At 33.4% G+C, this 119422-nt stretch overlaps 16 protein-coding genes, 1 long non-coding RNA gene, 1 other non-coding gene and 1 pseudogene across 23 annotated transcripts; 7 read left to right on the top strand and 12 right to left on the bottom strand.

Annotated features, from left to right (window-relative positions):
- LOC18600908 lies at window positions 15980–17126 on the top strand (annotated as a pseudogene).
- Window positions 18595–20723, bottom strand: LOC18600907. 2 transcript variants are annotated; one of them, XM_018118780.1, is made up of 4 exons: window positions 20628–20723; window positions 19510–19617; window positions 19235–19299; window positions 18595–19116 (listed from the first exon to the last, which is right to left on the bottom strand). In XM_018118780.1, exons 1-4 carry the CDS (start codon window positions 20706–20708, stop codon window positions 18969–18971), a joined length of 402 nt encoding a protein of 133 aa, XP_017974269.1. In that variant the 5' UTR covers window positions 20709–20723; the 3' UTR covers window positions 18595–18968. The 2 variants fall into 2 exon arrangements, with proteins under 2 accessions (XP_017974269.1, XP_017974270.1); XM_018118781.1 differs by having other exon boundaries at window positions 18798–19111.
- LOC108661652 (myb-related protein 315-like) lies at window positions 24164–25706 on the bottom strand. Its single transcript, XM_018119276.1, is given in 4 exon segments — window positions 24164–24429; window positions 24432–24952; window positions 25124–25253; window positions 25377–25706. Coding segments are annotated over 4 exon segments (813 nt in total). The 5' UTR covers window positions 25510–25706; the 3' UTR covers window positions 24164–24400.
- Window positions 33637–35920, top strand: LOC108660421 (glycosyltransferase family 92 protein RCOM_0530710-like). Its single transcript, XM_018120178.1, has 2 exons — window positions 33637–34020; window positions 34156–35920. Exons 1-2 carry the CDS (start codon window positions 33894–33896, stop codon window positions 35742–35744), a joined length of 1716 nt encoding a protein of 571 aa, XP_017975667.1. The 5' UTR covers window positions 33637–33893; the 3' UTR covers window positions 35745–35920.
- On the top strand, window positions 36455–37924 carry LOC18600906 (E3 ubiquitin-protein ligase RNF168). The gene is made up of 5 exons (XM_018120179.1): window positions 36455–36537; window positions 36638–36788; window positions 36897–36946; window positions 37059–37133; window positions 37220–37924. The coding sequence occupies exons 2-5, from the start codon at window positions 36654–36656 to the stop codon at window positions 37425–37427; spliced, it is 468 nt and encodes a 155-aa protein (XP_017975668.1). The 5' UTR covers window positions 36455–36537; window positions 36638–36653; the 3' UTR covers window positions 37428–37924.
- Window positions 38656–47589, top strand: LOC18600905. Of its 2 annotated transcripts, none has more exons than XM_018120091.1 (20): window positions 38656–38744; window positions 39110–39460; window positions 39601–39846; window positions 40357–40547; window positions 40629–40800; window positions 40958–41095; window positions 41274–41460; window positions 41675–41820; window positions 42189–42365; window positions 42645–42755; window positions 43313–43432; window positions 43541–43694; window positions 43909–44069; window positions 44172–44258; window positions 45090–45406; window positions 45724–45805; window positions 46192–46331; window positions 46593–46803; window positions 46907–47251; window positions 47312–47589. In XM_018120091.1, exons 2-19 carry the CDS (start codon window positions 39113–39115, stop codon window positions 47225–47227), a joined length of 3309 nt encoding a protein of 1102 aa, XP_017975580.1. In that variant the 5' UTR covers window positions 38656–38744; window positions 39110–39112; the 3' UTR covers window positions 47228–47251; window positions 47312–47589. The 2 variants fall into 2 exon arrangements, with proteins under 2 accessions (XP_017975580.1, XP_017975579.1); XM_018120090.1 differs by having other exon boundaries at window positions 46569–46803.
- LOC18600904 (NAC transcription factor 29) lies at window positions 48174–49322 on the bottom strand. Its single transcript, XM_018118952.1, has one exon. It carries the CDS (start codon window positions 49320–49322, stop codon window positions 48174–48176), a length of 1149 nt encoding a protein of 382 aa, XP_017974441.1.
- LOC108661536 (probable carboxylesterase 11) lies at window positions 51644–52036 on the bottom strand. Its single transcript, XM_018118951.1, has one exon. It carries the CDS (start codon window positions 52034–52036, stop codon window positions 51644–51646), a length of 393 nt encoding a protein of 130 aa, XP_017974440.1.
- On the bottom strand, window positions 52323–53522 carry LOC18600903 (early nodulin-like protein 1). The gene is made up of 3 exons (XM_007031634.2): window positions 53514–53522; window positions 52724–52922; window positions 52323–52629 (listed from the first exon to the last, which is right to left on the bottom strand). The coding sequence occupies exons 1-3, from the start codon at window positions 53520–53522 to the stop codon at window positions 52376–52378; spliced, it is 462 nt and encodes a 153-aa protein (XP_007031696.2). The 3' UTR covers window positions 52323–52375.
- Window positions 54264–59622, bottom strand: LOC18600902 (uncharacterized membrane protein At3g27390). 3 transcript variants are annotated; one of them, XM_007031631.2, is made up of 11 exons: window positions 59251–59622; window positions 58911–59081; window positions 58274–58382; window positions 57987–58179; window positions 57749–57885; window positions 56583–56871; window positions 55877–55983; window positions 55664–55799; window positions 55309–55504; window positions 54943–55183; window positions 54264–54848 (listed from the first exon to the last, which is right to left on the bottom strand). In XM_007031631.2, exons 2-11 carry the CDS (start codon window positions 59002–59004, stop codon window positions 54587–54589), a joined length of 1764 nt encoding a protein of 587 aa, XP_007031693.2. In that variant the 5' UTR covers window positions 59005–59081; window positions 59251–59622; the 3' UTR covers window positions 54264–54586. The 3 variants fall into 3 exon arrangements, with proteins under 3 accessions (XP_007031693.2, XP_017975718.1, XP_017975717.1); XM_018120229.1 differs by lacking the exon at window positions 58911–59081 and having other exon boundaries at window positions 59251–59534; XM_018120228.1 differs by lacking the exon at window positions 59251–59622 and having other exon boundaries at window positions 58911–59100.
- On the bottom strand, window positions 64596–67251 carry LOC18600901 (pentatricopeptide repeat-containing protein At3g46610). The gene is made up of 2 exons (XM_018120383.1): window positions 67048–67251; window positions 64596–66952 (listed from the first exon to the last, which is right to left on the bottom strand). The coding sequence occupies exon 2, from the start codon at window positions 66933–66935 to the stop codon at window positions 64710–64712; it is 2226 nt and encodes a 741-aa protein (XP_017975872.1). The 5' UTR covers window positions 66936–66952; window positions 67048–67251; the 3' UTR covers window positions 64596–64709.
- Window positions 71565–72555, top strand: LOC18600900 (BAG family molecular chaperone regulator 2). The gene is made up of 2 exons (XM_007031629.2): window positions 71565–71995; window positions 72112–72555. Exons 1-2 carry the CDS (start codon window positions 71737–71739, stop codon window positions 72336–72338), a joined length of 486 nt encoding a protein of 161 aa, XP_007031691.2. The 5' UTR covers window positions 71565–71736; the 3' UTR covers window positions 72339–72555.
- On the bottom strand, window positions 73291–74002 carry LOC18600899 (18.1 kDa class I heat shock protein). The gene has a single exon (XM_007031628.2). The coding sequence runs from the start codon at window positions 73951–73953 to the stop codon at window positions 73432–73434; it is 522 nt and encodes a 173-aa protein (XP_007031690.2). The 5' UTR covers window positions 73954–74002; the 3' UTR covers window positions 73291–73431.
- On the top strand, window positions 76151–79214 carry LOC18600898. 2 transcript variants are annotated; one of them, XR_001927336.1, is made up of 2 exons: window positions 76151–76528; window positions 78656–79214. It is a non-coding gene; the product is annotated as an uncharacterized LOC18600898 (long non-coding RNA). The 2 variants fall into 2 exon arrangements; XR_001927337.1 differs by having other exon boundaries at window positions 78620–79214.
- On the bottom strand, window positions 81413–82204 carry LOC108661717 (protein diaphanous homolog 1-like). Its single transcript, XM_018119358.1, has 2 exons — window positions 81608–82204; window positions 81413–81503 (listed from the first exon to the last, which is right to left on the bottom strand). Exons 1-2 carry the CDS (start codon window positions 82116–82118, stop codon window positions 81445–81447), a joined length of 570 nt encoding a protein of 189 aa, XP_017974847.1. The 5' UTR covers window positions 82119–82204; the 3' UTR covers window positions 81413–81444.
- On the bottom strand, window positions 92123–92986 carry LOC18600896 (retinoic acid receptor RXR-beta). Its single transcript, XM_018119359.1, has 2 exons — window positions 92390–92986; window positions 92123–92285 (listed from the first exon to the last, which is right to left on the bottom strand). The coding sequence occupies exons 1-2, from the start codon at window positions 92898–92900 to the stop codon at window positions 92227–92229; spliced, it is 570 nt and encodes a 189-aa protein (XP_017974848.1). The 5' UTR covers window positions 92901–92986; the 3' UTR covers window positions 92123–92226.
- Window positions 98007–100658, bottom strand: LOC18600895 (zinc finger protein CONSTANS-LIKE 7). Its single transcript, XM_007031624.2, has 3 exons — window positions 99765–100658; window positions 98693–98929; window positions 98007–98421 (listed from the first exon to the last, which is right to left on the bottom strand). The coding sequence occupies exons 1-3, from the start codon at window positions 100551–100553 to the stop codon at window positions 98398–98400; spliced, it is 1050 nt and encodes a 349-aa protein (XP_007031686.2). The 5' UTR covers window positions 100554–100658; the 3' UTR covers window positions 98007–98397.
- TRNAP-AGG lies at window positions 103433–103504 on the bottom strand. Its single transcript has one exon. It is a non-coding gene; the product is annotated as a tRNA-Pro (tRNA).
- On the top strand, window positions 107414–109275 carry LOC18600894 (pectate lyase). Its single transcript, XM_007031623.2, has 4 exons — window positions 107414–107572; window positions 107660–108400; window positions 108510–108648; window positions 108758–109275. Exons 1-4 carry the CDS (start codon window positions 107457–107459, stop codon window positions 108977–108979), a joined length of 1218 nt encoding a protein of 405 aa, XP_007031685.1. The 5' UTR covers window positions 107414–107456; the 3' UTR covers window positions 108980–109275.

The following is a 119422-nucleotide window of genomic DNA, read 5'->3' as shown; positions in this document are numbered from 1 at the left end:
TATGTATATATTTAATTTTATTAATATATTTCTTATAAATGATTAATAAAATTTTTAAAAATTCTTAATATATTTTAAATAAAAAATTTTTAAAAAAGCAATACCTATGAAATTCTCCAACGGAATATTCCGTTGGAAAATTTAGCAAATTTTAAATTTTTTGGCGCCATAAATTTTCCAACGGATTTCCAACGAATTATTTTTCGTTGGAAATTCCGTCGGAAAAGGTGGTGAGTGAAATTTTTTTGGGTGCAAAAAAATTTTTCAACGGATTTTCAATGGAAAAATTGCGTTGGAATATTTCCGTTAGAAATCCGTTGGAAAAATTAACAACAATTTTTGTTAGAATTCCATTGAAAATTTCCAACAAAAATTTCCAACAGAATTTTTTCCATCAGAAAAAAACTGTTTTCTTGTGGTGATAAGGAAACAACAAGCAACTTGAACAAGTATGTCTAATATTACATTTGTTAATTCTCGAAAAAAAAAGGGCAGAGAGAGTAATATTGAGATAAAAAATAAATCACCTATTTCAAATGGCCTACTAATGGACACAACAACATTGGGTTTCTATCTTCTCTTTTTGTCTCGCAAACGAATTGATCCACACAACTAAACCACATGGATGCTCTATAACAGAGTACTTGCATTATTAGAGCCTCCAACAAGATCCAACAATATAGAGAATTTTTCCACCTTTAAAGAGAGTGAAAAAAATAGAAAATATAGGACCAAAGTTGTCTCAATGCTCTTTAGGGCTAACTCAGAAAATTAGAGGTTTTTCAATCATTTTCTTTTAGGCAGATCCCAACTGAGTCCATGCTTCTTCAGTGTTTTGATATAATTCTCATGAGGGTAAATTTGTTGGTCCCAAGATTGTAGAAATAGTCTCAAGAATAAATCCCGATTTTATGCAAATCATCAAAAACTATCTTGAACCATCAGCCCAAAAAGGACACAAATGATCAAATAAATAGTGAAAAAACATTACCCATATGTACACTTTATCAAGAAACTGAGGTGGTGAAATGCAAAACTTAGTGCAGGTACCTTACCCCATAGTTTCCTATAGGTTTAGCAAACATTATCCCCACATAGCGCCACCCAGATATCTCCTGATAAAGGAATCTCAGCAATCAGACATGACACTTGCTCATTTTAGAGGGACATAAAATCTCTTGAAGGGTCAAGAGTTAAAATAAATTTTAAGGAAAAAAAGGTTAACATCATCTAAGTAGATATAGTGCTGTGTGTTTAATGCTAAAAGACCAAGCAAAATATGTGTCTTTACTAGTTTAGGCCAAGACAAGAACTATAATATGTACCTTTTCACCTCCAATTGACCTAATCTTGCCATCAGCAACTAGGTATTGAATCTTTGCTTGTCCCCAAGCAAAAAGGAAGAACTAAAAACAAAACAACTAGCTAAAGATGCACTTCACCAAAGCATGAATTCCCCATTTTTTTTCTCAAAAATTATCCCACACTTTTGACTCAAGGTGAAATATAGATAATCATTAAATTCATACTCAATTCAACTGCAAGTTCATTCTCAAATGGATTTCACAATATTTATGTCACGACCCAATTTCTCGGGCCATGATCGGCGCATGAGCTCAATGAGCATAGCTCACTAAGCCCAAGCAAGCCTATCCATTTACCTTTGCTTAACAAATTTATCATATCATGCATACACACACACTTTTTTTTTTGTGTGAACATAGTCAAAACACAATGGCATTATAGATAATAATATACATGCACTATACCAGTCATGTATTTAGCAATTTACATTGCATACACATATTCACATTGTTAGATTGTATTCATAATACAAAAGGATCCATGACTTCCAGCGGAGACATTTACAATAAGAGGGATTACTATCGAATGCCAGATACATACCCAGGAGATGCACTACGGGGACTCCTCGATCTAGGGTCCAACAGTCACCTGATCTGAAAACATAATTTTTTTTTTATATAAAACGTGAGTACAATACTCAGTGAGTGAACAAGAAGGGAACAAGCATACCATAAGGAATGTTTATTGAAATCATGATGCATTTGTTTTCTCAAAACCATGCAATTGTTTTAGCTCCTTTAAGCCCCTTATGTAAATCCCACGTGAGTAAATCACTTTACAAAAATCCATGCTCAACTATGGTACCAAAGAAATGGGAAATATGGTAAAAACCCACAAGTTAGCAAAATGGATAGAAAGTTTCTCACTATAGCGAACTTCATTCTCGCTGCAGCGAGAACCAGAACATCAAGGAAAAAAGTCTCCTTTTTCCCTTGAAAAAAGTCTCATTTTTCCCTTAAAACAAGTCATCCTGCTAAAATAACAATAGCAACATGTAACACATGTAAACTTCCAAATTTCCACAAAACAAATGCTTACATATTTGCATTTACAACCATATACCCATCATCAACATGCACACCATCCCATCATCATCATCATGCACATCATCCCATCATCATCATCTCATATGCAACGGCTTATGCTATTGTCACTAGGGGGTGGGAGATCACGAAGCATCCCTCCCCTTCACTAGGCAAGAGGTGCACTTCACTCCGGATCACGAAGCAACGGAGCAGTCCCTTCCCTCCTCCTCCAAGCTCTTGGGTGGAGAGTCATACTTCGCCACAGATCATACCTATCAAAGCACTCATAGGGTGGAAGATCACGAAGCATCCAGCCCTATAAGCTATGGGGGCAACAACGGCTTATGTGCACTCCCACTCACACATAGCCGGGTCAGCAACGGCTTATATGCACTCCTACTCGCACATAGTCGGGTCAGCAACGGCTTATGTGCACTCCTACTCGCACATAGCCGGGTCCAAATCAACATGCAAAGAAGCATCCAATGCATATCATGCATTTTATCATATTGTGATAACACATAAACCATTGTATAGCACATTTTCACAATATAAAATCATTTTACTAAAAGCTTGTTCCCAAGGTACATTTTCTAAGACAAGTTGGATAGAATCTTTCATATTCCCCAAAACAAGTTTGAAATGCAAGTCCACTCACCGGTATCAAAAATCTGAATTTCGGGTGCACTCAGACTAATAGTCCTCAGGCGCAATTCCTTTGCCTTTTCCGGACGTCTCACCACCTTGACAAATAACAAAGTCAAGGAATTTACTATATTGTCCCTAAATTGATATAAACTAATTTAAATTACTAATGCTTGATATGTAAATGCAAAAATACGTCCGATTACCGCTTAATCGCGGTATCGATTAAATTCGACTGATCACCGATTAATTGGCGATTGTGTCCAAATCACCTCCAAATTAATCCATTTCTCCTCTAATACCTTAATTTACCACATACCATTTAAATAAAGCCAAATTCAGCATTAGAACCCTCACAGTTCCTTATAGAAAAATTCGGTCATTTGGTGCACTAGCACCGAAATTTTTTTCACATAACCGTTTCACCTTAATTCATCATTTTCCATGCCATTTTCCTTGAAATAAAAACAATCCCCCATTGATATTCAGCCCTCATGGTTCGGCCAACAAGGAACCCTAGAGAAATTGAATATTTCTTTTGTGTTTTTGTTCATAACCATGCTTAACTATCCCTAAACACTAACATAGTCTAAAATCAAATTATTCCAACAACAATTCCTCTTCCATACCCATTTTTCAGAATTGAATTCATCATGATAACTCAATATTCAACCATGGAAATCAAGAACAAAAGCATGGGTAAGCTAGGTATCAAGGAGAATTAAAGAAATTTTAACTTACCTAGCTTGTTTCCTTGATTTCTTCACTTTTTCTTTGAATTTCCACCTAGGTTTTCTTGTTTTTCCTTTTGTTCTTCCTTTTTTCTTGTTGCTGGATGCCTAGGCCGAATATGGTGAGGGAATTGGGGATTTAATGGGCTGATTTCTATAGAAAATAATAAAATAATCAAGCATGCCATGTGTCACATGCTTATTGGCCCAATTTTTAACTTTTTGACTTTTTCTTCTTAATTTTCCACCACAAATATTCTGGTATTTATCCAATCCTACCACAATTAAAATCCCTTGGTCTTGACAAGTGCTGGGGTGAAAAATTTACCGATTTGCCCCTGGGGCGAAAAAATTACTATTTTGCCCTTTTACTCCGAAATGTACCGGAATCTCATTATTTCTACTTTTCAACCTAAAATAACACTAATATTGATCAATATTAACCAAATGGGGCAAAAATTGTTTAAAAAATTTTCGTTTAGTCCTTTAGTGGCAAAATTACCATTTTGCCCTTGTGCTCCATAAATACCAAGAATCAAAATTTTTCACTGCTAAACATCATTTTATACTCCAATAATCATAATTATATTTTATATAATTATTCTTGGTCAAATGTGATCAAATCTTGGCTAGAAATCTCCATTTAATCATCAAATGGTAAAATGACCGTTTTGTCCCTAATCGGTCAATTTTCTTGATGGACTCCAAACTGGACCTTGAACTCCGAATCACTATTCTAAGCCATTTTGTGGGTTTCAAAATTTTCAATTTTCTCTTAAAATTTCTATTTGAACTAGTTCAAAGCTCGATTTAACTTAGTTGTACCACTCGATACAATACCGTATTTTAATCGAGTTTGACAGGGTCTCACAATTTATGTCTGTGTGAATAATCTTTTTACAAAGAATATCATACAATCTAGAAAAGATTATGCCAATGCAAAATTTAACTAAGTGTTATAATTTCATAAGTTTGTTTTTCATATCTCTCTCCACTAATGTAGACTAACACTTATTCAAAGATCAATACGTTTTTATTAAGCTCATAATGTAAGGCTAGGGTTTAAGTATGATAAAGGATATAATGTGACTCAATATCACCCTAAGCACATAATTATTTTAGGACCTATAGAGCTTTATTTTCTTTTACCAAGTACACCATTTTCATCAATTTTTTTTTCTTTATGTTCAACACTTCTTCTTTTTCTCTTCTTTTTTGTTTTTTATCACAATTCCACACCCCCAAACTTATTTCTTTTTAATTGTCTGTAATGGGGTGAATTCCAACAATTTTTGAAATATTTTTTTTTAGCAACTCCACCTTTCTACCTTTTTCAGCATTTAACTCAATTTATATTTCCTAAAACAACATACACGCTTAGGAGTAAGGGTTGTAAAATTCGAATTTTGTTTTAAGGCTAAGCTTATTATCATGTGGTTAAACAAAGAAAGGGAAAATTAGGCTCAAAAAAGTATACTAGGGATAAAAGTTTAACAAGGTTAACATGAAAGGATCAAACGGTCCAAAGATGGCTTAAATCATATCTCATCATGAGTGTTATCTAGAATTTTGCCTCGAGAGAGAATCAAACAAATTTTAGAATCATTGACTTCACTATACTTTTTATCAACATAAACTTCCTCTAAATCACATGATAATTCTAAGTAAGAGATTTAATATACAAATTATTAGAAATCGCATTCTACAATGAAACTAGCAAAAGAATATCACAATCACTCAATTCATATCTATATCAAACCAAGAATCAAAATAGCAAGATAATCAAAATAGCAAGATAATCAAAATATCATCCTAGGATTGGTAATATCATGGCATAAGCAATTTTCATCTCAAGCATTCCTAAAAACAAAAAAAAAAATGAAAATAAACTAACTTAAAAACATCACAAAAAATAATAACAATAAAACCTCCCCCAAACTTAAATTGCACATTTTCCTCAATGTGAAAAGCTCAAAAAAAAAAATTAAACTCCTTTATCAATGGTGGTAGTGCCTTGAAAGCTCTAATTTTCTTTCTCTTCATCTTCATGCTTTCGAAACCTGCATACATAACAAACAAGTTAGGGAGAGATTATAACTACTTATTTACATAGAAAAACAAAAAGTAACTAAAATAACAACTAAATCCAAAAAGATATAGCTTGGGTTACCTCCCAAGAAGCGCTTCTTTATAGTCAATAGCTTGACTTTGGTTGATGTCTTCATTCATCCTTTAAGGAGGTTGGAGTTTGCATGGAAAAAGTTTGAGGTGTGAAAGTAGTTTCCTCCTAAGATGAGGTTGTAGTGGCTTTAACTCAAGATTTGGTGCTTGCTCAACCCAAGGTGGTGGAATAAGCTGATTTTTACCCAAGTTCTCATTTTAAGTTCTTTTTGAATATTGCACTTTTGGTATAACCTTCAAAACATGTGTAACATTTGTGAGTTCTTCATTCTAGTCCTTTATTGTTTCATCTTGAACCAAACAAGCTTCAAGGAGTTTCTTTGGATTTCCATATCAATAGCCTCCTTATGTAACGCCTCCTTAGGTATCTAGAAAAGGAATGGGAGGCACATATGGCTTGACTTGTGGTGGTGTAGATACTTCCTCATTTTGCTTATCTTCTTCATCTTGAACTTGTTTGTTGGAAGTATTCTCTTGATATCCTTTATCTACATCATTTACCACATCCTTGTCGTTTACTTCATCTAGATGTTTACCATATTCTTCTCTTTTAGGATAAGGCTTAGTGTGCTTTGGTAAAGTTTCTTAAGGCCTATTGTTGATGTAATTAACAAGTTGGCCTAATTGAGTCTCAAGATTTCAAATTGATTCTACTTGACTTTGAATGATGGCATCATTCTTTGTCATGAATTGCATCAACATATCCTTTAAAGTTAGATTCTTTTTAAGCATAAGGGTTTTAACTTGTGATTGGAAATCATGTTGGAAAACAGGTTGTGATGAATATGTAGGATCCTGATCATTACTCCATGAAAAATTTGGGTGCTTTCACCATGAGTTGTGACTGTTGAAGTACAAATTGTTTTCCTGCCCATTGAAGCTTCAATGAAATTGCATTGATTCATAATAGGTTGGACAACAATCACTTGAATGTCTATCTCCACAAAGCTCGCATGCTACAAAAGGACTTTGAAAAACATTAACATCCCAATTGTCACTTCTTTAAGACAAAATATTTACTTGAGTGGTGAAAGCACTAATAGCCAATTCATAATCACTACCAACCCTCCTAGGCACAAATTGTTCAGATGATCACTGATAATTATAATAATTCATCACCTTAACTAAAAGTACCTGAAAATAAAATAAAAAAATTTGAATTAAGACTAAAGTTGCTTGGTATTAGTATTAGTAGAAATTCTAGAAACAATTCCCCAGCAACGACGCCAAAAACTTGTCAGTTAAAATTCTACTACGCAAGTATACGTATCGAATAGATAATATATAAGTAAGCAGAGTATCGATCTCACAGAGAATTGATCTAAAATTTTACTAAGTACTAAAATTAGAACAATTTAGTTTTATTCAAATAATAAAAATCTGAATTCTAATTAAACTAAAAATTAATCAATTAAAACTAATTTAATTAAAAATTAAAGCAACAAGATAATTGGGAAAACAGTAAATCAAACAAACTTAGGATTTTGCATCCGAACATTTGGCTCATTGGTTGGTGCATAATCCCCTTACCTAAAGAACAGGGTTCGAATCCCCCCTCCACCAATTATAAGGAAAAAGAAAATAAGCCTGAGATTAGAATATCCCTCACACTTCATTTAAATCTTAACCATCTTTCTTAACTTATTTCAATGAGTTGAATTGCTAACCTAGAGTCCTCAATTATTTACAAAGGTCTCCTGACTCTTCTTATAAAAATATTTATTTTAACAAAAATACTATATTCCTATGTGAATTAAAATTAAAATAGACTCATTAAGTTCAGGCTATAATGTGGCTAAATATGGCCTATAGGTGTATCTCTATCCTATACATAAATCAATTAATATGATCATATGCTATCCCAATTTTAGTCTACATTAAACTCCCTTTTCCAAGTTTATTTCGGTTCCTAAATCAATTTAATTGATGGCCAAACAATTAAAAGTATTAAGAACAAATTGGAATAAATAATTCAATTTCATTGAAAATAAGCAAGAAAGAGATTAAAAATTCAGATTACATGTGAGTTCAATTGCAATCCTAAAAAAATAGTTTAGTTCATAATATCTAATAAAAACTTCATCCAAAGAAAATTAGTTATTAATCCAAGTCAAAGAAAATAAGAAAAACACAAAAGTAGAGAAAAAAAAAACTAATAGTTGAAGTTTTATGATCTTGATTCTCCCTCCAATTCTCTTGCTTTCTTGATTTGTTTTTTGCTCTTTTCCTCCAAAGAAATTGCTTGTTGCCTCCTCTTAGAAACCTCTGAAAAAGGCCCCTTAAATAGCCTCCAAAAGCCCTAGCTTTCAAAATCCCATAAGCTTGTTATTTTTGGAAAATACATTGAGCGTCGTGGCTCTCATTTTCCAAAGCCGCGGCTCTCAAAGGTTTTGCTTAATTTTGTTCTTCTAATGCAGTACTTTTATTTTGACAAAGATTTTGACCACCTTTTTATTAAATTTGGGCAAAATGGTAAGCATTAAAGTTGTAGCCCTGCCTCTTAGCTTTCTAATGGTTTAAAAATCATATCATTTGGACTTCTATAGTGAGAGATATGCTTGAAAAGCAAAATATATGCAAATAGAGCACCAGTCCATGATGTAACTTTCTTTACCAATTGAAATTATTTTTTATTCTACTCCTATAAAAACATAAAAATAATTACAAATAATATAAATCTAACATTATTAACTTAAAATAAAGATTTAAACATAAGTTAAACTAAACTAATAAAATAACTAAAAAACACCTAAATCTAGTCTAACTTAGACTAATTAGATATTTAATCTCTCATTAAATATATGCATTTGATGCACACATTAACTATAAACTCTCAAAAACTCAACCGATAAGCTAAACTTGCTACTATTTGCATATTCTACCTCTACTTAAACAAGGTTCAACATGACAGGTGTGAATTTCGATATGATGATAGAGCAAAAGAAGTTAAAAGCATGTATCAGATAAATTTTACTCGGTCATTGCTGTGAAAATAGAGATTAGACAATATGTCTTTGTAATGAATCATTCATTGGTTTCTCTAGCTCAAGTATACAGATTCAATGAAGCATCAGTAGAATTTACCTACTTATCCATTTAACTTAAGAAACCAACTAATCTAACATTTGAAGAATGCTTGCAAGTGCTAGATTTAAATTATTTAAGCAAAAATGTCTAGCACCACAAATTAAATAGCCCATCACCTGGCTAGAAATATAAGCTCAAAAATTGAATTACCCCATTTCTAGGTTGCATTTCCCTTTTGGTATCAATAAATTCAACACTCTCAAGCTTTGCACAAACAAATTTCAACAACAACTCAACTAGCACAAACCCATAATTTTCGTTGGTAAGTTTGCTAATATCCCAAATGATTATTTTTACTTCCAAAAAGATACATCCAAGCTAAAAATCAAATGGGTACTTTAAAAACTATGTTGGGTCATATTACATTAAAAAAATAAAAATCAAAACAAAAAAAAAGGAAGAAACCAACTTAAAAAAAAAACTTACATTTTTGGGTGCTTTAAGAGATAAGCTTTTGAAGAGAGGAGTTTCCACGAGAGTATGGATCCTTGGGATTGCCCTTTGTATAACTTGAGCTGAGCTAACAATTCTTTCATCGAAGTGCTCACATCCTTTCAAGAGTTGGAAATGTATTGGATTTGGGCCTTAATTTGTTTTGTTGGACAAATGTTGGCCCATGAAGTTTATGATTTTGAGCTGATAAGCCCATTACTAAACTTAATTATGTTATTTATGATTTTATCCTAATTTTTTTAATTATTCGGTATTTTTATTTTTTCTCCTCTTTATAATATGAATTTAGCCGTTTAGTAGTTGGTTGTACAAAACAGGGCTGGATTATGTCGTGTTTAAACAACTAAAAGAGGTGTGAGATTGAGAAAATTGTTATGAAATAAATCTTAAAAGAACAACTATAAGAAAGATATAAGAGAAAATATTTAGAGAAAAAAAAAACATTTAGAGGGAGTAAGAAGATTTTATTGAAGTGTGTATTTAAAAATGAAGTGAAGGAGTTTATTTATAGGCTAATAACCCCTTATTTAGATTGAATTTACAAGATAAAAATAATACTAAAAGATTAGATGGATGGATTAAATTCTAATCTTCATCCAATCTAATTTACATCCAAATCTAGATATACATAGTATAAATAGATATTCACAAAAATATTCATAACACTCCTCCTTGAATATCCATTGTATCAAGAATATGCCTCGTTAACATCTTACAAGGAAAAAACCTCATGAAAAAAAATTCGAGTAAAGAAAAAAAAGTACATAATTCTTTTCAAAAATACGCTTTTGAACTACTGTCTCATTAAAAACCTTATCAAGAAAAACCCAATGGGAAAAACCTGAATGAAGGAAAAAAGTACAATGCGTATTTTACTCCCCCTGATTACTACATTATAGAGACCTTTAAAATGATGCATTCTAATCTTTTGTACCAGCTTTTCAAATGTTGCAGTAGAAATGACTTCAGTGAACAAATCTGCTAGATTGTCACTTGACTGAATTTGTTGAACACTAATATCAACCTTTTTTTGGAAAACATGAGTGAAGAAGAATTTTGATGAAATATGTTTTGTTCTATCGTCTTTAATGTATTCTTTTTTTAACTGTGTTATGCAAACGGTATTGTCCTCATATAACATTGTTGGAATTTCCTTCTTGGTTGACAAGTCACACGTTTCTCAAATATATTAAGTTACAGATCTTAACCAAACACATTCACTACTTGTCTCATGAATTGCTAAAATCTCTGCATGGTTAGAAGAAGCAACAACTATAGTTTGTTTTATATAACGCCATGAAATAGTCATACCTCCACATATAAATAAATAGCATGTCTGAGATCGAGCCTTGTTTGGATCAAATAAATATTTTACATTTACGTAACAAATTAAATTTAATTTTAATGCATTTGAATAATATAAGCTCATATCCATTGTTTCTCAGAGATATCGAAGTATATGTTTAATTCGTTCCAATGTCTTTGAGTTGGAGAAGAACTACATCTTACTAATAAATTCACAGCAAATGATATATCAGGTCGTGTATTGCTAGCAAGATACATCATTGCTCCAATTGCACTGAGATATAATACTTCAGGACTAAGAAGTTCTTCATTATCCTCACGAGGTCATAAAGGATCTTTTTTTACATCTAGTGACTTTACAACCATTGGTGAACTCAATGGATGTGTTTTGTCCATATAAAATCGTTTCAACACTTTTGCTATATAATTAGATTGATGGACAAAAATTTCATTTGTCAAGTGTTCAATTTAAAGACCCAAAAAAAACTTTATTTTTCCAAGGTCTTTCATCTCAAAGTCTTTTTATAAGTAATCTAGCTTTTGATATTTCTTCAAGAGTTTCAATAATGTTTAGGTCATCAATATAAACAACAATTATAACAAATTCAAATCTGAATCTCTTTATAAAAACACATGAGCATATAAGGTTACTTTTATAACCTTCTTTTAACAAATATTCATTAAGGCGATTATACCATATGTGTTTGAATTGCTTTAATCCATATACATATTTATTTAATTTAATTGAATAAATTTTTTAAAAAATTCAAATTTTGTACTTCAGGCAATTTAAATCTTTCAAGATTTTTCATATAGATATTGATATCAAATGAGTCATATAAATAGGCTGTAGCAATATTCATTAGACAAGTTTCAATCTTCTCATTTATTGCCAAACTAGTAAATATAGAATTCTAATTGCATTCATCATGGAGAATATATCTCTTCATATTTAATACCAGGTTTTTGGGTAAAACCTTGTACGATAAGCTGTGCTTTATATCTCACAATCTCATCTTTCTCATTTCATTTTTGCACAAATACCTATTTATATCCCATTAGTTTTGCGTCATTTGCTGTACAGATTACAAGTCTAAAAACTTCATGTTTTGCAAGTCAATTCAATTCCACTTTGATTGCTTCTTTCCACATTAGCCAATCATTTCTACGGCTACATTCTTCAACGGATGTAGGTTTAAGATCCTCATTTTCTTTCATAATATTGAGTGCTACAATGTATGCAAAAATATCGTCGATGTTTATTTCATTCTGGTTCTATCTTTTTCCCATCATGACTAATTTATTGAGATATCTTCATTTTCAATGATTTCAAGTACCTAAATTTCTTCTGAAATTTTATCAATTATGTTAGTGGTTTTTTCTAGAGTTTCTACTTCATTTTTTTGACCATCTTGTATATTTGTTTTTTTTCTTTTTCAAGGATTTTATCTTTTGGAATCGATTGGTCTCCATGCTTCTGGCATGCCCTGTCCTACAAAGACATCAATGCTAATAGGAGTATTTGCAACTAGTATATAAGATTTAGTTATTCTCTTTAAGTCAATAAAACGGATGGCAGCTAATTTACTATATTTTATAAAAGAATTATTTTTTGAATTTCAAGTTCATATTAATTTGTGCAAGGATCAAAACTAGATAATAATAATTAATTACAAGAAATTTTCTTTTTCTAGCTGCTTAGTTTTTTCCCCCTAATGTTGAAAAATTTGTTTCATCAAAATGACAATCAACAAACCTTGTAGTAAATAAATCTTCTATCAAGGGTTTTAGATATTTAATTATAGATGGAGATTCATATCCATCATATATTCCTAACCTCCTTTGAAGACCCATCTTTGTGTGTTATGATGGAGAAATTGGAACATATACCACACATCCAAAAATTGCTAAATGGGATATACTTTGTTCCTAACCATAAACCAATTATATATAAGAGAATTTTTAATAACTCATTTGATCTGATGCATACAAGTGCTGTTGCATCCAAAATGACATGCCCCTAAACAAAAATTAAAAGTTTAGATTTCATAAACAATGGCCTTACAATCAGTTGAAAGTGTTTAATAAATGATTTTACTAAATCATGTTGTTTATGAACATAAGCCACAGGCTGTTCAACAGTTATTCCAACTAATTTGCAATATTAAAGGTTTGAGATGTAAATTCACCAGCATTGTCAACACAAATTGTCTTGATTGCATAATTAGAAAAATGTGGTTACAAATGAATTATTTGTGCAAGTAATCTTGCAAATGCCAAATTGTGAGTTGATAATAAACATACATGTGACTATCTAGTTGATGCATCTATTAAAACTATAAAATATGTACATGGTCCACATGATGGATGTATGAATTCACATATATCACATTGAATATGTTTAAAAAAAATATAGGCGATTGAGTATCAATTTTAACTAGTAATGACTTTATAATTAATTTGCCTTTAGAGCAAGCAACACATGAAAATTTATTAGCTTGAAAAATCTTATGGTTTTTCAATGGATGATCACATTAATTTTTAATAATTTGTTACATCATTATTGATCCGAGATAGTCCAACTGGTTATGCCAAATATTAAAATCATTAGTAAACTCCTAGATTACTATAGTATAAGTTTTAATCATTCTAATATTTGTATAGTAAAATCCATATAACAAAACGGGTAATTTTTTTTTAACATATACTTCTTACTCGAAATAATAGATGTAATATAAATGTATTAAGTGTCTCTTTCATGTGTTGTCTCAATATCATATTCATTTAGATGAATATATTTAAAACTTAATAAATTTATTTGAAACGTTGAAAATAATATATCCTCTATTATATATGTTGTTCCTTAAGGCAGTAAAATATTGACTTTTTCGGAGTCTTCAATTAATCTTTTATTACTAGATATTGTATTGACATTGGTTTCTTCTATTGTCAAGTGGGAAAAATATTTCTTGTCTTCAAATATAATGTGCATTGTAGCAATGTCTACAAGACATATATTTACATCATGGATCTTAGATCCAACAAGATCAATATCCATATTTTTCTTCAATAAAATAATATATATATAATAAGAAATTTACAAGTTAATATGAAGGAACATTAAATACATAATTAAAACACATAATAAGAACATATCATTTAAATATAATAAGAACATATTAAAGCATCTTCATAATATAGTTATACTAAAATATACCAATTACTATTAAGTTCATTTTCGGATATTTCCATTACCAATCAAATAATCAATTCTCTTTTCAGGGTAAGAAAATCAATAATGGATATTTCTATTGCCAATCATATAATCAATTCATCTTTTAGGGTGGACAAATGTCTTGATAAAATCATCACAAAGTTTTAAGTGATGCTTGATAAAGTTCAAGACGTACAACAGGTACGTGACCAATGATATTTTATGCCAAATCATTGACAATACGTTTTCTATATTCCTTTTATTCGTTTCATTTTTTGTTTTTTTATTATTCATCCACTTTTTGTAAATTAAAAGTATTCATCCACTTCTTGTGAGTTAAAAGTATTCATTCACTTTTGGTGGTTGATCCACTTATGACCGGTTATCCACTTTTTGTGGATTATTCATTTTTAGTGGATTAATGTGTTAAGGCATTCATCCACTTCTGATGGTAAAATTATTCTTAGAATTAAAATAATAATAGTGTAAATTATTATGACAATTATAATTATTAAATGATGTTGTATTTACTTCAAAGAATAGATGGATTCATGGCTATGACCATAATTATTAAATGATGTTGCATTCACTTCAAAGAATATATGAATTTATAATTTTTTATTAGTAGCTTATTTGTCGCATTCACTTAAGAGAATGAACATTCATGATTTTTCATTAATAGCTATATAATAGCAAATTCATTTTCCAATCAAGGGACAAAATAAAATATGTACTACATGATAGTAAAATTCATATTAAGGTTGATTTTAGGGAATGCAAATATTAAAGAGCTATCAAGTCACTTACTTAACTTGTTACAATCAGAAATTACAGCATTTTGTCTTGATACAAATGCCATATCTTTCTTGCAGCAAGTAATTAGATACTTGAAGGCTTAGCAAGGCAGCTAGATGTTACAAGATATCGTGTTTGTATATTAATTTCTTTGATCCTCATCTAACGTTGCCAATTGTGTTCTTATAGATGGTGGTGCTTCTATGGCTAATGTTTTTCTCGTCTCACCCCTCTTTTGTAAGCATATGTAATGATGTTTATAGCTATTCATCAACATCGGTGCCTTTTCTATTACAGGAGATTCTAAAATTCTATGAGTCTAAACAGCACTTGAGGTCATTTTTTAGTATGGAAAGCCAACAGATTTCCTTTAGAATGAAGAAGTACTACCGATGCTGTAAAAGCATCTACAGGAGGAGCTAAGTGCGGATTTAACTTTACTGAAGTTTTTCTTTAAAGGGTTTCTTTTCAAGATCGATATATCTAGTATTGATTTGGTCAATTATGGTTATTTGACAGTAGCTCTTATATAAATCACATGGGAGTATTGTGTATTACATAGGATAAAGCTACGACGAATCTCAAACTCAGGTTCTTCCCAATCGTCTTGTGTTGGATGCTTGGTACATGCTGCATGTTGATGCGAAAATTGGTGTTTGCATAGCACTGGTTCCCCATAGGAGGGTGGGATGATGTTATTGTGGTTAATGTTAAATCCTTCACATAGCCTTTTTATGTATAGGAAATTGCTGCTTTGCTAGTTGAGAAGTGCCGATGTAAGCCAGTTGATTTCTTTCAAAGTGAACAACTGCCAAGCAATGTAAGTATGAAGTGGCAAAAGTTGCTGGTTAGCTCTCATAGACATTTGTAAAAGTCTTTGAATCCATTAACAAGGTGGTGGTAGATCTTTGAAGGAGCATTTGCATCTCACGCGCTCTCATAAACACACAACTGACTTGATTAAATATAAATAGAATGGATCAAATCACAGCTCTTGAGCTGTTCTTCAACTAACTTCAATGGCAACATGTATTTAGTTTAAATTTTTAAGTCATTTTAAGTTTAATTTGAATTATTTAAGTTCAAATTGAATCTTTTAAAATTAATATTAGATTGGTAAAAGAGTTCTAAGTTTTAATAAAGTACTGGAAATCGAGTGTGGGAAGAATACGAATGACCCTTGCTTCCACCGCCAAACTACTGCTACAGTTTATACACATTCAACAATTTTCTATCACCAAAAAGAAAAACCAATTCCCAATTATTTCATTTCACTTGAATCACAACAATGGAGAAAACGAGTCTTGTTCTTGAGCTCAACTTTATCTCTGCACAAGGGCTTGTTCACCCATCGCTTATACCCGATCGCCACTTGAAAACCTACGCTGTTGCTTGGGTTGATTCTTCCACCAAGCTTCACACTCGAGTTGATCGTGTTGGTGGCGAAAACCCTACCTGGAACGACAAGTTTCTCTTCAAGGTCTCACCCGAGTTCCTCTTCAACAAAATCTCCACCGTCTCCGTTGAGATATACGCTGCTGGCACTTCAGAGACAGGCTTATTGGGAGCGTTCGTCTGCTTATCCATAACTTCATCCCAACCGCCTCAGCCGCTGCAATGAAGACTCCTGCTTTTGCTGCACTCTTGATCCGCAGCCCTTTTGGGCAGTTCTTTGGGACCCTTAACATCGGAGGAATGGTTCTTGATGCCTCTCGTTTTCAGCTGACGTTGAGTAAAGTCTTGACCATCGATTACCGTGATCTCATAGGCGAGAATCGCAATGGCAAGCATCATCTGGTAAGAAACGATTCCAAGGCGTCATGTCGAGATATCATGGAGTCCACCCCGAGTGAACGTGGTGATCTATCGAAAACAGGTGATTCCTTGACTTCGACTTCATCACCTCCACATATGACCTTGAGGGAGTTGAGGTTGAAAGGGAGGGATGAAGATCATGGGATTGAATCCCCGGAAAGAGAAACTTTATTTGAAGAAGAGAAAGAAGAAGTTGCTACTAGAAACTTGGAACAACCTCTGGCGGCAATCGACCTGTTGCCTCGTAAAGCTGCTGAGGAGATGATTTCTGACAATGAAGGAAGCATGGTGAAGATGGAAAAAGATGTTAAGATGATCGTGGAAGAGAACAAGAAGCTAAGGGAGATGGTCCAGACGCTCGTGGTAGAAGCAAAGGGGCAATCAACTGTAAAATCAGACCTAACAGGAAGAGTGAAAAACCTGGAGAAGAAGCTATCAAGGAGGAACAAACAGAGGAAGCTACATTATGGGAGAACAGCACGTGCACCTAAGTTCAATGAAGCAGCTTAAGATCAGACATCTTTCTTTTTTCTATGCTTGTAGTTTCTATCTATATTTTACAATTCCATTGATTGTAGATGCCGTATGGCTTTCAACATAGATGAAATGTTATTTTTTCAATTGTTACATATATGTATATATGTGTGTAATATTCAGAACTCTGCAATTCTTCTACAGTAGTTCATTACATGTTGTTTCAATTTAAGTTATTGAAAGTGCCTCCATGCCTGCATAAACAAACAAGTGCAATGCATGCATAAAAGAGTATCAACTTGCGTCTTAAATTTATAATTGCGCAGATTTGTACAAGTGATAATGGAAATAATATATAAACAGAGCTTGGTAATGAAGCAAGAGCCGGTAACTTGGGTATAAAAACAACATTATCGTGGGAATGGGAACTTGTTCAATTTCCTTGAAAGGTTTACCATATCGAATCATATCTGTTTCCCGGTCCAATCATCCTTTTGTTTAGTCCAACATGTCATTGTAATTAGTTCTGGTGTCCAAATCAGACCTAGTAATTAAGAGATAAGCTTCGAAACCAGGTTTATGAATTCCTTTTTTCGTATTTTGTGTCATTTTCTTTCCCCTTTTTTAACTCTTGTGCTGCTGCTGAGGTTGGCTTTCCAAACTGTCAATTATCAAACTTGACTCTTTTTCTTCCAACAATTTACTGATCATTATTCTGGAAGCTTCTAGTGCTTCTTTCCGAGTACTAGCAATTGGGTGAATAGAAGTTCATCTTAATATGTCTGTTCTAATTTATGCATCAAAATATGGCACTCAAACCTTGTTATGTTGATTTCCTCGTATTATGTTTGTGCATGTGCTTGCACATTGACTGTTTGAGTAGCTAGCATGATGTTGCCTTATATATTACATTCTTTATGTCATATCATCGAAACGATTGAAATTCTACCTACCTTCGAAACTCTACAGACCTTATATAAATTTTAAATTAAATGGGGTATTGTCTGTTACATAGGATAAAGCTATGATGAATCTCAGCTCAGGTTCTTCCCAATTGTCTTGTCCTGGATGTTTGGTACATGCTGTATGTTGATGTGAAAATGGGTTACTGTTAAATCCTTCACATAGCCTTTTTATGTACAGGAAATTGCTAAAATATACGAGTCCAAACTGAACATTGTGAAGTGCCAACGCAAGCTAGTTGATTTCATTCAAAGTGAACAAGTGCCAGGCAGTGCAGGTATGAAGTTCCAAAAGTTGCTGCTTAGCTCTTGTAGACATTTGTAAAAAGTCTTTGCATCCTTTGACAAGGTGGTAGATTTCATCCACAGCCTACCAATGCAAAGTGCAAAGCAAATGGACAGCAAACAAGGGTTCGGTTGCTGAAGGGATAACAAGAGTGGGAAATATCCACAATAAAGATTTCTTTTTTTTTTTCCCTGCTATTTAATACAATGCATCATTAGTTTATCTTCTGTGTAACTGTACCAATAAATGAAAATCATTTAATACTAAAATTTTCTGTGTAATTTTATTGATTTCAATACAAGCAGATATCCCAACGTGCAAACTGATTTTCCAGTTAGTTTAAAAAGTTGAAACAATCAAACACTAGTACTAACAGCCTAAGGGGTAAAATCGTTACAATGATTGCTACCATTAAAAGGAGCATGTGCATCTCACAAACACACAACTGACTTAACTAAATATAAATAGAATAATTCCAATCACAGCTCTTAAGCTGTTCTTCAACTAACTTCAATTGCAACATGTATTTCCAGATTGACCACTGAGTTTCTTCAATGGCAACCTCTTGATAGGACCAAGGTTGACTCGGTGCTCTTGAGGGGCTAACTCAGAAAATCAGAGGTCTTTCAATCACTTTCTTTTAGGTGGATCCCGGCTGAGCCCGTGCTTCTTCAGTGTTTTGATATAATTTCTCATGAGGGTAAATTTGTTGGTCCCAAGATTATAGAAGTAGTCCCAAGAATAAATCCCGGTTCTATGCAAATCATCAAAAACTATCCTGAACCATCCACCCAAAAATGACACAAATGATCAAATAAACAGGGAAAACGTATTTAACCATATGTAGACTTTATAAAGAATCTGAGATGGTGAAATGCAGAACTTAGTGAAGATACCTTACACCATAGTTTCCTACTGGTTCAGCAGACATTATCCCCACATGGCGCCGCCCAGATATCACCTGATAAACGAATCTCAGCAATCAGACATGACAATTGCTCTTTTTAGAGGGACATAAAATCTCTTGGAGGGTCAAGAGTTAAAATAAATTTAAAGGAAAAAAGGGTTAACATTATCCAAGTAGATATAGCGCTGCGTGTTCAATGGCAGAAAACCAAGCAAATTATGTGCCTTTACTAGTTTAGGCCAAGACAAGAATTATAATATGTACCTTTTCACCTCCAATTGACCTAATCTTGCCATCAGCAGCTGGGCTATAAACTCTCAAAAACTCAGCTGACAAACAAAACTTGCTACCATTTGCATATTCTACCTCTACCTGAACAAGGTTCAGCATGGCAGGTGTGAATTCCAGTATGATGATAGAGAAAAAAGCTACAAGCATGTATCACTGAAATTTTACTCAGTCATTGCCATGAAAACAGAGATTAGACAGTATGTCTTTTTAATGAATCATTCATCGGTTTCTCTACCTAACTTATAAAGATTCAATGAAACATTTGTAGAATTTACCTACTTATCCATGAAACTTAAGAAACCAACTAATTTTTTTTATTTTTTTGAAAAGCAAGAATGATTCATTAAGAAGAGATTAAAAAAACTACCCTGTGAATTGGTAGTGGTATAGGCCAGCAAGTGAAGAGACAATAAAACCCCCTTCAATGCTTCACCTGTGTATAACAACAAATACGACGAAAAGCAACATCCGCTTGCAGTGAGATCGATCAGCATTCAAGATATCCACACAAAAAGAATGCCGCAAGAGGAACACTCATCGTACCACAATTAGAAAACAGCCTTACTGTACAGGTGGGTTTACTAAACCAACATCAATTAAACTCACTTACAGCAAGTCATGACCACCGTGGAGCCCCAATCCATTCGTGCCAAACTTTCACAAAATCACAATCCTCCAGAACAACCATACAAGGCATGGTGCTGAATCAGCAACCCCCTTACGCTGGATCCTCCCTTCCCCTGTCTTTCAGGCTAACCATCCGGGAAGGAGGACACACAGCAGCACCAGAATAAAACTCCCAAGCATGACACAAACAAATTTCAACATCAACTCAACTAGCAAACTAATCCATAATTTTCATTGGTAATCTTGATAATATCCCAAATGATTATTTCTACTTCCAAAAAGATATATTCAACCTAAAAATCAAAATGGGTGCTTTTAAAACTAATCTGGGCCTGATTATATTAAAAAATAAAAATCAAAACAAAAAAAAAATCTCATTAAATTAGCAACAAAAAAAAAAAGAGAAATCAACTAAAACAAAACAAATATAAAAGAATAAATTAATTCCAAAAAAAAAAACTTACGATCCTGGGTGCGTTAAGAGAGAAGCTTTTGAGGCCTGGAGTTGCAACGAGAGTGTGTATCCTTGGAATTGCCCTCTGCATAGCTCGAGCTAAGCTGACACTGTTTTCTTCGTAGTGCTCACGTTTTCTTGTAGAGCTGGAACTGTCTTTGGATCTGGGCCTTTCTTTTGTTGGACAAAGTTGGCCCATATATTTTAAGATTTTGTTCTCATAAGGCCAATACTTTCATTGGGCTTGATTCTTTTAACTCTCCCCTTTTAAAAAATGGGGGAAAAGTGATTATCCAAATTATTATTTTAAATTTAATTCTCATCATTAAGTTGCAATGTGAAACCCAAAAAATTTAATATCAAATTGTACTAACTATAAAAATAAATAAATTTTAGTATGGGTTTTAGAGGAAAGATAAATAAAAAGTCAATATTTGATAAAATAATGAAAATATTTAAATTTTATCCTATTATTAAAAAAATAGAGAGAGAGATCGCTTAATTATAATTTTTCTTGCGTGCGTGCCAAGACTAATTTCCACTAAAATAAATTACAATTTGTGTATGGAATCTATGTTGTTTGACTAAAGTATAGAGAAAAAAATATATTGGTTGTGACTTATGAGTAAGAAATTGGAAATGTTATTAATTCATGTGAAGCATATGTAAAGGCATCAAATAATAAAATAGTAATTATTCTAATTAAACAAAACCACTTGACCCTTTCTGTAAATGGCTTAAGGACCACAAAAAGAAGATAAGTTCCCAATAAATAAATACTCTTCACAAGTTTACTTACTTCACTCCCATAAATTAACCAAAAGAAATGACCTCATTCCAATATGTCTATCATTATCCTTTTATAAGCAATAAAGAAAGAAGAAAAAAGGGTCTCTAATTCTTATATAAACAAAAGGCCATGATGATAGCCATGACGATTATCTAGAGTTTAGAGTGCTGGGGGTTTAATTTTGACCTGAACACTTACTTTGCCTATCATATTTGACTTCAATAAACATGGAGGCCAAATCATCTAATCATTGGGTGTTAGGGTACCACTAGGTGGGTTGGTCGTATGTTTGCTCTATTTCCATTGCTTTGGCTCTTTTTAATTTTGATGGCTCTAGGGTTGTTCATGAGACACTGATCTTAACAATAAGTTTAATCACATTGGTGTATGTTCAGGTGCAATAATATTTTTTTGTAATTTTGTTAAACCAAGTTAACAGCTCAATTCTTTATGGGAACAGAAATCATCTGCAGGGCTTAAAAAATGGATAATAAACATGAAGAAAGTATCAACTTGGGTCATAAATTTATAGTTGAGCAGAGTTGTACAACTGATATTGGAAATAATATAAAATGAAGCAAGAGCCGGCAACTTGGGTTTAAAAACAATATTGTGGAGATGGGAACTTGTTCAATTTCCCGAAAGGCTTACCATGTCGAAATCCTATCTGTTTCCAGGTCCAATCATCCTGTTGTTTAGTCAAATATGTCATTGTAATTAGTTTTGGTGTCCAAATCAGACCTAGTAATCAACAGATAAGCTTGGAAATCAGGGAATCAGGGTCTATGATTTCCTTTCTTTGTTTTTTTGTGTCATTTTCTTCCCCTTTTTTTAACTCGTGCTGCTGCTGAGGTTGGCCTTCCAGACTGTTAATTGATCAGACTTGACTCTTTTTTTCCAACAAGTTACTGATCATTATCATGGAAAAAGAAACACTTTGCTTTCAGAGAAATGCTACGACCAAATATACGTAACAGATTGTTCTATGTCTACGTATTTGGAATAAAACTCACCTTTCACACCAGTTTACTTGGTTTCCACATCAATCCTCAAACTTCCTAAAGAATAGAAAGGTTAAGTTCAGATAAACAACGGGACGTTTGGTACAAGGAACAGTTAAGTTATTCTTTTTCTATTTTCATGTGGTACTTTCTCCTATGTTTGGTTAGTAATTATATCAAGAAATAGTAATTTTTTTAAAAATAATTATTCTTTAAAATCAGTTAAAAGTCAAATTATAAATAAAATATTGATATTTGAAAATATTAATGATAAATTATTAATAAAATATTAATATTTAAATAATTAATTATTAATATTTAAAATAAATTATAAATTATTCATATTTAAACAATAAAAAAATAAAATAATCATTGCAACGTTTAAATTATAATTAAAGTATTAGAATTTTATAATGTTAATATTAAATTATAAATAAAATACTAATTTTTAAAAATAAAACAACAATAAATAATATATATAACAAAGGATATTTTTATCTTTTTATTCTCTACTTTTTTATTCTAAAATTATTTTTATCAACCAAATACTGTAATAAGTCATAATAGCTATTCTTACCTTACTCAATTCATTATACCAAATTACATAATAACTATTTTATTTTCACTGTATTCTATTTTCATAGAATAATTATTTTATTTTATTTCTGTTTATTTCACGAATCAAACGTGCAGTTACATGTATATATTTATATTATTTATAAAAGTTATACATGTGTATATACATCACCTCGAGTGATCGAGAAGAACATTACAAAAGCTTGTGTCTGAACATATGAAACATCCGTATATAACAAGTCTTTAGTGACAGTGTGAACAAGCTCTGATTGAGAACGAGTGTGAAAAGTTTGAAGAAAATGCTCACGGACAAAATCTCTAATAAAATGATAAGAAGTCTCGATCTGTTTTGTCCGGAGTATTTCGTATCAAATACATTGAACTCCTAAAGTAACATTTTACGCAAAACGATTGGCTATGGAAGGTGGTCAACAGATTAGAAAATGTTTTTCCAGGTTTTTTTTTTTTTTGTTTCTTTGAATTTTTCTGTCCATTGGTTGGCTTCAAGAGCCAGTGCATTCACAGTCGCAGGAATGCGAACTTTTCTTTTTTCCAGGGTTAGATTATTGAGCTCCATCATAGGATTCCTTGCCTTGTAACAATCTACAGATGCATGCACAGAAATAAACAACTCCTAGCGGATTCCACTTCCAGGTTTCAGTGCTAAGCACGACCTAATCTAGTTATCTCTATCCCCCCAACAATTGAAAACAAAGCAAAAACAAATAGATAGCTAAGCAGTTTCCTCAATTGCATTACAGATACATGCCAAAAAAGTTAACACAATAAAGAAATGAAGAGTGCTCATCATACTTCATATTGCAGAAAGGTTATAAAAGAGACATAATCTTAGCAGACATCCAGGAGCATCTATCTGATTCTCTGCTGTTGCCGGCTTTTTCTCTTTCTTTTTTCTCCCATTTTTTTTCCACCTTTTTCCTTTAAAGTCAAGCAAAAATAAAAGACTATGTTGTTTCAGAAGGCAACAAAATGAAGTAAAACCTTGGGCACTTTCATAATGATGTGTGACAGTACACAGAAATTTACAGTTACAAAGGGAGTATGATAAAAAGTAACCTAATCAGTGGCAGGGGCAATGGATCAAGCTTTTTTAAGGCTTTCTCTCTGGTCAAATGCTACAAGCTTGATACCAGCTACAAAGAATAAACAAGACATACATAGTGATCAATCACGGGTAATTTAATTCTGGAAATTAAGGACACCAATTTTTGATAAGTACAACTTCAAAGGTTAAACACAAAGCAAGAAGGTGAAAAAGAGTTGAAGTGGAGAGGAAGCTGCAGTTTTTGGTAGCAGATATGATCAATCCGAATCACCTTTTGTGATCTTTTTTTTTATTGCTAAGACGATAGGGTAGTAGTCTAAAGAGAAACTTGGGAATAGAAGAAGTTATGTTCAATTGCCTATTTCCCAAGGAGGAAAAAATTTTCTTCCAGATGACTGAAGCCATCCCATGAGAGAAATGAATCCACACTGTCAACCCATTGCTTTAGGGAGTCTTCTTGAGTAGAGGTGGTTTCACCCAGTGAAGGATTGTTGGATTCTTCCACTGAGAATGAAGATGTGTAAGAGGAAGAAGTATTTGTATCTTGGTTCAGCCATGACTCCAAATCAAAGCTTCCACACAACATTTGGTAGTTGTTTAATAGATCGTTTGTTTCATCAAAAATTACTTGAGTTTCTTCTGATTTCTCATCTCTGCTTGTAGAAACTGTGATGGCATGATCATCCTCTGACTTTGACTCGAAGCTTGCTTCTTGTTTATTAGATGAATTAGAGTTCGAGGTCATCTTATTTTTACCATCAGTTTTCTCTGCCTTCTCAATAGGCTTGTGTGTCACAGGGTCTAGGCCAAGGAGCTTTAACTTCTTCTTGATTCGAGTATTCCAATGGTTCTTGATTTCATTATCTGTACGACCAGGAAAATGTGAAGCAATCTTGGACCACCTGCCAATTTTATCATGTGTTAGAATGAAGAATGAACTGGCTATGAACACTAATCATCCATGGCATTTTGCCAGGAATATCACTTGGACCTTGCCCTTGCACAGTTGCACTACCGTAGTTTTCTTAATATATAATCATATTCATATTGCAAGAAAGATGGTGACTCTCTACCTGTTTCCAAGACGCGCATGAAGTTGAATAATCTGATCCTCTTCTGATTCTGTGAAAGCCCCTCTCTTAAGGTCTGGTCTGAGATAATTTATCCATCTTAATCTGCAACTTTTTCCACATCTTAACAGACCTGCATCACCATACAAAATGCCAATATTCTTAAACATACCCTCCCAACTTAATCACAAGTTCATGTGCCTGATACAGAGACACAGAGGGGTGGAGAAACTTCAATACTTCTTTGAAGATTTACCTGCAAGCTTGGGAACCGTTCTCCAGCAATGAATACCATTGTTGAGTATAAAGTTCATCAGCTTATGATCCTCCTCTATCGTCCATGGACCGCGCTTTAATCCAACCTTATCACAGCAAGGTTGTCTTCCCATTTCTGAGATTGATCAACTTCAGACAAAGCAAAAACGAGAGTGATCCGTTGAAAGTTCGAGACTAGAAAATCCAAAGAGTGCTTAAAAGGAACTTGCAGTCCAAGATAAAGATGCTATGCCAGCTCATACAGACATTTTAAAAAAGAAAGGAAGAGCAGCATGTTGTTGAAGCAGGGAGATTCATGATTGAATTGGGAAAAAGCATTAAAATTGGTGGGTTTAAAGCATGAAGGGTTAGTAATTATAAAAATGGCCACCTCCCTTGTCTGAGACAATGGCAATGGTCCTATATATAAGAAACCAAACGTGGGTCGTCCTCGTTGACAAAGTTTATTCCTGCAAACTAAAAGTCTTTCTTTCCATTGGTTTTGATTTTTATTAAGCTCAAAGTTAAATTTAGAACAGTTGATGGGATTCCTTGGCCCCTTATAAGCTGGCCAGTTTTGTCGTTGGAGCCAAACTTTCTCCTCTGTAGGCAGGGTTAAAGAGATTCCTTCAGAGGAAAATGCAAGTGCCATGAAATTCCAAGCATGTGATTTGGTTGGAACCAGAACTGGTTAACTTAGCAGTCAATGTTTATACACTGGGAATAGAAAGAAAAAAAAACAGAAAGTTAAAGAAAAAATGGAAAGAAATCCACTCGTGTCTCTCATTCTTAATTGTTTACCATGAAACATCAATTCAATAGTTCTTCTGTAGCAATCTATCCTTTTCTTAATTTTTAACTTATGACAACTTCCATTCTTAATTTTTTTTGAACAGTAAACTCGTTGAAATGGTCACGTCAATAATCTCTGTGCGTTTTTAAATTTAATATCCATCTTAAAAACTTAATATGGTATCAAAGTAAGCATTGTTCTCATTCGTCTATCCTTCCGTAAACCCCTCATGATTCATGACACGAATAAGTATATTACTCTACGCATAAGAAGAATATTCAAGTGGTGATAAAAGAAATCTCATATAAGTTAAATTAAGAATATCCCGAAATTATTAATTGATTTTAAATTAGATATCGATCTTAAAAATTTAATAAAATTTCTTCTAAATAATCAAGTTTTTACATTACATGCTAAAGTATCAAAAAGACCTAAACATACCAATGATTTAACATTTTACTCAAGAAACTACAAACCTATAAAATTTGAAATATGATTAAAGAAATGAAGGACTTAACTTCCACCTGCAACTTGTAAATTAGCTTAATAGTCCCTATAACAAATCAGTTGTGCTGTTCAGTTCTTTGATCTTGTCATCATTGATTCCATTTATATAAAAGGATAAGAGGGCAAAGGAGCAGCAGAAATTAATTAAGCCAGAAATGAAAGAAGAAAAGGAACAGACAAGAGACTTCCGGGGTGAAAGGATTAAATGGGCAACCACAATTTTTCTCTGTAGGAGACAACAGGGTCACACTGTTCTTTAGAACTTCTCAAGTGCAGCCATGGATTATGACAAAAGATGGCAAAAAAAAGGAGAATTAACGAGCAAGCCTAAAGAAACCGGATAAATTTTCTCTCTATGTAACAAAAGGGAATTGAATAATTTTATTTTAGTGGGACTCTTCCAACACATTCCCGTAACACAGAAGGAAAACTGAAAAAGGAAAAAAACAAAATGAAGGGTAATCATATCTTCTGGTTCATTGCATGTACAAAGTGATGAATATTCCCTATAATGCACAATAATTCATGCTATATAATTGTTTTGTTTTTGGGGTCAAAGCGGGCCTTGTTGGGGTTAGAGAAAACAATAAGCTAGAAAATCCTAACAAGAATCTTCTTGCTGACATAGGGTCTGTTTACATTCCTTTGTTTCTTTAGTTTTAATACTAGTTAGCCTAGATTTTGCAGCTAAAAATTCTCAGGTTTCATCCTGCTCTCCCAATGTAAATAAGATCCTGACTACCTTGAACCCCACCTTACCTGGTAAACTCTGTCACTGAAAACATGAATCACAGAATCAGCTCTTGAAATATTGTTTTTAAAATTGACTAACTTGAGCAACAGGCTTTCCCATTTGATTAACCTGAAATCTGAAGCAAGGGCGAAATTTGATCACAGATCTTTAGGTCAACTATTAAAGAACTTGGACAGAACATTTGACACCTTCCACATTACTCCAATATCTACAAGAATCCTTCTCCCTCCATGTTTTTTCTTTTTCTTTATCATGGCTGAAAAATTTTCATTGTTTCCCCTGTTGGAAGTATTGGACCATTCGTAATCTATGACATAATCTTTGGGGAAACAAGTCAAGAGCAAAGATGATTAGCTGGTGACAAAATTGCCCTCCACTTACTGGAGCATCTAGCATCCTGCTAGAAAAATCCTACCCAAAATGACAACTGCTTAAAATATAGTACTCTCAAGTTGTTAGTGACACCTAACCATGGACTCAGGACAAGAGAAAAATTACTTAAGAAAAGCAAAGATACCTATGAAATTTCCTTTTCCTTATTGAGCTGATGAAGAAGTATAGTAGTACTCCTGTAAAACCATATAGTTTAATGAAGGAAGATTTGTGATTTGTGGATGAACTTAGGAGGAGAATATGGGATTAAAAAATTGGCAAGTTTACAGGAAATTATGATTGTCATTTACCCAACTTTGCCTAGGAAAAAACACACTTTCTTTGCACAAGAATCATGCCTTCCACATTCTCAGGATAGAAAGAACATATTCTGATGATAAAAGAGTCACATAACAGAATAACAATGATTAATGTCATCTCATTGTCAACTTACGGCATAGTTAAAAAAGAAACATAATATCTCTCTGAGAAGAGAATGAAAATGATCTTGTTTCAACCTCTGACAGAATCAAAAAGAGCAGAACCTGAACTCCTTGTCAGAACTTGGTAGAACCACACAAATGGTAACATGGACTTGTTTTTGATCCATTAGCTGAATTACATAATAAAATTTTAGTTTTTCTCGTCCTGTCTGTTAATCTCAATTGTCTGAACTCGAATCTAAATTCTCATTTTTTTTTTTTATGGAAGAAGGTACCGCAAGTAACAAGGTGAGTGACAATTCCATTTGATAACATTGAGAATGACTTGATTAATTAAAACTAATACGATTTGTGTAGGATTATGATGGGAATAACAAGGAAAAGATATGAGGATCAAACCCAAATTGATTTGAAATTTGATTGTTTTTAATTATATTTCTTTTGGCAATCAAAAGCTTTACTTGACTTGCTTAATCTTCCTATTGGCTTCTCTGATAGAATCCTTAATTGTCACATATACTTGTCCTGATCTATTATTATCATATATCTGCAGGCAGATTAGCTTTACTGTTTCGATAGTTTGATGATTATTCGGGTGATGCAATGTTGAGAAATTCTAACCTTTTGGTACATGGCTGAGCAGGTAATCCAATAACATGAATGTTCATCCAAGAAAAAAGAAATGGTTGGTAGAATTTTGAGGAAGTTGCTTCGGTTTCTCTATCCAGCAGCCTTCCAAATTCTCCAGCCAAAATCCAGACAATATTCTGCCATAATCATTGGCATCCAACTAAAAAGAGAAAGGTGGAGAGAACTTTTGGAACCCTCCTCAAAAACTTTGCTGCTGATGTTTGCTTGCTGCTAACTGGATTGTACCATGGTGCAAAATTGATTGGTGTCCAAGAAAAAGAAAATATGGTAAAAGTTTTGAGGAAATTGCCTCAGTTTCTCTATATCAGCAGTCTTCCAATGTTCATTTGCTGCCCATTTTCATGGCTGCAAACTCATGATAAGTTCTCAGTTAGTAAAAGTCCTGTCAGAATTTCTACAATCTCCCCTTGTGAGATGGAAACATGATGGATTGTTTATCATTTTACTACTAAGACAAGCAATCTTTCTGGCATTATGAACAACCTGACAAGGAAGAAACCCAGATTAAATTTTTGCAAATGAATTAGAACATTAAGCTTTGCTTGGTACCAAATTATTAAAGATAGAAAAGTAGAGAAGATAGACTGAGAGAAGAGAGAGAGAGAGAGAGAAAGAGAGGAGAAAAACAAAGGGAAAAATTAAATAATGAAAAGGAAAAAGGAAAAGAAAAGTATATACATCTCTATCATGGCTATGGAGGCTTGAAAAATAAGTGGGTCAGTCAATTAAAATACTATTTATTCGAAACATAATGCCATTGGTACGTGTAAATTGAAAGTGAAATTCTTTTATATAAAATAAAAAAAAAATGCTAAATTGACAACATTTTTTATTCTCCTCAGTGTCTTACGTTTTCACTACATAATCATGCAATCATCTCAATTTAGACGTGAAACTATATAGTCTTATAAATCTAAATAAACAAGGGTATTTTCCTTGTCGCTTTTTCTATCTTACCAAACACAACTCAAGTCATTTTCTCTCCCATTTATCACACCCGTCGTTTTCCATGTCATTGCTTTTCTGCCTTTCTCTTAAGTGAACGATAGAAAGATATTTTCTTATAAATTTATATTTAATACGTTTTTCGTTTATTAATTTTATATATTATATCGAATGTTGTCATTTTGTTAATAAATAAATTTAAAAATTAAAAAATTTTAAAATAAATATTCATAATCTTTAAACTTTTTACATTTACATATTTATGAGATGACCCTTTATTATATACAAACAATATATCAAATACAAATATTTTTATTAATTTTCATGATTTTTTAAAATACCAAAAAAAAAAGAGCTTCAAGCTCAATGGTTCTTTATTATTATTGATAATTATTATGATATGAGGAATCCCTCTGTTACACCCTTTTCTTGCAAAAAGCAGTGGCTACTCTTAGTCTTCTTGACAAAATGAATTTAGGATAAGATTTGTTGAGTATCCATCAGTGCACTTAGTCTTAGCATTTGGTAGAACCCACTAATTATTTCTTTTAATTTAATTATATTCATCCATCAGCAACACCCCACCAGTCATTAATTCATCGAAACCAAACAAATCTGCCCAACAATTTTGTATTTTCAAGCTAAAAGGACTAGCTTATTCCCACTTGCAAATAATTCTTTTTTCCAAGTATAAACACTATTTCTTCTTCTTTTTTTAGTCTTTTTTTATTTTCAATTTGACATATTTTTTTGCTCCTTTGACCCTTTTTTTTTTATAATAAAAGAATTGTTAATGAGTTCGATTTCAAAACTTCAAAACCTAAATATTTAATTTAATTTTAAACTTGATTGCTTGCAAAATTGTCTTTGATCTTGACACTATCAATATTTTTTTGGGTATATATCCTAACATTGGGATTTAATTGGCTTTTTATGTATATAATGCAGTTATTAATTAGGTAACAAATTAAACACATTATCCATAACATAATGAATCATACTTATCAATTGCCAAGACTATTTAACAGATGAACTATATTAAGTAAAAAAAAACATACTGCATAATAGTCTTGGTGTCTCCTACACATATTATAATTTCATGTCCTGATTATTTTTTATTATATATAATTACAAAAAAAAACTCTATTTACGTCTTTGTGATTTTAACTTTTTTTTAATAATATCTCATGATTTTTTTTTAATTATTATTTTATGCCTATGCTTCTTTTTTTTCCGGATTCATATATCTGGATAACTTATATTTTTGTAGGAGTTAAGCTATTAATTTTGTCTAATAAAATTAAAAAATATCATATAAAAAAATCAAAATTAGAAGAGATATATAATGTTAATTCAACTAAAACATGTAATATGTGATTGAAAGTAATATAAATATAAGAAATTATTTGATGTTATCATGCAGTCATTGTTGTGTGCAAATCCTTCTTTCTTTGCCATTTTTCTTTTTGTTTTTTAATATTAGTATTTTCTTTGAGGAGGCTTTTCAAGTACTCAAACGTGTCAACCTTAGATCATATATGACGTGGCAGATTCAGAGGTTAGGGGCCCCACGTTCAGAAAAGGCCGGCCCCTTTTCAATCATTGACAGTTAGGCGGCATTTAGATTGCACAATTAACACGAAAGGTAGGGTAATCTGCTGCACTGCGGAGCATTCTAAAGTATCAAATGATCATCCACGTGGCTGTTTCTTAGTTGGTGTAGGAAGGATTTGATCATTCAACTTACTAATTCATGATTTTCCATCGGCACATCCTACATTCCTATTCTTAATGTTCCTTCCGATATTATGCAAATTCTCGAGGAACAATCTTTTGGGATTAAGGTTAAATTCGTCATCATATTATTGGTTAATGTTGAATTTTGTTATTATTCTTTAATTTCATAAAATATTGTCATTATTCTTTCAATTTTATTAATTTTCAGACAAAAAAATAATTAAATTAAATTATGTCACTTATATTAATAAAATTCACGAAAATTTTCAATTACATTTTGTTTTGTCAAAAAATTAACAAAATTGATAATATAGTAATAAATTTTAAAAAAACTTGAAATTTGTGACAAAATTCAATAACGTTGAAGTAATAAAATAATGTATAATAAAAGTTTGTTATTATTTTTTAATTTCATTAAAATTTGTTATTATACTTTTTATTTTATTGATTTTTGGATAAAAAATAACAAAATGAACGAAAATATGTCACTTGTATTAATAGATATTTTTCACAAAGTACTTCAATTGTTTCATGAAAATAATTTTTTAATTCTCAAATCTTTTTTTTTTCATACAAGTCTTAACTCGTGTTGTAAAATTAATACATTTAATTCTTACTTATGATATTAATATAATACATGAAAGGAAAAAGGCAATTTGGGCTTGATTCAAGTGGGTTTTTTTATAAAGGTCGCTTGAGTTAAAATCTCAAATTTTTGCTTCTTTTTAAATTACTTAATACCTTGTTTTGTTTTTTTTTTAATTATACCAATTTATGTAGACTACCATCATGATTATATCAATTTGGAATAATACCCAGAATGATACCAAATTGATATTGTTTACAATTTATGAATGTTACAAAAATTGGTATAATCAATTTATCTATTTAGAATAATATCAGGAATGATACCAAATTAATATTGTTTGCAATATATGAATATTATTGGAACTAGTATAATCAATTTATCATGTTTATATGAATTGGAATAATATCGAGAATGATACTAAATTAATATTATTTACAATTATGAATACTACAAAAACTGATATAATCAGTCCACCATGATTATATTAATATTTACTTTTTTTAAAAAATTATATTAATATTTACTTAGATATTTGTAAATTGCATATTATGGTAAAATATCTATCCTCTGTTCCCCCTTACAAATTCAGTTCATTTTTTTATTATTGTTTTACTTTGATTATGCCAATTTATATGAGCTGTTACCATAACTTTTTCATTGAAAAAAAAAAACTTTGTAAATTTCAATTATCACTATGTTAAACGTATATATATATATATATATAAAAGAATGTTAATAAAATCTTTTATTGACAAAATGGAGATATTGTTTGTTATATTTTAAAATTATTCTATTGTAAAAATTAATATAATTTCTTTGATTTATAAAGAAGAACTCAAATTATATTGAACCAATTTCTTTAAAAGATATTTTTAAGTTCTAATATTATTAAATAATTCATAAAAAACTATTATAAAATTTTAATTATTTATATTTTAGAACAATTTTTTATAATTATTATTTAAAAGTAAAAAAAATATTTATCTGGAATGTACGTAACATTAAATACTGATCAATAATATATATAAAAAAAAGATGTTGAAAAACTTTTGAATTGAGAAAAATGAATATTTTTATTCATTATACTTGTAAATGATCATTGTAAATATTATTATTTATCAAAATTAATAAAAATTATATAATTTGAAAATAAAAATATTTTATACCTTCAAAATATTTATATTTTATATATAATTATTGTTTTAGAATAAATAAAAACTAAATATTTTCATAACGTACAATAAATATTAATTATTTCTAAATTATTCAAAGTAATAATTAATATAAATCAACGGCCCGTTGAAATGAGTAAATTAAATAGTCCTTTTACTTTTGCCGTACGAAGATGAAGTGGCAGAAGTTGATTGGTACTCAGCCAGTGAGGTAAAAAATCAAGATGAACCGTGAAACACACAGGAACATCTCTGAAAAAACGGAGGAAATGACGACCGAATATAAACCGACACGAACGGTCGAAACGCCAAAGCATGATTTCGATAGCGGCCTCTCTTTCTTCCCCATAATTTCTCTCTCTTTTTTTCTTTTTCACCTTCCTTTTCCTATCTCCATTTCTTTTCTTTTGAGTTTTCAAGTACTTCCAAGAAAATCCAAACAAATAGAAAAGAAAGTTTTTGGATTTAAAGACCAGCGATTTCTGAGCCGAAGACACAGATGAATGACCAGATTATCGGTTGTCTTTCATTGGTTGTGAAAAGAGCGCAGCATCCATGAGGGATCGTAGGAAGCACGACGTCGTTTCATGGAGCAGGTTCTTCTGGTTCACTGCCGTCGTCGTCGTCTCTTGCGTTCTCTTAACTGGCTTCTCCTTCTCCACCTTTCGACTTTTTTTTGGAGGTAGTTTAATCAATTGGTTTTCAATCCATTTAGCTATTTTCTTCCTATTTTATATGACATAGTAATTAATTTATCAGTAGTAAAAATTTTATTATTATTTATTGATAATCTTGTTTAAATAATTTTTTCAAACAGAAACGTTTCATCCTGTGTTGGGGTCCACGCGCCAAACCTCAACCATTAACGCCGTCGTCTCCAACGAATTTCCGGTAGTTCCGGTACTTTCAATTCGTGAAACCATTTTGTTTCCAGATCAAGTGATACTTTTCCTAGAATGCCCTCCACGGGCTCGTTTATTTACCAAAGAAGAACTCCTTTGCATTTACCTCTCGGCCGATAATAACTCATCCGAGACGCGGCTTAAGAAGCCGCCAGCTCGTGTTGATTCCCGTCAGGTCGGTGAGCAGATCGTATGGTGTCCCGGTTGTCCACGTGGGTTGATCGTAACGGTTGCCTCAAAGTCAAATGGGGTCATCCCAGCTGGGCCCAGTCATCGGTGGGGCACTCTTGCTTACGAGGCTTTGATTGATAAGGATAATACTACACTCCTTTTTGTCAAGGGGCTTAATCTACGTCCAGAAAGAGTTTCCAATGCATCAAGATTTGAGTGCGTGTACGGCTGGGATTTTAGCAGGTTGAATTTAGTGTTAAGATCAGAAGTTTTATCAATTGCTCAGGAGATCGTACGGTGCAAAACCCCTTTGAGCGTTTTGAATGGGCAACAAAAAGTCAATGGCCCTGTCAAGGTTTCAATTAGGATCAAGGGCAATGGATTACTACCTTCCGTAGCCCGATTGGGGCACTTGGTAGGTCCGGGTCTACAGCCGGTGCCCACCCGAAAACCACACGAAATGTGCATTTGCACTATGGCACGTAACCAAGCAAGGTTTTTGAAGGAATGGGTTATGTACCATGCCCAAATCGGGGTACAACGTTGGTACATATACGATAACAACAGCGACGATGACACAGATAGTGTCATCGAGTCGTTATCCGATGCCAACTATAACATTTCTCGACACATCTGGCCTTGGATCAAGACACAAGAAGCAGGGTTTGCCCATTGTGCCTTGAGATCTAGAAGTTCTTGTGATTGGGTTGGATTTATTGATGTGGATGAGTTTTTCCACTTGCCATCGGGGTTAACGTTGCAAGCTGTTCTTAGGAATTTAAGCTCGAGAGCACCTAGTTTGGATACCGAAGCAGCGCATATTCCTATTGGTGAATTGCGTGTCTCGTGTTATAGTTTCGGACCGTCGGGGCTCAGACACGTGCCTCGACAAGGTGTGATGGTGGGGTACACATGTCGGATGACGGCCCCAGAGAGGCACAAGAGTATAGTTAGGCCAGAGGCATTGAATTCCACGTTAATCAACGTAGTGCACCATTTTCATTTGATGCATGGTTTTAGGTTTCTAGATGTTGATAAAACGATGATGGTTGTGAATCATTACAAGTACCAAGTTTGGGAAGTGTTCAAGGAGAAGTTTTATAGGAGGGTAGCTACGTACGTTGCCGATTGGAAAGATGAGCAGAACGTAGGGTCCAAAGATCGAGCCCCCGGGCTGGGGACGAAAGCTGTTGAACCTGTTGATTGGTCGAGTCGGTTCTGTGAGGTCCTGGACACTGGGCTTAGAGATAGGGTTTTGCAAAACTTTGTCAACCCAAAAACTTTCCTTCTGCCATGGCAGGATGCAAATGATGGAAAACAGAGTTTAGTTTGATAAAAGAAAAGAAGAGTAGACAGCGCAGGAGAAGGCACAGAGTGGACACTATAAGGTCTTGTTTTCTTTTCATCATTCCAATTATGATGAGAAAATTGATGTAGAAAGTGGATTAATTCGTTTCTTTTCTGTAAATAAAAATTTTCTTCTCGTTAGATTTTTGTTTCTTTATGATCCTTCAAGGCCCAAGACTTATTTAAAAATGACTAATCACGTTGGGGCTCGGAATTATAGCCGTTGTAAAAGCCGACAGCTCAAAACCAAATTCGAAAAATTTGACCGTTAGGAAAGATCATCCCACCGTTTAGTTTTCCCTATAAGCCTTCCATACGAGGAAGAGAAGCGGTTTTTTTTTTTTCTTTTTCCTCTGAGTAAACCCAGAAAGAGCCTCCAAGAAAATGGTGAGAGAAGAACCAAAACAAATCCCAGAAGATTCAAGCAAGCAATTCCGATTTAAAATAGCCAAAAAGTTGATTCCTTGTTTAGTCCCAGATTCAAGTCCGTGGCAGCCATGGGGCTCGTCTCTTTGCTAGTCTCGTAGTTGAAGACACCCCTGATCGACAATCTAAGCACAAGAAACGCTCTGATTTGATTTTGAAGACTCCACCTTCCACCACTTCAAGAAGGTAATTAATAATCTCAAAATTTTTATAGGCTTTTACTGTTTCTTTTTATTTATTTATTTATTTCTTCATGGTTTTGTTTTTCAGGAATCGTAGGGCTCAGAGTAGGAGCCCTGTTTCAACTCCTATTACTCCTTTAAACCTCGATGAGGAAGGAACTTCAAAACAAGGTAATTCATTTTCTGTTTGCTTCTAGGAATTCTTTTGTTTGTTGAGAAAAGCAAAAGGAGGAAAGAAAATTGATTTTTATTGCATAATAATGTTGCCTAGGGAGTGGAAACAGTCAATGGAACAAAGAATCAATGTGAATGAGGAGAAGAAATCAGAAGTAAACGAACCAACCCAACAGGCCCCTGGTGTTTCTTGCTCCAACCCAGCTCCTCAGTGTATGGATAAACTTAGAGAAGAGCTTTCTTGTACAGTAAGTCATTAGTTTTTGTGTATATTGTTAATAGATTCAGCTTTGATTGATTGAAGCTATTGGATTATTTCTTCTTTATCTTCTAATGTGGCGTTATTTGCTTGGCAGATTTTTTTGGAGATCTGTTTTGAACCAAGTACCACTCTTTCGGGACACAGGTACAGAAGCCAATTACATATTCAATTCAATAAAACTAAAATTTGTTATCTTGAGTAGTTTTTTGTAATTGATCTGTCACTTTAGTGAAACTCTTTTTTTCTTTCATTGTAGTTTCTGTAAGAAATGTTTGAGATTAGCCGCAGATAAATGTGGGAAGAAATGCCCAAAGTGTAGGCAGCTAATAAGGTAAAACCAGCCCCAGCTGTAAATTAACTGATTAACATCATTGCGATGAACTCTTGCACTAAAATCGTTCTTGTTTGAATATGCAGCAATGGAAGATCTTGCAATGTGGACACGGTTCTTTGGAATACAATACAGCTTTTGTTTCCCCAAGAGGTTGAAGCAAGGAAGGCTGCTGGAGCCTTAAATGGCAGGAAAGTTAGCGTCAAAGTCCAAAGAGTGGAACTCGTAGTACCAGAAGAACTCCAAGTACTAGACCTCCAATGGTCTCTACCAGTACTAGAGATGCAAGTATGAGGAAAAGAGGAGTGATGAGCCAAGATTATGATGCTGCATTGGCTTTAAGGCTGCAAAGAGAGGATCTTTCACTGTTAGTAAGCACGGATGCAAGCATCCGGAAGAAGAGAAACGCCAAGCCAAGATGAGGATGCTGCATTAGCTTTAAGGTTGCAAAGAGAAGCATTCATGGAGTCTTTTAGAGGGGCTCATCAGCAATCAAGAACCCCTCTTTCCTTAGCTAGAGCAAATTTGAGAGCAATGGCATCTGGAGCCATTAACATTCGCACCAGAGCCCGGCCAGTATATCCTTTCAAAGCTTCTTGATTTTTGTTCTTAACCAATGCCACCAACACAAATAATCATGTCAATTGTTACAAGTTACAACACAAAAGGTTGTAACCTTTGTAGTCCACTAGTTCTGAGTTCTTTGTAAACAACCTATGTATGTTCCCTGCAACTCGTTTTCTGGTTAATTGGGTCTCCCCTTTTTGGCTACAGTACCTACTGTTTCATAAGCAACGACTACATGATTCACGATTATCTTAAACTCAAACCCATCCTGATTCAATCCAACCACTAGAAAATTGGAAACCCAAAATTTGGTCCAACCAATTAGGTTTAAGGATATCATCAATTATATAGCAACAATCTTCATTGCTCTTTCATAATTGATATGCACCCATGTTAATTATTTATTTCAACATACAACACATAAATTTGTTACATTCCATTTCATTGTTACCATCATTTACAGATTTTTTGATGAAATTCTGATGGATCATTAATTAAAATGTTATATTATAAGACACCAAATTAACGAAAAAAATGATTTTAACAAGATCGAGGTAAGTTATGAGTAACTAATAATAACAATGTTTCTTAGGCTTTGTTTGATTTAATATATTTATTTTTTTAATTTGACTTTGGTTTTCTATTATTTTTTATATTTTACATTTTTTATTATTTTTTACAAAAAATATAAAAAATAAAAATATCAACCAAACGAAAATTTTTTAATTAAAAAAAACAATATTAATTCTTTCATAAAGTTTTGTTGTTTGCTCAAACCCATAAAAGACAGATCCAGTGATCCACCATTGATAACCTGGGCCCAGATCTGGCCCAAGTCATTCTGGTCAAAACCCAAAAATATCAGATCCGCCTGCAGTTAACCCGGGACCAGATCCAAAAACCAACCCAGCCAAAATCTTATACATTTCTTCATCTTTCCGTCTTCGTTCTCCTTTCAACAGAAAGCAAGCGCGCTCATGCTCTCTCTTCGACTTCGATCTTCTCACACTTGGAACGACGACGTTTGATTTCATCTCCGATCAGGTTCCCCTCCACATTCCACTTCTCCAAGCTTTCTGGAATCTTTTATCTTCAAATCAGATCAACATTTACGTGATTTTTAGAAAGCTTCTTTTAGCTTCTTTCTAAGCTTTTAAGCTTTAGCTTCTCAAGCTAACTTTTAACTTTTGAATTTTTATTTCGCCTTTTTTTCCTTTAATTTATCTCTAATTAAGTTGATTAAGTAAGCTTAATTTAGTTTAAAGTAGTTTTCTACGGTAGATCTGCTGATAATTAAGCTAAATAAACTTTTTAAGTGTTTGTAGTTTAAAAATTTGTTTGTTCATTCAAATTTGATATTCTTAGGGCTGATTTTATTTTTTTTAATATTTTATATATTTTTTGTGTAGTGAATGTTGAATAATATGGAAAATGAGAGACGGAATAATAACAAAAATGAGGATGCGAGAATGCGAGGGTTTAGGCCTAGTTTGAGGGCTATGATGCTTGTGATTGCGGTGATATGGGTTGGTGTAGCTGCTTTGTATGGTTTGTTGAAGCCTGTATCGAACGGATGTATTATGACATATATGTATCCGACTTATATCCCGATTTCCACCAGAGAGGGCGTCTCATCTGTGAAGTACGGGTTGTATTTGTACCATGAAGGTTGGAGAAAGATTGATTTTAAGGAACACTTGAAGAACCTAAATGGAATTCCGGTTCTTTTTATTCCAGGCAATGGTGGCAGCTACAAACAGGCAAGGTCCTCGTTTTACCATTGCTGTTATTGTCAGTGTGTTTTGTTGTAGATTGGCAAGAACTCATAAATATGCTATTTGGTTTATTAGTGGTTTCAAAATTATGTATCACTCTTCACAAGCTTTTGTCCTTCTTACAGGTGCGCTCCTTGGCAGCTGAATCTGATAGAGCTTATCAAGGAGGTTCACTTGAACGTACATTCTATAGAGAAGCTTATCTAACTTCTGAGGAGGGAGGGAATGTGGATGTGGCTGACTTTCAATTACCCAACCGATATGCTAACAGGCTCGATTGGTTTGCTGTGGATCTTGAGGGTGAACATTCTGCAATGGATGGTCGGATACTCGAAGAGCACACTGAATATGTTGTATATGCTATTCATAGGGTATCACTTTTACCTTTTGAACTCTTTTATTTGACAGTGTATGAACTCAGTGATAGTTTTAATTCCTAACTGTTTGACATAGAACCTTGAATGTTTTATACATGGCTATCTGAGGACACAGTTTTCACTTAATATGTTTTCAGTATTGCACAGAGATAAAGTACTTAATAAGATAAATGGACTAAATCTTTGTTGTGGAAGTGACAGATGTAAGTATGTCCACTGTAAAATGATTATGGAATGAGATCCAAGAGGAAATGTTCTATGTTGAAAGTAAGGTTTAAATAAAACACATGTCTGATGTCCAAATTCTTTTTATTATGTTCCAATTAAATGAGATTGTGTTTAACAACCTTGTCTGGCTTAGACAATCAAATGCTGAAGCTCTACATTTTATCATATCAAAGATTGCCGTGTTTGTTTGACACTGTCACACCTGGCCTTAAAAAAAATAACTTTTGCTTCATTTTATCTTTGAAAGGCTCACCAGTACTAGGCCTTTTCTTGCAGATTTTGGATCAATACAAAGAATCCCGTGATGCTCGGAAAAGAGAGGGTGCTGCAACCACTGGTAGTTTGCCAAAAAGTGTCATATTGATTGGCCACTCTATGGGTGGTTTTGTTGCTAGAGCTGCAACTATCCACCCACATCTAAGGAAATCTGCAGTTGAGACTATTCTCACTCTTTCAAGCCCCCACCAGTGAGCTCTTTATGGATCATTATCTATCTTTTTGATTAAAACTTAGTGTTTTCCCTTTAAGAATTTGCTATTTCCATCCAGATCACCTCCTGTGGCATTGCAACCATCCCTAGGTCATTACTATGAAAGTATAAATCAAGAATGGAAAAAGGGGTATGAGGTTCAAACCACTCAGACAGGGCATTATGTGTCTGGTCCAGCACTTTCTCATGTAGTTGTTGTTTCCATTTCTGGTGGTTATAATGATTATCAGGTATGTCTTCAAATTTTGTGCTGTGGTGTAGTTTGATTAGAATGTTTGCTTGTGTAAAAAGAAAAACAGTGCTTTATGAGTTCATTGTGAATATATCACGTTTGAAATGTTGAATCTTTCTTACGTATATCCTGAATTTTCTCCTTTATGACCAAAGGTACGCTCAAAATTAGAATCACTTGACAGTATTGTGCCCCCCACTCATGGATTTATGATAAGCAGTACGAGCATGAAAAATGTATGGCTATCTATGGAACATCAAGCTATTTTGTGGTGTAATCAACTAGTTGTGCAAGTAAGTGGCATCTCCTTTCCTGAACATGTTTTTTTTCCTTTGGATAGTTAAGTTGGTTGAGAAATTTGAACTAGGAACTTCCATTTTGATGGTGAGGTGTGTCCACATCAAGGCAATGCTTCAGCCTTTCAAAGCACAATGTTTTCTTGATGGTTTTGAACGTAACTGTTTCATGTAGGTGTCACATACTCTCCTTAGTTTGATAGACTCCAGAACAGGTCAGCCTTTGCCTGACACTCGACAAAGACTTGAAATATTTACAAGGATGCTTCGTAGTGGAATTCCGCAAAGTTTCAACTGGAAGATGCAATCACAGTCATCCTGGTCAACTCATGTTCCTGTGAAGGATGTAAAAGACACTGCTGGTATTATCTGTCTATTAGGACATTTGTGTTCCAGTTTTATGTTCTATAAAAATTTTAGTAAATTTCTTTGCTAGAAATATTTCTATATGATAATCATCCTGGCCCTCATAAAGAAATTATTAGTAGATGGTTGAACTAGAATTGCTCCTTGACTTTTATAGTCAAAATATAAGGCCAGAATGACTGATCATGACATGTTATGTCATGCTTGCAGGTTCCCAAGTGCATAACTTATTTGACTGTCCTAGCAGTGTCCATTGGAGTGATGATGGCCTTGAGAGGGATTTGTATATTCAGACAACAACCGTCACTGTTTTGGCCATGGATGGGAGAAGGCGGTGGTTGGACATAGAGAAATTGGTGAGCTTATGAAGATGCTGTTCTACATTTTTCAAAGAATTGGTTTATTTCATTTATATTCTTTATATCACATCAACAAATGTTTAGTTTTTTTTTTTTTTTTCATTTGAATTTTGTGTAAGCAATGTCTAAGCGTTTCTTGCTCTGAATTTATATCTCCAGGAGGAAGAAATTATTTCTAAGCTACAAAATTTTACTAAAGTTGCTCCTCTGTTACTTGTTTAGTATCAGTTTAATAATCCTTTGACACCCAAAAAAAAAAAAAAACCCTTGCCCCAAATAGAAAATAATTCCATTTGCCATTCTTCTTATATATTATGTCCTTCTAGACAATGCTGAGATTGCTCAGTGTTTGCTTCTATGCATAGGGGTCCAATGGCAAAAGCCACTTCATATTTGTGACAAACCTTGCTCCTTGTTCTGGAGTCCGAATTCATCTCTGGCCTCAAAAGGGGAAATCATCTTCAGACTTGCCTGCTGGTAAAAGGGTTCTGGAAGTGACATCAAAGATGGTGCAAATTCCTGCAGGACCAGCACCAAGGCAGGTACTAAGTACTGTACTTTTTAAAGCTGTTATTAGGGGGATATTAGTGTTCATGCACTAGCTAATGTTTGCTCTATAAACCTGTTATGAGTTTGTAGTAGGTTTTTTCTATCTTTTATATGTAAAACTCAAATAGTCTGTGGGAGGTTTAAAGTCATGTCAATAGCAAATTTAGTTAGTAATTTTGTTGGCATTGGAGCGATAACTTATTGGGCCTAGGGATTACATGAGTAATTTGGTTTACATTGACCCTCCTATTTTTATATACATTGCCTATCAGATTGAGCCTGGCAGTCAGACTGAGCAAGCACCTCCATCCGCGGTACTTCATTTGGGTCCTGAGGAAATGCATGGCTTCAGATTCCTGACTATCTCAGTTGCACCTCGTCCGGTATTGTTGCCATTAGTTCTTCATGTGCTTTATAAGCATAATCAAGAACCTATCAGATCCTTTTATTTTGATTGACTATCGGTAGCTTTGGCCATTAGCTATCCGTAATTTGAAATGCATTTTCCCATAAAAGTAAAAGAGTAGAAAGCTAAATTGCCACATCTAAAAGGAGGATGTATGCAGGAACTTTTTAGGAATTACAATTTTCTTTGTTTTTTTCCAATTTTCAACCTATGTTGGAGCCTATCAAATTTTCAGCCTATTCAAAGATCAAACCTTAGTATTCATGTTCCATAATTGGTTTTAGAACCCTTTATCCTCAACTCATGCCACAAATTTCTTTGGTCACCGGAATATCTTGATCCCTAAGTTTAACAATAATAATAGTTGCAATACATGAGAATGGTGCATGTGTTTGTTGTATGCCTCAATGTTATGCTTCTTCATGTTTGCATTTTGCTGTTTTGGATTTTTTGAAATGGTAGTGTTCCTCTCTTATTTAACATATAGTTCAAAATAATTTGAGTAATTGTGTGCAGTGACTTTGTGGTGCTCAGACTATTTCAGGGAGGCCTCCGCCAGCCACTTCCATGGCAGTTGGGCAATTCTTTAATCCAGATGAAGGGGAGATAGAGTTCTCTCCTATATCGATGCTTCTGGCAACTCATTCGCATAAGGTAAATATCTATACTGCAGCCAGTTTACTTTTCTATGGTTGGAAACTGGAACAGGACCTGTTTAATGTAGTTTCTTCCACAATGATGAATAATTTCAATGTTGTGCAGGATGTATTGTTGAAGGAGGACCACCCACTTGCCTTCAATCTATCATTTGCAATTAGTTTAGGTCTTTTGCCTGTTACCTTCTCTTTGAAAACTGCTGGCTGTGGAATAAAAGATTCTGGGCTTCTTGATGAAGCTGGAGATTTGGAAAACACTAGTAAGAATCATAATGTCTTCCTGTATACATTGCAATCATGAAGTTCTAGAAGTTTGTTTGATCTCCTTAATGTTATGCTTGCAATTTTGCGCTTGTGGACCCTGGGGCCACAATTAAGTTATCCAATGTTTGCTATAGTTTAGGATTGCTGGATATACTCTGGCTGTTTCTGTATTCATTAGTTTTCCTTTCTCTTTTCCGCTGAGCCATCCAGAGCTTTGCAAGCTGCGCTGTTTCCCACCTGTAGCACTTGCTTGGGATCCCACATCAGGTCTTCACGTATTTCCAAATTTGTACAGTGAGACTCTTGTTGTTGATTCCTCCCCAGCACTTTGGGCTTCGACTGGAACAGAGAAAACCACTGTTCTCTTACTGGTAACAAATGACTTCTTTTCTTCCTCTTGACTGTTGCATTCAAAATTCTGTTCTTCTATTCTTAACATTCAAACCTCTTTTTCTTCCTGATATCACTTGCAGCTTGACCCACATTGTTCATATAAGGCAAGCATAGCTGTTTCTGTAACTCCAGCGGCCAGCAGATTTTTGCTTCTATATAGTTCGCAGGTGATAAATCTAAACCTCATGCTTGCTAACTCTTGCTATTATTTTTATTTCCTTGTTTCTTCTAAATTTGAATACTATTTCTATTAGTTCCAAAAAATGCAATTATGATTAGAAATTAACTGGTGGATGTTGCTTTGAAATGCTATGATCTCTAGGTGAGTTCACTTGGGTGAAGATGTTGTGCAATATGATTTTGGTGTTACAATGATATACTCTTGTCATTGACATTTGAATGAACCACAGTGCACCCATTGGCTTTGAAAGTAGGTGTTACACTCAACCTACAACAATTTGTGAATGGCTTTATCCTCTAGATACTTCTGACAGTAGCCACTCACAAGAAGGAACTCTTTCCCAGGGAAACTATAAAAGAAAAGATTCTGAGCTGTAATTAGAAGCAGCTCATGGTGAGGATTCTCAACAGAATCCAAAGATGTCCAAGAGATTTCTCTAAATGAGATTCGGTGATGAAACTATAGGAAGCAATTTAATCTTAAGTTGTATAACAGCCAATACTTGCTGTAAGATTGTTGGGTATATGCACCCTCATTATGTAAATGTCACTGTTATACTGCTCTGAACTCATAAATGAAAGGAAATGCCTATTTAGAAGTTACATGTGCTGAAGCAAATAGATAAGTGACTCCCTCCCAATTTCTGCATTTTATGAAAATCATGTATTTTATGGTTATCTCTTAGGTCTTTGATTGAAGAGAAAGAGAAACAAAATTTTGTTATATCAGAGTCTAAAGAACTAATGATTTGCTGCTGTTTTGGTTTATACTACTTGCACTCTATAATACTTACATGATTTTGGACTTTCTCATGCAGATAGTTGGGTTCTCTGTTGCTGTTATACTTTTTGCTCTGATGCGACAAGCACATGCAAGGCCAATTCCTTCTATACTGAAAGCTGTGGAGTCCAACCTAAAAATACCATTCCCATTTTTGCCTTTTGCTGTAGTACCCATTTTGGTTTCCTTGTTCTTTTCCTTTCTAACATCTCAACCATTTCCTCCATTCTTTAGCTTCACCATTGTGTCAATGATTTGCTACCTATTTGCAAATGGGTTTGTAATTCTACTGATATTAGTTTCCCAGTTGGTCTTCTATGTGGCTGCCTCTATACATGTTCTCATAAAGAGGAGGTTGGTGTGCTCTCTACCTTTCATGTTGGATTAACATCTGAATGTCGAGATGATATATTTTTTGAATGATATAAAGTGAACATTTTAGATAATTGAAAAAGATAAGCATGAGAAAAATAAAACAGCTTTCCCTTAGTTTATTGGCAACTGCTGTTATAAATTTCTGGAATGCTATCTCCTTCATGATTTGGATGGAATGGTATAATTTCTTAGAGATAGGTGTCATGTACCATTTTTTGGTAAATAAAGAAAGAGAATAGTATGTCTATTTTGAGATACTACCTTATGTTTTAAATGCAAGGTTTAATTGATTGCAGGTGGCAACTATGGGAAGGAAATTTTTGCTTTTTATTTCTGCAATGGTTTATGAATCTTTCTTCCAAGTTCTTTTCATTAAAGGTAAAATCTTGGCCTCAAGTACGTATATCTACTTAGTGGCTCAGATCTCTGTCATTATTTGGGTGCATTATCAATTTGCATCTACCAAAATTTTAGAAGTGTGACTCTGCTTAAATAGCATACTTACTTTGCATGACTCTCTGTTGATTGTCTGCATTTCAACTATATATCAATTCCACCATGGCTTGACTCATAGTTCTCTCACTTTTGCACAATAGAAAGGTGCTACTTGTATATAAGGCTTGTAGAAGTGTGGGTAACTGAATGTCTGTTGTTGAATATAATTATTTCCAGTAGTTGAAGGTTTATCCCTTTTTGTCTTCATTTTATGTGCAAAATCGATGCTTCAATTTGGTTATTTAGTCTTTGGCTTATTCTGGAAACAGGTGGTAAGGGTTCTAAGAGCCAATCCATTATTCATTCCAATATCAGCAGCAATTGTTTTGTCTACATTTGTACATCCAGCACTTGGCCTATTCATACTGATCTTGTCTCATGCTTTGTGTTGTCATAGTTCGCTGTGCAAGTAAGTTCCAGTTAACTCTATCCTTACCATTATATTGGTTCCTTTTTAATGAAACATCTAAATACTTCATTGGTGGGTTTGAACATATTCTGTACTTGTCAGGACTTTGGCATTTGCAACCTACTATTTGTTGTATGCACTTTATTTTGTAGTTTTAAGTGAATACTATAAATATTCATTTCTTTGATGATGTGCTTCAAGTGATTCTAAGTGTTATTCCTTTTTTTTTGGCAACAGTTCTTTGACAACCTCATTTCGCAGCCATGCAAGGAAAAAGGAATTGTCTGATTGCAAAGGTGAAGGCAATTATTTGTCTCAGCAGTTTGCATCCAAACCTGGTTCCCCTTCTAAAGAAAACAGCTCCAGTTATGGTCAGACACAAGAGGATACCTTCCACCACCGGCATGGCTTACTGATGCTTCATCTTCTTGCAGCACTAATGTTTGTTCCCTCTCTCGTTTCTTGGTTGCAGGTATCAGATTCCCCAATTGCTGTTCCTTTCCCTCCGAGCTTTTCACAGAATGTATCCTATTTATTTTCTCGATCATCTTGCGGGACTTTTTGTGTGATTGCAGAGAATAGGGATGCATCAGAGCTTTCCAAGGTTCCTGGATTCATTCCTTTGCATTTGTTTGATCCTTCATGGTATCTTTAGTTCAGAGTCGTTGCTAAGTTCCTCGTTGCCCTTTCCACGCATCCTGGGTCAGGAAGTGAGACTGAATTTCGTCTACCTAATTGCCGGAATGTACTCCTATTTATCTGGTCTGGCTTTGGAACCTTATAAAGTGTTTTATGCCATGGGTGCCGTTGGGATCGTATCCTTTGCATTGAGTATCTTACAGGTATGGACAGGAGCACCGCGGTTCGGAAGAAGACGGCATTGGCACAGACACTAGGAGAAGTGCATTTGAAGCAGCCACATGTTCGGAAGAAGACGGCATTGGCACAGACACTAGGAGAAGTGCATTTGAAGCAGCCACATGATTGACGACAAGTCAGATTGGAGGTTCATCCAAACCCCCATTTTTTTGCAGATGAGCTTTGGGACAAGGGGAAAAGAATTTTTTTGTTGTGATGGTAAACGGCAGGTCCCATTTATATGTGGCTGTCCCCTCGTTGAGTACAGACAGTCCTGATTCGAAAGCATTTTGTTTTGAGGCCATTCTGATCATGTAATTTGCTTTTCGATTGGAATGAAAGGGATTGATTTTTTTAGCATTTTCTTTTGATAAATTAATTGTGATGAACCTTTTCACCATTATGCTTTTTGGAAAGTGAAATTGCACTTTTATAAAAGTAAAAGATTACATGTACGTCAGGTTGCTGAAAATCAGCTCTAAACCTAAAGTCCTAATAAGCCTGAGCATATAATATCAGACCTCAAAACCTAAATTACTTAAAAAAATAAGTCAGAAAAGGGCATAACTACCATTGCCCAAAGTTCAAACCAAATCCATCAACCAAGAAAAAAAAAACCGTAAAGTATTAGCAACACCATAAAAAAGAAAACTCTATTCATCATGGTCCATATCTAAAAGGTATTGATCAGCGGCTAATAACTCGGTAATGTCTGGGGCATCTGAAAATTGCTGCTCCTGCTGATGCATGTTCAAAGGGCCATGGATGTTTGGGCCACCTGAAAATTGCTGCTGCTGCTGATCCATGTTCGAAGGATCAGGGAAGTTTGGGGCACCTGAAAATTGCTGCTGCTGATGCATGTTCAAAGGATCATGGATGTTTGGAGCCCTTGAAAATTGCTGTTGCTGCTGATGCATGTTCAAAGGATCATGGATGTTTGGGGCACCTGAAAATTGCTGTTGCTGCTGATGCATGTTCAAAGGATCATGGATGTTTGGAGCACTTGAAAATTGCTGTTGCTGCTGATGACATGTTCAAAGGATCATGGATGTTTGGGGCACTTGGAAATTGCTGCTGCTGCTGATGCATATTCAAAGGATCATGGATGTTTGGGACACTTGAAAATTGCTGCTGCTGATGCATGTTCAAAGGATCATGGCCCACCGAATGTTGGAACTGAGGAGGAGGAATTGTTGCTATTGGTGCAACCGTTGTTATAATATTTCCATAAACAGACACATCCTGCTGAGGAAACATTGTAGAGTGATATTCCAGCATAGGATGTAAAGATTCAGGAAAACTTGTAAATCCAGAAGTTGAATCATCATATGGATTGTAAAGAGGCATTGAACAAGTTTGTTGTGGCAGCAGCAAATTGAAATCCTGAACTTGAACCTGTTCAGTTTGAGGTGGAAGGATTTTCCCATATTGTTGCTCCAGGATTTCAGCTTGAGCTACTGGAATTTCAATTTGAAGTGGAAGGATATTCTCATCATATTGTTGCTCCAGGATTTCAGTTTGAGCTGCTACAATTGCATAATTTTCTTCCTCCTGTTTTTGATCAGTAGCCTGTTGAGTAGCTCCAACTTTGGTATCGTTCCTATTATGAAGTCTGCACAATACCCAATCATCAAGCCGCATATCATCTTTGCCAGCTCTTTGTCTTGCCGGAGGATTGCTTAAAACGTATTCATGCATTATCCAGTTGGTCTTCTCACCCTTGGGTGGTTTCCCGTAGTAGTAAACTAACGTCTTCTTAAACCCGACAATATTTCCTTTAAACATGACAGACGTATCTGATCCAGTGGCCTTCCAGAAACCATCACCAGCTGTTCGACTTGGTCTAGAACCATTGACATATTTACGATCTCTAGGTGTGAAAAAATACCATTCAGACACTTTTTGGGACGACGCATTATCAGCTTGTGTTAGATCATCAGGACTGTACTTGTAGAGCTCAACCTCCTTGATCCTATTGGGTGGCAATGGTTTGTTGCAGACTCTCCTCCGCAAATAATGAACAATAAGTTCATCATCCCGTGGCTTGAAGCAATAACCAGGAGGCAAAGAATCCAAGAAATCTTCCGCATTGATGAAAACAGGAAGGTTTGGAGTCGGCTTAGCTTCTTTCATGGCAGGACTCTGACTCTCTTACAATGAAGAAAAAAAATAGAGGAATAGTTTTAATTTATCTCTGATTACCTCTATAATAATAATAATAATATATATATATATATATGTAATTATAATCATAATTTTTGTTGAAGTAGAAAAAGTTTTACAGTTGTGGTTGAATTCAACTAGCTTATAATCAAATCCTCCTAATCCAGTTAGTATACGAAGCCTAATACGACCCAGAGTAGGATGAACAATCGGAATCTTTTCCTTGTTCTAAGTCTACAGTGAACAATTTTTTCACCAAATATTTATTTATTTATTTATTGCCAGGTTACGCATTCAAATATTCGATTTAAAATTTTTTTTTCAAATAAAAAATTCAAGATTTGTGTACAAAATTAATAAAATATTCAAGATAAAACAATAACTCATTGTTACCTTAAGTTTTGTTGTCGCTATAGTAGTATCAACTTTAAAATATTAAAAACGTTGTTATGTAAATCAATATGATAATAAATAATTTTTATTTTTATTTTTTTATTTCGCATAACATCTTGTAATTTTTTTCTATTATTTAGTACCTCGTGAATTATTTTTCTTAATTAGCATGTTGATTCTGTTCTTATAAAAAATTAAATTGTTAATTTTATTTTAAAAATTTATAAAAATATTGTTAAATATTAATAATTTTATTAAATAAAAATCAACATATTAATTTTTACGAAAATCGAAGTTATCTTAGGACATGATGTAAGTGGAATTTATCTTGTAATAATTATTGGATTAATTGCGTTGGGCTTAACGAATAACACAATAAATAAAATTAGTTGGAGATAAACTCATTAGGTAAACAAAATTTGGGGGCAAAATTTAGAAATTCAGAGATAGAAAACACCATCAGAAACAGTGGGTGAAGTATATAATAGCATTTTATTAAGAAAAGAAGCAAGGAAATGCGTTCCCATCAAAGCTTCAACAGAAAAAAGTGCTCCAAACTTTATTGTGCCATTTTGCTCAACTTGATATTTTCAACATGCTGGCAAGTATGCCAAGGCTTTCCTCTAATGGAAAACTTGGCAACTCTAAACTCCAGCAGACTTTGCAAACACACACACCTATATATATATATGGCAACGCCTAGGTGATAGGTTGGCTGGCTGATCCACCTGAGCTGGTGGAGGCTTGAGTTTTGGCTTGTGGATTGTGGTTGTAGCCATGGACTTTCCATCCTCCACAATTCAAGTCTCTCCCTCAAATGTGCTTCCAATATTGGGGCATATCAACCCGAGGTTGCTTCTTAATTACTTGAACATGTCAACACCAAGAAACAGAAAAACCCAATCCATTTCTTGTGCTTCAGCCTCTCCATGGTTCCTGATTCTCTGAGAACAGAGCCAGAACCTGGTTGAGGCAAACTTTGTAATGCGAGGATGCCCGGGAAATTCTATCACCTTGCATTTGGAATTTATACTGGAAATCAGGAGCTCTCGACTCCCTCTCTTGCTGAAGCCCAACAAGGAGACTGAAATAAATTATTGTCTTGTCAACAATGACATAGACATTGGGCAAAACAAAAACAGCTAAGCATTGGAAAGCAAACAAGACTTTTGGCTTTAATCAGGATAATGTATTGGAGTTTAACTTCTTGTCTGCCTACCATACAATTCCCAGAATCGATATGGCGACAATGTGCAGGGCCCAATTGCATGTCCTTATCCTTAATCAATCACCCATTACCCAAAATGGATTACAGATTAGACATCATCTGCTCTATGTACAATTTGTGAAGCCAAGATTCAAAAATGTTTTGATGGCCTCTCCAATTTTCCCCATCTTCTGATCAGACAAAAAGTATTTCTAGGTAGACTGATGATGTAAGTTAAAAGAAACAAAGACAAGATTTGTTTGCCACAAGTTTGATGTTTTCAAGGTAAAGTTGCCATTGCTATACTATAAAAGAGAAACGGTGTGTTACATTGAACAAAACTCTATTCACGAGAAATAGTACATTTTAATTCACAGGAAAAAAAATGGAACTGACAACATCCTAATGTGGCGTTGAGCACTCAAAAAAAGTAATCTCATCTCACATCTCACTAATCTACTACCATTAAAAGTTCTCCATCTTACAAAAAGAACAGATCAGGACATGGGATAAACTTGGAAACTGTGGTACAAGCCAGCTGCTGGATTAGCAAGAAAGAACAAATGCAGTATTTTATCCCGATCCTTTGTACAGCAACCATGCACCATTCTCTGTTAAACCGAATAGCAGGAAATGTTGCTGTTGGATGATGCTTAGCCGCAAGTCTTTTTCTACATTTGAAACCTCCCACTTAGTAAGAGAACTCCTGACCTCGAAATGAGAAGTACTTTTTTACCCAGATGGCAATGTCCTCGGCGCAGGCCTGAGCCTGAGGGGTCTTTAGAAGCATGTCAAGGTTTGCAAATTCGTGAACTGCATCCTTGTATTCAAGAACAGGCGCATCAACATTTACCTTCCGAAGCGCCTCTGAGTAAGCAAAAGCCCGGTCTCTCATCCAGTCATGTTCTGCTGCAACTGTCAGTGTTGGGGGCATGAGCTTCAGAGGTGGGCCCTTATCTGGGATAGGTGGATTGGCAGCTGGGTGGTCAAGGCTCAACTCTTCCTCAGGAAGAAAGAGTTTCCATGCAAGTATGCACATTGCCTTTTCGTAGAAGTAGGAGTTTGCCAAGGGTTGGCATGGCATTTTCCAAATTCGGAATAAATTTAGCTTTAAATAAGATTTTCAAACATTTATGCAAGTGAAGTGATCATTGGCTATAAATACTATACTTGAATGCCAAGAATCTCTTGGCATTGATGCTTTTGATGATGAATGAATCCCATCTCAAATTGGTGCTGCTTTGTATTTTTTGTCTTTTCACTGAATATGAAATGAAATATCTTGCCAAAACCATCATCTGGTTCTGGTTACAAGAAAGGGACATGTAAAGAACATGCATTAACATTTTATATACAAGCAAACTGTTGGAAATGATTAGAAGCAACATAGGAGAAAACAAACTGAAATGGTAATAAAGACCAGCTACAAAACCCCTAACATGGAATCTGCAGCAGGGGAAGTAGGCAGAGATTCCTGAGGAGACATCACCCTTACAACCATCCTCTGTCCCCTCTCACAGTGCCCGGAAGCTCCACTAATGAAGTAAAATGTCCCTGCATGATCCAAAGTAAAAACTGAGTTCCCATTGTTGGAGAAGAACTTGGGCTGTGTCGAATTGCAGTTCTTATAATCCTTCTCAACCACCTCCATTACTGAGTCCTTTCTAAACTTAAAACCTGCACAAAAACACTAAAAAATCAGAACTATGAAAATGCAGAATGATGATACGATTTAAAATTTAACAGTTAACTATCCTTGTTTTTTACTTACGGGTGGTATCACCAATCTGGAATCTGTTATCTGAAGCGCATTCATTGTAGATTTTGGTGTCATTTTCAGGAGGGACAACCCAGCCTTTGCTGCCACCAGCTTGGAACTCCAAGGAAGAGACTGAGGAATGTTGCAGAGAAAACAGAAGGATCACTGAAAATGACAGTGTTTGGAAGCCATTGGCTAAGCTTTTTGGACACTTTTCAGTAACAAAAAAAAAAAAAAAACCCTGGAAGACATGTGACATTGGTAGTAGAAGAGTGGTTCTTGTGACCATGGGTAAGAGTAGGTTACTTTTGACGGGGGCAATAGACGGCAGTTAAGGGTATACGGTTATTTCGGTTAATTTAATTTTGAATATTTAATAATTGAATTAATTAAATTTATATTTAAAAATAATCGAAATCGAAATGAATTATACAAATAATTAAACTAATTCGGTTAGTTTAATTTGGTTTTGAAAAACCGAACTTGATAAATTTTTTATATTTTTTTGTTTATATATATTTATTTATGTTGTATTTTTTAATAAATTAATATTACAAAAATATTAAAAATGTTAATAAAAAATTATAATAAATAAGATAGATACTCATATAATTAAAGAGAAACTAAAGAGGAAAAGAAATTAAGTTTAGGATTTATTTTTCATGTAAAATTTTCATAATACTTTTACTTAAATTCGGTTAATTCGATTAGTTTAGTTAAAAAAAATTTTAACTGAAACCGAATTGAATTAATTTTAATAACTGAACTATCCTAACTAAATTATCTAGAGAACCGAACTAACCGAACTCATTTCGGATCAGTTCAATTGTTCGGTTCGATTTACATTTACTCACCCCTAAAGGCAGTAGTTGAAGAGAAATTCTTTTTTGAATAAATCAACCGATTCAATGTTTACCTAAAGAAAAATAAAAGTTAAATAATAAAAAAACTCATGCACTATATACATTCTTACAATTAAATTATCTAAACAAGTTTCTTTTTATTTATTTATACCCGATTGAGCTCTTTTTTTTTTTTATTTTACTTAATTGAACCATTATCTCATATGGTAAAAATAACATACATTATTCTCAATGATAATTATCACTTTCTATATGCATAAATTACTGACATGATACATTACATCATCAATTTTGATTGTGATTGTTAACATGACATGTCACATCACAAAAAACTCCACATCATTAATTCTTATTGTATTTAGTCTATATGTCACGTCCAATTTTACAATTCCCCGAGTGACAATTATCATTGAAAATAACATTACAATTTTGTTACAAAATAAGAATTTAAGTAAATAAAAAAAATCAAGACTCAATTGAATATAAATAAATAAATAAATAAATAAAAGTTAATTAGATACGATAAAAATATACTTCATTCAAGAGGTTATTTTGTCATTTTAGCAAAAACAAAACTAAGAGTTGCTGAGACCTTTATAGTCCTCAGTAGATTTGACTTACAAGTAATGAATCTCAATATGATTTGATGCTAGAAAGTACAAAGGGTTAAGACACACACGACTACAGACTTCTATACCAAAAATTCAAGTTAATAATGCAGTATTCAACACTTGGAACTATCAGGAATTTGCAGTGAAGCAACCAAGTCCATGTAATTGGTCCAACTATGTTTGTTTTTCTGAACCACCTTGGTTTCTTACCTACTGCTTTCTAGTTTCGTGATTGAGAAACTAGGCTAGTAGCCGTGGATGGTTACTTGTGCTTGTATGCCAAAACATTCCAAAGCATTAAGGATTTGAAATGAACATAAACCCAAAACTTTAAAACTGCAGGCCATTGCATTCGGACCAATATGCAAAAATAATTATGGACAAAATATTGACATCCTACATCATACAATTTCTATATCCCTAGCAATAACTGATCCTGATTCTTGGATAGACATGTTGTAACTTGCATTCTGCTTGAAAGATTTATTGCTAAATATCCGGGCAAGGGCACTCTTTGTTCTCCGAATTGGTTGAGCCCCGTTGCTCAATCTGCTGCTGTCATGATTCTTTTTGGCCAGATCCTCAGATAGTGTGCTGACAAGATTTGCAAAATGTCGCCAGTAAGTCGGATACCTTGACACAGATTTGGTGATGCCTCGTAACCTTTATTATGAGGTGGAAATGATGTGGTTAACTTACCAAGCGTGGTAGAAGCATCAAAAAGGAAAATAAATAAATAAATTAGCTGCATTCTCACCTTCGGGCTAATGCATCAAGTTCAGCTCGCTTACGCTCAGATTCAGGTGGAGAGCCAATATTTGAAATCTTCAACCTTTCAGGATCACCAGACAGCAAAACTAATTTGCCTAAGTAATCCTCTTCTTCCAGGGAAAGATTCTCTGCTTTGATTTGCTCCTTTAGTATCAAAAAGGGGTTAAGAAACCAATCAAAGAAGGTGTCTTTTGGTCTGTTTGTGGCTGTTATTTCAGTATTATCACCTACATAAAAGCAATTCTTTACATGCTGTTAAAGCCATTTGAAAGTTTGTAACAAGTATAATAAATCTCTTTAATAAGAAACATATTTTTGGAAGGGCTACGAAAGAGGAAACACATTTACTTACTCAACAATATGCCAGATTTATTGGCATTCACAGAGCGCAAGAGTGCCTGAAGAAGGCAATAAGCTGGTAAGCCTATGCTGACGACACTACTTCCCTTGCTAGACTTGGCATCTTCAATGTCTTTAGGAGTTATAAGCCCTTCAGAAACCATTTTTTCCCCATGGCGGCTGCACTCCTTAAATAAGCCCTCAAGTAGCTACATTAATCATAAACAAACTTTTATTTAGCACCTGACTATTAATTAACTCCTTAAAATATGAATATCTTCGAAATTTAGTATCAAAGAACCATTAGATGCATACAAGGAAATACTGGTTTTATTCCAAATGGAAACATCCACACACACAAACCTCACCTCAAGTGGCTTCAAATCAATCCTTGTATTTGTAAGTGAGTTAGCACGAGCAGGAGGATGAGGTTTGAAGGAGTCAGAATTTGTGAACGAGCTTGCACTACGGGTGGATTCCTTTTTGTTTCTACGATACTGAGGCCTGTTTATAAAAGAAAACTTGTAAAATTTATCAAGCCGTATATATCACTATAACAAATTATTAGTGCAGAATATAACCTGGGAAAGCAAGATCCTTCTGGCATGTCAAGGACATCGTTGCTGTATTCATCATAGATGGACACGGAAGCGACAATGTAACAAAGCCCAAACCAAAATGAGGACCCCTGCAACCCAAACCCCACAAAATCAAGTTATATTTTGAATGGAAATAAGGATAAGAAAGACATGGGTGTAGGTCTAATGTGATCCCATGGTGTCTAACATAGTGGAATAAAAAAGGAGCCATTAATCTAGAACACCTGGGTGAATTCAAGAAAAAAACCTCAGACAAGGAACAATAAATTCCAAATTCCAAGATTAAGTGGAATCATTGATGATTAAACAACAATTAATAGGAGCCAACACAATCACTGATTGCACCATTCGCTTCTGGTGAAAATCACATGCATAACTTCACTCGGTAGTCAATGAAATCTCAAAATGAAAATATCATCAGAGAAAAAAAATGGAACCATTTCAAGTAATAATAATAATAATAAAAACAATAACAATAATAATAATAATAATAATAATAATAATAATAATAATAATAATAAAAGGAGATTTGAAGTTTTGTTTCCAAACCAAGCATGTGAACTTCTAAACTCAAGTTATATGCTGTATTGATGAACTTCCACATGCCTATTCAAATGAAAATTAATAGACAACAATATTTTGTCAGAAGACTTAGCAAAGGCACAAAAACTATGAAAAAGATATAAACCTGATAAACAACCACCCCTGCATAGGCACCAAGGAAGATACTAGAGACCATCGAGCCCAACACTGCCCCAACAACAGCCAGTGGCCAGAGTAAGATTGCAAGGCCTGCAAATGGTACGCATATTGTCTCCAAGAAAGGGCCTTCTCGACCTATAAGGTCATGAAATAATCTATTCCACCCCTTAAAGAGCATGTAAGGACTTTTCCATAGGGCAATAAGTGAAATCACTGGCAAATCAACCATAAAACCAAGCACTGCAGCTATAAGAGCTAGAGGAAGATAAAGAAATCTGCAATGAAGTTCATGGAAACTCAGTCAACAAAAAGGGAATTATTTTTTGGAAAAAAAAAAAAACCTCCCACAAAGCTTTTAACTGCCTTGCCGTATAGAAACCTAAATTGCAAGCACACTTGTCAAACTCTCTTCATTCATAATTGGCTTTCTACCTTCTACAATATAAAATTTAAACAAACTAGCTCGTGGACAATACTTGTTGTATCTATACTTTGAAAACCACAATTATCTTTTTATTAATTTTACCCATATAGCATTTCTAATGAACCATTTAGTATTTATAGCAGTTAAAGGTAAAAATTATCAGTTTTTTGTACAAATCTCTGTCTTTGAGGAACTGAAAACATATAGCATACGCTATTGCTAGAGCATTACAAACAATTATCATCACAAATAAGGGAATATTTTCATAACACCATCTCTTCTTTGTAAGTTACCTAAATGATCAAATAAATTTGGGAACTAGCCAGATGCAGCCACCAACAAAGTCTGGACAAGAGAATTTACTTGATCTAATTTCTTAGCAATAGAATCTATAATGCATTTGCTTGACTCCATGAGTGAAAAACACCAGGGAACTCAAAAAAAAAAAAAGAATCAACTTATTGACTACTGATAGTGGGAGAATCTTGTCTGTGATCCTAAGCATTTTAGGTATAATAGGCATAAAAATTGAGGAAGTTTAAAAGCAACAAATCAATTATGAAGGAATAGAATGATGCAAGGCCTTAAAGTTATAAGTTAATGGGCTGTCAGTTAATTCAAAACTCATTATCTGGGTTGCTGAGGGTTACATGATCAAGGCATAAATGATTCTCTTGGCCAATGACAGCAACAAGACTTAAAACAGGCAGCAAGAACAGCATATCTACCTGATCTCATAGTATTTTCCATTTGGAGGCTCTTTCTGTTGCAACTCTTCCATATATGAGGTGAAGGAATGGAAACAAACATCATTGAAATCCCTGACAAAAGTGAAGCTTCCCTTGATAGTGCTCCAAGTACCATCCTGCAAGCAGAGCAATATATAAGTCTCCCTCCGAAGATACTAGAACAAGAGAAGTTAACACATGTAAAAAGATTATCAGAACAAGGATACCTAAGACATACATAAAAACAGTGGAAAAACACATTAGTCTTTCCTTCTCCTACAGCATCAAAAGTGGCAAATATTGGTGAAAGAAAGCCGTATAATATCCCCCCTATAATACTTCCAACAATGGCAACCACGACCCATAATATCAATAAAACTGGTAGGCATACGCAGATAAGGAGCTTCAAAACTGGCCCTAATAGTTTAGCTCTGCCCAGTAAAGAATTAACAGAATAAGAAACAAAATACAATAATGTAATAATAAGGCAAAGCAAATGGAAAAGTCAAAGGTCAAGAAGATCACCTCACAACGCTATAACAAGTCCAGTAAAAATGAAACAGCAGAAGGCCCAATATGATAGATGAGTTTCCAACTGTCATGATAAGACATATTGGTGCGCAGAAAATGATTCCTGAAGATATAGTGCAGTAGAAGGTTTGAATTGTTTAGTTTGATGCTGATGCTTCATTGTTAGTAGGTGTATACAGACCAAATGCAAAATGCATTGCATTTGATAACTAAAATGCCATTCTATTTTCTCGAAACAGAAAACCTCAAACACCAGTATCAGGAATGGATTTTACATCTTATCAAGCAGAGAAACTACCATTAGCAAATGCCTAGAAAGGAAAAGTTTACAAAAAAAAGGAACCAAGCTGGATTAACCCTAAAGCCTTTATATCTTTTTCATTGATTGCTAACAAATGCTGTTCTACAGATAAAAATAATTTTCAGATCACAAAGGAAAAACTAACAATAACTAGTAAAACATAAATTTAATTTAAACAAAGAAGCTCTAGATGAAAGGTATCATTTTGCACCTAGATCACATTCAAATTGAACATATTTCCTTAGAATTTAAATCCTCAAAGTACCAATTTATGGAACAAGAAAGAAGAAAAACAACTCAAAATAAGAAAAACAATTTTAAGGCACCCACCTTTGATTGTGCCTAAAAACAGCAAGCCAATGAAGTAAGGTAGAAAGCATATAAAGTTCCACAAAGTAGCCAAAAATCCCTTTGGAGGCTCCATATTGCTGCTAACTACTCACCTTCCAGATCTCCACAAAATTCACTATAATCCCATCTCAGAAATACCCCAAATCCTCCCTGGAAAACACCCCAAAAACGAAAAAACCCAACTTTTATCCTGTCCCAGTTACCAACAGAGATCAAATAAAACAACAGGAATATAAAGCAAAAACAAAACCCAGTTCACTAAAACCAATTTGCTTCAAAACCCAACATCAAAAACTTAAAAAAAATAAAAAGATATTACCTCGTTCTGGCTCCAAAACCATGGAACCTGCAAAAAACTTGAGCCTTGGTTTTCTCAAAGCTAAAAGCTTTGAATGTTGAAGGGTCTTTGAATGAATAAAAATATTTGAAAAATATCACATGGGATGTGCGGATGAAGCAAATTTGATGGTCGATATACGTTGTTTATCTAGAGCTTGAATTTGAGAGGGAATCGTGCATAGAGCAGTAACTGTCAAGAGCTTGGAATAAGAAAAGAATCCTTTAGATTCTCTTCTCGGTTTTCTTATTCTTTTCTCTCTTTTTTCACTAATAATTTTGCTTTATTTATTTTTGTTTTTGTTTAAACTGAAAGTTAAGCAATCTTCAGATACTGTGCCACCCTCTGACTCAGACGAAAAACATATTAAAACTCGAAAGGAGAAACTTTGAAAGGTATATCTGGGAAGTCCTGTCAGTGTAATTAACGTTAAAAACTTGAATTAGAACACTGACTTTCGTCTTAATCATGTTCAAATTACTATTTCCACTTCAAAGATAACTAAAGCCAGTTGATTCCCGAGCGCAACTAATACAAGGAGTGGAAGGATCAAAACATGGCTCTGGCAACGTCATTTAAAAAAATGGAATGATTTTAACTGAAAACCGGACTAAGTGGTTGAGGTGCACGCTTCTTCATTTTGATGCCACGTTGCAAAGTAATCCCACTTGCTGGAGAGTGAGACAAAGAGCGCTTGGGATTAAAGGTTGGTCTTGCTGCTACGACCGGTCGGTAAAACGGGTTGTCGACGGAAGGTGCCCGCTTTATTACCTAATTATTTAGTATTTAGATTTTGAATGATGACTAATTTATCGAAGTCCAAAATTTTCATTAAAATAAATAAAAATATATATTTTTTATTTGGAAAGAGAACTCGATTTCTTTACGTTCGCTATTTGAATACAGAATCACGTAATTACATCAAATATTCGGATGTAATTTATATTTATAATTGAATAAATTAAAAATAATTTTTTTGAAAAATAAAAAATATTCTTAATAAATCATAAACATAATAATTAATTAATATTTATTAAGTCTTGCTCTACCTAACAAAAGTAACTCATTTTGTTTTTTTTATAATTTAAATACGAGATTTTTATAATAAATTTTAAAATTTTAATCAATTAAAATGTTTTTAAAAAACAAAAATATAAATAATTTTTACAATAATAATAACAACAGAGTAATTTTTTTTAGTATGCAGAATTCAAGATAGATAATTTGTTGAATTTTTTAAATATTGAAAAATGTATCATATTTTATAAATATTATGTATTCAAGATTAATATCAATCAAGTATTACTAGTAAGATTCAAACTTAAAACGATTTATGTTGAGACAAATGAACTTACAAATTAAGCTAATTAAAGAGTTTTTATAATGGTTTTTTTTATAATGATCCACTAGTGATTACAAGAATTTTTTTAAATAGCAATTTAGCTAATTTTAGTAAATACTTATAAACGCTCGTTAATTAATCAGCTTTATTTTAAAACTCGAACTCTTTTCTATGAGTGAAAAATGTGAAAAAAAATAATTATATGCAAAACATGTTACAAAGAGGAATTTTGTAAGTTATATCACTTTATGCCATCATTGATACTTTTCTTTTTTTATTGACACATTAAATTTTAAAAAAAATTTCTTTCAATTTAAAAAGAAGAAAAAAAAAGGGAGTTAAGGCAAAGTTAAAGCACATGTACTCTATTTTATGCATGATTTTGAAAGTTCTAAGACAAATTGCAATTAAACTTGATCCACAAAGTTTTGATTTCAATCTAATTTTGAGAATAATCAAATTTTTTTAATTAAAATTAACATAAAATGTCAGTCAAAGAATATTCAGCCTAATTTAGGGAATTGATAAAAATAACCCATAATTTGACCTTTCTAGTTGGAAAGTTGGGAGGCATCTTAGGTTGGGATTAAGGGTGGTTATTTCAGTTAGTTCGATTTTGAATATCTAATAATTAAATTAACTAAATTCATATTTAAAAATAATCGAAATCAAATCGAATTATACAAATAATTGAACTAATCGAAACTAAACTAATTCAGTTAGTTCAATTCAGTTTCCAAAAACTGAACTTTGACAATTTTTTTTTGTTTGTATATATTTATTTATGTAGTATTTTTTTAATAAATTAATACTATAAAAATATTAAAAATAATAATAATAAATAAGGTGAATACTCATATAATTAAAGAGGAACTAAAGAGGAGAAGATATTAGATTTAAGATTTATTTTTCATGCAAAATCTCTATAATACTCTTACTTAAATTCGGTTAATTAGGTTAGAAATTTTTTTAATCGAAATCGAACCAAATTAATTTTAATAATTAAATTATTTAAAAAATTAAACTAACCGAATTGAAAAAATCAAACTCATTTCACTTTAGTTTGATTGTTTGGTTTGATTTACATTTGTTCAGCCTTAATTGAAATTATTATATATATATATTAATATAAATTATAAATGTGACAAGTGGTCCACTCTTTTCTTTTCTTTTTTGCTTTCTCAGGTGAGTAGGATTCCTTCATTCATTATTTTATTGCTATATTATAATAATTGATAGGAAAACAAAAAGTAACAACTACTGTTTACTCTATCCCATCCTACAAAAAGTGGCATCTTACTCTCATTTATCTAGGTATGATACTTTTAAAATTAATTAAAATATTATATTATAATAATTTTTTATATTAAATATAATAGTTATAATTAATTAAATTTTTTTTATCTTTTGTAAGTAATTAATATGATAATTTTAATATATTTAAAAAATGTTAGTTAATATAATAACTTTAAATAGCACTTTTAAGGTACTTGTTATCAAATTTCTTGATTTTGTAATATTGATCTACTTAACACAAAAAAAAAAAAATTAAGGCAAGCTAGAAGGCATTTTTAAGGTTAATTAAAATATTATTATAATAATATTCTTGTGTTAAATACATTAATTGGCAATTAATTTGATGATTTCTAATACATTGGAAGAAGATATTACCTATTATAAAAACTTAAAAAAATCATTATCACTCATAATTAATTAAATTATTATATTATTAAATACACTACCAATAAAAGTGTAGAGATTATAAGCATGTTTAGCTTTTGTTGCATGTTTATTTGGCTATTAATTATAAAAAAATATTTAAGCGTGAAGTTAATATATTTTGTTAAATGAATGCATGACAAAAATATGTATCTTGTGGATCTTTTTTATTCTTTCCCTAATTGTTCATAAAAGCATAATTATTTTGTTAATTTGAATGATTGGTTTAGTCGATACCAAGGTTTCAATTGAATTATGTTGAAAGGAAAGAATAATGTTGGAATGTTGGGACCATTAGGGCAAATAAGTTATAAGATTATTGATTAAGAATAACTTATAATATAAGATACAACTTAATATTATTTAACTTGATTTCATTAATAGAATATCATTTTTCACGATAAAATCATTTCCACTGTAAAATAGACAATTTTCCATTTTTTTTATTTATATTAAAGTGCCAAATGACGTCATTTTGGCCAAAGGGCCAAGAGCCAAAAATAAAAGATGAGTAGGAAAGGTTGATGAAATTAATTAGGGGGTTACATATGTAATTTCCTCTCTTGTATTAATAATAATAAAAAAAGAATATAGGGGTCGGTTATTTGATCAATGTCGAGGGAAGAATTCCTCAATCAAGCTAATCAACCAACTCATCAATCGAACCGATTGATCGAATCATTTTTGGTCGAAACCATCAGTTAGGCGGTTTTCAACTGCATGGATGCCCAATTCTAGTAAAAACACATTTGATGTTCATAAAATATTATTAAAATCAAAATTCAAAATCATGTGTAAAATAATTATAAAAAATTTATAAATAAAAATAATATATTTTAATATTAAAAATTATTATTTATAATTACATATTTTAAAATCATTATATAAACTTATGACGAGTTTTATTATTAGAATTTGATTATAAAATATCTTAATTTTACTTAATAAAATCAAATAAAATAAAACATCCGACTATAAGATATTTATGAACATCGCTACTCTTCCTGCTTTGCTATTGTCAATCATTTCTTTTTCTTCAGAAGGTCTAAATTTATACACCAAAAGCCTTCCGTCACGTAAACACTTGCTAGGTAATTTGATTTGACATCCCAAATTAGCAACAACATGAACTTTGGCTTCTCAGACAATCCTTTCCCACTATGAACACTTTCGCACTTTCAAGAATACTAAAGGTGTGGGCATGGAAAGGTGGGAAATAGGGATAAAGATTCCATGTTCCACCAAGGAAATTTCCCAACCCGAAGAAGGTTGGAAGTTGTAACCATGAATACACAAGGTGCAGTTTGGATTTTCAAGCAAGGCATAACGATTATCTATAATGTTTTCAATGCTTTTTAAACTCTTCTAAGATAGATTCTAGCATTTCATTGGAAATTCATCTGCATACAAGATACGTAATTCCCACATGTATGGGTGTGTGCTTGGTAGGAAAGAAACGTGAACGAAAAAAATAATTTTCTTTCCCTCCGTCTTTGGTAGAATGGGAGAAAAAAAAAATAATTACATGAAAAATAAAAATATTATATAATCATATCATTTTATCATATCAGTATGTCATGTTATAATTATTATAAAATATCAAAAATATCAACAATTACGTGACATAAAAAATGATAAGAAACATAATTAATTAACTGTTAATAATAAAAATCATTTTTTTTTTCACCTATGACCTTCCATCCTCTCACTTTTCCACCCTACCCAACAAAGCCTAGATGTGAAAATGGTAATTGCAAATAAACTTTATTAAGGTTTAGATAGAGGAGGTTTTTATTTGCCTTATCCAACAACTTTATCATTGTGCTTTTTGATGCTAATGCTAATGAGTTGTACATCCCTCCCATTCCCATACCTAAAAAAGTAAAACTTTATGTGACTGTTGTAGAGAATACCAGATATCAGCACTAGAACTTTTGGCCTTAAAATAATCACAAAGATTCCTGCTCCCAGAGATAATGCTTTTAAATATTCTGATTTTTCTTTGACATTTTGCATCACTTGCACTTTTATTTTGTTGATTACAGACAATTATGACATTTATTTCAGTTGCACTTCCATTAATTAATATCCTGACCCCATTGCTTCAATGGCAGGCAACATCCGCACACTGGCTGGAATCCTTTGTCTGAGTGTCACCTTTTAGTTGAGTCCTGAATGGATGCAATCTTTATTTAATGCAAATCCCATCATCAGACTCATAAAGGGGTAAATTGCAAAAGTTAGAAGCAGATAAGATGATGCCATCTTTTCTTAATGCAAATAGGAGCTGTAAATTGCTGTATTTCATTCTGGTTTTTAAAGCTAATAATCCAAATGTACAAGCATGTAAAAGTTTCAGTTGTAGACGGTAGCTAAATGCTTATTGGTCTCCTCCTTTCTTTGGGATGTAAATTTCCTTCCTATCAAATGGTTTACTTCTTCGAGGAACATCGGCTAAGTTACAGAATTCAGTCAAAGTTTTCCTAATTTGAACTTTCTTCTTCTTGTCCGGTGGCCTGGGTCCCAAAACACTTAAGTCAGTAGTTGCTCCATAGACTTGAGATGACTGCACAACAGCATCATAAGCCTTTGAGGAGAGGTTAAGGCCCTCATTATGAGCTCTCAAGTACAACTCATACGCAAGCCTTGGTTTACCATCCTTTGCCAGAGCCTCAATCAGCATCTGATAAGTGATCTCATTTGGTGAGATGTTCTGGACTTTCATCCGGTGAAACCATTCATATGCTGCGCTGCTCATGCCACTCCGAGCACAACCACTAATAATTGCATTGTATGTGACAACTGTTGGCTCAATGCCAGATGATGCCATCTCTTGAAAGACTGCATTAACCATTCTAAAATTTCCTTTTCCAGTGACAATTGAAGCCATGATTGTGTAGGCATACAAGTTGGGTTTAACACCAACCTTTATCATATGATCCCACACCCTGAGGGCCTCATCATAGAGTTTACCCTTTTCAAGGGCACTGAGCAATGCACCATATGAGATGATGGTGGGCTTTTCTCCTTGCTCCACCATTCTCCTAAATATCTGCACAGCAGCAGTAGTTTCTGAAGCCTTGGAACATGCCACAAGCACTGCATTCCACTCCCTACTGCCGGGTTTAAGGCCTTTGTCTTCCATCTTATTAAGCAACCTAACACCCCATCTCCATATTCCTCTTTTCCTGGCTGCTGTAAGTAATATATTAAAGTGAGACATGACCAATTCATATGACAAGTTATTAGGACTTGGTCCTTTGTCCAATAATTCCTCATAAACCTCCAAAGCAGCCCACCACTTCTTAGCCTTCCCCATTAGCCAAATCAGATGGTTACACACAGATAAGCTTATTTCAGAATGCCTTTCTCTAATCCTGCTGTACAGTTCTTTGGCAACGACATAATGTTCTTCACAGGTACAAGCCCATATAATACGCTCATAATCTTCCTTACTAAGTTTAAGCCCAGCATTGTCCATATCTCTCAGGAGTTTCAGCACATTGGTACTTAAGTTTTCATCCTTAACAAGCCATCGTCGCATGACTTGTTGGCAAATGCGAACTGTGAAATTCTCAAGCTTAACAAATTCGTATTCCCAATTTTCATCAGCATCTTTTCCTATGTCTCCTTTCACATATTTTTCTCTTAATTCAATAAAGAACTTCAGTGCTCCATTTCCATCTTCCATTCTTCGATAAGCCAACAAGGCAGTAGAATAGGACACTGGTGATGGACTGAAGCCCTTTTCCTGAATTTCTTCAAGAACATTAAGGGCCTTTGTAGCTTCTCCTTGCTCTAAAAAAATAGCCATCAAAACATTGTAAGTAACAATATTAGGAATAACCCCCTCCTCTTCCATATCCTTCAAGATTTTCTCCATTTCCCTAAATTGTTTAGAGTGTTTCACAGCACCCAATAAGCTGTTGTATATAAAAAGGTTAGGGCCAACACTACCACCACTTTCATTCTTCTTTCTTTTGAGCCACTCAACAAGAGCCATTGCAGCATCCATGTAATTGTCCCTCCCAAAACCTTTAATCATGCTTGAATGTACCTGAAGGGGCAACTCATCCATATCTTTAAGAACCTTTTCTATGTCATCTGCAGTTTTAGCAAACTGTAAACTAGAAGCCAATGCTCGAACATCAAGCCTTGCACTCTCCTCCAACTCAACTTCCCCCTCACTACTAGCATCCATTTCCTCATTTTTATCTTCACTGCCATTATCACCATCCCTTGAATGTGATTCTTCTCTCTCAAGTTCATTCCCAATTTCTTGCTGCTCCAATGCCCAAGCTAATGCAACCAACCCACGAGAAGAACCTCTCTTTGGCTCACAAAAGAGAACAACTTTCAATTCAGAGTACCAACAGAGAAATCCACATCTCAAGCTACAATTCAAGTTCCTATAACAAGTCCCACTCCGACTAAACCTTGAATAGCTTGAAAGTAATAAGAAACTAGGACCTCTACTCTCAGCAAGACTCCATTTTTTTCTGCTGCTAGGTTTAGTAGATGCAAAACAAGAAGAACCAAGCTCAAAATCCAAATGGGGCACTACCAAAGAGCCAACATTTAATGGCCAGATACTTAAAGCTTGCATTTTTACACAAAATTGACCTAAAATAAGAAATGCTTAGAGTTAAAAAAATTCAATGGAAAAGCAAGGAAACATCTTACTACAATCTCATGATAGATTCCTCACTGCTCCTTACAGAGAAGTGCCCACTGACTTCAGTTCTGAACTGACTGCAGCTTCTACAAATTGACATAAAATTGGAAACATTCCTTGACAAATGCAATCTTTATCTGAAGAGCAAGGCTAAAACTTGAGAGAGAAGGAAAGCTTTGCCAGTTTTAAGTTTGCTCTGTTCTTGCTGTGGTCTCTTCACAGCCATTCAATCGCAAGGAGAGCTAGAGAGGTGAGGCAGGCCAAAAATCAATGAGCAAACTACGTCGTTTTTTATTTTTTTCTGTCAGCTTAATGGACCATGGTCCAATCAGCCTAAGCTTTGTTTAGATTGGGCTTCATCTTCCCACGCTTGATACTCCAAATCTAAGCCCAAAAGCCCCCAAAAAAGTATCTAGCTTAGAACATCTTAATAATATCATTATGACTTAATATTAACTATTTAAAAAATTTTAAATAAATCTTTATTTTTTTATTATATTTAATTAAATCTTCATGTTTTTATTTTGAATCAAATAAATTTTTATGACTAATGATTGATTAATTATCATTAGTTAAAATATCATGTGTCATTTTACATCTACATGATATTGATGTGAAGAGTGAAAAATATCAAATTAATATATCACATCATTATCAATTATCATATGTTAACATGTTACGTCAGCATCACTCTGCATAACATGATAAATGCAATTTTAACTAAGTCAATTACTAGCTATAATGACTTATTTAATTCAAAACAAAAGTATAAATGCTTTTTTGACTCAAAATAAATATACAAAGATTTTATTGAATACAACAAAAGCATAAGAACTTATCTAAATTTTTCTAAATAGTTTAGGGGCTTTTTTAAATATTATACCTATTATTATGCAATGATGTGGGTTTTTCGTTTCCTTCCTTCCTTGTTTCCTTTCTTTTATTTTTTCCCTTGAAACTCTAAATTCAAGTCTTACTGCAGCATAACATATACAACATGTAATGCTCCCAATCCCACCTAAAAGTTTCATGAATGAATTATGATATAGATTTAGAGATTTGAATTTATGCTCGTGAGATGGTTTTTGAAAACAAAATCATAAAACTTTTTAAATCAAAATACATAATATGCACATGAACATTTAATTTATTAATTAGCATATAATCTCTTATTTAAAGAACATGATTAAAATTCTCTGTTCTTTAGAGTTCATGATCGGTCTCTATAATAGATACAAGAGCCCTTGGTTTCGTAAGAATCCACCTTTTATGAGTCAAACCATGGACCATACTTTTCGGTGTGGGTTTCAATACAAAATATTGCAAAAGATTATCTCAAATATTGTAGTCCACGTAAATCTATAAATAAAACTTTTTTGAATAATAGAACCAATAATATTTAGTATTTTCTGTGCTTTTAGATACACATTTGGTGTTGTTATATAATATATAACATTGTTATCATATGAAATTTTCTATAAACCAAAACAACTGAACTTAAAACTTGTTTTAGAAAGACATAGATATAGATACAAGGTTAAATAATTGGTCATCAACATGCATTCTCATAATTCTTAGTTGGGTCTTGGCAATGCTACAAAGGAATAATCTTCATTGGTTACTATCATTACATTCTCTTACGAATTACTCCACATTTTAGCTCTAGATTCTAGAGAAGGTTCTTGGAGCCATTAATTAATTCTGTCTTCCCTGGTAGATCAGGCCTAAGGAAGATACATATGTTGGATATTGAGAATCTCCATAACTCCAAAAAAAACAAAAAGAAAAAGAGCTTGAATTATTTTTCATTATCAATGAAATCACACACAGAAGAGGACAATGGACCATCATGTTTTTTCTTTTACTATGATTAAGAGCAAGAAACAAGAATGGAATCATATCTGTTTTTGTAATTTCAAAAAGATCATTAACAACTCTACAAGTTGCTATGTAGCCATGCATGTAACTCCATGATTGGGCTTTGAAGATCACTTTCATGAGCATAAAATCTCTGGCTACATCTTTGGGTTGGGAATGCCAACAAGAAGCAAATCTTGGAGGGGTGTCAAAGTATCTATCTTGTGCTTGCATTTCACTTTTCGTGGGCATGCCTTGCCTGCCTTGCTATTATATCTTCACATGTTCCTAGCGAAGGGTAACCCATTTTTAACTATTATACATGTAATCTCTAGGTGAAGTTATATTTCTTTTTACTAGAAATCCCAAAAGCTTGGAGCGATCAACAATGTCTAGAAGATCCCACAATATAAATTATTAACACAATTAAGACATCAAGTTCGATAAATACGACAAATTAACGTATTGTTAATTAAGGAATGTAAAATTCAAAAAATAAGTTAGATATGATCAAATTTGAACTTAAAATTACTAGACTTTTAACACTTTTTGGTTTGATTTTTTACCTTCCCTTTCTATTCTTTGGAGGAGGTGATCATTAATTTTAGTTTGAATGAATTTTTGGGAGATCTTGGATTCAACTGAAAAAGCTTTGATGATTCATGCATGGCAAGATGAGGAATATATGTCTTTCAAATATAGGGCCCCATTCCATATGCACTTTTAGCCCCTCTGCTTGGCTTGCTCATGGCTAACCGCCACCTATGTCACTATGTCTCTTTGTTAAAACACATGTGGGGGTGTCATGTCAACTATTTCCTTTGATATGAAATAGAGTGTATGTAAGAATGAAAACTCAATCAAAGTTTGAGCAGGATTTCAATAATTAATTGTATGAATTCCATTAAATTTAGTTAAAACCCTTTGATTTTGCAAGAAATATAATTATGATCTTATATATGTTAATTGTTACCAATAACCAAGGCTTTATGGAACCTTGATCAATCAATTTCTTTAATGCTTTTAAAGGGTTGAGTTTCATTTTTTAAGCTTGCCACCCACTAAGAAAAAGTTATCATGTTTTAAGGAATCTTGTGTCTAAAATGGGATGTTTATCCCTTGATTTAATGAGAGCTTCAGTTTAATGCTTATAAAATTTAATAACTTAGAAGCATTCATTGAGTTGAGACTTTTGAGAGGGAGGGAGAGAAAGAGAGAGAGTATCCATCTCTCCCACATGGGTTGATACATATAAAATAGCTAACCACCCACAGAAAAAGTAAACCCCCCAAAGACATCTCAAAGGACAAGACCCACCTAACTAACCTAACTAAACCATAAAATAACAAGTTAGAAAGTGAAGACAAACACCTTTGCTTCCTTTCTTTTATGCAACATATATTCCATCAAATAGTTGAGATCCCCACCCCTCTTGCATTTTGGGGCCTCTTTGGAAAATCTAATAAGGAGAATGAAGAACAAAAATTTGCATAATGTATTTCTTCTTTTAGGGAATGATAGGATTCAAAAACATATCATGTCAAATGACTAATATTTTAGTGAAATGACATGTGGATCGAGATTGAAGGGACATCCTCCTTCTTTCCTAAAAACCTTGGTAAGAGTCTCTAAAAATTGAGAAATGGTAAATTTATGCTATTATTTCATAAAATAATTTATATCTAAAAGGGTTTTTGGATGATGGGCTTGTGTATGATTGCTTTTACCTAGTTGTTTGTTACTAAGATGCAAAGAAGGTGGATCTTAGCAATCTTTCTTTAGTGAAGGGCTAATTGGATAATTGTGTCTCTAAGTTATTTGTTGCTGCTAATAGGAAAGAGTAAAAGCAAAGAAATAAGATATGAAAATCTTATACTCATGAGAATTTCTTTAGTTGTTGAACAACTATTTGGACATAATTTACATAAGTTATTGCTTGAGTGAGATTTCTCAATTCCAAGTCATAGCATGTAGTACTCTTAAGAAAAGTATATTTACAAATATTGAAATAAATGAAAGCTTTAATTTAATAAATTTATTATATTCGAACATTTGATTTAATGGCGAGTATAGTATATTTTGCTTGAGATTTTCGAATTAAGAAAAATTTAATGAATTTGTTGGTACCCCAAAACCATGCTTCAACAACTTGATCAAACAAATGAAGGGTTGGGTCCTCATGTATGAAATCATTACATTCTGACCTATGAGCTTCTTCCTCTCAATTTTACTTCTAGATGAAAAGATGAAGAGAATCCTTAGCTACAAAGAAATCAAAGAAAGAAATGCACGATGATAAGAAAAGGCAGTCTAAATCTCAAGTACCATTAACCTTGGAGGCAGGCTTCTCTTTCTTTCTTTTGCTTGATTCGGCCATGCCAGACAAGCCTTCTAATTTTAACAATTTTCTAAACCCGAGTCCTATCCCAATAGACATCATCAAAAGAAGTCCCAAAAATCATCAGAAAAAGAATGGAAAACCTTCCATTAAAACAGCAATATTTGCCAACCGACCACTGTTTTTGATTGTGTTTTGGCCCGCCAATCAAGCAAGCGTGTTCCATACTACCCACCCCCCATGTGCTTTAGCCCCCCGTAGAATCAGCAGACAAAGCCACGCCCATATTATACACCACGCTGTCTTCATGCCATTTGTCTATCACTTTCAGTCAGAAGTCTTAAGTCCTTTATAATTTTTTTTTTTGGCTACCCTTAGGCGGCTTGTTTTCCATTCATGTCTTCTTTTGTCCAAACCCATGCTCTCTACTATTATATAACTGGCTAAACCCCAACACCTCCCCTCCCCATTTCTAGCTTGAGCTTTGATAGAGTGATAGAGAGAGAGCTGAAAAGAACAGGAAAAAGAAAAGGAAAAATGATCAAGTTGAAGTCAAAGAGGTTTTGCAGAGGCAGCTTTAAGTTTGGTAGTGGTGGAAATGGTGGCAGTGGTAATGCAAAAGTTGCTGAAAAAGTATGTGGAAACATGAGTGAAATCAAATGGGAACTTAGGCCTGGTGGCATGCTTGTCCAAAAGAGAGAAACTGGTGGAAGTGTTGGGGAAGGGGTGATCACTGTCAGAGTCTCAACTGTTTCTCAATGGCATGATATTTCCATTGAAGCAACTTCCACTTTTGGTAACCCTTCTTTACATCTTCAATTTAGTCTTCAAAATTCTTTACTATAAATAGAACTAGATATAGTTTTCCTTCATTGGGTTAATGATGAAATTTGTGTGCCAAATTTTGTTCAGGGGAATTGAAGATGATCTTGTCATTGGTAACAAGTTTGGAGCCAAGAGAGCAAAGGCTTCTATTCAAAGGGAAAGAAAGGGAAGATGATGAATATCTACACATGGTTGGTGTTAGAGACAAAGACAAAGTGCTTTTGCTAGAAGATCCAGCAATCAAGGAAATGAAGCTTCATAAATTGGCAGGAAGCCAACAAATTGGCACTGCTTATCGCACCATAAGTGTATGACACTGATGATTAAACACTATTGTACTCTCACTAACCACCCAAAAAAAAAAAAGTAGCTAAAAAATGGTGAAGTGTTTTTTTTTATATATTTCACTCAATTAGATTAGGGACTTTGGTTGTATTAAACTACATAGTTTAATATGAAAGATGATGCATGTCCACATCATTTTGCCATAGTTTAATATGTTTATAACACAAATGTTGATTCCTAATGTAATATTTTTCCTTACTCTTAATTTTATATTAATCAGTGCACATGCGGGCGGACTGAAAAATTTATTATAATTAAGGAAAAAGAACACTTAAAGTGGAAAAATTTTAAGGAATAAGGAGCTGGCAAATGATGGGTTGTTGAGTTTAATCAGAATGCTTCAGCCAAAAGTTTGGTCCCTCTCATAGTGTCAAAATCATTTCTAGTGATTCATGTCCAAATCATTCTTAGGTTGACATTTGCATGCCTAAGCACATATGGTCCCATGACAAGCATTACAAATTCCTTCTGTTGGAAAGCAAATCTGATTTGTAGGGAAGCCACTTGCAGAATAATTTTGATTCTGTAATCTAGAGTGGCCAACATGATTATATGTGCAAAATTCTTCATGTATTTGCTTAAGTTAGAGGCAAAATTCTGACAAGTTAAAATTGAAATTAAATTATTTCAAATTATCTTGATTTCTTCAAATCATTCTTTGAGTAAATTTGTATCAAGTCTTTCATTTTTGGTCGTTGAATAAAGTGATTTTGACCCGACTATATGATAATATTAGATTTTGAACAGGTTAAAATTCGGATTGAATATTTTGAGTTAATTATGAGTTATTGAATAAGTGATTTTGATCTGACTAGCTTTTTAAGTGTTTACATTTCCCTTCTGTTCTTCAAATTCTCACTCTGATTTAATGGGTTGCTGAAAATGAGGCTTCAAGAATTAAGTTTCAAGAACAAGCACACCAAGAGAAATCAATGAACTTTATTTATAACTTTGCACGCATTACAAGTATGCACATTACATGAAAGTACAGAACAGACATAACACACGCTTAGAGAAAACATGAAAACGATATTATTTCAATCACACCATTACTTCAGTTTCTCAACCCTTTATCTCCTCAATCTCAACCACTTTCTTCTCTGGTTTCTTCAGTTTTTGTTTGGGGACAGTCACCACAAGCACTCCATTCTCCATTGATGCCTTGACTTCATCAGTCTTTGCATTTTCTGGCGGCCTAAAACTCCTATGGAACTTGCCTTGGCAGCGTTCAACTCTGTGCCACTTATCATTTTTTTCATCCTTTTCCACATTCCTTTCTCCACTAATTTTAAGCACCCTCCCAACATCAACCTCGACTTTCACTTCCTCTTTCTTGAGCCCTGGGAGATCAGATACAAACACATGGGCCTCCGGGGTTTCCTTCCAATCTGTTGGGGTGTTAAGGACAGGGCATTTGTTAATCATAGTAAGGAAGGGGTCATAAATTTCATCACCAAACAACTGGGAGATGAGAGCCATTTTTCTTTTTGGAAAGAATAACTTTGAAAAACGGGAAGTAAATATTAGCTGATGAACTTGATTGGTGCATCTGCCTCTGTGGTTAGCATTACATATATAAAGCATGAATAAGCTGTCTCCTGAACTTTCTTGGGACTTCTTTTATTGATTTCTCTTATTGTAAGTGCTATAGTTTGATGTTCTACTATCTTCCGTTAGTTAATTGAACCTGATAATTCCCTAGAATTGCCAATGGTAGTGTCTCGACCTCTTGCTTTTTCATCATTGCTAAGTCTTGTCAACAGGTGTTTTTAACATCATCTAATGCAAGTTCCGGAAGTGTCTGGATGCTGATCAATATGCACAGATACTGTATCAAAAGGACCTGGACTATCAACCTAAAGTAGGCCCATGTCCTGAATGTCAGCTTTCGGCCTTAAAAGACTTCCCATAATGGGTTTTGTTGCTTGTGTTAAACAAACAGAAAACTCCACATTGCATTGCCTAGCCCAGCTTAAAATATCTGCCGACAAGGAGCTTTTAGTGGGAGGCCAGAATCAGAAAGTTTTCATTAATGCAACTATGTCAACTATATGTCCATTTCATTTCCTCTGAATACTTAGGACAGGACCCAATTTCCTCTTTGCAATCGAGGCCAAGACTGATCATCTGGCACTGCATGTAGCCCATCATTCTATAGAATATATAGTAGAGAGGATAGAGGCATCTCAACCTTTTTGAGAAGTTCATCTCTCTTTTTAATTGTGTTGCAACCCAATCAACAACTTCATTTGCTTTGCAGCTTAACACAACTCATTCTAACAGCATCAAATCTTCTGCTCCATGCTTGTATATCTTACACCAATGGTAATATTTTCCATTCTGAACATGGTTTATTTGAAATACAACACTTATGCTACACCTCAGAAGATCAGATTCTAGTATAATTCTCTGAAACTTTTTCTCCCAAGCTAGTTGGCCGACAAGGAGTTGAATGTTGTTTTAACACCATAATTTCTATTGTCTGTCAACGCTTATGATTGCTCGAGTAGCCAATGAATTCTTCAAGGGTTATCTCATTGTTTCATTAATTAGGCTGAAACGATTCTGGTACATCTTCATTATCGAGCAGTCTAGAACAAAACTTTCGACATTTATAACAAAGGGTCCCAAAATGTTAGGTCTTATCAGTTTCGCTTGATTGTGCTTGGCTTAGAAGCTGTGTGTAGTCAATTGCCTCCCAGGGTACTCCCCAACCATTTTTATCCTCACTCTTAAATGCAAGAGTGCGACCCGACGTGCTGCATATGTAAGATGTCGACAGTCCTTTTACTATACTATTCATATCTATGCTTCTAATTATATGTTTCATTGATTCTCGTCTAGAGTTTTCAGATCTTGTCTCCTTTGCAACGAAGCACCAAAATCAACAGTTCTTGCGGGTTACAAACTATACATTGTTTCACGTGCATTTAATGGGGATTTCCTTAACCAATACGTTACAAACTCACGAAAAATGCAAGAAAATTAGGTGAGAGTTTACTTAATTATATAGCTTTTCAATGCAGTTAAAATGTCACGATTCTCATTAAGGGTAGGGCATGCCCCAAGCTCTCGAATCTTGACTGATTTGATCTATATATATATATATATATGAAATATGAGGTAATTGGATTGTATATTCTTTTGTATTATTTTAAGTGAGCAAAAGCAATTATGAAAATGGTTGTTGTCTTTCAAGTAATCCATCAAAGTGATGATAGTCAATTAAAAATATTGTATGTATTTAAATATATTGGGAGACTCTTTATGTATTATCGAAATTAATTTTAAATTAAATAATCATTTTAAAAAATTAACATGTTATCAGAATAGATATAATTTCTATTGTTATGATCTCTTTCGTTAGTCTCTCCTCCTTGTAAGAAGAGTCTCTCCATCAATCCACTTATTACTAATTGATTTTCAGTTAAATATCCGGCTTAGTAATATTATTGTCATAATATCAAAATCCTAATGAAAATGGACGAATCCATACTCGACAAACACTCCTTTGAATGTTTCAGCTTAGCTTTTCACCATGAGAATTCCTCCACCAATAGGAAGCAGAAAGCTAACAAAGACGACTTTCGAATTGCCTCATCAATGTGATGTTGAGATAAAAGTGTATTAAATTTGGCCACTTGTTTCACACGACTTTTCCCTTTCCATCATCACATCTAAGGTGGACAAGTTATATCAAAGTTTCCCTACTCCTTGTAACGACACTCAACCTTCCTACCAACCATCTTCGATCTTCCCTTGACCAAGTATAAGGTATTTTTCTCCTTTCCGTAAATTAACTCCATCCCCTTTTTCCTAGCATGAAACTTCAGATATACTTGAAGATAATAAGTTCTGATAAACTTCTGATATATACTGATGCATGAAATATTAGATTCCTAGCCAGCTTAATTATTTTTCTTTGAAAAGCTTTTGTTTCTGGTGGCAGGCTACAAAGGGGGTGAAGAAGGGTTGTCAATTAAGCTGACTACGGATGAGGACGCTTTTGTTGACAGAAGATAGAGAGCACAACTGAACATACCCAGAAAAGGCCTGTGTATGAGCAGCCTTGTGCTCTCTTTTCTTCTGTCAATGGAATTTTCTGTCAGAGTTCAGCTCATTCGCTTTCATCAGCATACCAAGTTCAGTTCAACCCAAGGTAATCAAAGATTTTACACGACCCTTGATTTTTTTTTTTAATCTGCAAACTATGATATTGCACCATTTTTTTGTCAGTCAAGCACCTTTCCTACGTCCATAAATTGCACTATCCAAAAAGACAAGGATATTACTTCAATATCCTTGGGAATTGACCCTTAAATATGGAGGTCTTCCACCTCCACTGACCAAGTAAAACCCTCTGTTTTTCTTCCTTCTCCCACCTTACAGCTTTTGCTATCTCCACTCTCGTCTTGCCGTTATGGTTCTCAAATTCCTGTTCTGCATGTCTAGATTTTTCTGGTCAAGCTGTCACACATTTTTGATGATATTCCATGACATGTAATGATAACTGACACGAGGTAGCATCATTTTTCCTGCAGAGTCTTTAATTTTTTCAAAATAAAAGAATAATTGGAAGCCAATGCTTTAATTTAAAGGCTACCAAGTCTTGATCAGCTGATCATTATTTTGTGATTATGACTAATCGTTGTGAAAGAGTTTGGTCAAGGATTTTTTTTTCCTGTTTTGAAAGGCACGAGAGTTTTATTAGAAACTTCATAAAGGGAAAGAGCCTTAAGTTTTACTTACTAAAACAGGGAGAAAAAACATAACAAGAAAATGCCCCAAAAATGTGAATCATTATATAAACTAGCAAAAATAAATTGTTAGCCCAAAAAACTGCGTTACTGTAACTCAAACCCTGTGACAGCACTATCTCTCTTTCCCTGTTTGTCCTCCAAGGCATGTCTCTGAAACCCAAAATTTCTGAAATTTAGATCATGAATGCAGCAATGCTTACTGTTGAATGAGCTGACAAGTATGTTAGTATTATCCAAATTTAGTTCTACACATCCCTCGCACTTCTCTTAATGAAGTAATTCTGACTGGGTCAATACCTGAGTCGCCAAATACCAAACAACATACGCATAGATACATAAACACAGTATAACAATTTGGAACAGTCTTTTCCTATTTATTTCCGGAATGAAAGTCTAAGGCGATGGTTCTGTTTTAAGTCTATTCTTTGTTTGGAGTACAGCTCATGCATAGGATATGATCGAATTAAATATGTCAACCTTAAATTGTTGATAACAAGGGTATGTGACTCAGTTATGTTCGCATTTTATAACTAGGATTTGTTCTATTACATGACACAAATCATCGTCATGTGTTTTACTGCAAGACAGGTTTCAAGTCTGACTGTCTTCTACACCATTGGCTTTTCTTTTTTTTATTCACTGCCATGGCCCCCCATCTACCCCTGGCTTTGTCCCTAGCTTCAAACACGACAAAAGTAGTTTTCCTGTTTTCCATGGGGGAGAAACTGCCAAAGAAAAAGGTCCCGATGAGGACAAAGGGAGAGATTTGATAAGTCTTTCTAGATTCTATTTCTACAAGCAAATTATTCAATGGTTCTTTCTCGTGCTTACTCTGGACCATGCATAGATTGACTTATTGCTTGCTGCTAGTTTGAATTTTGGAGGGTATTCTTTAACTCTTGAGGACAATTTTTCCTTTCTCTTTCCCATTGAAAATAACTTGTTTTCCACAAGTAATACATATTTTATATAATTAATAAGGTAAATTTTACCTACATATTTTATAATTTTTAATTTTATGTGAGTTTTTCATTTTTCCGAGCAATACCATGTGGATAATTTTTGTTTCTATAAGGATTAGGTTATTAATTTTTATCTAGTAAAATTATCAAAATACATCTAATTCAAAATTAGTTTATATATTCACATTTAAAAGAATCTTTGTAATTTTGTTAAATAAAATTAACAGTCTAATCTCTTTTGAAAATAGAAGTTATCCATAAGTTATTAATCCAGAAAAAAAATTACAAAACATCATATAAAAAAATTAAAATTATAAAAGATGTAAGTAAAATTTACTTGAATTAATATCTTTGTATGTGAAATGAATCAGAATTAATCTTCTATTGCTAGTTCTTTGTACATGAAGTTAAAAGAATGATATTAGAGTAAGAATATCAGGAAGTAAACCACCATAGACTTGAAACATAAGTATACAATTTCCTTCAAGGATCATGCATGTTCATGTTGGCTTTGTGTTCATATGAAAGGAATTCTCCTTCTGATGAGATCAATTAGTGTACCAGAGATTAAATTGAGGGACATTAGAATCTGCTCGATTCTGAGTGCAATCTTAAAAAACATCCAATTCGGATTCCACATCAAATCATGCGCGTTCTAATACACAGCTTAGCAGCCAGGCGATTTCTCCAGGATCTCGGGCACTGGACAGCGTATTTGTGCTTGGGAAGATCAATGCCAACGCCTGGAATTAGAGGGGGAATAATGCCAATGCCAGGGATTAGAGGGGAACGAGGAACCAAATCTCAGGCAGCCGCACTGCTATGCAACCATGAGCAAGGGCAATATTGTTTGCACCAGACCTCTTCATGGCTTTTCCTTCCACTGATTCTTAACATTTACCCCTAATCACTCTGAAAAGTTGTTGTGATTCGGCCAAAATTGCAAAAACCAGAATCTAAAGGCTTGGAACCCCAAGAATCTATGGAAATTCCATAAATCACTGTGCCTTATTTTTTGTGGCTGCTGACTACTGTGATTGAATTCAACCATGATTGAAATCATTTACATTCTGATAACATATAATTTTTAGTCATTTATAAAGACAGAATCAGGAATTCATCATATTAACAAGGTTTGGACAAACTCCTGCAATCAATCCCTCACTGGTACTGCAATCAATACCAGTTGTATTGACAACATTGAAATAGCCACAATCAAGGGAGAAAAAAATGAACATTACACAAACCAAATGGTAGATAGAATTGCTTCAAGGCATTAATGATCAGAAAAATTGGCCTTCTCTTATTGTTTAGTGAATATCTTCAAAATAATAAAAAGAAACTACTATACAAAATTTACTTTCCTCTATCATTTATCAATTGTTATATGGAGGGGGAAAAGGACTAATTAAAGTGATAATTGTTTAGCCAAAGATAAATCTTTTGGAAGGATGATCTTTGGGGCACGAACTTATTGTTCTTTCTCCTTAGTTGGTGTTGCTCTCTGCTGTCTAGCTCTATGGCTCACGTTTCCTTTTTCTAGTCTCAATTCCTGAAAGGAATCTATTTACTTGTTGAATACATATAAATGCACTGTTTCACCCCCTCAAATGAAGAACGTTTAGAAAATGTTGTTCTTTGCCAACTTATGGACCTTATGGTTATGCAGAAATGAGACCATTTTAGAGGTAAGAAGTTTGACGTTAAGCAGATTGTAGACATGCCCTTTATTAGACTCTCTTTATGGTGCAAGGGGAAGTGGCAAATGGGGCACATCCCCACTGACCTCTATATATTTAACCCTAATCTTCTTTCTAGCAGTTACAAAAACCCAAAGCACAAGGTAAGCACCAGCTGGTCACCTCCACCACTAAGATATCTCAAATTAAATTCTGATGGAGCGTTAAAAGGCAAACCTGGCCCTGCACATTGGTATGGAGGAATCAAATTAATCAGAATTTAAAGCCATTCAGGAAGGAATTAATTTCTTTCTTTCTTCCCCTTGGGCTGCTACCCACTGTCTTGAGGTTGAATGTGATTCTTCTAATGTCATTAACTGGATCAAAGACCACAATAAAGTTCCATGGCGCAGGAAAATTATTTCAAATGCTATTGAGTCTTGTCTACGTAGCCACACTGGGATATCCTTCTCTCACATCCCAAGGGAAGCCAATTCAGTGGCAGACGGCCTCGCAAAAGCTGGGGTTTTGAGAACCTCCAACTTCAAAGCTTACTTTGATATCTGCCCAGGAAGAACACACCAAGATTCTACTGCTCTTGGCTAATCTCAACGACCTTGGACATGGTTTGAGATTCTTAATGTTGTCAATGCTCATGAGACGAAAGCCATTCCTTTCTCTCGGTTAGAATGATTTGCCTTTGTCCTTTTCACATAGGTTTTGTGGCCTATGAGGATTCTCTCATCTTTCTGCCTGTCCTCTCTTTGGGACACTTTTGTTTTCCAGCAAGTCCTTTGACTTTGTCTCTGTTAATCTCTTTTTGAGACAAATTCAGCGATAAAATTCTAACCTTTAAAAAAAAAGAAGATGCAGAAGCAAAAAATAACTGAATTCGCACCCGAGCATTTGATTTATTAGTTGACATATTATCTCCCTGTCTAAATATTAAGGTTCGAATCCCCCTTCCTTAATTATAAAAAAGAAAAAAACTGAATTCCACTTAAAACTTAAAAGGTAGTATTTTATTATAGAAAAAAAAAAGAACTTAAATGACAGCATTTCTTAATTCTACATAAACAAGCGAAAACATTAGAGTTATGTATAGCCAAGAAACCTAAATGACATAAACAAGTAATTCTATTTTCAAGTAACATAAATGACAACTTTTTTTTTCACTTTAGAATATTAAAATTAATAGCCAAAATATAGAAATAGAATTTCAAGAAGGCTTATTTGAATAGCATATCTCAACATTGTTGATGGAGTACAAATCTTGAGCACATTATGAAATGTGGCGAAGGAAATTTCCCAAAGCTAAGTAGATTATTGCCGTTTAGCTTTCTACTAAAACTATATTGAAAACAATTATATATAGCTCAAATTTTCATCAAGGAAGTGGAGGAGTCTTGCAGCGCTTGGTGTTTCAAAGTTTGGAGACTGTACTTTGTTTGTTTTGAACAAAAAGATTGTAACTATTCTGGTTCTGGTAATCATTCTTAACCAAAAATGATGAAACATAGAGAAAGAAACAATGTTCAATAAAGAAAGCTTTTATTAATATTAACTTGGATTACAATGCATAGCTCTCATTCTTCTGCTCTTTTATTCTCAAATAGGATGATCCTGACAAGTTTTCTCATGTGGTAAAAAAATTCTAGTACTATCAAAGAAAATCTAGTTATTCTTGCAATGTTCATAGCAGGAATTCACGAAACTCTGTGCTTCACGGGCATCTGCAACACGAAAAGATTAACAAACATTAATCATAGATTTGAAAATCTAGTTGAATTGCATGTATGAATGAAAGAGAAAAAGTGTAGTGAAATTATATATGTACCCGAGACTGAAATGGGGGAGACAGAATGTGCACAGTTCTCAGTGCAATTGTAAACAACATTTGACATTCGAATTCCACATCGTAGCATGCAAAGACCAGCGCAAATCTTAGCAGCAAAGCGGTTTCTCTTAAATCTCTGGCACTGGAGGGCACACTTTCCAACACATTTACGCTTAGGAAGATCAATGCCAATGCCTGGAATGATTGGGGGAATAATACCACCACCAGGGATTAGAGGGGGAACCACACCATCACCAGGGAATGGAGGGGGAACCACATCATCACCTGGAATCACCAGACCACCGCCAGGGGGGAGCATACCGCCACCAGGGAGAAGCTGATCGCTACCAGGGATCGCAGGGGAAGGAAGACCACCTGGGACTGTAGGGGGATTTGGTGCGGGAATAGCTCCTGGTGTTTGAGGAGCAGGAGGAGTATTGCTACCAGGTTGCCCCATTACCAGTGCAACCATAAGCAAGAGCTCAAGAACTATCATGGCTTTTCCTTCCATTGCTTCTTATCTGTTACCTTTACACTCTTTTTCACTCTCTAAGAATTGCTGTGGTTTGGCAGAATCGCAGAACTCTAGAATTTATAAGCTCGGAAACCAATAATATATGGAAGTCCAATGATCTCTAGGCATGATTCTTGGTGTTCATGGTGGCCTTAATTAGACAACTGTGATTGAACCATGATTGAAATCATTTACCATTGGAGAACACAACTCAAGCTATGTATTAAAACATGGGATTTGGAATGCAAGCTGTTAGCTTCATATAATTGAAAAATAATGACGGAATTTCTTGCATTCTTAAAGGATTAATTAAGGAATCAATCCCTTTGATAAAGGATTACCTCTTCACAGCTTAGTCCCTCCTATCAATCACTAAACTTCAGGGGTTACCTTAGAATATATTATCAATTGAGCAATGTGACACAAAAATAATACTCAAATAAAACAGAAATTATTCCCAAAAATAAAATGTCATGGCAAAGAGAATACTCCCTATTGGCAAATATCTAATGGATTTTATTATAGTAAAATCATTAATACAAAGGTTTTTTTTTTAATTTTTAAGTAAGTTTCTCATCTAATGTAGAATATTACTGTCGTTTATATATATAAAAAATTCTTAATTAATAAAAATATCTAAACTTTAAAAACTTTTCGTATTCCATCAACATGTATAGAATAATAATAATAATCCCATTATCAAATTTAAGTACAAAAATTTGGTGGAGGGGAGAAGAAAGGGTAAGAAGGTGGTAATGGTTCAATGGATTTTGTTCTATAGTGGTTGGGAGTTGTTTAATGGTTCTTGTTGGGTGAGAATTGAAGTTCGATTTATGTTGTTGTTTGTGTTGTAATGGATTTTGTCCTACCGTGATTTTTGTTAAGTGAAATTTTGAATTGACTTTTATATTATTTTTGGTGCTCTTTCATTGTCGAGTATTTCTAATTTTTAAAGATAAATATGTATTATATTTAGGCGTTGTTTATTTTCTTTACTATTGTTACGTTATGTCTTTTATGACCGTGCAGCTGTCACATATGATCTTCCTTGACATGATCTTCAACATTATTAATAAAAAAATTTTCATTAATGGGGAAAAAAACATAATAATCTTATTATCATATTAATAAAAAAGTTTTTATTAGTATTTGGAGAATGGAGATTAGAGGTTTTTCTTTATATTTTCACTATTGATATGAAGAATGGACAGGCATCTGATGTGACTAAATGCCGTCCCCACCTTCTTATGACTCTCAAGTGCTAGAGACTGATGAACATGATGTCGATTAGGATGCCCACATTCCTTTTTTTAGCAACAGTATGTTGCACAATGATGCTTCAATTATGCTCCATTGACCCTGCTTTTTGAGTTCTAGCTAGCTCCTGTCTCATCACTGCACCCTGAAACACCAAGATTGACAATTTTTATATATATTATTTCTTTTTTCTTTCAATAGTTTGGCAGTTTCAATGTCAATATTGATATTATTATTAAAATAAAATACACTGCTAGGATTGGGAAATGCATATAACTAAGTGATCCAAGTTTAGTTTCCACCTGAAAGAAAATCCACCAAGAAAATGAAAGTGAAAGAAGATAATTACTTGATATTTGCTTAATCAATGTGATGTTGATAAACAAGGGGATTCCCTTTCTCATCCCACTTTCACAGTTGAGTGCCCTTTCTCAACCAACTTTTCTCATCCCTCTCCATCCATCTTCTTCCCTTGTCAATCTAGAGAGCTTTCCAAATAAAAAAGAATGGAGAATTATCCAGATATGAAGATAAACAACATCTAGTTCCAAATTCTTATGTAAACATGTGCAACTTTTGTTCTGTCCTTTCAAAAGGGATGTTCCTCCTTGGTGCAAAGAGGGTGAAGAAAAGTTCCAAGCTGGATTTTTCTTGACAGGCCATGATGATTGCATTTTGTTGACAGAAGATAGAGAGCACAGCTGAACATACACAGAAAAGGCCTGTGCATGAGCAGTTTTGTGCTCTCTGCTCTTCTGTCAACTTAATTTTATGCCACTGCTTCACTTCATTGATTTCCTTCTGTCATCCCAAAACTTCAATCAGGGTGAGGTATGTTTCTGCTTAAAACTATCTATGTTATTACACTAAGGATTAGAATTTGCATGCGAAAACTCGCCAAAGCAAGCTTCCAGGCCTAGAATAGCTACTGCTCTTAAACTTCTTCTCTGAAATCCACCTTCCTTCTTGCCTTAGGGTCACAGTTCTGATCAGATAGCAGAGGGTCAAGATGGAATCTGTTAGCTAAGACCATAATAACTCTTTTAGCATAATTAAACAAGCTCCATGTTACTAATCTATGATCATATATAGCACAAATCTTTTAAGCTCCATCCAATTCTCAGTGATTACATAACAATGAGAAATAGGTACTACAATTTTGTTTTCCTGTGGAGTTGTACTTAGTTTAGTTAAAAAAATAATAAGAACAAAAGGAAGGTCAATGCATTTGAAAGAAGGGAACTCTTGAGCTGATAATTATTAATTTTCTGGTGATTGCGACTAACTTTTTCGCTAGAGGGTAGTTGAGGACTTGACCATCCGCACTGATCTCAAATGGATGACAAATGAGCAGCTTCCACAATAACTCAAATCCTGTGAAACCATCATCTTTTTTGTTTGCTTTTTCCGACTGTTCTACAAGGCATGTTATTGTTAAACTGATCAAAATCTTGGGTACTTTTCTAGACAAGGAACTACAGCAATCCTTACTCTTGGATGAGGATGAACACACAATTATCCAAGCAAGGAGGCTACTGCAAAACCACTTAACTCCTAAACTCTAATCCAACACACAATTTTTCAGTCTATTTACATTTTTGGTACCCTTTAATCTTTTTTCCAATGGAATGCAGCCCAAGCAGGAGGATGAACGGTCTTATATTGCTGCTATTCTTAAATTCTCAAGTTCAAATTCTCCTCCCAAGCTATCAAAACAAAACCAAAAAACAAAAGAAAAAAGAATTGAAGAAAAAAGATCACATTATTGAAATTCAGTTGATAACATCTTTGCTTTGCTAGCTTACACTTGAATTGATTTGCTACCAGCTATGAACCTTGTCCGTGGCAGCCCTATGACCTCTTCTTCATGGCTGTTAGTGCTCCATGGGGTGAAAAATGTAACACCGGCATAAACAACAATGGATGATAACTATTCCCTACTTTTTGAGGGGGAAATGTTGGAGAAAATTTAATGCCAAACAAATAATAGGCCCCATTTTGCACCAATGTATTCAAAACCCACTCTTCTATATTGGCAAATTCACTCAACATCAAAAAGTTATGTTAGCTAAGACTGCCTTGACAGCTTACATAGAAAAATTTCATCTCGTAGTCCCCAAGTTGAGCAAAGCCTCCCAGCATGGGAAAGATATTTCATAGATCAGTCATTGATTTTGCACCATTTTTTTGTCAGTCAAGCACCTTTCCTACATCCACAAATTGCACCATCCAAAAAGACAAGGATATTACTTTAATATCCTTGGGAATTGACCCTTAAATATGGAGGTCTTCCACCTACACTGACCAAGTAAAACCCTCTGTTTTTCTTCCTTCTCCCACCTTACAGCTTTTGCTATCGCCACTCTTGTCTTGCCGTTATGGTTCTCAAATTCCTGTTCAGCATGTCTATATTTTTCTGGTCAAACTGTCACACATTTTTGATGGTTTTCCATGACATGCAATGATAACTGACAGGAGGTAGCATCATTTTTCCTGCAGAGTCTTTAATTTTTTCAAAATAAAAGAATAATTGGAAGCCAATGCATTAATTTAAAGGCTACGAAGTCTTGATCAGCTGATCATTATTTAGTGATTATGACTAATCGTTGTGAAAGAATTTGGTCAAGGATTTTTTTTTCCTGTTTTGAAAGGCACGAGAGTTTTATTAGAAACTTCATAAAGGGCAAGAGCCTTAAGTTTTACTTACTAAAACAGGGAGAAAAAACATAACAAGAAAATGCCCCAAAAATGTGAATCATTACATAAACTAGCAAAAATAAATTGTTAGCCCAAAAAACTGCGTTACTGTAACTCAAACCTTGTGACAGCACTATTTCTCTTTCCCTGTTTGTCCTCCAAGGCATGTCTCTGAAACCCAAAATTTCTGAAATTTAGATCATGAATGCAGCAATGCTTACTGTTGAATGAGCTGACAAGTATGTTAGTATTATCCAAATTTAGTTCTACACATCCCTCGCACTTCTCTTAATGAAGTAATTCTGACTGTGTCGATACCTGAGTCGCCAAACACCAATCAACATATGCATAGATACATAAACAAAGTATAACAATTTGGAACAGTCTTTTCCTATTTATTTCCGGAATGAAAGTATAAGGCGATGGTTTTGTTTCAAGTCTATTCTTTGTTTGGAGTACAGCTCATGCATAGGATATGATCGAATTAAATATGTCAACCTTGAATTGTTAATAACAAGGGTATGTGACTCAGTTATGTTCGCATTTTATAACTAAGATTTGTTCTACTACATGACACAAATCATTGTCGTGGTTTACTGCAAGACATGTTTCAAGTCTGAATGTCTTTACACCATTGGTTTTTCTTTTTTAAGAAATTTATGAAAAAAAATCTTTTTCGTAAGCCCAATTCAAAAATATTATTTTTTATAATTTTAACTATTTTTTATCAATTTTTGACATTACCTTTTAAACAATTTCAGATAAATTAAAATGGTTTCAGTTTTCTCTCTCCTACCATCCAGATAAAAATTTCAAAATTAAATCTTGATTTCTCTCTTTGCTCAAATATGTCTATCTCGCCATCCAATTTACAGAACTGATATTAAGCTCTTTTTTATTTTATTTTATTTTTTTGGATAGTGGATCTTGGGGTTCTTAAGGGCGATGAACAGCGATTTTGCTCTTTGTAAGCAGCGATTTTGCTCAAGGAAAAAGAACAGCTAAAGCATGTTTGATGAGTTTTATGGTGGTTCACGGTTTTGTTGTATTTGAGATTGGGATGATTGTTAAGCATATTTGCTAGAGATTTTGATTTTTTTTATGAGATTTTGAGTTGAAATTGTTCAGGAAATATTTTGTAAAGATGATATATTTTGTTTTTGTATAAGGGGAGTAAGCAAGGCCTCCCGATAGGTATATATTTTCTCTTACTTTGAAGGGTTATGGAGTTTTGTAACTTATCTTTTATGAAATGCACAATTTCATGGCTTAGCAAAAAAAAAATGTGTGTTTTAGGTTCTTGAGTATATTGGTTTATTCATAAAATCCCAAAATTGAGTTTACTGATTTTTAGGTATTACGTGATTTAATCATTGTGTGACTAGTTTTTAGGTATTACGTGATTGATTTTAAGTATTACGTGATTGGTTTTAGGTATTACGTGACTAATTTTTAGATATTGCCTGACTAATTTTTAAGTAATACCTAAGTCACACAATGCCTTACTAACAAGTCACGCAATGCCTATTAACTAGTCACACAATGCCTTATCAGAAACTAGTCACACAATGCCTTATCAGAAACTAGTCATGCAATACCCAAAGTTAGTAACGCAATGCTTATCAACTAGTCACACAATGCCTTATCAAAAACTAGTCACGCAATACCTATCAACTAGTCACGCAATGCCCTATTAGAAACTAGTCACGCAATGTCTTATCAAAAACTAGTCACGCAATGCCTATCAACTAGTCACGCAATACCTTATCATAAACTAATCACGCAATGTCTTATCAAAAATTAGTCACGCAATATCCAAAGTCAATCACGAAATATCTAAAGTCAGTCACGCAATGCCTAAAAACTAGTCACGTAATTCTAAAAAATCACAAAAACTACTGAATTTCATTTAATAAGATCAACAACTTCAAACGATAAACTATATTCCATTTAACAACATAATTAACGAATATGAATGCTCAAAATGTTTAAAAGTTTTTCTTCATATATCAAAAATCACTCTAAAATGTTTAAAAATACTCAAAACGCTCACAGGTTTTCTTCGTGTATTAAAAACTACTCCAAAATACTCAAAATACTTAACTATTTTTCTTTCTAGTAAGGAATACTCCAGAGATGAATAATCTGGTGAGGAAAACTCAAAAAATATGAGTCAGTTTAAGGCGCAAATCTAAATATACTTGACCAGTTAATAGGTTTCGAGTTGAGAAGCGGAGTCAAATAAATGGGTCGATTTCATTAAGAGTAATTTTGTCCAAATTTTAATTCTCTTGACTAAAAACAATTAAAATTATGAAGAAATTTATTGTCAAAAACACGTTATGCATAAGTCCCATTTTAAAAAAAAAAACCTTTTTTTTTTTATTCTTTGCCATGGCCACCCATCTACCCCTGGCTTTGTCCCTAGCTTCAAACACGACAAAAGTAGTTTTCCTGTTTTCCATGAGGGAGAAACTGCCGAAGAAAAAGGTCCCGACGAGGACAAACTCATTTTCTTCGGGGAGAGATTGGATAAATCTTTTTAGATTCTATTTCTACAAGCAAATTATTCAATGGTTCTTTCTCGTGCTTGCTTTGGACCATGCATAGATTGATTTATTGCTTACTGCTAGTTTGAATTTTGGGGGGTATTCTTTAACTCTTGAGGGCCATTTTTCCTTTCTCTTTCCCTTTGAAAATAACTTGTTTTCCACAAGTAATACATATTTTATATAATTAATAAGGTAAATTTTACCTACATATTTTATATTTTTAATTTTATGTGAGTTTTTCGTTTTTTCGAGTAATATCATGTGGATAATTTTTGTTTCTATAAGGATTAGGTTATTAAGTTTTATCTAGTAAAATTATCAAAACACATCTAATTCAAAATTAGTTTATATATTCACATTTAAAAGAATCTTTGTAATTTTATTAAATAAAATGAACAGTCTAATCTCTTTTGAAAACAAAAGTTATCCATAAGTTATTAATCCAGAAAAAAATTACAAAATATCATATGAAAAAAATTAAAATTATAAAAGATGTAAGTAAAATTTACTTGAATTAATATCTTGTATGTGAAATGAAGTAGAATTAATCTTCCATTGCTAGTTCTTTGTACATGAAGTTAAAAGAATGATATTAGAGTAAGAATATCAGGAAGTAAACCACCATAGATTTGAAACATAAGAATACAATTTCCTTCAAGGATCATGCATGTTCATGTTGGCTTTGTGTTCATATGAAAGGAATTCTCCTTCTGATGAGATCAATTAGTGTACCAGAGATTAAATTGAGGGACATTAGAATCTGCTCGATTCTGAGTGCAATCATAAACAACATCCAATTCGGATTCCACATCCAATCATGCACGTTCTAATACACAGCTTAGCAGCCAGGCGATTTCTCCAGGATCTCGGGCACTGGACAGCATATTTGTGCTTGGGAAGATCAATGCCAACGCCTGGAATTAGAGGGGGAATAATGCCAATGCCAGGGATTAGAAGGGAACGAGGAACCAAATCTCAGGCTGCCCCACTGCTATGCAACCATGAGCAAGGGCAATACTGTTTGCACCAGACCTCTTCATGGCTTTTCCTTCCATTGATTCTTAACAGTTACCTCTAATCACTCTGAAAAGCTGCCGTGATTCGGCCAAAATTGCAGAAACCAGAATCTAAAGGCTTGGAACCCCAAGAATCTATGGAAATTCCATAAATCACTGTGCCTTATTTTTTGTGACTGCTGACAACTGTGATTGAATTCAACCATGATTGAAATCATTTACATTCTGACAACATATAATTTTTGGTCATTTATAAAAACAGAATCAGGAATTCATCATATTAACAAGGTTTGGACATAAACTCCTATAATCAATCCCTCACTGGTACTGCAATCAAGACCAGTTGTATTGACAACATTGAAATAGCCACAATCAAGGGAGAAAAAAATGAACATCACACAGACCAAATGGTAGATAGAATTGCTTCAAGGCATTAATGATCAGAAAAATTGGCCTTCTCTTATTGTTTAGTGAATATCTTGAAAATAATAAAAAGAAATTACTATACAAAATTTACTTTCCTCTATCATTTATCAATTGTTATATAGAGGGGGGAAAGGACTAATTAAAGTGATAATTGTTTAGCCGAAGATAAATCTTTTGGAAGGATGAACTTTGGGGCACGAACTTCTTGTTCTTTTATCTTAGTTGGTGTTGCTCTCTGCTGTCTAGCTCTAAGGCTCATGTTTCCTTTTTCAAGTCTCAATTCCTGAAAGGAATCTATTTACTTGTTGAATACATATAAATGCACTGAACGATTAGAAAATGTTGTTCTTTGCCAACTTATGGACCTTATGGTTATGCAGAAATGAGACGAGTTTTAGAGGTAAGAAGTTTGACGTTAAGCAGATTGTAGACATGCCCTTTCTTAGACTCTCTTTATGGTGCAAAGGGAAGTGGCAAATGGGGCAAATCCCCACTGACCTCTATATATTTAACCCTAATCTTCTTTCTAGCAGTTACAAAAACCCAAAGCACAAGGTAAGCACCAGCTGGTCACCTGCACCACTAAGATATCTCAAATTAAATTCTGGTGTAGCGGCAAAAGGCAAACCTGGCCCTACTGACATCAGAGAGGTTCTCAGGGATCACCTTGGCTATATAAGAAGCACCTTCTCTATGCACATTGGTATGGAGGAATCATATTACTCAGAATTTGAAGCCATTCAGGAAGGAATTAGTTTCATTCTTTCTTCCCCTTGGGCTGCTACCCACTGTCTTGAAGTTGAATGTGATTCTTCTAATGTCATTAACTGGATCCAAGACCACAATAAAGTTCCATGGCGCATGAAAATTATTTCAAATGCTATTGAGTCTTGTCTACGTAGCCACACTGGTATATCCTTCTCTCACATCCCAAGGGAAGCCAATTCAGTGGCAGACGGCCTCGCAAAAGCTGGGGTTTTGAGAACCTCCAACTTCAAAGCTTACTTTGATATCTGCCCAGGAAGAACACACCAAGATTCTACTGCTCTTGGCTAATCTCAACGACCCCGGACATGGTTGAGATTCCTAATGTTGTCAATGCTCATGAGACGAAAGCCATTCCTTTCTCTAGGTTAGAATGATTTGTCTTTGTCCTTTTCACATAGGTTTTGTGGCCTATGAGGATTCTCTCATCTTTCTGCCTGTCCTCTCTTTGGGGACACTTTTGTTTTCCAGCAAGTCCTTTGACTTTGTTCCTGTTAATCTCTGTTTGAGACAAATTCAGCGATAAAATTCTAACCTTTCCCAAAAAAAAAAGAAGATGCATAAGCAAGAAACAACTCAATTCGCACTCAAGCATTTGACTTATTAGTTGGTGTATTATCTCTCTGTCTAAATAGCAGGGTTTAAATCCCCTTCCAATTATAAAAAAAAAAAAGAAAAAATTGAATTCCACTTAAAACTTAAAAAGTAATATTTTATTATATAAAAAAAAAGAACCTAAATGACAGAATTTCTTGATTCTACATAAAAAAGTGAAAACATTAAAATTATACAACATTTCTTGATTCTACATAAACAAGTGAAAACATTAAAGTTATATATAGCCAAAGAACCTAAATGACGTAAACAAGTGATTCTATTTTCAAGGAACATAAAGGACAACTTTTTTTTTTCTCTTTAGAACATTAAAATGAATTTCAAGAAGGCTTATTTCAATAGCATATCTCAACATTGGTGATGTAGTACAAATCTTGGGCACACATTATGAAATGTGGCAAAGGAAATTTCCCAAAGCTAAGTAGATTATTGCCGTTTAGCTTGCTACTGAAACTATGTTCAAAACAATTATATATAGCTCAAATTTTCATCAAGAAATTGGAGAAGTCTTGCAGTGCTTGGTGTTTCAATGTTTGAAGACTGTACTTTGTTTGCTTTGAACAAAAAGATTGTAACTATTCTGGTTCAGGTAATCATTCTTAACCAAAAATGATGAAACATAGAGAAAGAAACAATGTTCAATAAAGAAAGCTTTTATTAATATTAACTTGGATTACAATGCATAGCTCTCATTCTTCTGCTCTTTTATTCTCAAATAGGATGATCCTGACAAGTTTTCTCATGTGGTAAGAAAATTCTAGTACTATCAAAGAAAATCTAGTTATTCTTGCAACGTTCATAGCAGGAATTCACGAAACTCTGTGCTTCACGGGCATCTGCAACACAAAAAGAATACCAAACATTAATCATAGATTTGAAAATCTAGTTGAATTGCATGTATGAATGAAAGAGAAAAAGTGTAGTGAAATTATATATGTACCCGAGATTGAAATGGGGGAGACAGAATGTGCACAGTTCTCAGTGCAATTGTAAACAACATTTGACATTCGAATTCCACATCGTAGCATGCAAAGACCAGCGCAAATCTTAGCAGCAAAGCGGTTTCTCTTAAATCTCTGGCACAGGAGAGCACACTTTCCAACACATTTACGCTTAGGAAGATCAATACCAATGCCTGGAATGAAAGGGGGAATAATACCACCACCAGGGATTAGAGGGGGAACCACACCATCACCAGGGTATAGAGGGGGAGCCACACCATCACCTGGAATCACCAGACCACCACCAGGGGGGAGCATACCGCCACCAGGGAGAAGCTGATCGCTACCAGGGATCGCAGGGGAAGGAAGACCACCTGGGACTGTAGGGGGATTTGGTGCGGGAATAGCTCCTGGTGTTTGAGGAGCAGGAGGAGTATTGCTACCAGGTTGCCCCGTTACCAGTGCAACCATAAGCAAGAGCTCAAGAACTATCATGGCTTTTCCTTCCATTGCTTCTTATCTGTTACCTTTACACTCTTTTTCACTCTCTAAGAATTGCTGTGGTTTGGCAGAATCGCAGAACTCTAGAATTTATAAGCTCGGAAACCAATAATATATGGAAGTCCAATGATCTCTAGGCATGATTCTTGGTGTTCATGGTGGCCTTAATTAGACAACTGTGATTGAACCATGATTGAAATCATTTACCATTGGAGAACATAACTCAAGTTATGTATTAAAACATGGGATTTGGAATGCAAGCTGTTTAGCTTCATATAATTGAAACATAATGACGGAATTTCTTGCATTCTTAAAGGATTAATTAAGGAATCAATCCCTTTGATAAAGGAAATTACCTCTTCACAGCTTAGTTCCTCCTATCAATCACTGAACTTCAGGGGTTACCTTAGAATATATTATCACTTGAGCAACGTGACACAAAAATAATACTCAAATAAAACAGAAATTATTCCAAAAAATAAAATGTCATGGCAAAGAGAATACTCCCTATTGGCAAATATCTAATGGATTTTATTATAATAAAATCATTAATACAAAGTTTTTTTTTAACTTTTAAGTAAGTTTCTCATCTAATGTAGAACATTGCTGTCGTTTATATATATATATAAAATTCTTAATTAATAAAAATATCTAAACTTTAAAAACCTTTCGTATTCCATCAACATGTATAGAATAATAATAATAATCCCATTATCAAATTTAAGTACAAAAATTTGGTGAAGGGGAGAAGAAAGGGTAAGAAGGTGGTAATGGTTCGATGGATTTTATTCTATAGTGGTTGGGAGTTGTTTAATGGTTCTTGTTGGGTGAAAATTGAAGTTAGATTTATGTTGTTGTAGGTGTTGCAATGTTTTTGTCCTACGGTGGTTTTTGGTAAGTGAAATTTTGGATTGATTTTTATATTTTTTTTTATGTTCTTTTATTGTTGAGTATTTCTGATTTTTAAAGATAAATATGTATTATATTTAGATTTCTATTGTTACATTATGTCTTTATAACCATGCAGCTATCATATATGATCTTCCTTGAAATGATCTTCAACATTATTAATAAAAAAATTTCCATTAATTGAGAAAAAAATATAATAATCCCATTATCATACTAATAAAAAAGTATTTATTAGTATTTGGAGAATGGAGATTAGAGGTTTTTCTTTATATTTTCACTATGGATATGAAGAATGGACAGGCATCCGATGTGACCAAATGCCGCCCCCACCTTCTTATGACTCTCAAGTGCTAGAGACTGATGAACATGATGTCGATTAGGATGCCCACATTCCTTTTTTTAGCAACAGTATGTTGCACAATGATGCTTCAATTATGCTCCATTGACCCTGCTTTTTGAGTTCTAGCTAGCTCCTGTCTCATCACTACACCCTGAAACACAAAGATTGACAATTTTTATATATATTATTTCTTTTTTCTTTCAATAGTTTAGCAGTTTCAATGTCAATATTGATATTATTATTAAAATAAAATACACCGGTAGGATTGGGAAATGCATGTAACTAAGTGATCCAAGTTTAGTTTCCACCTGAAAGAAAATCCACCAAGAAAGTGAAAGTGAAAGAAGATAATTACTTGATATGTGCTTAATCAATGTGATGTTGATAAACAAGGGGATTCCCTTTCTCGTCCCATTTTCACAGTTGAGTGCCCTTTCTCAACCAACTTTTCTCATCCCTCTCCATCCATCTTCTTCCCTTGTCAATCTAGAGAGCTTTCCAAATAAAAAAGAATGGAGAATTATCCAGATATGAAGATAAACAATATCTAGTTCCAAATTCTTATGTGAACATGTGTAACTTTTGTCTGTCCTTTCAAAAGGGATGTTCCTCCGTGGTGCAAAGAAGGTGAAGAAAAGTTCAAAGCTGGCTTTCCCTTGACAGGCCATGATGATTGCATTTTGTTGACAGAAGATAGAGAGCACAGCTGAACATACACAGAAAGGGCCTGTGCATGAGCAGTTTTGTGCTCTCTGCTCTTCTGTCAACTTAATTTTATGCCACTGCTTCACTTCATTGATTTCCTCCTGTCATCCCAAAACTTCAATCAGGGTGAGGTATGTTTCTGCTTAAAACTATCTATGTTATTACACTAAGGATTAGAATTTGCATGCGAAAACTCGCCAAAGCAAGGCTTCCAGGCCTTGAATAGCTACTGCTCTTAAACTTCTTCTCTGAAATCCATCTTCCTTCTTGCCTTAGGGTCACAGTTCTGATCAGATAGCAGAGGGTCAAGATGGAATCTGTTAGCTAAGACTATAATAACTCTTTCAACATAATTAAACAAGCTCCATGTTACTAATCTATGATCATATATAGCACAAATCTTTTAAGCTCCATCCAATTCTCAGTGATTACATAACAATGAGAAATAGGTACTCCAATTTTGTTTTCCTGTGGAGTTTTACTTAGTTTAGTAAAAAATAATAATAAGAACAAAATGAAGGACAATGCATTTGAAAGAAGGGAATTCTTGAGCTGATAATTATTAATTTTCTTGTGATTGCGACTAACTTTTGTGCTAAAGAGTGGTTGAGGACTTGACCATCCGCACTGATCTCAAATGGATGACAAATGAACAGCTTCCACAATAACTCAAATCCTGTGAAACCATCATCTTTTTTGTTTGCTTTTCCGACTGTTCTACAAGGCATGTTATTGTTAAACTGATCAAAATCTTGGGTACTTTTGTAGACCAGGAACTGCAGCAATCCTTACTCTTGGATGAGGATGAACACACAATTATCCAAGTGAGGCTACTGCAGAACCACTTCACTCCTAAACTCTAATCAAACACACAATTTTTCAGTCTTTTTCCATTTTTGGTACCCTTTAATCTTTTTTCCAATGGAATGCTGCCCAAACAGGAGGATGAGCGGTATTATATTGCTGCTATTCTTGAATTCTCAATTTCAAATTCTCCTCCCAAGCTATCAAAACAAAATAAAAAAAAACAAAAGAAAAAAGAATTGAAGCAAAAAGATCACATTATTGAAATTGACTTGATAACATCTTTGCTTTGCTAGCTTACACATGAATTGATTTGCTACCAGCTATAAACCTTGTCCGTAGCAGGCCTATGACCTCTTCTTCATGGCGGTTAGTGCTCCATGGGGTATGTTGGAGAAAATTTAATGCCAAACAAATAATAGGCCCCATTTTGCACCAATGTATTCAAAACCCACTCTTCTATATTGGCAAATTCACTCAACATCAAAAAGTTATGTTAGCTAAGACTGCCTTGACAGCTTACATAGAAAATTTTTTTCTCTTGATCCCCATGTTGAGCGAAGCCTCCCAGCACAGGAAAGATATTTCATATATCAGTCATTGATTCTGCTTGATATCTTTTCTAGCAAAGGAGTACCATCATGTTCTATCAGTCTCCTAGTCACCAGTGGAACACCAAGTTATTTAATTAACAAGGTACCATACTTGAAACCTGTAAAAGAATGGCTAGAATCTTCATGAGCAGACTCACCAAAATAGAAGAATTTACTCTTAGCATTGTCAGCTTCAGACCAAAAACCTTGAAGAAGTCATGGAGAATTCTCTTTAACAGTTGTAACAGACTCAATTGTGCCTTTGCAAAAGATTATTATGTCGTCAGTAAGACTCGGATGAGTAAGCTGAATGTTTTTACATTTGAGATGATAGTGGAGGTCAACCAATCCCCCATGTATAACAACAGAAAATTTAGAAGTGTGTATGCAGCTGTTGGTTCAGGTGATAAAACCAGAGGGAACCCCAAAGCAACTAAAACTTTGAAGATAAAACACCAATTTAGTGAGTCAAATGCCTATTTCAAAATACCTTTAAAAAAAAATTCCTTTTTCAAATCATTAAGGTAAACTTAGGAGATAGAGTGGATCTATCATATCTTTTACCATCTCCTGAGTCATGAGTACATTATCCACCAAACTTCTACCCTCTACAAAAACACTTTGGTTTTTGCTAATAAGAGAAGACAAACACTTTTTAAACCTGCTAACTAAGACCCTGGTGATGCATTTATAGATGATAGTATAGCAAGAGATTGGTCTAGACTCTGAAATGTGATAAGGATTGGGCATTGTGGGATCTAGAGTTATGATGGTTGAGTTCAAGAGTGAGCACGTCACCAGCACTGAAGAAGTGTGAAATAGTTGCTACAACATCTGCTCCACTATACTCCAAATTTTCTTGAAAAAATAAGTTGTGGAGCCAGTAGACCTTAGGACCTTATTCTTCTGAAGATAGAACATTCTTGGTTTTATCTCTTCAATTGAAATTAGTGCTTACAAAGCACTATGAGACTCCTTTGACAAAGACACTTGCAAAATTTCCTGTAGGCGTGCTTGCATGATCCAAGCTATGTAGTTCTTGACTGTAGAGACAGCATACAATTCAGCGCTACTGGATAAGCAGCTTCCCACATGGAGCCTTTTCTCAAACGTCATAACGTCATTTTTTCTGGGCCAACAAATGAAACTGACCGGATTGACTTGTTGCTGCCTACTAGATTTCGGGACCATTTTTCCTTTTCTCCACTCTTTCAAAACCATTTTTCAGAAAAGAAAACAAAGAATAGTTTGGGTGGTGCCCAAACCAAGTGATTAAGCCCAAACAAATGAGTTGAACAGTCAAGCTCCAATCCCTTGAATTGGCTATTTTCAAATCATATCCTAATCCCTAAACATTGACATCCGAAAGAAATTTATCGGTACCTAATGGTGATTTCAACTTGATATTAACAAGTAACCATGCCTGCTGCTCCACTGGTCAAGGCATGGTGACAACTTTTGCAGGTGGATAAGCAAACTTAAATGTAATAGCAACCTGAGAGGTTGGAAACTTAAATGCTTGAAAGCTAATACTGCAGAGCCAAATTTCATAGGTGAAAGGTCTGATCATGTAGCTTTCTAGACTATTGAGAAAACAAATATCAGTAATTTTCTTATTTGCCTCCATTTTAATTCACTAGAAATCTTAATCTGTTCAAGAATTCCACCCCAGTTTATGATCCTGGTTTAAACAGCAGCAAGCATATATCAACTTCACTTGAAAAACTGGAATATTGACTTCTTCTATCGGCATGGAAGATGAACTGCAGTACGTAAATTGTTCTCTTCCACTCAAATTCAGCATTTTGTTTTTACTCTCTTCTTTTTATTTGTACATATAAAAGTTCATCAGGCTTTGGACAAATACATTATGACCCTCTTTCATCTCAAAAAAGAAAACCCCTTCTCTTCAGGATTCGAACTTGAGATTTTCTGATTGAAAATAGCATTAGTTCTTTTACAGCTGCTTCAATTTTTTTTTTCTTCCTCCCTCTTTGTATGGTTCCAAAGGGTTATGTAAATTTTCATTTTTTGTTTTAGCATAATGTCCATGCTATGCAAAATGCACACAAATGAACTAAAAGAGATTGGCTAATACAATCTATGGCCATTATCGTTCCAAGAAGCAAGATCATCTCCAAGATTGTACACTTCCTCAATCTCTCTTCACAAATCGACCCTGTGAACGCAAAAAAGAAAACATGTTTATGATCTCAATTAGAATCTGCTGGTAAGGTTTAAATAAAAACACAGTACAGATATGCCAGCATCATGATCAACGTTGGATCAAGGAGACCTTGAACTAAGCTATACTTAAGAAAAACTTTGAACTTGAACTACGCTAAAGGAAGCTAGAGACCAAGGACTCAACCATAATTCAAGTATTGTTTAAATCAGGACCTTGAAGAGAAAGGAGAAAGACTTGAAAGGAGAGAGCAAAATGAGGTTACCTTCAACCTGGGGCGCTTCTCAGCATTGAGCTTTCTGACTTCATACCGGATACGCTTAGAGAAGAGCCTGTTTCGCCTCTTCTCCTTGTATCTCAACACACTTGCTTCCCTATGCCCCCTTCTCCAATCTTCTTTCCCCTCATATTCTTCCTTGACCTTGAAGCTACCAACATTGTTAGTAACCATTTCCGGGACCCTCCATACATCAGAAACACTACCCCAAACATCCCCTAGCACCTGTCACAATGTAAAGATACTTGGATTGTTAACATTTACTTCATCACATACGCAAATGGTAGAAGGTAAAAATGTAAAAGCAGAAGTTCTAGGGTTGTTTCTTACTACTTAAAACTTCTCATATGGTGCAGTAGCAATTATTAATAACTAAAATGGATATTAAGCAAACAGCTGAAAGGCATTAGCAATCCAACCCAAAACGACCCGAATCCATATTGACATAAATCTAAAATGACCTGAATTCGAAATGATCCGAACTTGAACCAACCTAAACTTGAAATCATCCAAACTCGAACAACAGGAAAAACTAATTCAAAACATCCCAAACTTAAATTGATTTTGTCTTAAAAGTTAACAACTACAATATGTTCCTCAATACATAAAAAAATGGTAACTGCAAACTATATAATCCGAAAAGGTAGTCTATTTTATCAACTAACCAAATGTTGCTAAGCTGGGCCACAACTCCAGAAAAGCAAAAGGCAAAAAGTGCAAAACCTATAGTCCCACTGATTCCACTACAAGCATTTCAATCAAACAAGTACCACCAACACAATATTACCCAAACCATGACCTATCCATCCCATTATGCACCACTCTCTCTCTCTCTCTCTAAACAAACAAGTATGGGCACCAAAAATTTCGACCATATTCAAAATAAAACATTAAATAAAAAACAAAAATTCCCCATGTGTTTCTTGCATGCGCATATTTATCAATAAAATAAAATTTTGTGTTACTAAGTTACAAAAAATAAATAAATAAAGTACTAGTAGTACAAAGGAAAACAGTGATTTAAAATTATGCAATGTTTGATCAAGGGTTGAGATCTTACATGGGCAGCATCGTTCAAGTCCGGGACAGTGTGTGGGGACTCTCCTTCAATGTAAAGTGGGCCCTTATCAGACCAAGCATTCATGATCTCCTGGTAATCAAGCTTCAAAGCCAACAACTTTTTCATCTTCTTCTTACTAATAATACTACCACTACTGATACACCATGCACCACCACGGTCTCCACCACCGTCGCCGCCGCCTCCGCCGTCACAGCTACTCACCTCCTCCATCTCCTTCTTCTCCACGACCTCAGAGTAAACCACCCACTTCTCTTCACTCTCATCTCTCTCCTTCTTCCCTTTCATAGCCGACCGTTCAAGCGACCTCGTATGATCCTCACCGCTATACCCGTACGTCAAAGAAGGCGACAGAGGACTCTCGTCAGACGTGGTGGTGGTGGTGGTCGTCGTCGTCGTCGTTTCGTTCTTATAATCACTACTTTCGTCGTCTAAAATACCATTAAGAGTTACAGCGTGGACGTTGTCTTCCTCCGTCGTGTTGAAAAGTAAACAAACATTATCGTACTGGGTATCTTTGTCTTCAACCAAGTTTTCAGGGTGAAGTGGAAACAAGTTAAGTTGCTGTTGGTGATTGCTTTTGTTGTTGTCGTTGTTGCTGCTGGTGTTGGTGTTCAGGTTCATTTGAGGTAGGTTTTCTTCAAGGTGAAGAAGGCTGAGGTACTTTGGTTTTCTTGTCTTCGTTCTGGTTTTACGAGAAGCTTTGAGAGAAACACTACTGGACTTCGACTTTCTTCTTCTTCTTCTACTTCCTGAGTTCTTGTTGCACATAGTTTTTGTGTTTGGTTTTTTCGGCTTTTAGTGTTCGGTTCAGGAGAGGGAAAGTGGAAGATAAAGGGGAGGGATATTTAAGAGTGAAAGAGAGGGCAGACTTGACTATAGTGGGGGGAGGGGAGAGGAGGGGGCTTAGGTGTCAGAAGGGTGATGGTGATTGGGAAAGGTCCTTTTTTCTGACATGTGGGAAAAGGTGATTGGGTGGATGCATGGATTGTGTTGTTATCTGGATTTCGTTTGGCTGTAGATGGGATTGGGGGTGGCATATGGGGCAATATGCAATTTGGAAAGAGATTTTTTGAGGGGCTTCAACGTTAAAAACCCCAAGAACAGAAAGAAAATGGGGAGTTATAGGTGATGGGAGGGGTGAGACGGTGTAGATGTGAGTTTTTAGAAGCACAAGGTTCCTCTTTTGCATTAATAATCATTCACGTGAATAAGGCCAAAACCTCCATGGCTCTAGGCGTTTACTCCCTTTGTTTTTTTCATTCTTTTCCTGTTTTTAGCTTTTAAGTTATAAACTTATATAATGTTTGAAAAAAATTTTAATTATTTAAAAAATATTTAAATAAATTTTTATTCATTTATTACAATTAATTAAATTTATATATTTTTATTTTAAATTGAATAAGTTTTTATTTATAATAATTAATTAATTATCATTAATTAAAATATCATTTGTTATTTTATATTTACGTGCATTAATATCATATTCACGTAAAAAATGAAGAAAGTCACGTATTTATATCATGATTCATTACGAAATGTTAATATGTAATATCAAAATTACATGATATTTTGATTAATAATAATTAATTAATTATTATTTATAAAAATTTATTCAGATTAAATTAAAAGATATAAAAATTTGATTGAATGTAATTAAAAAATAATGACTTATTTAAATTTTTTTGAATAATTAAGAGTTATTATGTCTATTAATTTTGTAACTTACATCCAAAAAATTTAGGTATTTGGTTCAATAATAAAATGCATGTACTTTTAACTTAAAAAGTTAAATTTGATTTTCTTTTTGCTTAAAATCGTATCTTATTGAAAAAATTAATACTCTTTTCATCTTTTTTTTTTTCTACTTTTTCGGAAGGTCTCAAAACGAAGGTTTTTTTTGCCTTTTTAGACACGTAATACTGTTACTTTTTCTTTATTATAAATTTATTCTTCATAATAAAAAATAGTGAACATTTATATCATAAAAATTTTTCAAAATTAATTGTAAAAAACATTGTCCTAATTATCACAAAAACAAAAATCTTATATTATGAAATTGTGTATGGTAGGAAACGTTTTATATATATAGGCTAATTAGTCTACCTCTAATTAAATATTATAATCTAATCAGGTAATAATATTGTATTATAATTCTAATTTAATGACATATACACTTATGAAGTAAAGATCAATCTTTTGGGCAAATTGGTAAAGTGTAAGACCTGAATAATAATAATAATCATAATAATAAACAAATCATACGTATTATGACTGATAATAATTAACAGAAAAAAAATGATGAGAAGCTATGACTAAATAAATTGGGTTAACCATAGTTGAATGCAACTGCCATTAATTTGATGTTGATGGTTCATATATTTCATAAGTTTTGGGTAATCTCCCAAAGTTTAAGATACGTAGATGTATAGCCAAATCAAAGGGTTAAGTAAGCCTATAAGGGTGAGAGACAGAGACTATATAAAACCGTCATGTCCACCTCAAAAGGGCAAAACTTTCTCCCTCTCCCTCTCACATGAGTGTGATTGTGAAGGCAACATCAACTCTTTCAAATTTATTAACTTCACATTGCCTAAAATTAACTGATAATCGAGGGTGAATTATGTTTAAGATTTTAAGATATTAATTGGTATGAAATTTTATTTATTATTATTTTAATATTTTTAAAAATAATAAATTTGTTACATAATATGAATCACGAGAAAAGCAATAAATGAAGATCGGTGATTGATTTAAAATTTTACATTAAATATGATTAAAAGATAATTATATAAAATTATTGATCAAATTAATAATTCGATTGACAGTAAATAAAAGAGCGATTGCGCTTTTATGTTAGATTTTTGCGTAAGTCCTTAAAAGGAGAGAGAGAGATAGAAACTAAAGCTTGTCATGTCAATCTCAAAAGGCTAAATTTTCTCACTCTCCCATGATTGTGACGCTGAACTAAACACCAACTCTTTTGAATTTTTAGGTTAGGTATTTAATTTAAAATTAGTTGAAAATAAGAAAAAAAATTCTTATTTTATTTTAATTTTCATGATTTAATTGATGAGAGATTTTTTTATTATTAAAAAATGACGAATTGATCAAATAATATTTATTCAGATATCATATCATATTTGTTTTATTTATATTCAATTGGTTTAAAATTGTGTACCTATCTTAATAATGTAACACACTCCAACACTTTCTCTTTCCTCTCTCTTTACTCATCAATTAGGTTGACAAGGCACATCCAGGTGTTGTTTGGTCGAATGGCAGAAAATGGTGAAGACAGGGAGGGAAAGCCGAGCAGGAGAAGCAGCCAATCAGCAAAAACTGGCACGAGAAAGTGAAGGGAGGGAGGGGGGTCCCATTTCGACACCCTTTTTGTCCATGGCCCTGCAGCTTGCACACCTGTACAAACCTCCAAATATGCATTTTGAAAAATCTGCACTCTCATTTTATTTTTTTGTTTTATTTAATTTTTTTAATATTTGTTGGCTTTGTTCTTTCAACCTTCTTAATAATTTTTTATAGCACTTTTGGCAGGCTGTGGTTGCGGAGGGAGTCGCCCCGTCACTATCGTTGATCATATGCCAAAATTAATACACACAAAAAAAAAAAGTACAAATTAAAAATAATAAGGGGCATTCCGAGAATTGAACTCGGGACCTCTCGCACCCTAAGCGAGAATCATACCACTAGACCAAATGCCCTTTTGCTGGCTGTTAGTTTTACACCAATTTTAACTCCACACGTAGCAGCTTGTGAAATAAGTTAAAATTTTGGTACTAGACTTTGTGAGGATGGGAGAAGTGCTTTGTTACTCTTCCTGTCGAATTAGGCCATTAATCTTTATATTTTGTTAAAATGGTAGATATAACTCTTGTAGAATAACCTGTAAAAGTTAAATCTCTATATTTTGTCGAAATTGATACTATCAGTCTAGTTATTAATAGTGTTTTTTTATATTATTTATGTTGATATAGTATTTAATTATATTTATGTAGTATTAAAGCTGATAACGAGGCATCTAATTATCATGTAATAATTATGTAATGAGAATTTTTGACTACGTTGTTGAGACGAATCAAGGATCCAAATAAGTTTTTGGGACCTTTTGCTTTATTATTTTCGATTTTGTCTCTCTTCGTTCTTTTACTTTTCTTGATTATCTCTTAAACCAATGTTGTAATCAAATTAAAAAATCGATTATCTCTTTCAAAATCATCCTAAATAATAATCGAATAGGAAAAAGGGAAATGAAAATGAAAAATTCAAAACAAAAAATTTGATTTAGTGATTAGCAATGATTCATCAACGTTGACTTTAGAAATTACAAATTAGGTTTGAGAGCTAATGTCAATTATCAATGCATCATTCTTGGATGTCATATTAATATAATTAATAACATATCAGCATAGATAACAACAAAATTTAATATTAATAATAATGAGATTAATATTGTTGATTTTAGAAAGTATAAAAATTTAATTTTTATAAATTATTGTATAAAGATTAAATCCATTACTTGCACATGGACTAATTGCATAATGCGACCCATTATTAGGTATAAGGGTTTATATTTTATATATTTTCATTGTCAATAAATTAAATATTGTCATGCCGTTAATGAATAGATTTAAAAATTAAAAAATCTTTAAAAAATATTTTTGTAATTTAAAAATATTAATTTTGAATGACTTTTGAACTTTTACTTTACACATTTATGAAGTGGTGTTATGTGATTAAGAAAAAATGTTAGGTACTGTAAGTGATAAATTTAAAGATTTTACATGAAAAATGATTAAAAGGTAATCATTTAAAGTCATAAATTTATATATTTTAAATTTTATATCTATAATAATAAAAAAATTAAATATTAAGTAGTGATATCACCATCTTGTCTCTATCATGGAGTACTGTACATGAAAAGAGATATTAAATATAAATCCTTAAATTAAATTATACGATCCATATTTATGTGATTGTTATGATAATGAATTGTGAACTAATTGCACATTAATTGTTGCACCTTCATGAAGTGATTGACAGAGGAGGAGTGAAATGTGTCGGTGGAGTCCTTTTTTGCAAACATCATCAAGTGGGCTCAATCTCAGATCGATTCATGTGTTTCTTGCTCTAAAAATAAATGATGATAAATGAGAACATCACCTCTTTTAAATTTAAGGTACACCTAGGGTCACAGACTTAGGACCATGGGCTGGACCATGGCTCTCTCGGTTACCTGGGAGGTCTACCATATGAAAGCTAGCTTCGTGGGCCAATATATAGCTTCCCATATGGTACATGCCTAGACCTTGATCCATTCATCATTTTCTTAGGTCAACTTGTAAAGGAGGTTTATTGATCAAAGGGTCGTACTCTTTTTTTTTTCTGTCCTTTGTTTTGTTTTGTTAGAAAAATTAAACATAGAAGGAATACTAGTTCATGGCAATTGCATAGGTGAGAGATGATGGTAACCTTTTCTCTAATGTGGGGATTATGTTAACCTTTACACATTAACATGTTTTAACTGAATATGTAAGAATGGCAAAAGCAATTGGTTGAGCTTTTAGGGTAAATTGAACTAAAGTGAGTAAAAATGAGAACATTAAAAGATAGTACTAGCAAAAAGCCATTTTTGAAACGATCTCATGTGCCTTACTATTAATCAAAAGGCATAATGTTTTAAAAAATTATTAAATTATTTAACAAAATTTAAAATAATCGATAAATTATCATTAATTAAAATACCACTTGTTATTTTTTTATTAATCAATATTTAATAAAATTCTATTCATTAGTTCTCGTCTAATTTTTCATTCATGTTCTTTACTTTATTCCAACTTTTGATTTATTTTTCTTACTTTATCCATACCCTTCATCTCTTGATGATTTCATGCCAAGTTTTAATATTGCATTGATTAAAATTTGATGATTAATTTAATATGTTTTGTAACCTTTCACTGTACTTATTACAGATTATACTTTGTTATTGGACTATTAAATTCGTAATAATTATTAATTGTACTTTGAGGTCCTCTGGCAGATTCATTGTAGGACAATGATTACAATGGTGACCCAAAGATAAGATTAAAACTTGTTGACTTAAAAGGGTAATGAATTAGGCATGCAAGGACGCCCATAGACCAAAACAAACAGCGCAATCAAAGCATGTTTGGTAGTTACTTGTATTTATTATTATTCCACCATTAAAATTGTTGACTCAAGCTTCCTATTCTTTGATCCTAGGACCAAAATTGAATGTGCTAAAAAGTAAAAAAGGTCAAGTGGAAAAAAAATTACTATGATTAATTCAGTCTCTATATACAATAGTACATTGCATCTCCCAATGCCACTTGCCCACTTTAATACCATTCTTTTATGGGTAAGATAAAAAGGTTTGAATTTGATTTTATATATAAAGAACTAGTTTATTCCAAGGTTTTCATGGATTAAAAGAAGGAAAGATTACTAATTTCTTAATATACACCAATCATTCTAAAAGAAAAATTAGGTTTATTTTCCTATTTATACACAAACATAAAGATCTCACTTATTAAAGAATTACATGAAAAAAGATGAGGAAAATCTTAATCTACTAAATCCCTGCATTTAATGTGATCAATATTGGTCTTGTTGTTAAATCATATATCAAGAATTGAGTCATTTTTGTATTCTAAATTACTATTATGATAGGTCTTGAATTAGTATAAATTAATTATACATAAAGTTCAATATCGAGTACTATAGCTACCTTAATTTTGGGAATTCATGTTGTCAAAGACTGTAGAATATTGACTCTCGAAGTCAAAATTTTCATCCTGCAGGGTCTTGGTTTGTGCTTACAGACATGCACACATGCATTGTATGATGAGGATGTTGATGATAGAATCTATGTTGATGATAAGGAACAATGAGAAAAAGGGTACAACATTCTACGGATTTCTCATGTTAGTTTTGTATCACATCGTATAGCAAGTCAACAAAAGACATCTAAATTTCCAAATTTCACTCTCTTAATGGAATGGGAAAAGTAGTCAACCAGCACCTCATTTTTCAAGAAATGGTTGGCAAAAACATGTTACCTTTACATTGTTGAGTAAATTATGGGATCTAAAAAGAGAGTTTGATGATTTTTTTAACATATTTTTCCCCTGAAGATCTACTAGTTATGTTTAAATATTGGAATTGCTTTTTTGTTATGGTTAATGATTTCGAGACATAAACAAATGTTGTTCGGTACTTGATTTTTTGACTCATGTGGTAAAATGAAGTTGAAGTTTGTGTAAAGATCTTTAATAAACGGATCTAGATATAAATTAACCATATATATATATGTATCAAGTAAAGGTAGGCAAAGGATAAACTGACACTTTATTGGCTAAGATGAAATGCAAGTACTCAATAAATTCAATAAGATTGACTATGATTAAGAGGATTTTGAATTTTTTTACGCTTGATTAACGGTTTAAACTGCCCGGATGACTCCCCAAGACTGACAAAACCTGAAATTACGAGTGACTTGGACCCACTTGCTTAGATTAATCACGCCACACCTCTCGGCTTTTACCTTCTATATAAACTCCCGTTCAACAAGGCCTGGCTACCACCACCTCCCTTTGGCTCCCACTTCACTAGCTACTTTCCAATTTAAGAAAGGAAATGGCAATGTCAACATTTTTGATCTTTCTCATTTTCTTCATCTCTCTCCTGGTTCCTAATCTTGTTTCTTCCTCAGCTGTTCAAGACCCTGAATTGGTTGTAGATGAAGTTCACAAGTAATCAATCGTGACATATAGTCTTGATACAATATTGTTTGTATATTTCATTGTCGGTGTTACATTTGTTTTTGTTTTTATTTGCAGGAGTATCAATGCTTCGAGGAGGAACTTGGCTTACTTGTCCTGTGGAAGTGGGAACCCCATTGATGACTGCTGGAGGTGTGACCCCAGTTGGGAGAGTAACCGTCAAAGGTTAGCTGATTGTGCCATTGGGTTCGGGAAGAATGCCATGGGAGGCAAAAATGGTCGAATCTATGTTGTTACAGATGCTGGTGACGACGACGCTGTGAATCCTAGGCCAGGCACTCTGAGGCATGCTGTGATCCAAGACGAGCCATTGTGGATCATTTTCAAGACAGACATGGTGATCACGTTGAAGGAAGAGCTAGTCATGAACTCTTTCAAGACCATTGATGGTAGGGGTGCAAGCGTTCATATTTCGGGAGGACCATGCCTCACCATCCACTATGTGTCAAACATCATCATCCATGGTATCAACATACATGACTGCACGCCAGGTGGTAGTACCATTATAAGAGACTCTCCTCAACATGCCGGGCATTGGACTCCATCGGACGGTGATGGCGTGTCCATCTTTGCGAGCAAGAACATCTGGGTTGACCACTGTTCACTGTCTAATTGTCATGATGGACTCATCGATGTCATCCATGGATCCACCGCCGTGACTATCTCCAACAACTACATGACCCATCATGACAAAGTCATGCTCCTGGGCCACAGCGATTCCTATACGCAAGACAAGGACATGCAAGTCACCGTTGCCTTTAACCATTTTGGAGAAGGGCTAGTGCAACGAATGCCAAGGTAAATTTCAAGCTTGAAACTCTACTTATACTAGTTCCATATATATAAGATTAACCCAAGCTAATCAAACATGTTCACTGATTAATCTCATGTTTATTCTAAATTACAGATGTAGACATGGATATTTCCATGTGGTGAACAATGATTACACACACTGGGAAATGTATGCCATTGGTGGTAGTGCTGACCCTACTATCAACAGCCAAGGGAATAGATTTCTTGCACCTGATGATGGATCTAAGAAGGAGGTAATAATTGAGCTCTCAGCAAGAACAAGAACTTCTACATACAGGGTAAAACATGCATTTTTCCTTGCAGATACATATGACCTAATGAAGTTTGTAACAATTGATGCAGGTGACCAAGCATGAGGATGCACCAGAGAGTGAATGGAGAAGCTGGAACTGGAGGTCAGAAGGGGACTTGATGTTGAATGGAGCCTTCTTCAGGCAATCAGGTGCTGGTGCATCTTCAACCTATGCCAGGGCTTCTAGTCTGAGTGCCAGACCATCTTCTCTCGTGGGTGCAATGACTGTGACTGCTGGTGCACTTAACTGTAGGAGGGGCTCCCGCTGCTAGTTCTTGACTTAGCAGTAACCCAATATAAATATATTTATATTAGCAAAAAATAACATCAAAATGAGGAGTGTATTAGGTGCCTTTTCCTGGCCGGCAGTTGAAGTATAGCATGTATTTCTAGTTTTCCCTGTTTGCTTATATTAAGAATGTCATGAAGCGACAACCTCTGCATGTTGCCTTAGAAACCAACATCAAATTTCTTGTTGTATGGATGGAGCAAAAGCATGCATCTGCAGCAGTGTTGATTTAATTTTATCTCATATGAATGGCCAAAGACTTGTTTGTTTAATCTTATATATTACGTCTCACTTTTTCATGATGGTGACTCTCTTTTATCATATATAGTATATATATGAGTTTTATTTATTTCTTAATCATATTTTGACTTGGGCAATAAACATTTGCTAAAATTTATTTACTTCTCCCTTCTCATAAGTACAATCTTAGTTTGACTTTTTTTTTTTGTAATTTTTCTAATTTTGATCCGATCTATTTTAAATATTTTAGTTTTAAAACTATTTTATTTCACTACAATAAATTTGATTTAGGATTGCATATCTTTAATTTGTGCTATTAAAAATATTTTTAATAACATTTTTTGAATTACTTTGTGTTAAAATTTTGTAGATGTGATTACACTATACAAAATAGTATTATGAATAAAATAATATAGAGATTGCATTTTTCATATTACAACTACATATGAAAAAATTACGATTAAAAATTTAAATAACTGCATTTAAGATTTGATAATATAAACATATATGTTGTATAAAGAAGTGTAACTAAAACCCAAATTTTCAAAAGATTTTTTTATTTAATTTTTTTAAAAACACATAAGTAGCAATTTAATTACTTAATTTTCATTAAAAAAATTATTTTAAAATAATAGTAGGGCAGAGCAGCACATGAGAAGAGAGAGACCCCTCCTACGCATATTTGCATATAAAAACTGATAACAACCTATAACGGTTTTATCTGGGATGAAACTAAGCAGTACAATCACTTTAGAACAAATCAGAGTCATCCCATTTGATCAATAAAAGTCAAACTAAGATCCTATAATGAGACAAAATGAAAAGAAAAAAATTTTAATAACTTTGATTTTATGTACTAATGTGAACTGATTGGACTGGTCCCCAACAAAAGTCAAGCAAACAAACACATTAAATTTGAAATTTATTAATGGCATTAATACTTTAATTCTTTGATAAGTATATAAACCATCCAAGGGGATGGAAAAGAAAATGGTTTGCTTTTGCATGTAATAAATTAAGACTTAGGAGACTACAGGCCAATGAATAAAGAGTATATATATACTTTTTATATTGTTTTCTACATTGATGACACCATACGCTTATCAGGATTCTAACTAGTTCTTTTCCTGTTGTGTGAAACTAATGATTATGGGAGGAAAAATTTTCACATTAAAGGGAAATAAACCCAAAATTTCCCGTCAATCATGGAGGAACATCTCAGCCCCTGTGGGCCTATTGCTTTATAGAGTAAGAGGCTAAAAGGGGTGGAGGAGGCTGGCTTCCAGATAACCGAACTCTAGCTCCTGGGTCGTGGGGGGAGGTCAAGTGGGAATGTGGGTCTATATTTCTGCGGGCAAAGAGACATGCATGCACTCATTTCAATCTTTTGGCTAAAGTCTTTGTTATCTTTGCTCACTTCAAATTGGTCTCACCGTCTGACATTAATTGTTGTTATCTTTTGCCTAAACATTTCTGAGTGAATTATCGACTCTTGATTCTAACAAGTCCCACTTTTTCAACAATGATCTTTGATTAACTTTTGTAAGTCAATCACAATACAAAAGTTTATGCTTTCTCTTTCTCCAAAATATATGTAAGTGTAATTGTGCTGCAAATGCCAGAATCCACCTCCCTTCGCTTCTTCTTTTCTAACTCTTATAGGCTTTGCTTTTTATACTTTACAACATTCCTTCCATGACATTGTTTATATATTTTACATTAATTTTCATTAAACTTCCTTTATTTGCTATTCAATCTCTAGTAAGTTATGTTCTAGATTTACTAGTTTCTCATACATATATAGGGTTTTTAAGGGAAGGATTTAGGATGAAAGGGCTATGCACACTGACATTGGTGTTGGTGCATCGGAACTTGCTGCATCAAGTAAAGCTGTAGCAACCACCTTAGTCCCAAATCCATGCATGTGAGTACGAATAGTTTCCAACATTTCGATTGCTTGAGACGATGAGTCCTTATCATATTTCCGCAATAATACAAAAGTGTAGAATCCTTATGATAAATTAAAAATATTATCACCCATGTAATTGAATAAGAAAAAAATATATTTAAAATCACCATTGTCGAGAGATTTAAAGTATAAACTGTTCAAAGCTTATTTACAATAACAGATTTAGAATTTTTATGTACAAAATCATCACGACATGCTAAACGTTTATACATAAGATTACACGCTTGAAAAAGTGTAACTGGTTGTTCCAATTCAATTGCTTGCATTCATTTACAATAATATCCAATACATAATTTTCATTAACGCATGATACGTGATATGTATCATACAATATGATATGATATTAGTAAAAAATGCTATGTATATATAATTGTATCTAATTTGATCAAATATTGAATATGTATTGTATAATACATGATACATATCTTAACTTAATTCTAATTAATTATTAAAAATTTTACTCTTTATTATTTTTCTAAGTTGAAACATGAAAAACTATATTTTATGAGTTTCAATCTTTAGATTTGAAACAAAAAAATATTAAAAGAATTGAATTCCCTTTTAATTTTAACATGATAAATGTTTTTTAATTTTTAATTAATAAATTAATACGAAAAAATATATTATTTATTTAAAAATCTTTATTATTGATAAATATGTTGAGAGTTTAAATTAAAAAAATAATCATCGTTTTAATTTACATCTTATAATCTTCAATTCTGTTAAAAATATAATATTTTTAATTTTTTTTATTTTACATGTATAAATATTACTTATAATTAATTTTAAAATTTTTTACTGTATCTTACAATACGATATGATATTTAATACTAAAAAATAAAATTTTGATACATGATACGTATTTCAATTTAACAACTATAATCCAATGAAACATGAAGTTAATTATTAATATAATGAATTGTAATCTAAACTTTTTTAATGATTTATTGGGTTTTTGAGATTTGGGTATTCTTTTTCTTAAATCGGAACAATTGGTGCGTGATAAATTGGTTCAGACATTGTGCATATATTAATAAAATAATTATTTAATTTAATTTTAACTTGAAAAATTTTTATATTAACGAATATTAAAAATTAGTAAAATGTGTTTATACTAAATATTATTATATTGCTATTTTTACTATTTAATAATAAAATTTTTTATCACTTTAAATATATAATTATTTTTAATTTTTAATAATAAATATTAATATTTATTATTCATAATAATTATTTCTCAATATTTTCATAATAAATATTACTATTAAAATAATACTTCAATAACAAATATTGCTCTTAATAATAAACTAATAGAATATTTAATAAAAATATTTTTAAAGCTAAGCAATATTACTATTTCGATAATTAGAATGTAATTTTTTTGGAAAACAACTGAATAACAAAAAATATTTTTCACAAAATCACTCATACAACAAAAAATATTAACTCTTCATGAAAATATCAGCATTTTTCAGAAAATTATTTTTGATACCCCATTTCTATGCAACAAATGAAACCTTAATTTTATTGTTTTTCATGAAATTAATTCATCTTTTTTTTCACTTACATATTTTTCATGTTTCTATACTTTTAAACGTAAACTAATAGGAAATTAATCAAACCAAAATTTTTAAATTTATTATTATCATTATTATAATTGCCACGTACTAAATTATCTATGTGCAACATGTGTAGCAAAAACAACCTCTTTATATAAAACTATCTCTTAATGTTTCGGTCCACCATCACAAAGAAATTGTACGAGAATTTTATCAGTTAGATTAATATTATGTCTATTGTTTGATTAATTTACTAAAAATTTAAAATTTATTATTAAAAAAATTATATTTACATGTTAGTGCAATTCATAAAAAATAGTGAGAAAAGAAGCAAAATTTTTTTTATAAAAAAGTCTTTAAGAAAACATAAAAATGATTTCTAAAAAATATTTTCAGCAACTGATGGCTATCATCGGACACTCTCACCAACCATAGCCACAGTCTCTTTCTTCTCTTCAACGATCTCCTTGTGTCTCACAACATACTACATATATATATATGTAGGTATGTATGTATGTATGTATTCCTTTTTTATCAAGTAATGCTACTTTGGTTAACCTTTTATAAAGTTTATCTATATTGGTGTTCATAAACTAGTATGGTTTTCAAATCATTTAGAGGGATTTTGTTTGTTTTAATTAATAAAAATGATGAAAAATATGAATTTGTGGTAATTTTTTGTTTAGTTTGAATTTTTTTTTCAAAAATTCATCCAAATAACAAAAAAATATTATTTTTTAAAAAATGCTTTCTGCAAAAAATATATTTGATTAGAACATTATTTCCCAATTAAGGAATGGAGCTTTAATGAAGTAATTTTACCTAAAATTAAGGATTAATATTTGATACTTTGACAGTATATAGTTTCTATACATGGTCAACTCACCAAATGCTACCATCTTATTAATGAGATAAAACAAAAAATCTTAGCGACTTAAACTTAAATACTAATTTTTTTTATAATTAATTAAACAAAAAAAAATCCTTTTCTCTCTCTAACTCCCTCACAACGCTCTTTGATTATTCTCCTATTTTTTATTCCTCTCTAACATCATTATCTTCTTTTCCCTTCTTCTTTTTTCATTAAAATTAAATTTGGTAAAATTGTTCAACTTCAAGAGATTTCAAGATAACTTTTGCTTGTTGATTTTGTGCTATAAATTTTTAAGTGATTTTTACAATTGATGTAGGATTAAAGTGTGAGAATCAATTTTTTTTTCAAATAAACAAAATAGGGTTTTACTATTTATTTGATTCAAGGTTATAATGTGGTAACCATTAAAGGTAAATGACAAAAATGGTTAAAGTAATTAACTAACATCAACTTAATATTAAATTAAAATTCTAACAGAAGTTATGATAAAATTTTTCCAACACCGATACTACCAATAGTCACAACTTAAAGGAAGGATTCTTGATCACAACTAGTGGTCAAATATGCCAATAACCCACCCATCTAGTTCCAATGCTAACCACTAAAAAAATTACTTCCTTGTTGAGCTACAAGGCATTTTGATTCAGTAGTCCTCTTTCTCTCTTTTTCTCTCAACAAAAGAAAATCTCCGTACCAAATTCTTCATTCTTTCTCTCTCTTAGTGTTTTAGCAACAGTCTCTTAAAAATTTAGTATGATTTTAGTTTGGATGCCTATAAAAGAACATGAAAAGAAGGCTAAAGAGGTTTTTAAGGAAAAGTGAAATATTTTAGTTTTTAGTTTTAATGGAAGAAGAAGAAGGAGAGAAGAAAATAAAAAACATTGCGGGGACTTGGAAAGAGAAAAGAGGAGATTTTTTGTTTTTTATTTAATTAATTATTAATAATATTTTAATATTTAAGTTTAAGTCTTTAAAAATTTTTAGTTTTACTTCATTAATGAGGTGATAGCATTTGGTAAACTAAATTAAAGAGGTACATTTACATGTAATTTAAATAGAAAAACATTAAACACAAAAGGTGAGGTCCTTTCTATACTAATTTTTTTTGGCAATTTTTTTGTTCATGAAGAATTAAATTTCATAAATAATTAATAGATCTTTTTAAGTTGATAATATTTTTTTATTGAAAATGAAAATTTTCATTGATAATTAAGAGTGAATAAAATCATTCGAATAAAAAAATCAATTGAATTAACTTGAATTCGATTTTTTTCAATTCAGTTAAAATGGTTTTTAGAGTGTTTGATTTTAAAAGTTCAATCTTTGTATCAGTGCAATTCGATTTTTTCATATACTAAATTTTCCAGCTAAATTGAAAATTAAAGATTGAATTAATACAAATTTAAATTATTATTATGTATTAATATATATTATATTTTTTACATTATCTATACCTATGTATTAAAGAAAGCTCTTACGGATCATTTTGGTGGTGACATGTGGCGGCTCCTTTGATTGTCATGTGGCTCAATATGGAAGGGTTACGGAATTTGATTAGGGTGGGCTTTTATTTAGGTTTCGGCTCATTCATTTGGGCAAGGCTTTGGGTAAGATTGCCTGTATGTTTCCTTTTCACTCTTTCTATCCTGCCTTGCCGCGAGAATGGTCTTTTTAATTATTCGTATGTTTCTCTCTCTCTCTCTCTCTTACCCATCTATCTAATAGATTTAGTTGGATTGGCTTTTGCTTGCCTCAGCCTCTCAACCTTCTATGCAGATTTGTGACTGGCTATAACAAGCCACCTTGTTTGAGAATCTAAAAGGTGTTCTACTCATTTCTTATCGTCTTGGCTTGGTAAGGTCTATGCTTTATGAGTTTTTTTTTCTTTCCTCTCTAGTCATGCATGGGTCTTTCAATTCCTTGGCTGGTATTGGAATTTGTAGCCAACTGATTGATATCGTATGACTGGTCAACATGTCATCATTATGTCTTGGTTTCGTATTATGACTGTTCGGCGATGTCATTTCTATGTCTATCAATGATTTTTAATCGATTGATATGAGTTTTTTGCCTTTTCAGAAGTTTGCATTCCTTCTTTCTAAGATCTGGGTTCCATATTTTTCTTTCGTTTGCTTTCCTTTATTCTCTTTATTTCATTCGTTTCCTTTTTCTCAGATAGATGGATCTCGGCACTTCGGATTATTTTTTTTGTTTTTAATGGTTTTTATGTACTTCTTTTTTTTTCTCTTGAGTCCTTTGTGTAACTCAAATTTGGGTTTTGTACTTTGTTTGTGTTTGCATTCGTTAATTTTTTTACTCTCTTTTATTGGTTTGGCTTTTCTTGCTTGTAAAATTACCAACATTTATCGTTGTTTCTTTTCATTGTTGCCTATTTTTATGGTTTTTTTTTTACATTTTTAGTTTATTATTAGCCTGAGTACACAATTTTCTTTGAATTTTTTTCCTAATGTTCTTATTTCTTTTAATGGTTTTTTCATGATGTTTTTTTTATGCTGATGATGTTTTAAGCTGGGTTTGTAATTGCTTTTAGTTAATATTTTTTACGTTTTTAATTTATTATTAGCTTGAGTACACAATTTTCTTTAAATGTTTTTTTTTCTTGATGTTTTTATTTCTTTTTACTTTTTTTTCCTAATGTTCTTATTTCTTTGAATTTTTTTTCTTGATGTTTTGGCTGCTGCTGATGTTTTAAACTGAGTTTGTCATTGCTTTTAGTTAATAACTATTGATTTCATTACTATGCATATATGGACCTATTTGTGCAATAAGCTCAATGTGAATAATTTCAAGAAGGAATGAATTGAAATGTTTTTGAAATTTTGAAAATTCCTTCTCAATTGTGAGAATATAGAATTCTTTCAAGCCAATTCCCAATTTGAAAAATAAGTAAGACAATTGATTTCTTGTAAAGTAAGAGAGGTTAGAAACACAAGTGACATTAAAGGAGGAAAAAGAAAGAAAAATCAACACAGTAATTTTTATAGATGTTCGGCCTCCTTACTTATGTCTTCTCTCTTAGATTTATTAAGGAGTTTCAAATTCACTATTGAAATAAAATTCAATACAATGCTTTTTGTGGATCAAGCACAACCTTTCAATATAATGTTTTTTATGGTAAAAGTACAACCACTCTACCTTTTGTTTGGGTTAAGGCATAACCACTTAAGTAAATATAATGAAAGGAATGTAAGTGTAGCTAGAATGCATCTTAAAGGCTGAATAACAAGTTAAGTACAATGTTTGGTGAGAAAAAAAACACGCAATGAAGGCTCAATAAATGCTAAAATAGAAGACTTAAAAGCTAGAAAAGTACAAAGAGTATTGAATGATTTTTGCTGAATTTTTCTCTTTGGAGTTGTATTTTAGAGTCTTCCAACCTTCATAAATGTTAATAACTATTGATTTCATTACTATGCATACATGGACTTATTAGTGCAATAAGCTCAATGTGAATCATTTCAAGAAAGGGTGAATTAGGATGTTTTTAAAATTTTGAAAATTCCTTTTCAATTGTGAAAATATATAATTCTCTCAATCCAATTCCCAATTTGAAAATAAGTAAGACAATTGATTTCTTGTAAAGTAAGAGAGGTTAGAAACACAAGTGACATTAAAGGAGGAAAAAGAAAGAAAAATCAACACAGTAATTTTTTGTGAGACCCTGTCAAGCTCGATTAAAAGACGGTATTGTACCGAGTGGTACAATTAAGTTAAATCGAGCCTTGAACTAGTTCAAATAGAAATTCTAAGAGGAAATTAAAAATTTTGAAACTCACAGAATGACTTAAAATAGTGATTCGGAGTTCAAGGTCTAGTTTGGAGTCCATCAGGAAAATTAACCGATTAGGGATAAAATGGTTATTTTACCATTTGATGATTAAATGGAGATTTCTAGCCAAGATTTGATCACATTTGACTAAGAATAATTATATGAAATATAATTATGATTATTGGAGTATAAAATGATGTTTAGCAGTGAAAAATTGTGATTCTCGATATTTTTGGAGTACAAGGGTAAAATGATAATTTTACCACTAAAGGACTAAACGAGAATTTTTAAAAAAATGATTTTTGCTCCATTTGGTTAATATTGATCAATATTAGTGTTATTTGAGGTTGAAAAGTAGAAATAATGTGATTCCGGTACATTTCGGAGTATAAGGGTAAAATCGTAATTTTTTTGTCTCGGGGGCATATCGGTAAATTTTTCGCCCCAGCACTTGTCAAGACCAAGGGATTTTAAATGTGGTAGGATTGGATAAATACCAGAATAATTGTGGTGGAAAATTAAGAAGAAAAAGTCAAAAAGTTAAATTTTGGGCTAATAAGCATGTGACACGTGGCATGCTTGATTATTTTATTATTTTCTATAGAAATCAACCCATTAAATCCCCAATTCTCTCACCATATTCGGCATAGACAACCAGCAACAAGAAAAAATGAAGAACAAAGGAAAAAACAAGAAAACCTAGGTGAAAATTCAAAGAAAAAGTGAAGAAATCAAGGAAACAAGCTGGGTAAGTTTAAATTTCTTTAATTCTCCTTGATACCTAGCTTACCCATGCTTTTGTTCTTGATTTTCATGGTTGAATATTGAGTTATCATGATGAATTCAATTCTGAAAATGGGTATGGAAGAGGAATTGTTGTTGGAATAATTTGATTTTAGACTATGTTAGTGTTTAGGGATAGTTAAGCATGGTTATGAACAAAAACACAAAAGAAATATTCAATTTCTCTAGGGTTCCTTATTGGTCGAACCATGAGGGCTGAATATCAATGGAGGATTGTTTTTATTTCTAGGAAAATGGCTTGGAAAAAGAAGAATTAAGGTGAAACGGTTATGTAGAAAAAATTTTTGATGCTAGTGCACCAAATGATCAAATTTTTCTATAAGGAACTGTAAGGGTTCTAATGCTGAATTTGGCTTTATGTAAATGGTATGTGGTAAATTAAGGTATTAGAGGAGAAATGGATTAATTTGGAGGTGATTTGGACATAATCGCCAATTAATCGGTGATTGGTCGAATTTAATCGATACGCGATTAAGCAGTAATCGGACGTATTTTTGCATTTACATATCAAGCATTAGTAATTTAAATTAGTTTATATCAATTTAGGGACAATATAGTAAATTCCTTGACTTTGTTATTTATCAAGGTAGTGAGACGTCCGAAAAAGGCAAAGGAATTGTGCATGAGGACTATTAGTCTGAGTGCACCCGAAATTCGAATTTTTCGATACCGATGAGTGGACTTGCATTTCAAACTTGTTTTGGAGAATATGAAAGATTCTATCCAACTTGTTTTAGAAAATGTACCTTGGGAACAAGCTTTTGTTAAATGGTTTGATGTTGTGATATGTGATTGTTATGGATTCATGCATTATTGAAATATGATGATATATATATATGTATGTTGTGCATGATGAATGATATTGTGTATAATGACTGTAACCGTGTGTATGCACGATGTGGGGGGATGCACATGCCGGTGATGATGGTGGCGTGAGAGATGGATGATGATAGTACCCGTGTGCATGATGTGGGGGGATGTACATGATGCACTGATTGTGCACGATGTGGGGGGATGTACATGAGCCGGGTGTGATTATGATGATATTGATGTTTGTCTATCAAATTATGCATATCTAGACTTATGAAATGAAAGCTCATGAATGTGATATATGGTTGACATATATGTGAAATTTGATACATTGCACTTTGGGAATTTTCATGAGTTTTATGTTGATTTTGTTGGTTTAG

Source organism: Theobroma cacao, chromosome 4 (genome assembly GCF_000208745.1).
Source record: "Theobroma cacao cultivar B97-61/B2 chromosome 4, Criollo_cocoa_genome_V2, whole genome shotgun sequence".
NCBI lineage: Eukaryota > Viridiplantae > Streptophyta > Magnoliopsida > Malvales > Malvaceae > Theobroma > Theobroma cacao.
Note: the sequence above shows the minus strand (reverse complement) of the source record. Positions and strands in the feature narration are given on the sequence as shown.

Coding starts and splice junctions, on each gene's coding strand:
- LOC108660421 (XM_018120178.1), top strand. CDS start 33,894: ATGAGGGATCGTAGGAAGCACGACGTCGTTTCATGGAGCAGGTTCTTC. Junction 34,021..34,155: donor CTTTCGACTTTTTTTTGGAG/GTAGTTTAATCA, acceptor TTTTTCAAACAG/AAACGTTTCATCCTGTGTTG.
- LOC18600905 (XM_018120090.1), top strand. CDS start 39,113: ATGTTGAATAATATGGAAAATGAGAGACGGAATAATAACAAAAATGAG. Junction 39,847..40,356: donor TTGTATATGCTATTCATAGG/GTATCACTTTTA, acceptor CTTTTCTTGCAG/ATTTTGGATCAATACAAAGA. Junction 44,259..45,089: donor TGCTTCTATATAGTTCGCAG/GTGATAAATCTA, acceptor TTTCTCATGCAG/ATAGTTGGGTTCTCTGTTGC.
- LOC18600900 (XM_007031629.2), top strand. CDS start 71,737: ATGATCAAGTTGAAGTCAAAGAGGTTTTGCAGAGGCAGCTTTAAGTTT. Junction 71,996..72,111: donor TGAAGCAACTTCCACTTTTG/GTAACCCTTCTT, acceptor AATTTTGTTCAG/GGGAATTGAAGATGATCTTG.
- LOC18600902 (XM_007031631.2), bottom strand. CDS start 59,004: ATGGAGCCTCCAAAGGGATTTTTGGCTACTTTGTGGAACTTTATATGC. Junction 58,383..58,910: donor GTTTTTAGGCACAATCAAAG/GTGGGTGCCTTA, acceptor CTATATCTTCAG/GAATCATTTTCTGCGCACCA. Junction 54,849..54,942: donor CTTGATGCATTAGCCCGAAG/GTGAGAATGCAG, acceptor CTCATAATAAAG/GTTACGAGGCATCACCAAAT.
- LOC18600901 (XM_018120383.1), bottom strand. CDS start 66,935: ATGCAAGCTTTAAGTATCTGGCCATTAAATGTTGGCTCTTTGGTAGTG.
- LOC18600906 (XM_018120179.1), top strand. CDS start 36,654: ATGGAACAAAGAATCAATGTGAATGAGGAGAAGAAATCAGAAGTAAAC. Junction 36,789..36,896: donor GAGAAGAGCTTTCTTGTACA/GTAAGTCATTAG, acceptor TTTGCTTGGCAG/ATTTTTTTGGAGATCTGTTT. Junction 36,947..37,058: donor ACCACTCTTTCGGGACACAG/GTACAGAAGCCA, acceptor CTTTCATTGTAG/TTTCTGTAAGAAATGTTTGA.
- LOC108661536 (XM_018118951.1), bottom strand. CDS start 52,036: ATGCCATGCCAACCCTTGGCAAACTCCTACTTCTACGAAAAGGCAATG.
- LOC18600894 (XM_007031623.2), top strand. CDS start 107,457: ATGGCAATGTCAACATTTTTGATCTTTCTCATTTTCTTCATCTCTCTC. Junction 107,573..107,659: donor GTTGTAGATGAAGTTCACAA/GTAATCAATCGT, acceptor TTTTATTTGCAG/GAGTATCAATGCTTCGAGGA. Junction 108,401..108,509: donor CTAGTGCAACGAATGCCAAG/GTAAATTTCAAG, acceptor TCTAAATTACAG/ATGTAGACATGGATATTTCC.
- LOC108661717 (XM_018119358.1), bottom strand. CDS start 82,118: ATGGAAGGAAAAGCCATGATAGTTCTTGAGCTCTTGCTTATGGTTGCA. Junction 81,504..81,607: donor CTCCCCCATTTCAGTCTCGG/GTACATATATAA, acceptor TTCGTGTTGCAG/ATGCCCGTGAAGCACAGAGT.
- LOC18600903 (XM_007031634.2), bottom strand. Junction 52,630..52,723: donor CCAGATTGGTGATACCACCC/GTAAGTAAAAAA, acceptor GTTTTTGTGCAG/GTTTTAAGTTTAGAAAGGAC.
- LOC18600899 (XM_007031628.2), bottom strand. CDS start 73,953: ATGCTTTATATATGTAATGCTAACCACAGAGGCAGATGCACCAATCAA.
- LOC18600895 (XM_007031624.2), bottom strand. CDS start 100,553: ATGTGCAACAAGAACTCAGGAAGTAGAAGAAGAAGAAGAAAGTCGAAG. Junction 98,930..99,764: donor ACTTGAACGATGCTGCCCAT/GTAAGATCTCAA, acceptor ACATTGTGACAG/GTGCTAGGGGATGTTTGGGG. Junction 98,422..98,692: donor AGAAGCGCCCCAGGTTGAAG/GTAACCTCATTT, acceptor TTGCGTTCACAG/GGTCGATTTGTGAAGAGAGA.
- LOC18600907 (XM_018118780.1), bottom strand. CDS start 20,708: ATGCAGAGGGCAATTCCAAGGATACACACTCTCGTTGCAACTCCAGGC. Junction 19,300..19,509: donor GGTCAATTGGAGGTGAAAAG/GTACATATTATA, acceptor TTCGTTTATCAG/GTGATATCTGGGCGGCGCCA. Junction 19,117..19,234: donor GTAGGAAACTATGGTGTAAG/GTATCTTCACTA, acceptor TGGATGGTTCAG/GATAGTTTTTGATGATTTGC.
- LOC18600896 (XM_018119359.1), bottom strand. CDS start 92,900: ATGGAAGGAAAAGCCATGATAGTTCTTGAGCTCTTGCTTATGGTTGCA. Junction 92,286..92,389: donor CTCCCCCATTTCAATCTCGG/GTACATATATAA, acceptor TTTGTGTTGCAG/ATGCCCGTGAAGCACAGAGT.
- LOC18600904 (XM_018118952.1), bottom strand. CDS start 49,322: ATGAAAGAAGCTAAGCCGACTCCAAACCTTCCTGTTTTCATCAATGCG.